This window comes from Neophocaena asiaeorientalis, unplaced genomic scaffold (assembly GCF_003031525.2).
Source record: "Neophocaena asiaeorientalis asiaeorientalis breed wild unplaced genomic scaffold, Neophocaena_asiaeorientalis_V1.1 scaffold418, whole genome shotgun sequence".
NCBI lineage: Eukaryota > Metazoa > Chordata > Mammalia > Artiodactyla > Phocoenidae > Neophocaena > Neophocaena asiaeorientalis.
The window spans coordinates 5803537-5947715 of NW_020175731.1; the positions used below are offsets into that span (position 1 = coordinate 5803537).

Consider the following 144179-nt stretch of genomic DNA (forward strand, 5'->3'; position numbering starts at 1 on the left):
AATTAGAACAAAATTATAGGAAAGCTAATAGCAATGACAGCTCCTGATATTTTTTGTTCTTTGCAGTTTCAAAATAGACTTTTTCTTCCTTGTGGGAACTTTACAGTAAGTACCCTTAATATGAGGAGACATCATATGTAGAAAAATAACATTACCTAGCATACAATACAGTTAGAGAGGATAAGTCACGACTGGGGAAACAACATTTTGTAAAAATGCTCTATAGTTGCATTTACACAATGTTTATAAAAGGCATAACAAATTGCCCATGACTTGGCAAAACTGGTCAATGAGTATTTGAGTTAAGCAACCAGCCCACAGCTGCAATGAGGCCCTGACCCAGCAGCGAGCTGCAGGGACCACGCCGACAAGTTTGGCCACACTCTTGTTTGTTTGGTTTGCACATGGACATACGGTCTTCACGTTTTTATAGATTAGCCAGATTTCTCTTATGTAAAATATCTTAGCCAATAATGTGTAAATAGGTTTCCTGATTAACATGGGTATTACATAGGAATTGCACACATTATTATTTTGAAGGTTAACTGAGAACATGGGGTGATAGCCAATATTCTTAAGAGCCATAAGGCAAGATCACCAACCAAACAAAACAGAAAAAGAGGCAGCCACCAGAGTTTGGACGAGAACTCAAGTTTTCCCTTGCTTTTCTCCAAAGTACTGCAACTACCTGGATCATTCACTCCTTCCCTTTATGAGCCCCACAACTACTACCCAGGTTCCTGGCTATCATCACATCTTCCCAGCTCTGATCTGGAAAGAAAGCAGAGCAGAAACTTTAAGATGCTGTCCCAGGATGCTGTGGGTCTCCCTGTAGGTCAGGATGTATTTAGCTCCTAGAACAAAAGGCCAAAAGAACAAAAGGGAGGGAGGCGAGGGAGAAAACAATAATGGTACGGTACTTGACTCCCCCTTCTACTCCACTTCCCTAACGGAGACTTTCTCTGTAACATCAGGAAGAGTGAAGGATGTTGCTAAAAAGATGACAGGCTTGCACGAATGTTTCTCAGTTTCTAGATTTTGGGAAAGGTTTTCATCAGTTTGAATGGAGGCCATCAGCAAACTCTAAATCTGTAACCGCTCTGTAGTCTGCAACAGCTCTCCATCACTGTGTCTAGCTGTCTTGGCAGGAACTCTGGTGGATTTGGCCAGGATGCTATGCCAGAGACATGATTTGGGTCAGGCCTGAGTTTGGTAGCATCTTGGCTCCCAGCGTTCATCCTCCGTTCTGGCTGATCATGCAAACCCGAAACACATAAACGAATACTGTGTCATTTCATCATAAACACTTCAGATTTATTGTACCATTCATTGAATACATTTTCCCTTCTGTTGAGAAAACTTGTCTGAAAGACTTTAAAAAGTCTTGTAATGACTTTAAATGGGGAAAAGGGCACAGATCCCTTGGTGTTAAGTAGGGTTGTATGAAATAAACAACTCCCCTTTGCTTAGAAAAATCTCTTAGATCAAAAGAAAGATGTGTTTTTAAGATTCTATTACGGTGTATTGTACTGTTTTTTTTACTCTAGGGGAAAACAAAGCATTTAGAGCCTACTATTTTAAATTAAAATAAATGCTTTTGCTTATTCTATAGCTTGCTTTTTTTGGAAAGTACAGTGACCAAGCACAGACAACAATGACCAAAATGCTAACTTGATATGAGATTTTGTTTGCAATTTTTAATTAAGCAATCTGTGCAAACATCTTTTTTTTTTCTTCAACATCAGGAGGAAAGAAAACAACCACACTTGGGAGCCTGGGAGCAAAACAGAAAATGCTTTCTCATTGCAACCCGATTTCAAAGCAGTGGTGAGCAGAGCGGCAGTGCCCAGGCCCTTAGTATTCCTCAGGATTGCTTGAGTGCAATTCTCGCAAGTATGAATCAATTATGCTAGGAGGCACACCTTGCAAGAGGAGCCTGCAGAAGGAAAGACCACCTAGAAAGGACGAGAAGGAAAAGGCAAAGTCAAAACCGTCTACACGTGAAAAATCCCTGAAACAAGACTTCTTGACTAGCTGCCTGGAAACGTGACTAATTATGTTCCAGTTAGTTACAAAGATTCACTCAGTCCCTACTTGGAAAGCTTCTCCTGGGTTTAGCACCTTTAGAATCTAAAACATTTGGCATCTAGAAGGAAAAGCAAGTTCCCTGCAGACCCACAGCAGTTTTTTGTTCCCTACTATTATTCGTTCTCAAATTCCTCACTAGTTGGAGAGTGTTTATTGCTCTTTTCGAGGTTCCTCTATAGATGATTTAAGTGTTCTGAATGAATGGCAGAATAAATGCAAATCGTGTTACAAATCAGTGGGAAGAACTGTTTCCAGTTTGTTAATGTTCCTATCAATTAAGCACAAAGAGTTCCCATTCAAGCACATGGGAGAAGAAAAAAGGAACTACTCCTTTAACTTTGGCTATTCATACACTGTCAAAAGTGCAAAAATTGGAAATATTTTGTTAAACATAGTAAAACCTGTCCAATGCCTTCTGAAGGTGAGAGAAACACCTACTAATATTTCATACTTACCCTCCATGGTTCTGAATTATATTTAAAAAATAAAAGTACCCTTCACGAGAGAACCCATGAAACCATAAAAATGGTCCTTTAGAGAAGTGTTTTACTACTTGCTAATAAATTCACGTCCAGACAAAAACAGCATGCCATTTGAACATTCTGAAAACTTCTTTAATGCAATTTGGGAAAGTCATTCTCCTTTTTTTTTTTTAAAAAAGTCACATATTGGTAGAAATGATGCCACTTATGTACATGTCCATTCCTTGATGCAAAGAGCTCAGAATGCTTGGGTATCACTCATTTTCATCTACATTAAACGCTTTAATTCATGCTCTACTGCATTCAACAACTTGCTTCATGTCAACAGAAGATCGTTGTGATGAGTAAGTACTAGCTGTTAATGGCAAGATACTGAAATACACATTAAAACTACAATGTTAGGGAGTTTAAATAGCCTATTTTCATTGGGTTGCATAATGAAAATCATGCCATACTCCACAGGCTTGGTATGGCTTATGGCAGTCATAAGCTTCATATGCCAAAACCATATGAAAGCTTACCTTAGATGATAATATACATTCAAAAATCCTTACTGTGCTACAACTAAGGAAAAGAGAGAGAGAGAGAGAGAGAGAGAGAGAGAGAGAGAGAGACATGTTGTAAGCATTAATAAAGTGCTAAAACCAAAGTTGAGTACTTGGATGAAATTATGGTCACGATTATGATGAGGTGATTTCATTAATCCTTAGTCAGGTGAAATGTACAGGAAAATAGAAGCGCACGGAATGAAGGGCTGGGATCCAGTCACTTCAAAAGGATCATTAATAGGTAAAACATTTATTAATAGGCACAACCACTTTGCCTGAACAGGTGGCAAAGCCAATTCGACTGTAAAGTGAATAATTATGGTAACAGTTTCCAAACCATTAGCTAAAGAACCCCCCCTACAACATATATATATTGTGTTTTTCAACAACAGAAAAACATGGACAATCAACAAAGCATTAGTATACATATATATATGTTGAAATTCTAAAAGGCAAAATTATCAAGTGGATATAGAAATTAGACTAGAATATTCTAGAATATTGTATTCTGAACTGACTATATATGACGGATCTAACTAAATGCAAGGCTTAAAAAAACAGGCTAGAAAGTGACTATACGTGCAATCTACAGAACTTTTAAAGAAAGAGTCCTAATTCTTTCCTCTTTCGAAAGTTGATGTTATCTCTAGAAATTCAGAGAGCAAACATTGTAAACTCAGGCATGGGTCTATGTCATTAGAGTTTACATCAGGTTGTTCACCTAGCCCCAAAGAACCTCTTAATTGGCTCTTCCAAATAGGGGATCAATCGTACATATACTGTAGGACTCATTTATCGCTTAATACATTTAGTAATGGAGCCTAGAATTTTCTTTCCTTTTAAGTTCATGAATATATGAAATAATCTTGGTCCCATGAAATTATCCAAAATGTTCAACGGATAGATGGGTTACAGACATTCTACTAGAGAATTTTTCATTGGAAAATCTTAAATATGAAAGTTTCCAGATATTGGATTCAACCAGTCCAAATAGTTTTTTATCTGTGTCCTCTCCCCATCAGAAATGCCCAGAACAATTCTTCTACAACTTAGCAATGGAAAAATGTTCAATTTTCTGAACTTCAACGTGAATCTAACGAACCCACACTGGAAGCTATCTTAAAGGAAGAACATCTCTCTCTACACTTGAAAATATTAAAGAAATGCCAAATGATTCCCAAATTTTGGTAACCTTATATCTAAAATGAGGCCATCTTCAAATGTGGCTTTCTGGCTTTATTTATGGGAACCTGTGGTATGGTCCTTAGTTTTCTGACAACACTTATTCCTATATTACCTAATATCCTTGAATAATTTTGCCTTCCTTGTTCATGGCATAACCACTGCACGCCATGAGCTGCTAAGAAATACATTTAAAAGCAAATAGAAAGACAAGCTTTACATGCAAAGTGCGATTTCATGTAAGAGGAATGGAATGGAAAGAAGAAATATCCAGTGGGATATGAACTTATAAAACCTGTTGCTGCCCCGCCAGGAAGATTGGTTGTCCAGGGGAATTTACTCCTTGATATATCACTGCAGAATTAGAATATTTGCACCAGTATTTATTTATTCTCGGTTGACAGTCTTACTTTTTTTTTTTTTCACAGCTTAACTTGATTCAAGTCACCTATTATCAGATAACAATCTGATGATAAATAATGGTGGCTTTACTTTTAGGACCAAAAGCTTTTACTAATATATCACAGTTGATACCTTATTATGAATTTATATACTAGAATACATTATTTATGTTATTAAATTCAATTACTATACAATTACTATAAAGAATATAGCATTTATATGCATAACATTATTCACTTATGGAGGACCCCAAATGTTGAACCATTTTGAAACCATCATTTTATATCATTAGCAACATTCAGGTATTTTCAAAGCATGCAGAAGTGGTATTGGGTTTTTGATTTTTGCGTTCTTGTGTTTTGGGTGTTGGAACATAAGTACCAACAATACCTTGGAACTAATAAGGAGTTTAGAAACCAGATGTGTTTGCAACTATGACCTTAATCTGCCTTTAAAGCTAATAAATAGGACTTCCCTGGCAGTGCAATGGTTAAGCCTTGATGCTTCCAATGCAGGGGGCCCGGGTCTGCTCCCTGGTCGGGGAACTAGGACCCCACGTGCCACGTGGCACAGCCGGAAAGAAAAAAAAAAAGCTAATAAATAGCTAAAAGAACAACATTTAAATTTGTATCCACTATCTCAATAGTAAAGTTTGAAAGTTTCTAAGAATAGCATATGCTTTACATTTAAGAGGAAAAAAACTTAAAAATTTTCTTTCTTTCAATTGTGAATCTACTATCCTGTATTACCTGAGGATGGACAAAAATCATAACAGAGAGAATACTGGTTTTTTAAAGTTACAGAAGGAAAAAATTTTTTCGAGAAGTTTCTCTACTATATTTACACTAGATTTAGGACTAAAAAACTCTTCCGTTGTTGTTGTTATTGTTGACATAAATACCCTAAGCATTTACTACGTTTTTTCTAAAATAGATATTTATAAAATTATATCTGACTTTTAGATTATAATTTCTTCATTATAGAGGGTAGGAAAAGCAAAGACTTTGGTTATCACAAAATGGCAAAATAATGCAATAAGAATGAGAGGAAAGACATTAGGATCATGTCACTCCTTATCTCCTAACGGTGACTCTGACAGCTGTAAGAGTTTTCATCGTATCCCAAAAGGTATTGATTGTCAAGAAAAAAACTTCAGGATAGAAATTATACTCAGTTAATATGAAAATTGATTAAGAGGACAATTACACTGAGACTTTTCTACCCCATAAATCTTCATGTGCTTTCTTGGTTTACATTAGCTGCAACACTTCTGAAAACTAGTATAAATGAAATGCATACCTACAAATGGAAATTCTCTAGTGAGACTTTTAAAGGAACAGGTTATAATATGTGTATGCTGAATTCTACATGTGTAATATTAAATACTAAATTGGCAAATTTACATATACATTGAAAGTTTCACAAAAATAGTAAACTAATTAAAAATAGTTAAATTCCTCAACTACAGTTTCATTAAATGAGTTTTTACGTGAGGCTTCTATTTATCTAAGATGGACTACGTCACCAAAGTAATACCCCTTTGACTTGATTCATTGTTACCATGCTGTGCCCATACCACAGTTCATTGAAATTAATAGTGCTTTAGTTAACAAGAATTGCGAGAGATGAAAGTAAGTCAACTTAAAAAATCAAGTAGCCATCACAAACAAGAGTGAGTGCAGAATGTAAAAATGTCTTCTCTCCCCAAATCTTCTCCCCGCTTCCTCCCCTCCCCCAGAAAATGCTGGCAAGTAATTGGGATTTGGCAGTAAGGACAATAATTAAATGATTTTCTTTCAGTTCAGTCTACACAAGATCTGGGATGTCATACCTTTCACCTCCAGTTTGCATTCGATCTCCATTGCCCCAAGGTCATTGACTGCTTTGCAGCTGTAGGTGCCTCCGTCATAGGGGCTGGGCTTTCGAATCTCCAGAGTACAGACTCCCTGGTTGCTGAACATCCTGTATCTTGGGTCATCCACAATAGCAACTTTGTTTTTCATCCAGGTAATTTTGGGCTGAAGATGGAAGCAAATTAGGGCAAAACGTATCTGTACTTAGCCTAATAATAAACCATCAAAGCCAGTGACAGAATTTTAAAGCATGGCTTAGAAAGAAAAGACTACATCTAAGAATAATCCACGTCAACTTGAGAACCGTTTCTCTCAGATTAAATTCTACTTAATGCTTGGCAAGAAAGCGAATGAGCAGTTCTGAAGAAGCCAGCCAGATTTGTTCAGAGGACAGCCCTGGGGCAATCTTCCCCAAGATTCCGTTACATTTAAATTTGATCTACAGGTCCATGAGGTTAACTCATCCTGGAGAGTGTACATTGCTCAGTGTTTTTCAAAGAATCCCTGTAAGGTGTCATCACCAGCCAGTTTTCTCTACTTCCTTTCCCTGATATGCTTTTCTAATTCTTTATGGGCTGCTTATGCCTCCTCACCACTTAATCTCTCTTCTGACATCTGTTTTCATCACCTGGTGGCAATGGATGGATCTACTCCAAACAGATAACCCCAGATCAATCGCCCAGGAAGGTTACTCCATTCTGCTTGACTTCTGAACTACAGTCGATACCACTGACTTGCCATTTCTTTTTCATATTGTCTTCTTCTCCCTTCTGTAAATGCACACCCTCCACACTCTCTCCTCTACCTCTTATTGATTTTGTCTTGCTCAGACCCAAGAGACAGCATCTCTCAGTGTCCTTCACACAGTCCTCTTCCTCCTTCCGCCTTTCAAATGGCAGTATTTCCTGAGGCTCACACCTTGCTCCTTGACATTTTGCTTCACTTCTCCCTTTCGTTTGATATTCCTTTCTAGAGCCTTGGCTCCAAGGGGTGGGATGCCGTGTCCCCATGCTTGGGTCACCCAAACCAAGAGTCACAGCCCTCGCCTTTCTCCCAAGCTCTGGCGATGCTCTCCTCGCCTCCTGGTCATTCCCGCTTGAATGTACCAACATCACCTCCAATTAAACATGAATTCAGCATCTTCCTCCCACCCTCAGGCTGTCTTCTCCCTTTGACTTCTCTATTTCTGCTCATGGTATATGCAGGAAAAATATCACTGTTTGCAATTTTTCCAAATTCTAGGGCATTTTCTCTCAGTGCCACCCAGGGGTAGATAGCTCTATGGGCAACATTCATTAATTTGCTGTTCTTTTCAAATGCCAGCAACATGAAACCTGAAATCCTTTCTAAATCTCTTCAGTCAGATGCAATCTCTCCCTTCCTGGTACTCTGTACCCTTATCACTGTACATTCGAATTCTGCCTTGCACTATAGTACAATTACTTGCTTTACACTATTACAGAAAGCTTGATAAATCAATATCACCATCTAATTTTTCAGGTGACACAAGATTACTTCCATCTCTTTATCTCTCCGTTCTTTTAAAAATAAGTGGTTTGGTTTTTCCTTAGAAAGTATCCCTTAGTTAGTAAAGAAATATAAATATTTTTTCTACATTTAAATAGTGTCCTTAATTATCCACCAATACCACCACCCAGAAAAAGACACAAATAGCAGTTGGGAGGTAAGTTTATATTACTACTTATAATTATGACATAATGAATATAATAGAGGGAGTTTGGAATTAATTTTTAAATTTAATTAATGTGATTGAAAAAAACCAAAAACATGGTACCTTAGGATTTCCTCTCACACTGCAGTTCAGGGTGGCATTGTAACCAGCTATGGCGTAGGTGTTGACCAATGGCTGAGTAAACATGGGTGCCTCTGTGAAATTGAAGTCTTCATACACTGGATTTTTGTAGATTTTACCTTAAAAACAAGCATTAGAGATATACAAATTGGCCTGAGAATATATTATTCTTAGCATACTTGACTCACGTTGAAAACTTCCCTGAGCTTAGAAAAACATGTGTGAAGGCCACAGGGCGTTCATTCAGAAGGATACCAATGTACAGCCCATCACACACAGGAAAGAAACCCAGAGGGGTCATCTGGAACTGAAATAAGTACTGGGAAGAATTCAGTGTCTGCGTGTTTTGCTCACCAATGTGCTTTAATGTGAAAGTAACGAGGAAGGGCAGGAAGGACACGGTTTATGAGGAAATGAAGTGACAGGGGTGGAATCCAACTTCTCCTTTCATTGAAAAGTGGCTCTCATGTGTAGCATCCTTGAAGGTGTCCAAGAATAAAAGTAACCCAAGCTCTAAAAGTAAATGGTGACTTTTTCCTACCCCTGTGATCTTAGCCATTGAGAGACCCACTACCCAGATGTTGCCATGAATGAAAGCTTGTACGTTAAAAAATGCAATCATAATATAATTTTCCTTAAAATATTTTACTTGTAAGATTAACATTTTGGTTGGACGTTCTTACCGTAATTTTATTTATTTATTTTTTATTTTTTATTTCTTACGACAACAGAAATTTATTCTTTCACAGTTCTTGAGGCCAGAGATACAAAATCAAGGTGTTGGCTGGGCCACGCTGACCCTGGAGATTGTAGCAGGGAATCTGTTCCTTGCCTCTTCCAGCTTCTGGTGGCTGCCAGCATTCCCTGGCCTGTGGCTGCATCTCCTTACCATAATTTTAAATGTGTGTTTATGATATTCTTATCCCCTTTCACCACATCTCTTTTTCTTTCTGTCTTCTCTGTCTCATCACTGAAAATCAAGGTTCCCAGATGTCCAGCCCGCTTCCAACTCACCATCCTTGGCAATCACGGCACTCTCTTTTGTCATTGTTGCATCCTCACTGAGGCCGCACATGTTTTCAGCAAACACCCGGAAGTAATACTCATTTCCGATAACCAGTTCAGTAATGGTGGCACTGGTTCGGTGATAATGCTCAATGACAGTGAACCACTCCTGAAAACAAAAATAATAATTTGAGGAAAATCACTTAAAAATACACAGCTATTTCACCTGTTGATTCAAATAAATAACAGGGATGTTGCATTAACTAAGAGGAAAAAAGAGACTAATTTTTTATACTGAGGGTAACAGAAATGTATATTTAATTTGTTTAACGCTTTACAATTGATTTACACTTGACTACGTCATTTAATCTTCATTTACACATTAGATTCATTTACCCTAGATGTGGATGGAAGAAATTTTCATATGTTGAGGTTTGAAGAAGTCATTCTGGCTTATATGTGGTTTAACTTAAACTTTATGCTAACTAGAACAGCCCGTTTTGGGGCCTAATAAACATACATTGTACATCTGCTCTAACCATTTAAAGAAAAGCATGCACTGTCCAGAAGTGAAGAAGGTCTCTTTCGAAGATCCAGATAAATGCCTCCTTTCCTGGGACATCAATGCTTGTACTCCTCCCGCGATAAAGCTCCCTTCCTCGGGCACCAAGGTCGTAATGACTTGCTGTGTATGTGCTGAACTGTCTCTTTTGGAAACCTTGAAGGAATGTATCTCTGTCATATCTGAGGTTCTTTGTTCAAACAAGGTTAAAAACTGTGCTGAAAGCTATGTTTCTGTGGAGCAGTTCCTCAGAGCTGTCTGAGAGGCTGTCTGCCGGGCTATAGTCCTCTCCTCTATTCTTTTTTTTTTTTTTTTTTTTTTTTTTTTTTTACGCAGGCCTCTCACTGTTGTGGCCTCTCCCGTTGCGGAGCACAGGCTCCGGACGCGCAGGCTCAGTGGCCATGGCTCACGGGCCCAGCCGCTCCACGGCATGTGCGATCTTCCCAGACTGGGGCACGAACCCGTGTCCCCTGCATCGGCAGGCAGACTCTCAACCACTGCGCCACCAGGGAAGCCCTCCTCTGTTCTTATAGTAAATTGGTTATTGATTATTTCCATGGACAATGTCAACTACTATCTTTATATTTTCTACATTACTGTGCAGTGTCTGTCATCTGTCTGTCCACCTACCTACCTGCCTATTTATCTTTTGTATAACAAAGTATAATTATAGAATTTTCATGCCAACTTATCTATTCTGAGGGAGAGATGATGCTAAATCGCAAAAATTAATATCACCCAATCAACTTGCCTAACATTATTACCATAGGTTCTTTCAATTCTTTGCTCAGATATTACTTCTTCTACTGTTTACCCTCTCACCACTCTACTTTGGTCATACTTTTTCACCTTAACCTGGCTATGTTTTCTTCACAGTACTTGTTACCTTAAACATATGACATACTTACTATTTTACTTGCTTATCTGCTACCTCCCCCACTGGAATGGATACACAGTGATGGTAAAAATGGACTTTTCTTCTCACCCCTGTATTTCCAGTGCCTTCTCACAGCACCCGGTATACAGTAGGTAGCATGCACAAAATAAATGTTCATTGAATACAGGAATGAATGGATGAGCTAAAGCTATATTATTCTTTTTATTTGACTTTTTCCTCACCATGTCAAGAAATATAGTGGTTTCAAAGTTTATCTTGCCACCAGTAGAAAACCACATTGTACTACATATGTTTAGTACCACTAATTGAGAAAATACATTTGCTGACAAAAAATTTCAGAAAGGAAAACGATTTTCCTTGCAACTTTTAGGGGCCATGATCATCTCTATATTTGGGATATTTTAAAGACACCAGACAATTGTAGTTATGCCCTCCTTTATTTCCAAAGCACTTTATGCAAACCTTTATTCCAACATTTATTATACTGTTTTATCATTTGGTTTTATGTCTTTCTGCTTGCTTAAACTATGAGTGGTCCAAGAGCAGGAGCTGACTTTTTTTTTTTTTTTTTTGCAGTACGCGGGCCTCTCACTGTTGTGGCCTCTCCCGTTGTGTAGCACAGGCTCCGGACGTGCAGGCTCAGCGGCCATGGCTCACGGGCCCAGCCGCTCCACGGCATGTGGGATCTTCCCGGACCGGGGCACGAACCCGTGTCCCCTGCATCGGCAGGCGGACTCTCAACCACTGCGCCACCAGGGAAGCCCGAGGAGCTATCTTTTTGTTTTTGATCCACCAGCTAGAACACTGCTCAACAAATAGTTACTGAATGAATAAATGAATGTGTTGGCATACACCATGAGAACAATGTTTATGGAAGGTATAAAGACTACAGAAATTTAAGTGAAAAACAGCATCTGTAGCCACAGTGAGATAGTGGTGTGGTGACCTCCGGGGAAGTGCACTGGGCAGAGTGAGCATCTTCTGGTCTGTAGGCCTGCCCTTGCTGAAATGCACCAGAAACACAAGTGGATGGGATTGGGGTTCCTCTCCTGTCAGCAGGCAGACCTCAGACACACGAAGCAGCAGGAAAGTCCTGGCTCAGCTGGACTTGACTAGATATCTGAGAAGACAGCAGTTGGAAATGTGGTGGGGGTGGAAGAATGGGGGGCACCTGGAGGCAGTGTGGTACCCCTGGATTCACTGCCAGTATCTGGACCAAGGTCCAAAGAAGAGCCCTCATTGCTAAGGAAATCCAAGGTGGTCAATACTTCCCCTGCAAAGTCATCCATTGATCTAGCTCTCAAGCTGTCCAGGTTTGGCTGAAACATGTTTCTTTAAATGCCAAGTCTTATTTTGTCATTTAACACCCACCCAGGGCTGGGGGGAAAGACATGCTAGAAATAGTTTATGGAAAGGCAAGGCTTGAAATCCATTCCAGTTACTTAGACTGCTCTTTCCAACCCTCTCCCCTTCTATGAACCCAATGTAACCTTATACCCTAAGTTCTTACTGACATCTAGTAGTGTAAATGCCTGCAGACTTTCTATCAATATCATTTGGTACGATGTTTTACTCTTCCTATGAGAATGAATAGTGGCTCCAAGCCATACTGTGTCCGAACATTCATTTATTCATTCATTGACTTACAGGTAGAGCAATGGTAGTTGTAGTGGATGGATTCTGATTCAGAAAGACCTAGACTTTAACATTTAAAATCTGGTGATCTAACATAGGTAATAATAATTCATACTCCAACTGAGTTGCTTCTTGAATACTCTAAATGCTTCTCCTCCTCAGGACCTTTGCATATGCTGTTACCTTTAGAATCTTTCTTTTCTAACTGGAATTTTTTTTTTTTAAAGACATCAGTCTATGCTACCAACATTCATTTTACAAGGAGGAAGAAGTTGCACGGGTGCAGATCTGAGTCAGAATCCACAGTGAGTAAATATCTGTTGAACGAATAACTTTATTGAATTCTACTGAGCATTCTGCCAGTTGCTTTATATTGTTTTGGCCTCACTGCGCGACATGCAGGACCTTAGTTCCCTGCCCAGGGATCAAACCCACACCCCCCGCAGTGGAAGCACGGAGTCTTAGCCAGTGGACCTCCAGGGCAGCCCCTGTTTTAGCCTCTTGATAAACAAGCGAGGTAAACATCAGTGCCCTTATTTTACAGATGAGGGAAATGGAGATCAAAGAGGTTAAGTGACTGTCCATGTGTATGTGGTTTTAAGTGGAAATGCAAGTCCAACTCTTCGTGGCTCCCAAGGCTTTACCCTTTCCACCGTGCCACATCACTTCTCCATGTCCCTCATGAGTTCCTCACCAGAGAGGACCTCATGCTTCCCCCTTTACTTCTTTTTTTTTTTTTTTTTTTTTTTTTTGGTACGCGGGCCTCTCACTGTTGTGGCCTCTCCCGTTGCGGAGCACAGCCTCCGGACGCGCAGGCTCCGCGGACATGGCTCACGGGCCCAGCCGCTCCGCGGCATGTGGGATCTTCCCGGACCGGGGCACGAACCCGTGTCCCCTGCATCGGCAGGCGGACTCTCAACCACTGCGCCACCAGGGAAGCCCCCCCCTTTACTTCTGATGAAATGTTATTTTGCTGCTGCGGAACCAGAGAAAGCCAGACCTTACCATGCTCTTCTTGTCGGCCTTCTGGATCGTGTACCCTGTAATGGCAGTATTCCCATCATCCTTTGGTGGTGTCCATGATAGAGCAACATTCTCTCCCCAGACATCGTCGATCTTCACAACTTGGGGTGGACCCGGACGGTCTGTAGGATGAATTCATGGCATCACTGTGAGGTCACTTTCCCCCCAACCTAGACCTCGTTACAGGAGGATATTTTAAAATGTCCCTTCCTTCCTGTATTTCTACCCACGTTTCTTTTGCATTCTTCTCCTCCGGAGAAGTACAATGCACTCCTACTAATCTTATCTGGAAACCCTTGACTTTCACTTTCATGGAAAGAAAAGGATTTTGAAAGGAAAATGTAAATGAAACTTCAAACATCATTAACCATCCCTGCAGGGGCCTACGACTGGCAGTGAGTCACAGGCTACCCTGCCTAATGGGAAAGGTAAGCTGATGCTAGACTTGAAATCATAGAGCCTACCTGGGCTGTGTAGCTCCAGCTTTCGGTAAGAGGCCCGAAGCCCACAGTCTGTGAGAGAGGTCCTCTGCTGCCCTCAAAAGGCACCTTTAATGGGAGTGAGGAAAACTTATTTCCTCTGCCATCGCTCCCTCCAAGATTCATTTGTATTTATCAGTGTCTCCATGTTATGGAAGTGGAATGCATTTGTGAAGAAATAAAGTCTTTCTTCACTTTATTTTCTGCACTATGAATTTCTGTGACCTCTGACCTTCCAGTAAATTGCAGTAACATTCAGAAAGGCCCAAAGTCAAGTAAACGAAAACTTGGGGGGAGGGATAAATTGGAAGGTTGGGACTGAAATATAACACTAGTATATATAAAATAGATAACTAATAAGAACCTACTGGGTAGCACAGGGAACTCTACCCAACACTCTGTAATGACCTATATGGGAATAGAATCTAAAAAGGAGTGGATATATGTATTCACTTTGCTGTACAGCAGAAACTAACACAACATTGTAAATCGGCTATACTTCAAGAAAAATTAATTAATACAAAAGAAAACTAAATCTTCATTGGGAGGCCCCCTCAAAAAAATCACGCATAGAGGTTCAAGGAAGGACAATAATTATCTTATGTACCTGCATAGTACTTGTTAATTTTTTTCAGAGAAATTTCACGTCTGTTATCCTTTGCAGTGCAAGCAGTACCCTTTCTGTCCTGAAATATTTTTCAGGTATTAAAATGCAACTATAATTATTTCTATTTGAAATGTCACATTGAAAAGAGCAAATATCAGAGTGCTTTCTGGTCATGTTTTTCTCTCTTTTAAGCAACATTTAACATGCAGTCCTCATGGGCTCCGGGGGGTGGAGGGAAACCACAGTGATACTCCTCACTTCCTTTCTACAATGACCAACAATGAGTCTCTACAACCACAGTTTTCTATCTCCTGTTTTCACCAACTTGTCCTACAGACAGATGTCTTCTCCCAGTTCAACTTCCCACCTGCACCCCAGGTCTGCTTTGTCTTCAAAGTTCACGTTGGCTTTTCAAACACTTGCTCCCCAACAGTAAATGGCTAGATTTTTACAGTCATGGCAGAAACATGAACTTGGGACTAATAAAATAAGTAGGATACTAATTGTTACTATTTATTGAACACTTTGAGCGTGTGAGTGACGTGCCAGGCGCTCGTAACTACCTGGTAAAGTAACTACATGGCAAAGTAGGAAAAATAAAAAAGTCCTTCCTCGTGTTTCAGAGGGCAAGGCTCTTCCAGACCCAACCACAAGGGCTTCCATTAAAATAGAGCCAGCGCATAGCACAGGGAGATCAGCTCTGTGCTTTGTGTCCACCTAGAAGGGTGGGATAGGGAGGGTGGGAGGGAGACGCAAGAGGGTGGGGATATGGGGATATATGTCTATGTATAGCTGATTCACTTTGTTATAAAGCAGAAACTAATACAGCGTGGTAAAGCAATTATACTCCAATAAAGATGTTTAAAATAAATTAATTAAATAAATAAAATAAAATGGAGCCAGGCCAGACCCAAGGGCACATAGAACATCCTCAACACTCCTTTCAACTTAACAAAAATCAAGACAGTTTAGTCAGCACGAAAAGATTGCTTAGTTTAAAGGACATGAACTTTCACCTAAGGGAAGGCTTGCCACAGGAAGCTGCTCCTTTGGTTAGAGAGCCTCTAGTTCTAGCACGTGTGCTAAACTATAATCATAAAATTGACTGGAGACAAGGCTTCTCCTAACTCTGCTCTTAAATTCATTTCTTGACATTGCAAAAATTATAGAACAGTTCAAGAGAGAAGGGTCTACTGTAAGAGATCCTCCCTCTATTGCCCTAACTGTGGAAACAAGTAAGAACTAACCTTGTTTGGAGAGGTAAGTATCTAAGCCCTGCACGACCAACCACAATTCAGTCTTTAACTGTTTAACTCTGTTTAGGTGTACCTTTCTTACATTTAATAAAAATTCTTCATTCTCCATTAACGTTACTATTAGCAAATTTTAAATGTAGTAAGAAACATGTTAAACTATATCTAGAATCTATAATGTTTTCTTAATGCAAGAATTCAACATGGGAAATAGTGTTATCATTGAAGAGTTGAGAAACAGAGTAAGAGAGAACTGGATTGTAAAACAGTACTGATAGTTTTCACTAGAAAGTAATATACATTAATTTTCTTTACTATATATGCCCTAAGTCTCCCATGGTTAGTCCTTTTAGTCAGTGAAAAATTATTCTAAAATGCTAACCAATCTTCCTAATTTATCTATTTTTTTAAATTCTAAAAAGAGGAATTTTCTGTAGAGCCAGCCTAACAGAAGAAATTCTGACTCTTGCCTTATTGACAAGGACAATTTGTCTCCATATAGAATGTTCTAGTTCCCTCCTCCAAACCTACCAACAACCTGGATATCAATGGATGCAGTTTCCACGTATTTTTCCACTTTGACCTGCAGATCATATTTCCCAGAATGGCTCCTCTCTGCTTTTCTGATAAATATGATTGTATCGGTCTCAGAGTTGCGAATGTTGATCTGATTCTTATCAATAGGTGCACCATCTTTCTTCCAAGTTACTTCTGGTCTTGGTTTTCCCTTAAAAGAAAAAAAAAAAAGACAGAAAAAGTAGAGGCGGGAGGGGATCAGGTTGTCTCATTTCTTTTCAGCATTAAATAAGTGGGCAGTGGCTTACCCCATCCTAGGCAAGTTTGGAAAATGGCCTGGTGGTGGGCAGTTATAGCAGTAACGTAATATTCACTACTGCCCATTGATTGCATTCTGCATGCAAGGTACTATGTTAGGTATGTGATATTTATAACTTCCCTTACTCTTCACATCAGGATAAGTATCATTATCCTCATTTTTTTTTTTTTTTTTACCGGTACGCGGGCCTCTCACTGCTGTGGCCTCTCCCGTTGCGGGGCACAGGCTCCGGACGCGCAGGCTCAGCGGCCATGGCTCACGGGCCCAGCCGCTCTGCGGCATGTGGGATCCTCCCGGACCAGGGCACGAACCCGTGTCCCCTGCATCGGCAGGCGGACTCTCAACCACTGCGCCACCAGGGAAGCCCCCCCCCTTTTTTGATAAAGGTATTAAATGACTTGCACAAGGCCTTGCAGCTAAGTGCTGGAAGCTGTGGTCTTCTAGCCAGGTCTCTTCAGCTCCAAAGCCTGCACATCACAGCCTAATGGTTCAGAACATGGGCCCTGGGACCCTAGAATCTGTATTTGGATCCTGACTCCACTACTTAATAGCTGTGTGACTTCGGGCAAGTTACTTAAACTCTCTGCCTCAGTTTCCCAATCTGTAAAGTGGAATGAGAGTACCTTTCTTCAGGGTGGTTATCACAACTGAAGTTCTTAGAAAGCATCTGTGCACTGCAGAGGTGTTTCATTAATATCATCTACATGCTAATGATTATTAGTTCCACTCATTTCAGACTTGTCTGTAATTCTCTCTCTGTTCTCTCTAGCAGCTGAAACTATTCTTTAAGAGCAGACTTTGAGGAATTATAATCTCATTCAAGGACATGAGTTTTAGTTTACGTTACAAAGAAACTTCCTAGGATTCCTGAGCACCCAGGCTCACCCCACAGACAGGAACCAAGCATTAATTCCGTTGGGAAACGCACAGCCTTCCCATGGGCTCCTAATGTGACTTGTTGATAGGTTCTGCTAAGGAATGTGAGAGACACACATCAAACCCCTCCCCACAGGGCTTGAAGAATGGTTGCAGGTGCTCAGATGTGCATATGGGAAGTAGAGAACAATACTGTTAAAGATGGGGGAAATAGTTCCAGGTCTCATGTCCTTAAGTGTACAATTTACTATTAACCTACTGGGGGAAAAATTGAGTTCTCTGATAACATATGGAGTGAAAAAAGCACTGGATCCAGTGTCTGGAGATATAGACTCTGTTCATGGCACTACCATTTATTTGCTGTGTGACTTTGGGCAAGTCACTTAGCTTCTCTGAATGTCAGTTTCTTCCCTTCTCAAGCGGGGTAAGGAAATCTGCCATTCCTGCCTCACAAGGTGTATCTGGGGCTCAAATGAGAAAAGGTTCGAGAACTTTAGAGGTTACATAAACATACAAACATGACATACTAGTCTCATCACCCCCTTCCTAGTAGCTGACCAGCCCCTGGGATGCCATACCTATGAGGTCCCTGTTCTCATGCTCTCTCCTCTCCCAGACCCAGGGACAGAGCTGAATACACTCTCCCATTCCCAACAAGATCTGGGAACTGGGATTAGCCCTAGCTGTTGTCATGATGTGGAAACTAGAGAGCTGATTCAGCCCCAATCCAGGGCTGGAGCTGGGTCCTGGGTGCCCGCCTTGTGCCAACTCCTGGTTTTTTTTTTAGGCTGTGGGAGGACAGAAGTGGGAGGAACCTTGCCAAGCCAGCGCCTGCCTCCTCTGCTGTGTTCACACTCACATCCTCCTTGACTTCCGTTCTGATTTCAGGTGCTGTATATGTAGAAGCTAACTGCCTCTTCTAAGGCTGGGCCCCAGGTGCAATGAGAATGGCCTGAACTGGCTGTCCCTTTAGGTTAGTTTTCATGGGAGCCTGTGTTCGAACCAGCTCTGCGTGTGTGTGTGTTTGCAGAGACCTAAACATCCAAATGTTTGCAGAGACCTAAATTCTAGTTCTAAGGCCATGCTGTCTGACGTAACAGCCGTAAGCTCAATGTGGCCATTTAAACTAAAACTAATTAAAATTAAGGAAAATTAAAAATTCATTTCCCCAGTTGCCCTAGTTCCTAGCTGCACCTTTCAAGTCCTCAATAGACACATTTGGCTGCTGGCTACCATATTGGACATTGCATACAGAGAACATTCCTATCATCACAGAAAGTTTTATTGAACACCACTGTTTAGGGGCATAAAAGGAATCAAATGAGTAAGGAGGTAATGGTGCAGTGGGTGTTGTGTGTGTGTGTGTGTGTGTGTGTGTGTGTGTGTGTGTGAGAGAGAGAGAGAGAGAGAGAGAGAGCGCAAAAGTGATTATCATATGCAAAGCCTGGTTAATCTTATAAACAACAGATTCTTTTGAAAGAGCGATGATTTAACAATGTTCATTTTATTTCAGTTAGGGGCATCAAAATTTCAAACTTCAGTTATCCCTCATTGGAATTTGGGTGATTTGAGTGTGGTTTGGGGTAATCGTGGGAAGTAAGGACATGTTGTTTTCCTGAATGTTACAGCAAGAACTTCACTTAAAAGGAAGATCAGTTTTACAGATGGATAGAACCAGAAAGATCTTTAAGCATTTCTTGTTTCGGTGTCTCCTTGGTGTTTCCTCTCTGGCCCCCTGTGGTCCCTGAGCCTCAGACAAGACTAGGGCTCATTTATCTCATGCAGAAGGAAAATCTATGACAGTTTTATAGATTTCTGTACTTGTAAAGCAGGAGGCTGTTGAATCACTCTCCAAATCTCCTCCATCCTTTCCTGCCTTTCCTCTGAGGAAATTCTGAATCATGAATAACTTAAATGCTGAAGTCCCTCCCTCTACTCCTTAAACACCCCAGCATGGGAAGGAGAAAATGAGCAACCCTGAATTATTACCTGGAAAGGTATAACCAGATTGATGGCTTCTCCAACTCTGCGGATATAGGTTTGCTTTAGGTGCCGTGGGATGCGAATCTTTGGAGCCTCTGGATGAGAGTAGAAGAGCGTAAGTTTGCAGTCAGTATCACACACTGGAAGCAGCATTACATAAGCATACTTGTCCTGATACTCACCAGGACTTCCCTACGCTCACGTCTCTGAAGTGAAATCTTAGTTGGGCTACTAACAGGTTATATGTGGTAACTTTGGTTCCAAATGTTTCCTTCAGGGAGAGATGTTTTCACAGCTTGACTTAACAAGATTGTTCCCTGACCTCCTGAATTTTACTACAACTTCCTATTTTTATTATAAGCCTAAAGCAACTTTATAGAAAATCACTAAATTTTCTCTTAGGACCTTATATATTGCTTTCTTAGTTTCTAACAGTGAGTATGTTCTCCAATGAACATTCCATAAAAGATCTACAGTCACCACGTTAGCTGGTAGGGCTGCCCATATTTTCTTACCAGAAAATAATAATAAAAAATGCTTTAGCACCTATTATTTATGTAATGATGTTAGAATTTGATGGTAACTTTCTCCCTTTATGACTAAGGTGAAGTATATAATAGGCAGCCCTAGCCCGCTGTATATTAATGTTCATTAATTAAACACCATGAAGATACTAGAACATGTGGTTGTAAACCCATCAGAAGCAGAGAATCAAGGCTCATGGCTCACAGGGATGAGGTGGGTCCTATCACTTGAGGGCTCTGTATGGAACAGATACTGGGATAAATGCTTTTCACAAAGCGACCAATTTAAACCTCACAGCCACCTTATGACACAGGTACTGTTTTTACTTTATGATAAAGAAGCTAAAGCAACAGGGGTTTAAGTCACTTGCCCCAAGGTGACATAGCCAGGATTAGACCTGGAATCACCTTCCACTGCCTATGCTCTGCTTAGACACATGGACTGCGGGGTCAAGAGAGATCTGGTAAGCTGTGACAAAGCGAGAGAGTGGCATGGACATATATACACTACCAAACGTAAAATAGATAGCTAGTGGGAAGCAGCCGCATAGCACAGGGAGATCAGCTCGGTGCTTTGTGACCACCTAGTGGGCTGGGATAGGGAGGGTGGGAGGGAGGGAGACGCAAGAGGGAAGAGGTATGGGAACATATGTATATGTATAACTGATTCACTTTGTTATAAAGCAGAAACTAACACACCATTGTAAAGCAATTATACTCCAATAAAGATGTAAAAAAAAAATAAAAAAGAGAGATCTGGGTTTGAGTTCCAGATCAGACAGTAGATCTGGTCTCAGCCTATTCCGTAAAACTGGGATGATAACAGCATCTAATTCACAGCATTGTAGTGAGGATTAAATAAGGTCATCCATATAAAGTGTTTAGCATAATGGCTGAGAATAGTAAATGCTCAATAAACTTTAGGGGAAGAAGATGAAGATGATGGTAGTGGTGGTGATTACTGAATGCTGGAGCTGGAAGAGAACTTGAGAGATCCTCTAACTCCCTAACTTTACATAGGAGGAAAAGGAGACTCAGCGAGGTTCTGTAGCACATTACACCATCATCATAATAAAAGCTAACATATACCAAGGGCTTATTATGTGGCCAGCATTCTGTTAAGCAAATAACATGGATTAATTTATTCAACTCTCACAACCTCTTGATGTAAGTACTATTATTGTATACATTTTGCAGATGAAGAAATTAAGGCTCAGGAATATCAAGTCCCTTGCCTGAGACCACATGGTTAATAAATGAAGGAAACAGGACTCAGCTTTCATAGTCTGTCTCTAGAATCTAATAAGAAAATGTGCATGCTTCATACTTTCTACCATCCATCCATCCACCCATCCACCCATCCATCCATCCATCCATCCATCCATCTATCCCCTAACTTACTCCCAAAAGGTTTCAGGCAGTCACACCATAAGTCTGTGGCTCAACACGGTCCAGACCCAGATGTTCAGACCCCTTCCTGGTATTCTTTTCCCTGGAGCACCGATTCTCAAATTTTTTGGTCTCAGAATCCCATTACACTCTTAAAAATCATCAAAGGCCCTGCAAAGCTTTTGTTTATGTGGACTGTATCTATCATATATACCATATTAGAAGTTAAAACCAATAAATTTTGAAATACTTATATATTTATTGCTTGAAAAATAATAACAACATAAATATCATTTAAATGAAAACAACCATATTTACATTAACAAAAATTTGTGATATGAGTGGCATTATTTTATATTTTGGCAAATCTCTTTAATGTCTGACTTAATAGAGGCTAGCTGGACTTTATTTGTTTCTGCCTCTAATCTGTTGCAATACGCTGTTTTGGTTGAAGTACATGAAGAAAATTTGTCTTCACACAGACAGGAAGAATACTTTAAGAAACTTTTCAGACAATTGTGGGTATTCCTCTTTGATTCTACACTAAAACACGAGCTATAATTTCTTAAGGGTTAGCTGCAGTATGGAACCTGAAAAATTCTATGAACTTTTCATATCTGTTACATTAAACCCCATTGGTCTGCCTTCCATTTTGAATGTATCTTACCCACGCATGATTTTTTTTAACTTGCATTGGTCATTTGGAAAATATTGCTTCAATGAATCATGCAGATTGTTCAAATGTTGAAATATTGCATTATTCAATGTCAAAAAATTACATTTGCTACTATCACCACCTACTTCATCAGAAAAGATTTTAAGTATTGGAAAGCTGCCAAGTCCATGATGGTGGATACCAGTTGTCCATAATTTTAATTTTTGCTTCAAAGATTAAAGTTTTTCATTGACAAGTTGACAATATATACTATAAGTTGTTTTCCTTCAAGTAACAGGCTCACTCCATTCATTTTCTAGAAAATGTCTGCCAAATACCCAAGTCTGGCTAGCCGGAGTTTGTCACTCTGTCATTCTTTCGAGGAAGAATGGAGTTTCATGGAAAAGGTCGCGAGTTTAGGCTCTAATTCAGTTGCACAAATGCTTTACAAATGCTTTTCCTAGAGACAACTATCGTACTACCATATTTAGCATAAGAGTTTCACATATACTTTGCATTTCATTGTCATACAGAGTATAGAAAAAAAGTGTACTCAAGAACCAAGGTTTAAGAACATTAATGATTCATATGTATCGTCAAGAACGCTCCAAGGCAAAGCTGGCCCTTTAATTTGAATTGCGAGTGCATGGTGGTGAGGAAGAAAAGACCAGCCAGACAGTTTGGTGGCACAGATTGGATCTGTGCTAAGGCACCAGCAGTTTTACACATCATCACTTTTGTACCATCAGTGCAGAGGCCAAGCATTGAAAAGGGAAAACAATGTGTTCATATTATTATGAAAATGGTTTTGACCTCGCAGACTCACTTGAGCCATTTTGCTGCTGTATGGTTTGTTTGAAATGCTTCAGGCAGCCCAGCTGCCTATTGGCTCATGGAACCTGGTGTAGTTATCTGGTCCTCATACCAAGTTATAAACCGGGAGCTGACCTCCCACGCTGCCTATAAAGGGCAGTTTTGTTCATTTCTAACTCCCAGGAGACATTAATAAAATATCAAAGGAGTGACAACAAAATAGGAGGGTTTGAGAAAGAAAGAGGTTAAAAAAAATGTGAAATGGAGACAAAATTTTGAAAGCCTTGCCACCTACCTACGATTTCTTTCACGAGGATGGGCTGAGAGTAGTACTTGGGCTCGCTGGCACCGGCGGCGTTCACAGCTTTCACGCGCACAAAGATCCTTGCATCCGTTGGCAGACCTGTGATGGTGAACTTGGTCTTCTCGATCAGCTCTGTGTTTGCAACTATCCAGTTGTCAGCTAAAATCCATTAAGAAAAAAAAAAAGAAAGAAAAGACAAGAAGGAAGAATGGTGGTTAGTGAAAGAAATCATCCTGTTAAACAGTCAACTCCAAATTAGTATTTTACTCAAAATTAAATCATTTGGAGAGAATGTGACTTTGGTCTGGACTCAGACTATATGGCTGGGTGTTTTTCATATTTAAATGAAAAATGGCCTAGAATGGCTAATGTAAATAGCAGAAGAATGATAATCAGATTCTGCCATCTTTGAAAAACCTCTTATTCAGGATACTAGGGTACCCTGAACAATGGTAACTGTCCCAGGAATTCTGTAGTAGTTTATCCCAATTTGGTTTTACAAGGTACATTTTTACAATTGATGTAACCATGATGTTTAATCATCTATATATATTAAAGTTCAGAAAAAGGGGAAAATGCTATTCTTATGAATGAGAGACACCAACCTTTACAGTCATATGATCTCTCCATTTTATCCTGGCTGGTTTATTATTATAAGACATTAATATGGGCATGGGAAATCTTATCATGCTCCCAATGATGAAGAAAAGAAGCTTATATCCACGGCAAAAGGAACCACAACTCAGGAGCCAAGACCTCATAAGGAACTGGCACGATCTTTCACCACAATCAAAAGTTCTGATTTTTAAAATGCTTTTGGTGGCTTTGTCTACAACAGCAAGAAAACTTAAACCCAGAATCCAGGTTTTACAAATATTGCAGGTTCTAAAAGTTTGTATGCATTATTATGCCCACGGGGGGATAAAAAGAAGCTTGGATCCCACATTGTAAACTCACCGCCCGCCCTCCCCCCTCCATCTTTAAGGGCTTTTTTGTGTGGGGGTGTACTTCAGGCTGGGGCATAGAACATTCCCAGAAACTTTATCATACAGTAAGAAAGTTTGAGAGCTCTCAGAGAATACTTTACCTGGTAGATCATATGCAGCCTCCCCATTTTCACCAGACTGTTTTGCTGATGTACCTTTGAGAATCCATCATTAAAATTAATTAAAGACACCCACTTTCACAACAGAAGAATGTCATATCAGTAGTCAGCATTCTCTGTTAGTAAAGTGTGAAAAGTATGCAAAGATATTTGTCTTCAGAACAGTGATGGAAGAGACCAAACACATTAGAGGAGGGGGTAATTCCTCAGGAGGGGCACAGCCTGCTCTATTCAGACTGTGGGGTTTTTTTTGTCCTGAGGCACTTGCCACAGAGAAGAAGAGGAGAAAGGAGGCTGGGGCACCTCCAACTGTGGGAGCAAGAGGTAGAGAACAACACAGCAAGACCCTGGAGACAAAGGCGGAGCAGGTTCTGGACTCTACAGGGGAGCAGTACACAGTGGAACAGTCTACCCTTGCTCCTGTCCCTGCTACTTCAGCCTGGGAGGGTCCTGTGGGGCCCCAGGGAACGCAGTTCTCCCACTACGGGGCTCACACATCAGAGTCTGGGAGTGAGGGCACTTGAGATATGGCCAGCCCCGTCTTACCAGGAAATGAAAAGGCTCTCCATGGAAGTGGAAACTGCCCCAGCAGCCCAGGAGGCAGCACCTGGTTGCCATGACAACAAGCTCTTGGTCTGGCAAACTGAGCTGTCCTGGTTCCCGCATTCCACACGGTGGAGGGAATGCTGCTGACTCACAGAGTGCCTGGAGGTGCACCCCACTAGTTTGGGACGATGACCATCTAGGTTATCAGGAACAGAGCAGGGGGGTGGGGACTAGACTGGCCCCTCTTGGAACCTTCTCCTCTCTCTTATTTCAAGCCTTCTAAGAGCATCAGGGAGAAAGGGCAGCAAGCGAGAAGCGTGTGGATGGTACAAATTGCTTAGGACTTTGAAAAAGAGATACATCTTGAAGCCAATGGTCTGTTTGGGAGCTACTGTGTTGATATTTCCACAATCAAGAGACGATCGATGAGAATGTGAAGTAGGAGACTGAGAAAACAGGCATGAAAGAGTTAAGAACTAGGGAAGAAGAAAATTTCAAGAGAAAACAGGACGAAACGAGATCAGAGGGATATGGTGTATCACGTTGATTGATTTGCGTATATTGAAGAATCCTTGCATTCCTGGAATAAACCCCACTTGATCACGGTGTATGATCCTTTTAGTGTGCTGTTGGGACCTAATGAAACTTAAAAGCTTTTGCACAGCAAAGGAAACCATAAACAAGACCAAAAGACAACCCTCAGAATGGGAGATCATATTTGAACTACTTGAGGGAAAGAGAAAGAAAACGGGAAGGGAGTGTGAAAGTTATTTAATACATGAGGAGAATTTTTAAGGAAGAAGAGTAAAATGGTGCAGGCATTAAACAATAAAATAAACACCAAGAGAAAGACAGAGTCCAAACCAACACACGATCTTATGAAAGAAAGAGTTATCTTACAGAGTAAAACCTGCCATATCTAAAAGCATTAAACACTTCAGAAAATTAGTCTGGAGGACAACAGCCATTAAAAGAGAATGAAGAATAGGGCAGCCACATAAAGGAAGTAAGAAAAGACTGCAAGAAGAAAGATATACACGTTATAAAAAAACTTCCATAGAAAGCTAATTCCAAAATGTTACGTGGCAAAATATATACACAATAATGACTGTGTACATATATATATGTATATGCGGGTATACATATATATCTACACAGACAACACACAGAATTATGTAAAATACACTTCATTGCATTTTATCTAAGGTGGGTAACATCAAAATGACAGCCATCTATCATTTTGCTGTATCTTCTTACTTTTTAAACCTATCAGAAAGAAAAGAGTAAACAATTTGCTCTGTTTCATACATACACAAAAGGTTTGTATTCATCACACAGAAGATTGGAAAGTTCTGTTAGCTGGGAGGTATAAATAACAGAGAGGAGGGCTTGGGAGTTTTTCAAATTGGTGGAGGGGAATGGAATGGGAATAAACCATACTCCAAAGCACTCAAGATTATAATGTCTCCACTGGTTTTGGTTAGTGGCTGTCTAAGCCCTGGAAAAATCAACAATAGTGTTCTGTGAGTGAGTGCATGTGAATGGAACTAAGTGTCACCAAGATGCTTTATTCTCCCTTTCTCTCTCCTCTCCCGACCAACACTGGTTATTTCCACGCGTGCCCCCATCCAGAAGCCTGGGGCTTCTTCTTCAGCAGTTTTCTCTTCAACGTTAGAAATTTCTTCTCCATAGAGGTTTTCCTTCTGGGGAAGTGTTCACACTCCTGGTTTCCCAAATGTGCTCTGGAGTCTCTCTTTCCTTCACGTAAGATCCACGTTAAAGTTTGGGGTCCAAAGGGTTTTCTTAGAGTTAGAGACCAAGTCTGGGCCTCTCATTTGTGGAGAAGGAACAAACTTCCCTGGTGGATTGTTTCCCTACCATGACCTAGAATGCAGCCCGAGTCCAGAGCTGGGGCAATTTTATTCACCCATCTCCAAATCATGACAAGTATGAAATCAAAAACACAAGAAGCTTTTAGTGAAGTTCACATCTTTTTTTGGTTTTAGGTGCACTCTGGCCTATATTTTCTTGTGTCATTTTCTCTTTTTCTATTATTTCTATCAACAAGGGGTTTTTTTGCCTATTTCTCTTCCCCTCCTAAATTTAAGCCATTAAATTTTTATGCACCCGTATCCTGAGACAAGTTACTGCCATAATGTTGAATCTATTTCGTACAGCCTCTGGGATTTAATGCTGATTCTTTTAAACACTGAAAGTTGTCCTTAATTATTCTTTTTTTTCCTTTAAGAAGGCACAATTGATCACCAGATGGTCAAGTATATAATCTCTCTTTATTACCCAGAAATAGGCAGCTCTGTTGATAGCTGACCTCTGCTCAGTATAGAGTTTAGAATTTCCAACTTGCTTTATCCTGCCTAGAATTTTATGTTGCTTTGGTACATTTTAATTCCACCAATTCAAGAAGTGGGAATCCCTGAAGTTTGATCAGAATCTCTCCTCCTATGTCCTAGATCACTTGTGTTGTCGGATCTGGGAGCCTACCTGGGATATTTCTGAGATCTCTATTTGTTAGTCAAGTAACAAAGAAGGGCTAAATTTTCATCCATCATAGAAGGATGACCTTTGGCTTGTTGTCATTTTCAGTAGGAAGGAGATGAGTTCCCAAGAAAGAGCAACAAAAGGGGGGCATACCTCACCTATTGATGACGGTATTCGTTTGAACTACTAGTTGTACTTACTTCCTTCAAAGCAATACTCTAGCACATAGCCATCTAAACCTGCTGCACCAATCTGGTCGGGGGGCCGCCACTTCATTGTGACAGTGGTGTCAGTTACAGAGTCAACAGCCAGAAGAGTAGGTGGGCTGGTTACAGCTTCAGAGATAAAAGAGACAGAAAAAGAAGAAATTATTAAGTACAGAATTATGGCACAGGAACTGTGATAAAATGAACTAGGATACAAATAAAAATATACACAGGGACTTCCCTGGTGGCACAGTGATTAAGAATACGCCTGCCAATGCAGGGGACATGGGTTCGAGCCCTGGTCCGGGAAGATCCCACATGCCGCTGAGCAACTAAGCCCGTGAGCCACAACTACTGAAGCCCACACGCCTAGAGCCTGTGCTCTGCAACAAGAGAAGCCACCACAATGAGAAGCCCGTGCACCGCAGTGAAGAGTAGCCCCTGCTCGCCACAACTAGAGAAAGCCCACGCACAGCAACGAAGACCCAACACAGCTAAAAATAAGTAAGTAAATAAATAATAAAAAATATACACAGAAGCCCCCACGTGTTAATAAAATTCAACGAGACTCCTCGAGCATATGCTGTGTTTACGGCAAAGATCTGCCAGATGTGAAAATTTTTTTATCAACGCTGTCACACTTTCCCTCCATTTGGGAGGTTGACATGGGAGTCTGGGAGGCCCAGAAAGTTGAAAAAGTCAAAGTTTGAGATCTAATGATCTAGAGTAAATTTTCCATAACTTTCTAATTTTAAAGTGCAAACTCTTGTACTAAACATTTCTATTGAAAAATCTACTCACTACCAGAAAATAGTGGAGACGTCTTGTCTTCTCTTTCTTTGCCTTTACTGAACTGACATTTTTGGTTCAATAGATAACATTTAAAGTGTGACTATAAAGCAAAGAGACTAGCTTTCAAGTGTGCTTGGTCGAATTGATGTCAATTTGTTTTAGTTACAGTGTTTACACCAGGGTGCTGGGTTATACTTTCAGAAGGACAAATGGGGGTAGTCTTGTGTCAATGGGCCCAGCTACATGTTTCCAGTGGGAAGGGGCAAACAGAGCCACCCACAGCTGTCCTTGGGATTCTGGTAATAAATTCCAGGGCCTACATCATGAAGGCATTCAACTCTATTGTGTTGTTTGTAATTTCTTAGAAAATTGCCCCTAACCACCTCTAGTCTCCTACTCCTGTATCACCCTAAGAAGCTTCCAGGTCTGCTCCAGTTAGAGGTCAGAAGGAAGCAGTCACAATCTGGGGCAACGATTTTCATGACAAAGACACACCTCTCTTGACTCACCCAATGGAACAAAAGGTTTGGAGGGCATACTGGGCTTGGAGAGGCCAACGGCATTGACGGCAAAGATGCGGACCTCGTAGGCCACACCTTCAATCATATTCTTGGGCTCAAAGGTTGTTTCTTTACAGAGATCAAAATTCAGCCTCATCCACCTGGAGCTTTGCTTCTTTTTCCTCTCAATGAAGTAACCTGAAGGGGACGCAAAATGGAAACTGAAGCTTTTCCTTGGTCTCCAAAATTAAACTTTGTCAGATATTAGAATGTTCAAAAATTTCCCATATTCTCAGCACTCAAAGTGAAATAGTCATATATGTATTTTTAACCCATCTTATTCCATTGGTGTTTTTGAGAGAGATTATAAATAATACAAATATTAACATCATGGGATAGAGATAAAAATAATAAGACTAGAAAAAAATAAAATGGTACTAGGAAGAGAAGAGAAAAAATAAACCACAGATATGTAGGCCATAGAAACTTACATAGTCACTCTATTTGAGCAACAGATGTGGCTTTGAGTCCCAGCAATGTAAGAAGGGGGAAATAACCAGTTTTGTGAGTTTCATTATTAGCAAGTAGAAGAAAGTTCCTGTTCCACAGGGGAAGCAAATTCTTCTAAGTATTTAACTCTAGAAGAAATTGCCTCATAGACATAATTCTATGGATCTAGGCATTTACTGACCAGAATAAAGTTAGACTTACAGTTGTTTCAAAATTATATATTGAACAGAAATGTCAAACAAAAAAAGAGGACAGGCAATCAGACGATATTCATCAGAGCGATTTAAATCTCAAGTACTTATAAAGCATCCCCCAATATATTTCAATGTGAATGGATATTTAAAAGTTTTCTTCTAAATGCAGTATTTTAAAATGTGCTTTGTACTAATGTGCATGAAGAGGACACCAACTCCACTGGCAGGTCCACAGATGGACCAACACGCAGTTACCTAAGATTGGGGACCCTCCATCATAGAGAGGAGGGTCCCAGTTCATGATGCACCACTCATCTCCCACATGTGTCACATTCGGCGCCACTGGAGGATCAGGGACATCTGGAGCCAACAAAAAATGGAATAGAATAAAATAAAATAAAATTGAAGGAGTGAGAGCACAAAGAAGAATGTTCATTGGAAAATATGTTTTTGGATGACAATCACAGAAGCAAGGTTATTCCTTATTATTTTTCCACGTTTACTAAAGTGCACTGGGTAACTAATTTGGGTACAACGTCATGCTCTATATGGAATCAGGGAAGGTGAGCCCGATACAAATAAAATAACGATGTCTCCAAATCCTTTAAACTAGTGTCACATTACAGAACCGTATGAAACCCAAGACTTTTGTTATTTACCTTGAAAATGGCGACTAAGAAATTATTGCCTAGATGTTGGACGTGATTTTTTTTGTTTGTTTGTTTTTTTTTGTTTGTTTTTGTTTTTGTTTTTGTTTTTGTTTGTTTTTTTGTTTTTTAACCACAGAAGTGAACTTGCAGCAGAACTGAATCAAGAACTAATTACTGCACATTTTACATCAGTTGTTGTATAAGATGTTGACTGGTAGAAATCCAAGTCAAAAATGGCAAGTTACCATGTCTTATAAATATAGTTCAGTACATAACAAAGTGACCTTAGTTTTGGATCAATTTGAAATATGTTTCTTGGGAATTCCCTGGTGGTCCAGTGGTTAGGACGTTGCACTTCTGCTGCAGGTACGGGTTCGATCCCTGGTAGGGGAACTAAGATCCCGCATGCCACATGGCATGGCCAAAAAAAAGACAGAGAGAAAAGAAAAAAAACTAATATGTTTCTTAAGGGAAAGCTAAAGTGGGATGAAGAGATCATGAGACCTTGGACCACCAGTAATCTGCCATACTCATTTCACTTGATTTCAGGATCAGGAAAAATATACTTAAAAGGTCATCTAAAAACCAAGGCAGATCTTACTCCTCTACAGTGAGTGTGATGTTGGAAATTATTTAGCAATTGTGTGTCAGTGACTGTAGAGGGCACTGAAAGGGAGTGTGACTGTGGAGAGCTAATGACAGTAACCCCAAAAGGCTAACCTTAGCTACTCCTCACCGCAACTAGTCCTCTAGGCAAGTAAAGACACAAGAGAGGAAAGGAAAGGAAAAGGAAGAAAAAGGAAAGAAAAGAGAAAGACATATAAAGAAGTGGCAAAGATAAAAAAAGAAAGGCAGTGATTTATAAAATACAGCTATACTGTGTGCTTCTTTGTTGGCTACCCAGAAAAGCTGAGAGAACCAAGAACTTGCAAAGTCTACTTTGGATCTAGACATGTCAGCCTGATTCTAGAAGTCTGTTGACTCAGAGGACTTACCCACAACTTTAATCGTGATGGCTGCATGTGCTTCCCCAGCTTCATTTTTCAGATTTATGTGGTAAACACCAGAATCATCTTTTTCTGCTACATCAATAACCAGAGTGGTGCTGTCAGGGTAATTTTCAGTTCTTATTCGGCTACCGCCCTCCATAATAGCCTACAGAGGAAAGAAATACAATGTGGCATGACCTATGCAAACAACAAGGACACCTCCAGAGTGCCCGGGCACTTAAGCTGGACATGGTGCCAATACCTGAAATATGTGCTCTTAGTTTAATCCTCCACCAGCTCTAAGGACAAAAGTATTGTCATCCCATTTTACACATGGGAAGAACTGTGGCCCGAGGTTACACGGCTAAGAAGTGGTAGAACTGGGATTTGACTCCAAAGTTCACTACGCATTAACTCCTTAAAGAGAAAGTTGGAGGACCAAAAATACAAGCACAGAAGTGTCATTCTAGGAGAAGAGTTTCTTTGTACATGAAATTAGAAATACTTAAACTCATATCAGAAACTAAATAATGATTTGTTCCTTTCTTTAGATGTCTTGGAAATTTAAAAATACTGAACAGGGTTGAAGAAGGCCACAGTGCCAATTTCCCATACAAGTTGCGTACTGAGTTTTCCCTTCCAGCAGGACATGAAAGAATGAACATCTAATTCCCAAAGTAAAGACAGAGTGAGGTTGAGACTTCTATTATATTTTCTTTCTTTTCTCCTTCTTCTCCTTCTCCTTTTCCCCTTCTTATTTTCCTTCATTTCTCGCCTTCCTTCTTCCTTACACCAGAAGTTTAAAGCAGCATTACATTTTTCTGATTCCCAGCTCATATCTTCCATGCAATAATAGACAGCCAATATACAAAGAGGAAAAACAGAGAAAGGTCAAAGCAATTTAGAAAGAGGGTAATTTGCCAGTATTGTCAACTCTACTCTTTTGTGTCTGGATTAGGACTTGTAAGTCTTCAATAACATAAGATTGTGGCAACGGTAAGAATACTTGAAATGGCTTTCATAATTCTCATTTTATAATAGAAAAAAATTTCGTCATTTTAGCCAAATTCTAATCTTAAGATTACAAAAGATGTTCTGCTTGAAAAGAAAAATAACTTACTTAGGGTGGTGTTATATTATCCTCTTCATATTTCTATGTTTTATTTTGTTTCTTATGCTATAATTTACATCAAGTAAAATTCATAGTTTTAGATATATAATCTATGAATTCTGACAAATTTATGTGAGTGTGTAACCACCCCCATAATCAAGCTACAGACTGTTTCCATCACATCTCACAGTGTCTCCATGCTCCTTGGCATGCAACCCACTAACCCCACATCCTGGTCCCTGGCACCCACTGGTCTGTTATTTGCCCCTTTGGTTTCCCCTTTTCCAGAATGCCATATAAATGGAATCAAACAGTATGTAGTCTTCCAAGTGCATATTTTTAGGCTGATCCATGTTGCTGCTTGTATTACTAGTACGTTCCTTTTAATTGTTGCGTAGTTTTCCATTGCATGTTCCACGTGCAGTTGGAATATGTTTGTACAATTGGACTTTTGAGTCATTTCCAGGTTTTGACAATTATAAATAAGTCTGCCATAAACATTCCTATACGAGTTTTTGTGTGGGCATGTGTTTCATTTCTTTTGGGTAAATACCTAGGAATAGCCTTGTGGAGTTTTATAGTAAGCTCATGCTTAACTTTATAAAAAACTACCAAACTGTTTTCCAAAGTGGATGTACCATTTTGCATTCCCACCAGCAATGTATGAGAGTTTAATTGTTCCATATCCTTGTCAGCATTTGGTACTGTCAGGTTTTTTTTTAATGGCTTTTAAAAAATACTCTTTGTTTTTTGTTCCAGCTTCTTTCACACAGCATAATTATTTTGAGAGTCATCCAAGTTATTGCAGTACTCCCTTGTATGAATTTCTTACAATTTGTTTATCCATTCACCCACTGATGGAATTTGCATTGTTTTCAGCTTTTGAATATTACAAATAAGGCTACTATGACCATTTGTTCTAGTAGATTTTTTTGCAGATTACATTGGATTTTCTACATCGATGATTACGTCATCTGCAAATAAAGACAGTTCTACTTCTTCCTTTCCCAAATGGATGTCTTTTACTTCTCTTTCTTGCTTGATTGCCCTGGCTAGAACCTCCAGTATAATGCTGAACAGAAGTGGTGAGAGTGAACATCTTTTCTCTCTTCTTTCTGATCTTAAAGGGAAAGAATTCAACCTTTCACTATTAAGTAGGATTATAGTTGTAGCATTTTTATGGATGTCTTTTATTATGCTGAGGAAGTTCCTTTCACTTCCAAGTTTGCTCAGAGACTTTTACTAGGAATGGATGTTGGATTCTGTCAAATGCTTTTCTGTGTCTATCGAGATGACCACATTTTTTCTCTGGTTTGTTAATATGGTGAATTATATTAACCAATGTTAAACCTACCTTTGTATTCCTGGGATAAGTCCCACCTGGATATAATGTACTGTTCCTTTTATGTATTTTTAGATTTGATTTGCTAAATTCTGTTTAGAATTTTTTCATCTGTGTTCAGGAGTGATATTGATTTGTAGTTTTCTCTTCTTGTAATGTCTTTTTCTGGTTTTGCTATAAGGGTAATACTGGCCTTCAAGAATGTGTTGGGGGGGGCTTCCCTGGTGGTGCAGTGGTTGAGAGTCCGCCTGCCGATGCAGGGGACATGGGTTTGTGCCCCGGTCCGGGAAGATCCCACATGCCACGGAGCGGCTAGGCCTGTGAGCCATGGCTGCTGAGCCTGCGCGTCCAGAGCCTGTGCTCCGCAATGGGAGAGGCCACAGCAGCGAGAGGCCCGCGTACCGCAAAAAAAATAAAAAAAAGAAAGTGTTGGGAAGTATTCCTATCTTCTCTTCTTCAATTTTCTGGATGAGTTTGCATTGAATTTGTATTATTTCTTTCTTAAATGTTTGGTGGAACTAACCAATAAAGCCATCTAGATGTGGAATTTGTTTTATGAAAAGATTTTAAACTACAAATTTCATTTCTTTCATAGGTATAGGGCTATTCAGTACTGATTTAATGGTATTTTGCAAATTCTGATATGTGTTGTGTTCATAAATATTTTCTAATTTCCCTTGTAATTTCTTCTTTGATCTATGAATTACTTTTTAAAAAAGCTACTTAGTTTCTAAATATTTGGAAATTTTCCAAATCTTTCTGTTATTGTTTTCTAATTAATTCCACTGTGGTCAGAGAATATATCTTGCATGACCTGAATCCTTTCACATTTACTGAGACTTATTTATGGTCTATTTTGGTAAATCTTCCATGTGCATCTTAAAATAATGCCCAGTCTACTTTGTTCAATGGAGTGTTCTATAAATGTCAACTACATCAAGATGGTTGATAGTATTTCTCAAAACTTGTACATTTTGTTCTATCAGCTATTGAGAAAAGTAGTAAAATCTCTAACTTACCTATTTTTCTTTGTAATTCTATCATCTTGCTAATTGTTTTCTATTTGTCCCATCTGCCCTTTGTGTCTCTTTTGCTGCCTCCTTTTGGATTCATTAGATATGTTTTTGTGGCTCCATTTTACATCCTGTGTTGGCCTATTAGCTATAACTCTTTGTTTTACTATTTTACTGGTTCCTTTAGGGTTTATAGTATAGTCTACCTTCATGTGGTATTATGATACTTTACATTTAGCAAAAGAAACTTACAATAGCATACATCCATTTCACTCCTTTCAATCCTTACTTCCTTTCTCCCCTCTTGGCCTTATGTTTTCATTGTTACAAATTTTACTTACACCTATGTTTGAAGGCCATGGTGCATTGCTATTATTTTTGTTTAAACAACCAAGTATCTTTTTAAGGAGATTTAAATAATAAGAAAAAATATTTTATACATTTATCCATGTAATTATTATTTCTGACCCACTTATTGATAGCTCCTTTGTGAAAATGTTTTCATCTTAGTATCATTTCCTTTTGACTTTAGGACTTCTTTTAACATTTCTTGTAGTGCAAGTCTGCTGGAGATGATTCTTTCAGCTTTTGTATATAAAAAATTTTATTTTGCCTTCATTTCTGATACTTATTTCTACTGAGTATAGAATTCTAGGTTGACAGTTTTCCCCCCTTTAAACGTTGCTCCACTGTCTTCTCACTTGCTTTGTTTCCAGAGAGAACAGCTGTCATCTTTGTCTTTGTTCCCACGGGTTTAATGTGACTTTTTCTCTGACTACTTTTTTTTTTTTTTTTTTTTTGGCGGTATGCGGGCCTCTCACTGTTGTGGCCTCTTCTGTTGTGGAGCACAGGCTCCGGACGCACAGGCTCAGCGGCCATGGCTCACAGGCCCAGCCGCTCCACGGCATGTGGGATCTTCCCGGACTGGGGCACGAACCCGTGTCCCCTGCATTGGCAGGTGGACTCTCAACCACTGCGCCCCCAGGGAAGCCCTCTGACTACTTTTAAGATTTTTTCTTAACCACAGGTTTTGAGCAATTTGATTATGATGGGTCTTGGTGTAGATGTCTTTTTTTTTTGGTGTAGATGTCTTAATGTTCCTTGTGCTTGGATTTTATTGAGCTTCTTGTATCTGAGATTTTTTAGTTTTTATCAAATTTGGAAAATTTGGGGCCATTTTTTCTCTATATATTTTTATGTCCCCCTCTTTGGGGACTCCAATTACACACAGATTTGACTGCTTGAAGTTGTCCCATAGCTCAATAAAGCTTTTTTTTCCCTCCAGAAAATGGAAAAGGACGAAACACTCTCCAAGATTTAAAAAAAAAAACAAATTATTTTTTAGAGCAGCTTTGAGTTCCCTGCAAAATTGAATGGAAAAAGTACAAAGAGTTCTCATATAACCCCTGTCTCCACACACACGTAACTTTCCCCACTACTGACATCCCCCACTAGAGTGGGTACACTTGTTATAATTAATGAACCTACATTGACACATTGTTATCTTTGAAAGTCTATAGTTTACATCAGGGTTCACTCTTGGTGGTGTACATTTTATGGGTTTTGACAAACCTATGACACGTACCCATAATTTTAGTATCATATGGAACAGTTTTACTGCGCCTAAAACATTTTACATAGGAAGTTGCAGAGTCACACTTGAGCCGGCTCTACTCTACCACTCCAATTTTATTTATTATTCTCCTCCTCACTCACGCTGCCTTGGCCACGCTGGCCTTCTTTGTATTCCTCCAACACATTAAGTGCATTCTCTCCTCTTGTTCTTTGCACTTGCATTGACATCAACTGGAAATCTCTTTGCTTTGATCTTCTCAAAATGGTTTCTTGTCATTCATAGAGGCTGTTCTCATGCCCCATGCAGTCACTTACTAATCATATTACCCTGTTTTGTTGTTGTTAAATAATTATTTTATCTTTGGCTGCATTGGGTTTTCGTTGCTGTGCGCAGGCTTCCTCTAGTTGCGACGAGCGGGGGCTACTCTTCCTTGTGGTGCACGGGCTTCTCATTGTGGTGGCTTCTCTTGTCGAGCACAGGCTCTAGGCGCGCAGGCTTCAGTAGCTGTGGCACACAGGCTCAGTAGTTGTGGCTTGCGGGCTCTAGAGCACAGGCTCAGTAGTTGTGGCACATGGGCTTAGTTGCTTTGTGGCATGTGGGATCTTCCTGGACCAGGGATCGAACCCGTGTCCCCTGCATTGGTAGGTGGATTTTAAACCACTGCAGCACCAGAGAAGTCCCACCCTGTTTTGTTTTGTTTTTTTTAAAATTTTCGTAGCACTCATTACTATCCAAAGTGACTTTATTTATTTATTTAATAATTCATTGTCTATTTATCTTCCACCCCATTCCCTGACACCCATTAGAAGGAAAGGTAGAACCTCATTCACTGCACATAATAGCATCCATATGCATATGCAAAGGGTCACATAGTAGGTAGTCAGAAATATGAAAAGCAAATGAATAGTTATTATATTTGCCTGAAAATCAGTAATCTTTCTTTATTAAAGGAGTTACATCTTTACTGTACATTTATTTGCTGCCTTCTTTCATGTGACTCATGGGAGGCAGGGAGTAGGGTAGGCTGTGTGTGTGTTTGTGTATGTGTGTATGTGTGTGTGTGTGTATAGAACAAACCTTATCTGCTCGGCTCCAAACGGCTTTAGGAGGTGGTTCTCCACTGATGGGAATCTCTAGACGAAGCTTGTTTCCTGCAATTACTGTCACTGTATTGTCAGCATCAAGACCATCCAGTACGATCTTCGGAGGATCTGGAATATTAACCGTGGCCTTTGTTATCAGACGGTTATTTCCATGTGATTATCTGGGTTAGTACTTGGCTAGTGTTAAACATTGGTAGTAACCAATATTTTATCCAGTCAAGAAGGATATAAGCGGAGTCAAAGTAGTTGGTGCCTAGTACCTTGCAAAACTACTTCATTGTTAAGACCTCTTAAGAATCAACTATTATGATTAGTGATTACTACCAATACATGTATTTTTCTTTAAATATCACATTTTGAATATAATTCCAAGGTAAGCAAAACCAGAAAGACAAGAACACAACTCTGCAATGATCTCTTTTATCTACTCACCAATAACATGAACTTTGGCAGGCAAAGTAACAGAGTAGGCATCTGGTGCAAATACATAATCACCTTCGTCCTCGACGAGAGCATTGGCTATCACTAATTTGTGGATTCTAAGGAAATGAAAAAACATATTTCTAAGACTTTGCAAAGATTTAGACTGTGTAGGACCCAAACTGAGGAGACACCTGGTTTTATCTTAACTTGTTTAGTGCAGCCTGGAGAGAGACTGAGAGTAATGTGGTGCCTTGATTATCCTATTTATTGATCCACATTCAGTATTTATTTGGGGCTATATGAAACCATCTCCACAAATACAGCCTGCTTACTATGCAAGAATCTCTTGTTCCTTTTTAAAATCTCATAGCTTAAACAAGGATAGAAGATAACACCTCACTGATGCCATATTTTAAGATTCAAGAAATTACCAAGAATAACCTGACTTTGGCTTTTTATGCAGACCTAAGAGCAACAGTTCTTTTTTTTAAAAAAAGTTGAGGTCTAGTTGACGTACATTATTATATATTTCATGTATACAACATAGTGATTCACAGTTTTTAAAGGTTATGCTCCATTTATAGTTATTATAAAGTATTGGCATAAGAGCAATAGTTCTTAACTTTATTGGCAGCGTGAGCCAGTGAATAGCTGAGGGACACTACAGCTCCTCAATCTGGAGAAAAACAAGTGCTTTTGTACACACAGAATTTGCTTACAATTTCAAAGGATTTATGGGGGCCCCTGAAGTTCATTCACAGTCTCCTAAAAATCCATGGATCCTAGCTTAAGAACTCTTGTCCTACATCCTTGCTAGATTCTAGGATATTATGCAAATCGTCCCCCCACCTCAGCAAAAAAAACTGTGGAAAGGTCATATGACACTTATTGGTTAGGGACAGTGAATCCAGTTCAACCAGTTCCTGAACTAGAATTCAGTATCCTCTAAGCTCATGTTTATATGGAAAGACTCAGTCAATGGGTTTTGAAATAACACAGCACCTCACTGTAAGGTACAGGTACAGAATCACAGGTAGGACATGATGTACAACAGAGGAATCACATATTCTTGCTATTTGAAAGCAAAGAACCGGAAATAGAACCTCTCCCTATGAATACTCCCCAAACATCCTTACGAACCATGTAATTTAGGAAGCAGAAGAAGTGAAGATGGGGACCAGCCCTCACTTGGGGACCACCCTAGCTTACTTACCTTCCCCTGTGAACAATCTTTAGACGGTCAGTCTCCTGAATGGGGAGGCCATTTTTAGTCCATTTTCCTGGTAAGTTTTCAGATATCTCACACTTCAAGCAGATTTCTTTTCCAAGATTTACAGTCTGATCAGTCAGAGGCGTCAATATCTTCAGAGGTTTTACTGCAGAAATAATAGATGGTTATTAAGTGCCAAATCTAAATTCCAGACAGGCCAAGACGGTGTCATTTCACAATGGTACAGTTTCACTATAATGCTTGTTTTGAAAATGAGAATTTGTTCAATGCAGTTGAAATATTCGGGGACAACTAGAGCATAACACACATTTCACGTTCGATTAAGCATGATTTTACTCATGAGAAAGACTAGGTGAATCCAGAAAACGGCACCCAGCTGAACTGAGTCAGGTAGGACCGCACGGAGCACACACATACGCCTCAAACATCTACCAGCTGCTTTAGTTCACCCATGTTAAATGAGCCACATCCATGCACATCTGAGATGACAGCTCTCCATCCAATTTCACATAACCTCCTTCCACTACTTCACAATAGCTCACAAACTGCAACACTTCTGACACCACTTCCACAAGCAAATTTCAGGTCTTTTTCAAGGTAAAGTGCCATATTTGTTGTAGTATTTATTAACCATTTAACATCTGTAAAACTGTACTACTGCTTTTTTTCTTATAACTTCTTATCGTTTTATTTTTTAAAAACTGTGTCCCTGACAAAATTGTTGAGTGTTGTGTTCTTAACCCCACTTTCCCCTATGATTTTTATTGCATGACTTTGTACAGCACAGTAATTTTTAGAAATGCATATGTTACATTATAGCAGGACTGACTGTAATTGCTTTAAACAGAGAAGGATCTGCCTATGGTTGAAAAAACGTTTTGATATTACACTACAATGGCCATCATCCCACAAAACATAAGCAGTGTATTTATGAATCGCACCCGGACTTAGAAAGAAATAAGGAAGCAGAGTTTCTGCTCTGCATGTATTACCGATCTTCTTGTGAAGTTTGCTATTCTAATTTTCATGGCTAACTGGAAGGGACAGACTCTGCCATTAAGAGCTGACTACCATTAGGGGGCATTTGGAAAAGGACATGAATTCTTTCACGCCTCTAAAGCATATCGGGGGACTTCCCTGGTGGTCCCGTGGTTAAGACTTTGCTTTCCAATGCAAGGGGTGCAGGTTCGATCCCTGGTTGGGGAGCTAAGATCCTACATGTCTCACAGCCAAAAAACCAAAACATAAAAAACAGAAGCAATACTGTAAAAAATTCAATAACGACTTAAAAAAAATGGTCCACATCAAAAAAAATCTTTTAAAAAATTGTTTTAAAAAACTAAAGCGGGCTTCCCTGGTGGTGCGGTGGTTGGGAGTCCGCCTGCCGATGCAGGGGACACGGGTTCGTGCCCCGGTCAGGGAAGATCCCACATGCCGTGGAGCGGCTGGGCCCGTGAGCCATGGCCGCTGAGCCTGCGTGTCCAGAGCCTGTGCTCTGCAACGGGAGAGGCCACAACAGTGAGAGGCCTGCGTACCCTCAAAAAAAAAAAAAAAAGTGAAAAAAAAAAAAAGCATATCGGCAAATTAGCTTAGTCTTCCCAATTGAGGCCCATTAGTTTGAGCAACTTCTCAGCCCAAATGTAATTGAAGAATGTTGAATGTTTATTGAAGAGATAGCAAGTTCACCAAACCAAAGGTCACCAAAGGATTAAGCAAACAGGATATCAGGATTTGATATCATATCTAAGTATTTATCATGTATTTATATGGTTTGGGGACTGAAATATTTCTTAAACCATTTGAGTAACTTCTCTGGCAGGTGATTTTTATACTTCCTTCCCAATATTGGTATTCTACTATTAAACTGAGTAGTAAGTTCTTAGAGTCCCTGACTGATACGACATAGACACTCAGCTGGAATGGAATCTAATTTTACATATTTAAAATTGCCACAAGTACAAGCCAAATAGATTGAAACTCTCCTAAAACTGAATTAACAAACACAAGACACTAGTAAAACAGCTTGGAAGACATCCAAGGAAGTCTTACTTACAGTCAATGGTAAGTTTAGCGGATGACTGTCCTCCTGTTGTCATTACAGAATATTCTGCAGTATCAGCCTTTGTTGCTTCTTCTATGACCAAAATGTGTTTTTTGCCTTCAACTTTAATGTAGTGTCTTGATCTTGGACCAGGGATGATTTCCTCACCATTCTTAAACCTGAGTTAAAATAGATTATAAAAAAAAGTTTTATAAAAGACCCTTCAGGAGACAGATGCCAGACACTCAAGAACTTTTTGTTGAATTAAAGAATGTATGGGGCTTCCCTGGTGGCGCAGTGGTTGGGAGTCCGCCTGCTGATGCAGGGGACGCGGGTTCACGCCCCGGTCTGGGAGGATCCCACATGCCGCGGAGTGGCTGGGCCCGTGAGCCATGGCCGCTGAGCCTGTGCGTCCGGAGCCTGTGCTCCGCAGCGGGAGAGGCCACAACAGTGAGAGGAATCAATAGATTAATATTGTAACAAGTATTGTCTGAAAAATGACATTAAAAACATAAGCCCACTCTTTCCATTTAAGATCAATCAGATAAAGATGCTAACAATGGATATTACCTACGTTGGGCTCTTGACACACACTAGTAAGAATATCATTTTAATACACTTTAAAGACAGTTGTGATTCTAGATTAGAATGAACAATCTATCCTGTACCAATTACTAGAGATTCCTGCTGCATAATTTACTCTGTTTCTCAATTAAGATTTTAAGACTCCGAATCGTCTAGTCTTTAATTTTGAGGTTACTCACAGAGAACTTGAGAAAACACTTCCCATCTGGCCCCAAAACTATGCTTTTTATTTTTAAGAACTGTTAAAGTAATTGGTAATTCTCAGTCTAAAGTATTTTTCTGAGATACTTAACAATAAAGTTACTAGGAATAACATGAAAAAAGTAAATTTTCTTTTTCTTTTTTTGAAAAAATGTATCTTTTCCATGTAACTTGCCAGTATGGCATAGTGAGAGTAAGCATGGTATAGAGCACCCATGGGCTTTGGAGTCACATAGACCTGGAAAACCTTGAGCCATCCATTTATTAGTAAGTGCCTATTTCCCTATATCCTTACCAATATAGATTTCTGGATCTTTTTTCAGTTTTCTGTTTCACAGGTGAAAAAAAAACCCAGTATCTTAGTATAGTTTTAGTTAAAACTTCTAACACGAATGAGGTTGAGATCCTTTTCATATCTGTAAATGCAATTTCCTGTTCTCCAAACTATGAAGGTACTTTTTTTGTCTATTAAAAATGGACAGGGACTTCCCTGGTGGCACAGTGGTTAAGACTCCGCCTGCCAATGCAGGGGACATGGGTCCGAGCCCTGGTCCAGGAAGATCCCACATGCCACGGAGCAACCAAGCCCGTGCGCCACAACTACTGAGCCTGTGAGCCACAACTACTGAAGCCTGCCTAGAGCCCGTGCTAGAGCCCGTGCTCCTCAGCAAGAGAAGCCACCACCATGAGAAGCCCGTGCACCGCAACGAAGAGTAGCCCCCGCTCGCCGCAACTAGAGAAAGACTGTGTGCGGCAACGAAGACCCAACACTGCCAAAAAAGGACAGACCTCAGGAAAGCTATTTACCATTTTACATGGGCATCATCTTCAGACACCTCACATTCTAATTCCACTCTGTCCCCACAGTACGCTTTTGTATCTTCCAGCTGTTTGGTCACTATAACTGGAGGCTCTAGTGTGAAAAAAACCAAAATCAGAATCATTTAATGTCCAAAAACCTGCCTTGTGACCCTGGGTTTGTTCACAGATGAAAAACCAACAATAAGAAAGTATCATGCATCACAGAGCCATGGTTAGATGGTGGTAGGTAGTAGGTAGGTTTTTTTATGATTTTTTCAAGGCAAAATAAATGGCTGGCAACCCTGGGTAAGTTTTTCCAATTTTCTAAGAACTCTTCAAATCAAATAAATGATTGTTTTAGAGAGCAGACACATTGTATCAGATATCCTTCTTTTGGCAAATAAGATACCAGATGGTAGGCATTTCTGGGGAAGGAGAACCTATAACACTAAAATTCTCTACTTCTGGTTCTAGATGGATGATAGAGATTGCAGAATTGTCTTTTTAAAAAATTTTTTAATTGAAGTATAGTTGATGTTCAAGATTACAGAGCTGCCTTAATCATAGGTCCTCATAAAGAAAATAAGTGATTCATGGCTTCATTGACACCCTCCAGCTCTTTCACAATGTCTTAGTAAATGATGGTCTTCAGCGATCTCAGTGCCAACGATTGATGCCGTTTACTGATGAAGCTGTTTCAAGAGAAATCTATTTGTGATCAGCTGAGTGTGTGAAATGGTTATCCAGTAGACTTTATTGGGTTTCAGAAGTTATCACGAGAACAATTATATGGCAAAATACTGCTTGCTTGAGCCAAAACTACAAGGCATTTTTACTCAGTTTTTTCCTCCCTTTGGCTTTTCTAGTCTTCAACGAACCTGAAGATTAATTAGGATACACAATAACTGGCAGTACAGAGAGGCTTTAATCCAGAGCCAATCTAACACCCAAGATAAACCATCTCTAGAGGTACTACCGTCTCTGCTCTGGAGCTCAAAAGCTCACTTCATCACTTCCATTTTGATTATCCCTGAGAGAAGGAGAGATGTTGGCTCTTAATGGCTACAGTAAGAAATTTCACCTTACCTCTCACAAAGAGCTCAGTGGAGCATTTCTCATCACCAGCTGTCACATAATACTCTGAATCATCTGTTAGCACACAGTTATTGATAAACATGATTCTTTCACATCCTTTATGTTCAAAGATGTATCTGTTTTAAACAGAAGGAAGATAAACAGAGTCCATGAACTTGATTTTACTCTTTTCTTTATTGCCAGCAAATTTGGCTTATAATTCAGTAATATTTGAAAGTCAGAAATAGTAATTTTGATCTGCAATTTATGTAGCCATGTTTTACATAGTTTAATAAACATCAAACATGAAACCAATGTCTATCTTTATAACAAGTAATGTAACACATATGCATATTTACACATAATATTTAATTTGTCATTTTCTTTTATGTATGTTTTTCATTTCAAATATAAATCAGTACTCACATATTTGCCAATGAACCTATTGTTGGAAAATAGGGCTGGCTAAGATTTTTAACTCTGTATATTTTAAAAAACGAGCAATTCATCTACTTTATTGAGGGACAGAGACGATCTTTTTCATTGATTCATTGATTTCACTCCTTGCTAGCCCAGTGAGACAGATTTTATTGGGTGAATAAATGATTATACAATTTAAGCAATAATATGAACTTAATCATTAACATAGATGGTAAGTTCTATAGAATGTGATATTCTCTTAAATGAGCTTAAGAACTAGTGTTATCATATCATAGATATCATCTACTAAGAAAGAAGTTGAGCGTTTGGAAACAAAAACCTGAAATCTAAGGAGATTGCAAAATTTGATTATCTGTGACCTAGATTATGGATGGATATATCAGGGCATCATAACAGACTAAAGAAAAGTTCTCATTTGGGAAATTCTCAACTTGAAGATTTCAAGAACAAAACACTAAGCAACATTTTTCTAGATAAAGATAACCAAGTAAAATTATGTTTTTGGGGTTTCCCTGGTGGCACAGTGGTTGAGAGTCTGCCTGCCGATGCAGGGGACACAGGTTCGTGCCCCGGTCTGGGAAGATCCCACATGCCGCGGAGCGGCTGGGCCCGTGAGCCGTGGCCGCTGAGCCTGCGCATCCGGAGCCTGTGCTCCGCAATGGGAGAGGCCATAGCGGGAGAGGCCCGTGTACCACAAAAAAAAAAATTATGTTTTTGGTAAATTCAGGCTGCCTTCAAGAGATTTTTACCAGATATAAACATTATTATCACAAAGTCACTCTGAGAGCATGACCACATTAAGAAATTGGAATCCACCTAATTGTACCACAGAAGTGACAGATATTCAGGATTAAAGTCTTTTATAAATATGCACGTGGCTCCTGTTAAGTGAAAACATATATATTGGAGTTGAAAATCTCTCGGACTGAGAAGGATCTCTGTAAAGTAGCTTCATAATAGACTAGCGATACCATCAGGTATCAGGGATTAGTCTGTTTCCTTCATTTGGGAAAGGGCCAAAAAACAATAAAACACAGGCTTTAGATGCTATTCTGGAAAAACAAGTTATCTAATTATAAGGTGTGATTCCCAGCTGGTATATCAAATATAGATTTCAATTTTTTTCAAAATTTGATTTAAAAAAAACTGGGAGAAGTTTGGCAATGCTCTGAAGTAATCACATATAACCTACAGTGACACAAATCCATAGTTAGGAATCACTTGAAATAGTCTGTATAGAATTAAAACATAAAACAGGGTTTAATTTATATAGTACTATAATTTTGATGGTTCTAAAATACATGAAAAGTTTTTGCTGTCCCTCTATATGATTTTGTATCATACAGGTATAACTAAAAAGTGCTTTTAGGCATAGAAGATTAAGTCAAATTACTCTTTGATTTGTATAGTTATCACTGATTATTCGCAAATTCCACTTACTTTGTACTGGGTCGAATTTCTTGACCATTTTTATACCATTTCACCTCCAACTTTGGATCCGCCAGTTCCACAGCAAATCTTACCCTGCCTCCTTTATCAACCTGATATGCAGGATCGAGAATTTTTGCAAAAGCTGTAAGAGAGAAGACGCAAAACTATGTTCCCATGCATATGCTATGAATTTGAATGGTCAATATATGTATGAGAACCTAAAGCTAAATAAAAAATTGAGACTGAAGAAGAAAGAATTAGGAACCTTCCAAATTATCCCTTATATTTTAGGAGTCTGAATCCATTTATAAACCATAAGATGGTTTAAAAATGTAAAGAGAATCCACATGCTTTTGGAAGAAACATAAGAAGTATTGGAGAGGCTTCAAAAAGGATTATCTTCATTCTTCAGGGAATGTATGATACAAAGTATCCAAATGAAATTTGGACTTGAAGAATATGCTCATTCTCCTAATATGATTATTATCAGGATCATTGGCATTATCTGTGTACATCTATGTCACAGTTTTTTATCATATAATTTATGAGATGCTTTCGATGACTCGTGAGCTTAAATGAAATGCCTTTGACAGACCGAAATAGTGGGCTTATCAAAGTTTTTGTACTGTGGAAACTTGCCCAAATATTGGCATGTTTAAACACTTGGGTAACCATATCGGGTGTGAGAAGTGAATTCCCCATGCCTCATCCAATGGGTGGAAGAATATAACAGTAAAACAAAGAAACATAGAATCTACTCTGCCTAAATAAGAATCAGGAATTTGAGAGTGAGGGAGAGATGCAGAGGCTGGAGAAAGGGGCCGCTGAGAAATTGCCAGTAACAGCGGGAATGTTTAATGTTCCATTATATAATACATTGTATGTGTCACTGTAATGCACCTTCTGTTACCTTAAACCTTCAGCAGCTGTCTGCTACCCGCTTAGCCTGTGATGTGCGGGGCAGTAAACTACTTCACCTGAAGTCAAGTTAACCCCTGCAAATTTCACCCCAGCTAGTCCGTCCCCAAACGCAGCAGGAAATAGGAAGGATTAATCTCCCCCAGGGGTGCTCACCTGCGCTCTTCTTCTCCACTCTGCGCATGCGCTTGAGCCGCTTGAGCATCCCGCGCAGGTCAGTGATGCCGTACTGGAAGGCGATCTTCTCGTACTCGCTGGGTTTCGCATTCTTCAGCAGCTCCCACACGTCTATCTCAGGTTCTTCCTCCTGCTGTTTCACCTCCCTAACCGGGGAGAACCATTGCCTAGTTTAATAGCTGCCCACTGGCCCTTAAAGGCAAGGAAGGTCGGAGTATGGCACCGATTTTTCGGGTCAGTGCTACAAGCTCTGTTTAAACCCTGAGTCCTTAAAGCCGAGGGGAAAGTGTACTTTGCCTGAAGTCTCAGGGAAACTTCCAGATAGTCAAAGATCAGATACGTGCACTTATATTAACGCTCTCGTTTTCCTAGTTAAAAACACAATATTAGGGGGAGAGGAGGATACCAGGAAATATCCTTAAGATATTTTTACTTATTTTCAACTTGCAAGTCTAAATAGGAGGTGAGATTTTACGGAACTTAAAAGAAATGTTTTCATCTAGGATATCGATATTGAAATAAGGGTTAAGAACTAGAAGATTTTAGGTGTTGGTCTGTGAAAGAACAATGCTCTCTTTCTACCTTCATTGGCGTGCATACCCTAGCTCTGTGTGGAGATGGTACAAACACAGCGTTTCAAATCTTCGGATTTTGCAAATAGCATTTTCCCTACCATGTTAGTAAATGTGTACATTAACCATTTTTGCTGTTTTTTAATACAAAAAACATTTGAAACTGTGACTAAGCGTTTGTTTTTTGTTTTGGTTTTGGTTTGGTTGTTTTTCATATGATTTTTGTGTATACATATTCTTTTTAAGAGAAAACTATTTTCTTCTAAATTGTCAGAGTAGAAAAAGAGAATGAGATCCAGAAATCTCTCGTATTTCATCTTAAAGTATTGTCTTGAACTTTTTTGGAAGCAGGTTGGGTATGAATCATGAAAATATAAATGTGAAACTGTAAAGCAAGTCATTAAGCGTTCCATGAACAAGGCGAAAGTAATTTCTTAGTGTAATTATCAAAATTATGACTCTAAATTTTGATCACTGTCAAAAGAACATATATAACTAATATATATACACACATATATATGATTTAAAGTACATACACTTGTCTGTATTTTAAAACCAAAAAATGAAACAAAACTCAGGAATAAACACTTTTAGGGAAAGAGACTTAGTATAAATGCAAAATATATTTCAAATTGATTTCCTTCACTAGCTAAGTAGTCCTAATTTTGTTTAAGCTTAGTTGACTCTTTTTATCAACTAAGGTTAATTTGGAAATGTTATAGTGACTGCTTACTGTGAATAATGCTGGTTTGGATATGATTTTTCCAGGAAAACTGGTCAACACATCTTAAACATCAGTGTGAAAACAGATTCACGCTTCATGTTAGCAAATAATGAGTTGCATATGTTTGCATTGTCCAATTAATTACACCTGCTTCAGAATTTCTTGAGGAAAGACTGGGTTGTAATCATAGGGAAGGGGAGGAGAATATAAATATGAACATAGAGTTTAGGGTGGCATTAGGCAAGGATGACTTCTGCATATCTAATTTCCATTGTTGTGTAAGTCTTTTGCCCAGTAGAGGATGCTGAGGCAAATCTGGGAAATGGAAGGAAGTGAGAGGTCATTGGTCCATCAGTAACCTTTGTGGAAAGGACTAGTTACACCATTAGGAAAATGTGCCTCTTAAAGACTCAAGACACAACTATTATCTTCATTTTACTGAAATGGTAATTACACCCTCTGTTAACATGCGGAAATTGAAAAGCTTAAGAAAATTGTCCTGAAGTTGAAATATTGGTAATAATTTGCCTGATCTACTATAACTACTGCCTGAAAGCAGTCTAAATTTCAAATATAACATTTAAATATTTTGTAGGAAGTCTTGGAGAATTGCAATTTAAATGTGTATGTGTGTATATATGTATATATTCTCTGTGGGTCTTTCCTTAATCCAGTTTATTATTGCTCTATTTTTGTCACATTAGCCTGAGTCCCCACATTGTTAAACTATGCCATACTACATTGTGTTCAATTTGTATCTCAGCCAAGAAGAACTACATACACATTTCAAGGGTCCTCCTGACATTGATGAAAAGATTTAAAGATATCAAACTAGATTAAAATAGATAACAAGAGGCACAAATAAAACACTGAGATGTACCTAGATGAATGAGGTGAATGTTTATATGAGGAAGCCAGTAATAAAGGTCATCATTTTCAGTGTGTTTCTTGAGTCAGTTTTGTTGGTAGATTCATAAAACCAATCATCCTCACCATTTTTTTCTCATTAAAACACCAAAATACACCCCACTCTACTACGACCTTAATCCTAATACAAACACCAATGACCTCTTGCCTCTTCCTTCTTCCTTTCCTCTCCATCACTTCACTGAATCCCAAATTGCAAGGAGATGGATTCATTATTTTGTACTGGAACGTGAGGTCAAGGCTGCCATCTGTAGCATCTCCTTTACTCATTCAGAACATATCTATACTTACTGTGGTGGCTGCACATGACCCTATCTGCATGGCTACATTAAGTTTCAGTAGGAAGAAAAAGCCAAATTTCTATAGGCACTACTGATTCCTTTCCAAGCATGCGGATAGACCTATATAACATTTACACTACTTCCATCTACATCGAAATTTCTATAACTTGACACTCCTAGTGAAATATAGAGCAGTTATAGAAATTTTATGTAGAATAAACTTTTAAGTATTTATATAGGTCAAGTCCCATAACAAGATACTGCCCAAAAGACTGACTGTGATTTATTTAATGTCTATTTGAAATAGGCTGACTTTGTTCAGGGCAGGGAGATCTTTTGTTGTATAAAGATGTTGGTTGTAATGATATTTATACTCATAGGGATTTTGCCACAGACTCTCGGAGGAGCAGAAACGGTAACCACATGTCATTACCACAATGAAAACACATGCAATTCACAAATTAGTAGGAAAACACAATGATTTCTAAAGTTATACCAGTGGACTAGTATATAGTATATTAAATGAATATAGTCTTATGATAACAACAATCTAATTATGAGTCAAAATAATAATTAGGGGATGTAAAGAAAATGAGAACTGGAGACATGTTGACTGCCCATTTTTTTCTAGTAATTTTTTTTTCTTTAGTCATTTTGACCATTAATGAGATTTCTTTTACTCTGCAAACTACTGGTAGAACTAGTCTGTTCTTTTTTCTTTCTTTTTCCTTTTAATCAGACCTGGCACCTAATAATCTACTGTATTACATTTTTAATGATTGAGTGTGTGTGTGTGTGTGTGTGTGTGTGTGTATGTGTATTTTGTCACTTTACGAATATAAATTCTTCAAGGGAAAATGTCACATTTTGGGGGGAAGTGGATATTTATTTGACACCTGTACGAGCCAGGCCTTTTACATTTAACTTAATTCTCACAATAATTCTCTTAAGTAGTTTTATTCTCCACATTTACAGATGTGGAAAACAAGTCTCAGGGAGGACATATAATTTGACCAAAGTCATATACAGTAATTAGTAAATGGGAGAGTTGAGACTCAAATCCATGTTTTAACCACTACCTTTTCCTTTCCACAAATATGTATCTATCTCTTTCTACGTGCCAAATGCTGGAAGGCACTGGATTTCTTTTCCTCACATCACCTAGTATTATATTCTACACAAAGAGAGCATTTAGTATTTTCCTGGTTGAGTAAATGCAGGAAAAAAAACACCAAAAAACAAAAAACCTCTCTTGTCTTCCTAAAGTTTCAATTTGTGCTATAAAATGTCCGAGGCGCCAACTTCTGAGGCAGATTCAGAGTGGCGTTTCTTATGTGGAGTCACAGGAAATGTGCTGACTCAGAAAAGGGAAACTTGGATTTAGGTCCCTGCCCTTCCTCTACCTAGCTGTGTGACTTGGGGTAAGTCACTCAACATCTCTGGTCTTTGGTTTCTCACCTGTAGAACAGGAAGAGTGAGGCTCACTTAAGGTCACTTCATATACTATTGCTTTAGATACATCTGGGGAATTAATAAATATTATTGAGACTAATGATTATTTGAAGTATCCAGAGAAGGAAAAATGTTTTTGATACTGCCAAAGTCTACTGATTGGCTAATATCCATTTGGTTATTAATAAATGGCACCTGTTAATATTTCAGTTCTCAACCTAAATGTTTAGAGCTGGGGGTGAATTTTTCATTCACAGGGACTTGAAGAAAGTCATCCAACTAAACTGAGAATGAACACAAGCCCATTTATTACTATTTGTAATTTGTTTTGAAGCATTTCTATCTACACTTACGATTTTTTAGTAACCATAGAAAGCAGTAAAAATAATAAAAAGTGAATCTAAAATGCTAAATGAAAACTGTTATCAACATTATATATCATTAATTTAGAATTATAGTTTTACTGTTTATTCACAAGTTTGGTAGATAAACACAATCCCAGCAAAACTCATTTTCTTTTTGTTGCTTCTGTGCTATAGTAAATATCTAGATATGTATATCTTTATATATAACACGTATATAATATAGTATATTTATGATTATGTATATGCATATTTACCGGCAGAAATTCTATAAAATGGTTGTATACTAAATACCCATAATGAAAATCTATAAATTTTATTGCCAGAGAGTACAAAGTTAAGGGAGTGTGAGTGATAATACTAAACACGTCTCCATTTTACTACTATATTTTATCTCGTCTAAAAATGCACATTTTTGGACATTTTAAACATCTCTGAAATAAGGATGTACCTTACAGTCAATAGTATGTCATAATAAACAATTTGGAGCAATTTTTTTCATTGCTTAGTGATTTATAAAATACAGGTATATATTAACATGAATGGTGTCTTATATTTGATGAAATATAGTAAATCACCAATACTATGTTAAAGTATATATATATACACTTCCACCAAAAGACTTCTACCAAAATTTTGAAATTGATTTTTCAGTCAAATCAAAAGCAGAAAAATGGAGGCTTTATTTATTCAATCGTGACAAGGAATCATGATTGAAATAATAGAAATCATGAGAGAAATAAAAAGTATTCAGGTATTTAAGTCTCTGTCTCAGTTTTCAGATTTCCTCATCCCCTTCTTAGAAAGTATGTGAAGACTCATGAAACATTTAAAAAGAAAGTAAAAGCATCAGCTAAAATCTTTAACAGATTAGTATGCAGTTGTTTCTCTGTCTCTTTCTTAGTCAACGCTGTTAAAGTATTCCATAAACAAAACACATTTTAAGAAATGAGAAATTCTTTGAAAAACATCTACTTTAAACTTGACTCCTCTGAGTGGGTATCTAAAAGATTTCCAGGCCAAAGCGCCTCACTCCATCACTGGATTCTCACCTACGTTTCAGGAGACCACTAAAGTCAAGTTCCCCTGCATCCTCTTGACCTTCTCCACTGTCATTAACAAAAGAAAAGCAAAACCGGGTTTAAGGCTGAGACACATACGCAAGTTTCCCCCAAACACTCTACATATAACGTATATGCAATTTTGTACTAGCACAAGTCATAGGACTAAACCAACACAAACACTTTCTTTTCACACAAGTGACATTTTAAGTTTTGGAGAATGTACTTGTGGAAAAGCAAACATGAGGAGCTTGTGTTACTCTATGATTTTGGAAGGCACATTTTTGTAGATTGCATATATAAAAGTGCTTGGATTTGTGTTAAAATAGAGTAACACAAATGCACTTAAGCCAAGCAACACAAAGTACTTTGTTTTTGCAAGTTGGGGGTGCTGGAAACATACCTGTGTAAAAAGCAAAGGACTTTTGCTGATCTCTGTTATTCATGTCAGACAGAGATTGGCTTGGAGGACGAAGTGTACCAGTGTCAAACATATAAGTACAAAACTTATATTCAAAGGTAACCTCTTTGTGTCCATCAATAGATTAATCAGATAATGTGATACCAACATCACAAAAATGGAGATAGTGCAGAGCTTTTTAAAAGATGCATTCCTTTCTCTTTTAAAGAGAAAGGATTATAAGCTTTTTATTTTCTTATTAATATTTACACCTTTTAAAACGTATTTTCCAAAAATTTGTCTTGGAATTGTTGAGCCCTTTACTAGGAGTTTTTAAAAGTGCTTTCCTATAGAGAAATGCATCTTAATTTAGGCATGCACCCACCTTCATGATTTCATATAAACTCTAAATATAATAGAAGCTATGGCGCTGACATTTAAATGGCACTACATATTTACTTACGTGTTTCATTTTTTAATGAAGATTTTGTTTTCTGCTCTTTACATATGTTAGTTATGGTTTCTAAGAAAAGAGTCTGTGGGTTTAAAAACAGTGTGTATAACATGTAAGTTATAAGAATTGAGCTCAAATAATGTGTTTTCAAAATTTCTCTAATAGCACGTATTTGGAGAAGACCTTTTGACATAAACACAGTTCTATTCTCTTAAAGCCCAAAACTTAGTAGATTACGTCTTCCTCTCTTAAAATAGACTTATACATAGGATGAATGTAGTTTTAGATCTATGCATTTGCTGAACGTGGGGTGAAGGGAAGGTAAGAGATTTTGAAAGTTATGACATAAAAAAATACAATTGGGGATTCCCTGGTGGCGCAGTGGTTGAGAGTCCACCTGCTGATGCAGGGGACACGGGTTCATGCCCCGGTCGGGGAAGATCCCACATGCTGCGGAGCGGCTGGGCCCGTGAGCCATCACCGCTGGGCCTGTGCGTCCAGAGCCTATGCTCCGCAACGGGAGAGGCCACAACAGTGAGAGGCCCGCGTACCGCAAAAAGAAAAAAAAAAAAAAATCCAATTGACTGATCAGGAAGTATTAAATATCTTTTAAAAGTAATTACAATTTTCATTTGTTCATAATTTAGGAGGGAACTGTGACTTTTATTAACAGACTAGATCATTGTTTTATGCTAGTTTCAGATGACTTTCCTTATTCAACAACACTGTTATGTGGATTCAGTCTTAAGAACAAAACATTTACTCTCATGAATGAATTTGTATTTTGGATGAATTAAGTACAGAGCGTAAAATAATGTCAGGAAAAGGCTAGTCACATTTCCCATAGGCTAGAAAATTCTTTTCATTTTTCTTCTTTGACCCCCTGATTTTTCAGCCTTGGCAGCTGCAAAATAAGTCAAGTAAGTATCTATATTTTGCCCTTCTACAATGTTCTTTATTCCAGCAGATTCAGTGGTCTTTCATTTAGGATAATTCCACATTTAAATAGTGCTAACTTCAGTAAGTAGCTACTTCATTGTAGTTTTCTGGGCGCATGGTTTAATTGCTCCATACGTGATTTCTAGATAAAAGGCAATGTAAGTTTTCTGATATCACTTAACTGATGCTATATGAGATGTGTATTGTTATATATTTTTGTGGGCCATTTGGTAGAAAATAATGCAACTAAGGAAGAAGCCTCATAGACCCGTAAAATGGGAGCTTCCTATAACAAGAATATTCTAAAAAATGATCAGCATATACACGAGTTGGCATATTAAACCCACAGCTTCTCTTGAACACTAACTTTTGAATATTTAGCATGTTTGACTTCAGTGAAAAGAGTTGATCTCACTTGGAATATTGAGTGTGGAGGAAGGGAAAGTGTGTTTTGAAAGTCTTCCACTTTCATGTTATACAAAAGCTACCTAGATTACCCTTTTGAAGTTACCTTCTCTTGAAAGCAGATCTGATGTCAATGTTTGGAGTAGTCCCAGTAGATTCTTTGAAAGGAAAGAAAACAATAAAATAAATACCCATTAAGAAGGCAGTTTTGTGTTCAGTTCCTTTCCAGGCTGTGGGGATTCTTCAGACGGAAGGAATGCCGGATGAAGGGGGGATGGCTCTCCTCCCAATGGCTGAGCTGGGGAGGCATCACACCTCATCCCCCCTCACACAGAATCAATGAAAGGACTTTAGGAGTTACCATATCCAGTTGTCATTCCACCTGTATGACCATTAGAGTCACCTAAGGAGCTTAAAAAATGTCAGCTTCTGGATCTCCCTGCTGGAGATTTTGATTCACCAGATCAGGGATGGGCTCCCAGAAATCCATATTCTGAAAACGCCCCTCAGGTGATTCTCAGAGATGCCTGGCCAGGTTGAAGAAGCAGTGGTCAGGACCAAATTCCCACTTAATACAGAAATCTCGACAGCACCACCACCCATGGTCACCCAGCCTCTGCTTGACAACTCTCAGACTGGGACCCTCACAACCTTCTGTTGTGTCTCTATATAGCTTTAAGGAAAGAGCTTGTGCTAATGTGAAGACAATATTCACCTTCTCTTAATTTCCACCTTTTGATTCTAATCTGCCTAAACACTTCTCAAGGACATGGATAATGGCCTTTTCCTTCTGTGTGACAGCCCTTCCCCTACTTACAATGGGTCATAAATGCCTGGCCTCCTTCATCTACACATTCAAGCTGAATGGGGGCATAGTTCCTGGATTCTTCAGTCTCCCAGTTACCCTACCTACTCCAGGAGGGATCCCAGTGGAGGTATGGTACCCATGGCCAAAGGCATTACTTCAAATGTGGAACAAGTAGCATGTTACAGAGAGTGGTATCACTTCCTAAACCTAGATCCTATAACACTTGTAACGCTCTGGTTTTAAATTACCTCAGCTTTGTCTTTTGTAGCTACATCACACTTTGGATTCATTTTAAGTTTATGATGTTTGCTGCCAAGTCAACTTTCCCTTTGTATACTTATCGAAGTATTGTCTTTTCCCCTATATACATATATACCTTTAATTTATTCCTATTAAATTCACTCTTGGCAGTACACAGTAAACATATAGAAGAAGAACTTCCATATCTGACATCAGTCCTTATAAAAGAAATCCTCCCTTCTACCTGGGTATCCTGGCATCTTCATCCCATATTAACTTATCCCCAAACCTGAGTGGGAATAAGAGGACCAAACGAAACATTCAATAGCAGCAAAAAAAGTCATCGGCCCTTATCTGAGAGATTAAATAGCATGGATAGCATGGATAAGAGACATTTACAATAAATTCCTCCGAATTCTGTTTGTAAATTGTCTCATAACAATTTAATTCAGCAGGCTTGCTGAGACTACCACAATCAGAAACACACACAGTTTTAAAGGAAATTTCATTTCCAAAATCTCATACTAATAAATGGTCTTATTCTCCTCTATCCTCTCATACCTCATAAACATAAAAAAATTAAACTTATCCAGACTAGAAGTCTCTCTTACCATGTACTTCAAGATCGAAGGAACAGCTGTCGAACTTATCCTTATAGGTGACCTCGCATCTGTAGTTTCCGGCATAGTTCTCTTTAGCCTGGATGATCTGCATCTCAAATGTGTATACCTGCAATGAAATGTATCCGGACGTATTTCAGCCCTACCTTGCCGACAGAAAGAGGCCATCACATTGCAGTTATTTTCCCAGTTCCTCAGCATTGGCTTAAAGACGTGTCTGTATCTGGGGATTCTGGTACAATGTTCTCAGTATGGGAGGGGTCAATGCAATGCTCTGAAGCCCCTGGGGACAGCAGGGCAACCACATTAGAGTGTAAACACTAGGAATGGGAACTCCAGCAGATGTTCTGGGACTGAAGTCTCTCAGAGATGAACCGAAAATGACCTTTTACGCACACAGAGGAATGAGCTGGCTGAGCCCCTGCGGCAGGAGGTCAGGGTCATACCCGACTGTGCCTTTCGAAGGTTTCCTTCAGCTGGAGGTGCTTCCCAGCTTTGCTGGCCAGGTCCATCCATTTCCCTTTGAACCATTTGATAGTGGGCTTTCTAAGAAGATCTTCGGCCTTGACTTTAGCTATAAAGGTGATATTTCCACCTAGGAAAAAAGCACAAGTAATTCAGACTGTGGTTTTAAAATTGCCATTTGTTTTGCTCTTGGATGGAAGGAGTTAGACAGGAATACACTGCATAACCTATGATGTTAATGGCACTGCTGGAATTGAACAATTAAAGGGCCCTGATACTTATCGAAGTATTGTCTTTTCCCCTATATACATATAGGGGAAGTTCTTAGGGCAGTTCTTAGGATACTCTAACTGCTTCTGCTTTTGAGGCTTATGGAGCAGAAAAAGAGCAATGGGGAAATCAGTGGAAATAATTTTTGTTTGGAATTCAAGCAAAAGTAATATGTATAAAATAACATATACAGGCATACCTCATTGTATTGCACTTTGCCTTATTGTACTTCAAAGATAGTTTTTCTTTTTTATTTAATTTCTGAATTTTATTTTATTTTTTATACAGCAGATTCTTATTAGTTATCTATTTTATACATATTAGTGTATATATGTCAATCCCCATCTCCCAATTCATCTCACCACTCCTCCACTTTCCCTCCTTGGTGTCCATACGTTTGTTCTCTACATCTGTGTCTCTATTTCTGCCTTTCAAACCAGTTCATCTGTACCATTTTTCTAGATTCCACATATATGCATTAATATACGATATTTGTTTTTCTCTTTCTGATTTACTTCACTCTGTATGAGTCTCTATGCCCATCCACGTCTCTAAAAATGACCCAATTTCATTCCTTTTTATGGCTGAGTAATATTCCATTGTATATATGTACACCTCTTCTTTATCCATTCGTTTCTTGATGGGCATTTAGGTTGCTTCCATGACCTGGCTACTGTAAATAGTGCTACAATGAACATTGGGGTGCATGTGTCTTTTTGAATTATGGTTTTCTCTGGGTATATGCCCAGTAGTGGGATTGCTGGGTCATATGCTAATTCTATTTTTAGTTGTTTAAGGAACCTCCATACTGTTCTCCATAGTGGCTGTATCAATTTACATTCCCACCAACAGTGCAAGAGGGTTCCCTCTTCTCCACACCCTCTCCAGCATCTGTTGTTTGTAGATTTTCTGATGCCCATTCTAACTGGTGTGAGGTGATACCTCATTGCGGTTTTGATTTGCATTTCTCTAATAATTAGTGATGTTGAGCAGCTTTTCATGTGGTTCTTGGCCATCTGTATGTCTTCTTTGGAGAAATGTCTATTTAGGTCTTCTGCCCATTTTTTTGATTGGGTTGTTTGTTTTTTAAATATTGAGTTGCATGAGCTCTTTATACATTCTGGAGATTAATCCCTTGTCGATCACTTCATTTGCCTACAAATTGAAGGTCTGTGGCAACCCTGCACCAGGCAAGTCTATTGGTGTCATTTCATCCAACAATATTTGTTCACTTCAGGTTTCCGTGTCACATTTTGGTGATTATTGCAATATTTCAAACTTTTTCATTATTATTGTATTTGTTATGGTAATCTGTGATCTTTGATGTCACTATTACAAAAAGATTACAACTCACTGAAGGCCTCAGATAACAGAATTTCTTACCAAAAAAGTATCTTTAATTAAAGTAGGTACATTATTTTTTAGACACAACACTATTGCATACTTAATAGACTATAGTATAGTGTAAGTATAACTTTTGTATACACTAGGAGACCAAAAAATTCTTGGGACTCGTTTTAGCATGATATTTGCTTTATTGTGGTGGTCTGGAACCAAATCCACAGTATCTTCAAGTTATGCATAAATATGAAACATATGAAATTAAAAAATTGGAAAACACACACACAATACACATATATATGTATACATATATATGTTTGTATATATATTATATATATAATATATATACACACACAGATTTTTTCCATCCTTCTTATTAGGCAAGATAATGACAAGTCTGGAATCGTAAGAATATGACTAAATGAAACTGATCTTTTTGATGTAAACACTCCTGTCTTTTTTTTTTTGGTTATTTCTGAGATACATATTTTAAAAAAATAACTAGAATTATGACTTACAACATTATACCAGATCATATAAGATTTTTATAAATTTCATGTAATGTCTGAAACATTTATATTAACATATTTCCATACAAATAACCCAAAGAAAGTTTAGTATTAGTTGTTTTTTGTTTGTTTGTTTGTTTATACTGCAGGTTCTAATTAGTCATCAGTTTTATACACATCAGTGTATACATGTCAATCCCAATCGCCTAATTCAGTACACCACCATCCCCACCCCACCGAAGTTTTCCCCACCTGGTGTCCATACGTTTTTTCTCTACATCTGTGTCTCAAATTCTGCCCTGCAAACCGGTTCATTTGTACCATTTTTCTAGGTTCCACATACATGCATTAATATACGATATTTGTTTTTCTCCTTCTGACTTATTTCACTCTGTATGACAGTCTCTAGATCCATCCACGTCTCAACAAATGACTGAACTTCGTTCCTTTTTATAACTGAGTAATATTCCATTGTATATATGTACCACCTCTTCTTCATCCATTCGTCTGTCAATGGGCATTTAGGTTGCTTCCATGACCTGGCTATTATAAATAGTGCTGCAATGAACATTGGGGTGAATGTGTCTTTTTGAATTATGGTTTTCTCTGGGTATATGCCCAGGAGTGGGATTGCTGAGTCATATTGTAATTCTATTTTTAGTTTTTTAAGGAACCTCCATACTGTTCTCCATAGTGGCTGTATCAATTTACATTCCCACCAACAGTGTGAGAGGGTTCCCTTATCTCCACACCCTCTACAGCATCTGTTGTTTGTAGATTTTCTGATGTCCATTCTAACTGGTGTGAGGTGATACCTCATTGTAGTTTTGATTTGCATTTCTCTAATAATTAGTGATGTTGAGCAGCTTTTCATGTGGTTCTTGGCCATCTGTATGTCTTCTTTGGAGAAATGTCTATTTAGGTCTTCTGCCCATTTTTGGATTGGGTTGTTTGTTTCTTTAATATTGAGCTGCATGAGCTGTTTATATTATTCTGGAGATTAATCCTTTGTCTGTTGATTCGTTTGCAAATATTTTCTTCCATTCTGAGGGCTATCTTTTCATCTTGTCTATTGTTTCCTTTGCTGTGCAAAAGCTCTGAAGGTTCATTAGGTCCCATTTGTTTATTTTTGCTTTTATTTCCATTACTCTAGGAGGTGGATCAAAAAAGATCTTGCTGTGATTTATGTCAAAGAGTTCTTCCTATCTTTTCCTCTAAGAGTTTTATAGTGTCCGGGCTTACAGTTAGGTCATGAATCCATTTTGAATTTATTTTTGTGTATGGTGTTAGGGAGTGTTCTAATTTCATTCTTTTACATGTAGCTGTCCAGTTTTCCCAGCACCACTTATTGAAGAGACTCTCTTTTCTCCATTGTACATCTTTGCCTCCTTTGTCATAGATTAGTTGACCATAGGTGTGTGGATTTATCTCTAGGCTTTCTATCTTGTTCCATTGATCTGTGTTTCTGTTTTTGTGCCAGTACCATATTGTCTAGATTACTGTAGCTTTGTAGTATAGTCTGAAGTCAGGGAGTCTGATTCCTCCAGCTCCGTTTTTTTCCCTCAGACTGCTTTGGCTATTCGGGGTCTTTTGTGTCTCCATACAAATTTTGAGATGATTTGCTCTAGTTCCGTAAAAACTGTCATTGGTAATTTGATAGGGATTGCATTGAATCTGTAAATTGCTTTGGGTAGTACAGTCATTTTCACAATATTGAATCTTCCAATCTAAGAACATGGTATATCTCTCCATCTGTTGGTATCATCTTTAATTTCTTTCTCAGTTTCTTATAGTTTTCTGCATACAGATCTTTTGTTTCCCTAGGTAGGTTTATACCTAGGTATTTTATTATTTTTGTTGCAATGGTAAATGGGAGTGTTTTCTTAATTTCACTTTCAGATTTTTCATCATTAACTTTTAATGTGTTGTTGGATTCTTTTTGCTAGTATTTTGTTGAGGATTTTTGTATCTATATTCATCAGTCATATTAGTCTGTAATTTTCTTTTTTTCTGTTATTTTTCTCTGGTGTTGGTATCAGGGTGATGGTGGCCTCTTAGAATGAGTTTGGGAGTGTTCTTTCCTCTGCAATTTTCTGGAAGAGTTTGAGAAGGATGGGTGTTAGCTCTTCTCTAAATGTTTCATAGAATTCGCCTGTGAAGCTCTCTGGTCCTGGACTTTTGTTTGTTGGAAGATTTTTAATCACAGTCTCAATTTCACTACTTGTGATTCGTCTGTTCATATTTTCTGTTTCTTCCAGGTTCAGTCTTGGAAGGTTATACTTTTCTAAGAATTTCCTCCAGGCTGTCCATTTTATTGGCATAGAGTTGCTTGTAAGTAGTCTCTTAGGATGTTTTGTATTTCTGCGGTGTCTTTTGTAACTTCTCCTTTTTCATTTCTAATTTTATTGATTTGAGTCCTCTCCCTCTTTTTCGTGATGAGTATCTCCTATGTTGTGTGCATACATATTTATATTTGTTATATCTTCTTCTTGATTTGATTCCTTGATCAGTATGTAGTTTCATTCCTTGTCTCTTGTAACATTCTTTATTTTAAAGTCTATTATATCTGTTACGAGTATTGCTACTCCAGCTTTCTTTTGAGTTCCATTTGCATGGAATATCTTTTTCCAACCCCTCACTTTCAGTCTGTATGTGTCCCTAGGTCTGAAGTGGGTCTCTTGTAGACAGCATATATATAGGTCTTGTTTTTGTATCCATTCAGCAAGCATGTGTCTTTTGGTTGGAGCATTTAATCCATTCACGTTTAAGGTAATTATCGATATGTATGTTCCTATGACCATTTTCTTAATTGTTTTGGGTTTGTTTTTGTAGGTCCTTTTCTTCTCTTGTGTTTCCCACTTAGAGAAGTTCCTTTAGCATTTGTTGTAGAGCTGGTTTGGTGGTGCTGAATTCTCTTAGCTTTTGCTTGTCTGTAAAGCTTTTGATTTCTCCATCGAATCTGAATGAGATCCTTGCCGGGTAGAGTAATCTTGGTTGTAGGTTCTTCCCTTTCATCACTTTAAGTATGTCATTCCACTCCCTTCTCGCTTGTAGAGTTTCTGCTGAGAAATCAGCTGTTAACCTTATGGGAGTTCCCTTGTATGTTATTTGTCGTTTTTCCCTTGCTGCTTTCAAGAATTTTTCTTTGCCTTTAATTTTTGTCAATTTGATTACTGTGTGTCTCAGCATGTTTCTCCTTGGGTTTATCCTGTATGGGACTCGCTGTGCTTCCTGGACTTGGGTGGCTATTTCCTTTCCCATGTTAGGGAAGTTTTCGACTATAATCTCTTCAAATATTTTCTCTGGTCCTTTCTCTCTCTCTTCTCCTTCTGGGACCCCTATAATGTGAATGTTGTTGCATTTAATGTTGTCCCAGAGGTCTCTTAGGCTGTCTTCATTCCTTTTCATTCTTTTTTCTTTATGCTGTTCTGCAGCAGTGAATTCCCCCTTTCTGTCTTCCAGGTCACTTCTCCGTTCTTCTGCCCCAGTTTTTCTGCTATTGATTCCTTCTAGTGTAATTTTCATTTCAGTTATTGTATTGGTCATCTCTGTTTGTTTGTTCTTTAATTCTTCTAGGTCTTTGTTAAACATTTCTTGCATCTTCTCAATCTTTTCCTCCATTCTTTTTCCGAGGTCCTGGATCATCTTCACTATCATTATTCTGAATTCTTTTTCTGGAAGGTTGCCTATCTCCACTCCATTTAGTTGTTTTTCTGGGGTTTTATCTTGTTCCTTCATCTGGTACATAACCCTCTGCCTTTTCATCTTGTCTATCTTACTGTGAATGTGGTTTTTTTCCCACAGGCTGCAGGATTATAGTTTTTCTTGCTTCTGGTCTCTGCCCTCTGGTGGATGAGGCTATCTAAGAGGCTTGATGGGAGGGACTGGTGGTGGGTGGAGCTGACTGTTGCTCTGGTGGGCAGAGCTCAGTAAAACTTTAATCCACTTGACTGTTGATGGGTGGGGCTTGGTTCCCTCCCTGTTGGTTGCTTGGCCTGAGGCGACCCAACACTGGAGACTACCTGGGCTCTTTGATGGGGCTAATGACAGATTCCGGGAGGGTGCATGCCAAGCAGTACTTCCGAGAACTTCTGCTGTCAGTGTCCTTGTCCCCACGCTGAGCCACAGCCACCTCCCCACCTCTGCAGGAGACCCTCCAAGACTAGCTGGTAGGTGTGGTTCAGTCTCCCCTGGGGTCACTGCTCCTTCCCCTGGGTCCCGATGCGCACACTACTTTGTGTGTGCCCTCCAAGAGCAGAGTCTCTGTTTCCCCCAGTCCTGTCAAAGTCCCGCAATCAATTCCCACTAGGCTTCAAAGTCTGATTCTCTAGGAATTCTTCCTCCCATTGCTGGACCCCCAGGTTGGGAAGCCTCACGTGGGGCTCAGAACCTTCACTCCATTGGGTGGACTTCTGTGGTATAAGTGTTCTCCAATCTGTGAGTCACCCACCCAGCAGTTATGGGATTTGATTTTACTGTGATTTTACCTCTCCTACTGTCTCATTGTGGCTTCTCCTTTGTCTTTGCATGTGGGGTATCTTTTTTGGTGAGTTCCAGTGTCTTCCTGTCGATGATTGTCCAGTAGCTAGTTGTGATTCTGTTGTTCTCGCAAGAGGGAGTGAGAGCACGTCCTTCTACTCCACCAGCTTTTTGAGTTTATTTTTTCAACACTCCTGTTTGTATTGACTCATTAGACTCAAAGGATACCAGAATTGTAGCCCAGTTGCCCTCCTAGCATTTTGGTGTCTTGCAGAAACACAAGGGGAGCAAAAAGTTTCATTCACATGCAGTGTGCTTCTACATTCTACACCTGAAAGACGTAATTTTCAGACTGTAGTCAGCTGTGTGTTCATTTGCATATTTGGTGTCAAAGACTAGTTCTGATTACAGTATGTTCCTTATAAAAATTCATTTAGTTAAAATTCCTGGACCCCCTGGTCATTCTCTGGCTTACCACCTTGTTTATTTCCTTCATGGCACTTGTGATGTCTTTTGTGATGTTCTGGTTTTTTTTAGTTTTAGTTTCTTCTTGTTTGCTCCTCCCATTAATACTGTAAATTCTGATTGATCACATATTTTACTCAGTGTTCAGCACAGTGTCTAAAACAGGAGGTGTGTAATCGATATGTTTCAAATGAATATATCCAAAGTTGAGCCATCTGTCTGACCAGCTTTCTCTGAGATACTAAATGTAACGATCCAGCATGTCTGCAGATTTATAATCATCTTGTGGAACGAGGTGTGTTGAAATGGCAGCAAACACTGGTTCTGAGCTTTAAGATATACCAGGTACTGTTCAAAGTACTTCACAAGTAGTATTATTCCCATTTTACAGATGAGAAAACTGATTTGAACCTACCCTGGCTCCAGGGTCCCGCCACTCAACTACTACGTGTACGGGTTACTGAAATGAAAGCTGTCGCTCACTTTTTCAGGTTATAAAAAGCAGGGTTTAGTACATAATACAATAGAATACTTTTCAGCCATGAAAAGGAATGAAGTACTGATTCATGCCACAACTTGGACAGACCGTGAAAACATTATGCTAAGTGAAAGAAGCCAGACATAAAAGGTCATATATTATTGTGATTCCATTTATATTAAATATCCAGAATAGGGAAATTCTTAGAGACAGGGCAGATTAGTGGTTGCCAGGGGTTAGAGGGAGAATGAGGGATAACTCTCAATGGGATACAAGGTTTCTTTTTGGGGTGATGAACATATTTGGGAACTCGGTTGCACAGCATTGAGTGTACTAATAGCTACTGATTATTCACTTTGAAATGGTTAATTTTATGTTATGTGAATTTCATCTTTATTTGAAAAAAAACACAGGATTTAATGCTTGGCACTCACCAACTTTCACTGTTCCACCTTGAGGCTTTTCCACGAACAGGGTGGACAGCTGATTGTTGGCAGTCTGCTTATCCTGGTCCTCCCCTGATGGTGATTCGCCAACAGACCATTCTAATGAGCAGAAAGGAGGAAAAGGATCATTCCAGGGCCAGGTTCTTCTTGGGCAGACTTACCTGGGTTTGTTGTTCTTGTCAATGCTGAAGCTTCTCTTTGTCTAATTAACCTGTATAAATATAACATCTTTCTTTCTACCCACCTCCCCGACAGCCATCAGTAGAGAGTGACAGATTCCCATTCTTACAGGGATATCTCTTCCACGATGGGATCAAGGAACATTTTCTAATTCCTAGAAATAGCAAAACTTTTCAGGAAGGTTGTTACTCTTTCCTGGCAGACAAGTTTCCTTTGTTTCCCAATCCTGCCTGTCCCCTGATAAATAATGGTGGGCAGGCTATGAAAGCAGTACTCTCATTGTTTTTCCAGGTGACTGGCTATAACGTCATGTCTATACAACATCTGAGTTGGAAAAGACTAAAGGGATGGATCAGTTTGCAGCTCAAGTGGGAAAGGTCAGACAAACAAGCCTGGCCTTGAATTTCTAGATGCCTCGCTGTTGTATGACTAGATAATTCTATTAGGGTTGTATAGATTCTTGTATTGTATATAGGGTTATATACAATTCTATTAGGTTGTATAGTTTGACAAGTAACAGATCATGACCTGCAGGCACAGATTTCAAGAATTCTAGGAGCGTCTTGAAAGGGAAGAAAAAAGCTAGAAAAACAGAAAGAAAAATAAACCCTTTGAGGCTTTCCCATGAAGACAGACAAGCTGGAAATGAACTTTATTTTGCATTTTCTAGTTTTCACTCCAGGTGCTTAGAAGGTATTAATCAGCAGTCAACTCCAATGAAGAGGGTAGGAGAGAGAACGGTAGAAAGTTCCCCTGTCTCTGAGAACTGAATGAAGAGAAGTTCCATTTTAGCCACTTAATAACTGGAAGAAAAATGCGTGGGTTGCCAACTCTCAACCTGTTAATGTTCCTTGAAAAGGAGAAAATGTAGATTTAGTTATTTTAGTTCCCATGTATCAACCATGCTTAGTATTCCTATTCATAGGCCATCATTTTCACAATGAAGTGAGGCAATGTAGTCACATGATTACACAATTTAAAAAAATACCCAAATTGATGTGAAAATGTTATGTTGTGTGTAATTGTAATGTTCATAGTAATAGCAAATAGTGGCCATTAATGTTTGGAACAAGAGGACAAGGATTTTTTTTGTTTTGTTCATTTCTATATCTGCGTCTGCAAAAATGCCTGGCCCATAAGACTCCCATAGCAGGATAATAGTAGGCCCTCAAACAAATTTGTTGAATGAATAAATGAACGACTAAATAAATAACCATCCAGAATTGTGGCTCCATGCAGAATTTGGAGGTGTTCTTTCAACTGTATGTAAATTTCCATAAAAATATGAATTATTATCTAATGTTGATACATCCCAGGAATGGTGATTTTAAAAGTCTCTTCATCTCTGTGTATTTGCCAAATGTTAAAAATGATAGTGATAATGAAACAAATGAACCTGTGGTATACGTGACTAGATTCCTGAATTTGTGTGTGTGTGTGTGTGTGTGTGTGTGTGTGTGTGTGTGTGTCATGCAAACTAACTGTTTCTCAATGCATTAGTTTTCTAGTCAGAGGAATGTAATAAGAGATTGCTATAAAAGCTACAAACTGAATAAAACCAAGATTAGAATCAAATACAGCTTCAAGAAATGAGGTCATTAGTGATTACTATATTAGGATGGGGTCGGGACGCCTTGCTTCTGGTGTGTGCTCACCTGAATCTTTTCTTTCCAGGGCCCGACTACCCGAACCTGAAAGGAAAGCGTGATCTGGATGATACAAGGGGTAGGGGGAGAAAATGGAGTGCTGACTTCAACCTTCTCAGATCCCCCAAATCCTGTCTCTTTTCATGATGGGGAGAAAAAAAAGCTAGAAGTTGGCTTGGATGGAAAATCAGTAGGGCTTTAATTTTGAAAACGTCTATAAAAAGTATGTGTTTTATTTAAAAAGTAACAATAAAAATTTTAAAAATCCAAATATCTAAAGAACAGGGGAAAAGAGTATATAGCTGGAAATGAAAGACATTTTTGCCCCTAAAATTTATACCCAAGAGTTACTACTTTTATTTATTTCACAAAGAACCTAGGGGCAGGACAGGAATAAAGACACAAAGAAAGCCTCTTTTTAAAAAGTTTCTCATGTTAAAAAAAAGAAATTGCCATTAAAGCCAACATTTTCCCTGTTTGGCACTGGCAAGATCTGAGTCCCCTGCTCTGAGCGTTGTCTCATCAAGGTGCCCTGTCGGTTCATTATCTTTACTGTCAATTAGTAATAAATTACAGAGTGGGGAAAGGGGTTGGAGTCATCCTAACCTGGAGGCAGGGCACCAGGCGGGGAGGCTTCCTCTTCATCTGAAATAAGAAAGAGGAATAAAAAGTTAAGGAGAAAAGAACTTCATCCCGAGTATCCTGAGAAAAGAGAAATCTGCAAAAGAAGAGAAACTACACAAAACACTTAACTGATGACTAAGCCTTAGAAGACTTTCCACCTGAAAGATTAGACTTCAGTATTTAAGGCAAAAGAGAAAAATAAACAAGTAAAAGGGTGAGAGAGTTGGGTAATCCCAATGAAAGTAGCTTTAAAAATGGTACTCTATGCAAACGTTTTATATAATTGTAAGCTAGGAAAAAAAATTAATGCTAAAAATCTAACCCTGATGACATCAGCAATGGAGGTGGTTTTCGAGTTCTTATTTTGTAGCCAAAGTCACTGACAGCATAATTCATATACCGCATTCATTTGGACACAGACATGAAAGCATATGTTTTTATGTAATTTGAGAACTCAATACCCCCAGAAAACCTTATAATTAATTCCCCTTCTATATTTAGGTGACAAAAGTCAACATTAAGTAGTATAAATCAATTTGTCATACTTACTAAGTTCACCAATAATTACTACAGGGGCTTTATCTGTTTTTTCCCCAGATTATATTGGTGTTGGCCAATATAATTTGAAAAACACTTACCAATTTGTAAAATATTTACAAATATTTTATATATGTGTAAAATATTTACCCATTTGTAAAATTCAAAAGATGCCTTGTAGTGTTTGTGCAAAGACACTGAATATTCCCTTTTCTAAAATGTCTAAATTTCAAAGTGTCTTACATTTTAGATGCTTAAATAGGTATTTGGTGTTATCTGAACCTCTGCCTCTTCCCTCCCAAAGCATGAAGACTAGTGTTAGTGTAAATAATAATAATCTTTGTATTTAAAATATTAGCATAATTACGGGTTTCAAAATGTGAACTTAAATGACTATATAAAATAGGATACAGAAAACAAATGCACATGACTGTTAATTAAAAAGTGCTCTAAAAATTTCTGACAAGAGGTAAAAGGGCACAGGCATAACCTATTAGTATATTTACAACATATATTATTTACTAGTCTGAAATTTCTTAAACTGTCAACCAGAGATATGTCTTGTTACTTTTTAACAAAATAACTAATGTAATATATAGAAAACCTTAACGTCATATCTTCAGAACCCAAGAGGTGATTCACTGGATACTGTGGGATTCGGGATTCTTCAGAGGAAGCTTTCTGTGGTCAAAGAAGCTTGCAAAACGCTAGGCTAAATAAAGTTAAATGCTTGTGTTTTATTGTATTGTTTGTGTGCTTTTACCGAAGGATATCTCAAAACCATCAGTGTGCTCGTGTGTGTTGGCACTGGGGATGGAGATAAGAAATGATACACTATTAACATTTCCCAAACTTAGTTCACATTTGAATCCTTTTCTCCTGGAATGTCCATGAACTTTCCACAAAATCTTGCATTTGGGGAAGTATAGGTATTTCTGAGCTCTTAGGGGAATTCTGTATTTCAGAAGACGGCTAAACAATTAAAATTTTACATAACCAAAAATAAAATACCTTGCAATTTTTCTATTTTATTTGCCATACATTTAACTCAGTATGTAGTATTTTATTCTTGACACCTATTTGAAGGCCTTTATTTACTAAACTATGTAAAGAATCTTGATCTAAAGTCCTGTAAAAATTCTTGAAAATGAAGTTTTAATACTCAACCACATCCTAGAAAGGAGCTTCCTTTGTTATATAGAAACTAGAAACTAGAACCATTTTTAGTCAGATGAACACTTCATTTTATACAGGTTTGGTGGTTGTTTCCTTTGTGCACAGTGCCTAATAAACCCTTGAGTTAACTGTTTAGAATGCAAAATGATTGGGAAAAGAGTGTTCTCACACGTTCATAAAACTAAAGTGAAAAGAGAAGCCATTTTTCAAGCAAACATTCGATGGGTGAGTAGTTTCAAAGTCCACTAAATGTTAAGACTATGTGGGGGACATACACAACTATTTTAGACTATTAAGACAACACATATGAAAGCAGTGCTTCAAAGTATCATAAAAGATACTCTAGATGATCCAACATTATTTCCAAACAGTAATTACTTCTCAGTGGGCAATATTTGAGTCATTGTACATGCATTTTCAAATTTACTGAAGTGCTAGAAAAATACAGTTGATGAGGGGCAACATTTATTGTTTCCCTTCTTTTAAATGTAGTTTTGGGAAGTTTCCTGGTGGCCTAGTGGTTAGGATTCTGGGCTTTCACTGCAGTGGCCTGGGTTCAATCCCTGGTCCGGGAACTGAGATCCTGCAAGCCGCACAGTACGCCCAAAATAAATAAATAAATACAAATTTTAAAAATAAATAGAAATAAAACAAAATGTTGATATTTAAATAAATACATAAATAAAAGTAGTTTTGGTCCTGCCATCCCCTTAGATTGGGAAATATAGCTAAGATGTTGGGATTCTGACCCCAAATACTTGAAAAGTTGCCTGGTTGAATTTGGTTGAGTTGGTTAAGAATGAGAGGTTTAATTGTTCTTATTTACCATAGAAAGGTTCTACTGCTAGGAGGGAAACTGAATATCCAAATCTTCTGGGTTATGCCTGATCCAACATCACATATATGAAAGGCATGGCATCATACAAAGAACATTTTCAAACAAAAAATAAAATATATGTCATATTTTCTTGTTTTCTATTTAAAAGTGACTATAGTGATGATGAAAACTTAAACATCTATTTTTGGCTCTTTAGAACACGGCCTACATGACACCACGGACCGAAAGCAACAGACCTATCTTCCCTAGCTATGTAGAAGGGAAATTTACCAAAATGTATCTTTAAGTCATGGGAAAATAGCATTTATAAAACCATAAAAATGATTCTTTCAACACAGAAGTTCCCAATGAAGAACACCTGGAAAGTAGGGAAAGAACTTGGTCTCATATTACAAGCCTGGAATTTTTCGGGGGGTCCACAGAAGGAAATCTGGAATGTGAGGGAGAGAACGCCAGAGACAGTGGAACATATACATACCTATAAATCTCCAAGCTCTCTTGGGCATAAAATAACTTCTACCTATGGCTGACTTAAATCGCCTTTTTAAATCAAATTTTAAAGTATACATACTTGGGACAATTGTTGAGATTTTAGAATAAAAGCATATAAAATTAAAATGTACTGTAAACAAACCTCAGTTAAATACTGATACAATACCTTGTTTGATGTAGACAAATTTATGAATTCCTCAAGCAATCAGTTGTAGTAAATATTGGCATATGTTACCAAAATAATAACAGCAACAAAAACAACCACATATAGAAGGCAATAACAAAAACAGCTAACATTAATTCAACATGCTGTGAGGCATTTGATTAATTTATCATATTTTCTGAATGAGAAGACACATGTCTCCATGCTTTGGTGCTTCTGAAGTCAGGATTCATCTTACCATAAATATGTTTATTTAATGAGTTTTTTTTCTCCCCCAAATCTATTAAATCAATGTTGTATTTTATAATCGTTGTGTTTTAAAATTATGAAGTACAGTGATATTAATTTTTAACAAAGTTCATTACAAAGAAATCATGTAGCTGGAATACACAGGTAAAGCAGAGACATTTTAGTAGATGGTTGATTGTCTGATACCTAAAGGTAAAATGGCACAAAAATATTTTAGCATGCTAGTAAGAAGCACCAAGATAAAGATATTGCAGATGTAAAGGGACCTAAATGAAGAAAAAACTTAATCATTCTTTTAATTAAAAAAAATCATAGCATGTAGGAGAAGTTTGCTGGAAATTCTGCTGATTCACTTCCTCATCTGACAACCACATTCATGACAAAAGAATGTTCATCTCAAATTATGAGATCGTTAATACACACAGGGTTCATTCATGATAGTTTGTGGCAATGTTAGTGATGATGCCTGGGAAAAGAAAGTAAGTTTTTACTTCCATTGCAACAATTACTAAGGGCAGTAATTTTTCTTGGAGGAAAACAAAAAGAGGCAGTAACTATCCCAATTGGGCTTACCCAAAAATATACCGACTATAAACTGATAAATTACAAAATTAAAAATCAAAAATTGGGACTTCCCTGGTGGCACAGTGGTGAAGAATCCACCTGCCAGTACAGGGGACACGGGTTCAAGCCCTGGTCCCGGAAGATCCACATGCCATGGAGGAACTAAGCCCGCACACCACAACTACAGAGCCTGCGCTCTAGAGCCCACCAAGCCACAAATACTGAGCCTGCACGCCTACAGCCGGTGCTCCACAACAAGAGAAGCCCCCACTTGCCGCAACTAGAGAAAGCCCATACGCAGCAACAAAGACACAACGCGACCAAAAATAAAAAAATTAATTAATTTAAAAAAAGTCATCTTTAAAAATAAGTAAAAAATAAAATCAAAATTTATGTATCAGAATTTAGGCATTAAAATGAGCACTGATCTTCAGAGTATTCTCTGATTCTAATGCCGCTAGTACACATGTAACCACTACTAGGACCAGTTTTGAAACATCCCACAGGGCTAATTGTTAAAGCACAGAAGAGACTCAGTCTCATTATCCTATGTTCACACATATGGTGTTGGTTGATCAAAAAAAAAGGTATGATCCCACTTGAGCACCCACATTATTCTCCACCCATGGCCCTCCATGACAATTGTCTGCTTCCAAAGCTGAAATGCACTGCTGATGGTTGCTCTCCACTCTAAAGTTCCCTGAAGTTGGCTCTAGGAGGGCAGGACCCAGCACCCAGACCTGCCCCTGGCATTTAGCCAACACTCAGTGAATACTTGAGATGAATAAATGAACATCAGAATAGAAGGCAGACCTTTGGCTCCATTGAGGGTATAGAAAATTCTCTATACTTAGCTTTCCATTGAATTGTTACCTGTGATTATTCTGGAAGAATTCTAAGCCACAGCAGCATTATTTTTTCAAGGACATTATCTCTCAGTATGATCGCTCTGAAAGGGATTTGCATATCTAAATTCTCATGTTGCTGTTTGGTTAAACCCATTTCTTTATTGTCATCTCTGTCATTTCAACTCCAAGACAAAGTGGGCAGTATTAGAGAACAGGATACCTGGATGGACAAGTCCAGAGGCAAACGAGCAAATAAACAAATAATAAACCCCTTCCTGAGAAATCAACTGTTTACCAGAAACTCTCAGTAAGTGTGAAAAGTTGGCAAATCTAACCACAAACACTACTTGTAAGATAGATATCAGAACCAAACAACATTCTGCGGCTACAAAAAAATTTTCAGAACATTTCCAGCCTGTCACAGAATGATTCAATCTGGGAAAGATATTAAGGCTGCATGGCTATGCATGATGTTCTTAAAAGTGAGAGTCTTGGAGCTATTAATTGAATATATGTCAACTAATTCGATAGGGCACTAACTAAAGTGCTGAAAATGTTCTATCCAGCCGTGACCATTTTCAATAGCATTAAGTGAGCTGATCTTACAATACACAGCACTGGCATCCCATTCCAAACCTTATTGACTAAGAGTATGCATGGGATGTGCACCCTCCTGCCCAGCAAATGGAAATGAAAATCTATCTAGATTACCACTGTCTGTATGATGAGCAGCTAAGCCAGCATGGAAATTCAACTGACCATTCATTCTACAGGTATTTATTAGGAGATCACCATATGCAGCTCTCTGCCAGCTGCTGGAAGAAATGAAATAAGGAGCCCAAAGAGTGTTAAGGCACAGTGCCTGACCCTCACAAAGCTTATAACGTGTTAGGAAAAGGTGTGAAACATTAATATGGGATTAAGTGAAGGGAAGGGTGATTTCATGACAGAAGCGATCAGTCCAAGAAAAAGCAGGAGGAAGAAAGGGAAGTGAAAGTGCGTTAGGATGGTCAGGGGAAAGATGCACAAAGGAGTGACACTTGACTTGAATGGTTCTGTAAATTTCTTTTTTCTTTCTTTCTTCTTCTTTTTTCCTTTAATACATTAATTTTCTTTCAAAAAAAAAACACAATTAGATAGACTGAGGGTTGGGGGAGGGTGGAGGACAGGGATTCTAGTGTAAGCTGGAGGGCAGCTCTGTTGCACCTGTCAATCTTGTTTATGCTGATGCAAGAATTCTTTCTCAACCAGGGCTATTCATAATAGCAATGATTACTGTGTCTACTTTTCACTTGGGTATTTTCTTTGAAACTTCCCTGTCCTTGATGAAAGTAAGTAATGGTTGAAGGGGATTGTATATTTAGAAATAACTTCCACCACCTACCTTCTTTATTTAGGGATGTCACTTTCTATCCTAAATTGATTTGCTTTCTAGGCATGTAGAGCAAATACATACATGGCAGTTTATGTCCCTGGGCACATGACTGCATGTGGCCATGACCTTGTTTCACTTCTGCAAATGTCAGGAAAAAAATGCTACTAATTTCAGGATGACTTTCTTGGTCATCTGACCTTGCTCTTTCATCATATCGTGTTCTGTGTAAGGAAAAGGGTTTTTGTTGATTGGTAGACTGGTTGGTTGGTTGATTTTAACTTACAAAAAGCCATTTTCGCATTTAAGCGTACAAATATAATATGATTTTCAGATTAAGGGTCAGGCGCAGGCTTTGTTTAAACTTTTGACAGTTTGCCTTCTGGGATTACATCATCTGCTCTGTTTGGTTGAGCCTTACAGCCTGGTCCAAGCGCCTTTCCAAATTTGGAAACAGAGGTGTATGCCATCAGCCTTGTAAAGAAGAATGTTGTAATGACTTCAGCCAGGATGTCCAAACCTCCTTGAACCCATCTCATGGAAGGAGTTCTAGGAGTTTGCACTGTTTGCATTCCATATGCAAATAACCTTCAGACTGTGGCCCATGTGGCCAGGATTAGCATTCATGTTACTATTCACGGAGCCACTGAAGGTCAAGGACAGAGTAAGTATACTAACACTATGTGTTCATTTATGAGAGCTGTAAATTCAAGTTAGCTGAGGAAAAGTGGTCCAATGTACTGAAAAAAAAAAGTATTTTACTAATATATAGAAGACAAAAATATCATAGGAATTAGTTAATGAAATATGACATAGTAAGAACAAAGAGATACTTAACGCTTTTGAGTGGTGTCCAGAAAAAAAGAGAAAGGTCTTATTGTAGTCAAGAAATAATGGGTTATTCCAGAATCTAAACTATGTTACTCAGTGCACAAATAAAAAATAAATTTTTAAAATGATGATACAAACATACAAAGCAAAACTGTCAGGTCTACCTCTGTGAAAACTTTCTTCTATAGAAGACTACTGCTCCTTTACTTAAGACAAATGGTCAGTAGTGACAATGACTTCCTCCATGGGGAGACAAAGGAATTAGTATTTCATGGATCCATGAAAAAGTATATGATAAAGGTTATTCATTTTCTAAAACTGGACTACCTCCATATAAAGTGAAAATAGAATAACAGGACAGAACCAAATGTTTCCAGTTCAATACGGAATAACGTGATGTTTGCTTAAATTATATTGTCCCTCTATATAAATCATTATATAAATCTCCATGAACACAAATGTTACAAAATGAGATGCTAGTTTTCAAAATTACTAGTGAAACCTGGAACCGTTTACACAGTAACATGAAAACATTAAATTAAAAAAAATCTGGGTAATTAAGATAATTTTCCAAATTGGTGTAATCCCAAGAAGACCAGACACATCTTTTCCTTCACATGCACATGGGAACTTGGAAACTACAAATAAATTTGCTGGCATCTCAACAACTGCTTGTGATATTTTTATCATTGTTGTTTTTCTTTTAAAAATGTAATGAAAACTGATCAAAGCACCATTCGTCATTATGCTGATTGGGTTATGCAGATAAGATGCAAAGGAAGACCTCTAATACACACTGATTGAAGATAATGCAGAGGAATTCTATGGGGCCTCCATGGCAATCATTACTGAGCTCTTTCTGCTTCTAACTTTGGTGAATTCAGCCTCACTTTCCCTCCCTCCAACTCACCTTTTGCTGGTGAAGTTCCGGCCTGCTTCTCTTTATTTGGTTCTGTGTGGAAAGTACAAACACATTTTTAAAAGTATCTTAAAGAAAGCATTTTATTGTGTGATGAGCAACAGGGTGGAGGTGGGGAGAGAGGAAATTAATAACAGAACAGAGCACAAATGATGCTATATGCTCCTTTATTATGCTACACGTGAATTACAAATTGGGGAATTATAATGTAGAGTCACGTTATACTTAATAAAAGTAGTTAACAAATCTGATCATTTTGGGGAAAAGTATACATGGAAACACGTAACAGATTTTGTTAAAATAGCTTAGCTATGCTGGGAACATATTATAACATGCTGGTATGGAAATAGTATAAAATATAGATCACTTCATTTTAGATCCCAACAAGGGACTTCTTTTTTTTAACTCATTCTTTTTTTTTCATTTACTTATTTATTTATTTTTGGCTGCGTTGGGTCTTCATTGCTGCACATGGGCTTTTCTCTAGTTGCGGTGAGCGGGGGCTACTTTTCTTTGGGTGCGCAGGCTTCTCATTGCGGTGGCTTCTCTTGTTGCGGTGCGTGGGCTTTAGGTGCACGGGCTTCAGTTGTTGTGGCTCACTAGCTCTAGAACGCAGGCTCAGCAGTTGTGGCGCACGGGCTTAGTTGCTCCGCAGCATGTGGGATCTTCCCGGACCGGGGCTTGAACCCGTGTGCCCTGCATTGGCAGGCAGATTCTTAACCGCTGTGCCACCAGGGAAACCCTAACATCTGAATCTTAATGAACTAATATGGATAATTTTAGCAGACTTTGGAAGAAGACTTGTTTTAGGAACAGGAGGTCAGTATTGTATAATGAATATGAAACGTGGCGTAACAAGGGAAACTTTATAGTGGCCCAATGATAGCTGCTGATCTGAAGAGCAGAAGGGAAAGGTTATGTCAGTAATGGCCTGCAGGGTCTCAGTGACCTCAGTGCTGGCAAAAAATAAATCTGTATGTGCAAGGAGAAAACACACCAAAGAAGTTCCTAAGAAGAATGTCACACATCTTACATGGGTTTGAAAGAAAACTAAACTGGAACTTGTCCCTGTTTGAACGAACATGGCACTGAGCCTGTTTCATTTATTTTAACACACAGCAGTACTCTTCTTTACTATGGAAGGATTTTGAGTGTGTGAATCTAGTATTCTTAGCTGGACAGAGGGGATTCCTCTGAGCAGTTAGAATTCTCAAACTGCCCTCCCGAAAATAATCTCTAAAGCAGAAAAGCGTCATATCCTTTTATGAATTTCCAGGCAAAAATACCAGCAACTGAAGCCTTATTCAATTCCTGCTTTCACCCAGGCTGGACTGATCTATGGTGACCTCCTAGCCCTTGGCTTCACACCACATTGTCAATTCAACTAACCTGCATTAAGTCACATACCGCCTTGTGAGGTTCTTACGGTGGTGTCTGATGTTTCAATATTGTGTTTGTATCTTACTTAATTGTTCTCTGGGCTGTATTTCATTTCCTACTTGGCTGTAAGCAAACTGAATACAGGGAAATATTTCCTACTTAGAATTCCTCGACTACATCTGGTAGAGTACGTTTGCATCTAGCTATCAATAAGTATCTGATAGGTAGCTCTGTATCCTTCTGAAGGGTTAGAGTAGAGGTGTAGACATGGTAAATATCCTGTGAATAATACTTGAATGGATGCCAGTTTCTCATCTTGTTTAGGAGGAAGAGTGACGAGAGAGGGCACTTTGGTGCCTTCGTGGGAAAATGCATGTAATTTTGGTTGCCCCCACCCGGGGGGCTGAGCAGACAAATGATTCTGGAGATTCCACTTGGGCTTGCCATTCTTTTTTTAAATTTCTGGCTGCATTGGGCCTTCATTGCTGCATGCAGGCTTTCTCTAGTTGCGGCGGGCAGGGGCTGCTCTTCGTTGCGGTGCGTGGGCTTCTCATTGCGGTGGCTTCTCTTGTTGTGGAGCACAGGCTCTAGGCATGCAGGCTTCAGTAGGTGCATCACATGGGCTCAGTAGTTGCGGCACATGGACCCTAGAGCACGTGGGCTTCAGTATTTGTGGCACGCGGGCTCAGTAGTTGTGGCATGCGGGCTCAGCAGTTGTGGTGCACGGGTTTAGTTGCTCCGCGGCATGTGGGATCTTCCTGGACCAGGGCTCAAACCCGTGTCCCCTGCATTGGCAGGCAGATTCTTAACCACTGCACCACCAGGGAAGTCCTGGGCTTGCCATTCTTCTAATCCTGTTCTCTTCCTTAGGTGTTGGTGGATATAAAAGCAGGCTTTACCTGTCGTGTTGCTGGGCACTACCTCTACCTGCCAAGGAGTTCACTGGAACTCTTTATTGCTTGCTTTTCTTTTGCCCCCTGCTGGACAACAGGGTACAAGGACTGGAGAAGTTATCGCTGATGTTCAGCCTTGGAGGCCACCAAACCTTCCGGGAAACTCCCCTAGGAGTTTCTGGAGGTGCTTGATGGTGACATAGTTCAAGTAAGGAAAGGGCCGCTCATCTTCCAGGACTGAGGTAGGATCACCCCACTCTCACAAGAAAGATGTGGGCTTTGTTTGCCTTTAGTTATGTGTGAAAAATCACCGTGAATCCTTCAGCCCCTTGGAGACTCAGCCTCCACAATGCTAAAGCATGGGCGTAACAACAACTTTGGCATAACTTCAAAGGTCTTATAAGTATATGACGTGCCATCCAAGTCAGATTAACATAAGAAAGTTATATAAACACAAGGTATGGTTATTATTACAAACCTGTAAGAACTGTGGTCATCCAACTTCTCCATGGGAGTTGGGTTAAAGTTCACAGCCTCAATGGAGGCCAACTCATGCTGGGATGGATGTTCTGTATTTGCGGCCCAAACATATAAGGCCATGTTTTTACTCACCTTCCCGGGGTGGAGCTGGTGCTGGGGCCAGCACTTCATTTTCTGGAAATGTAAAGAGTAATGGAAGTGTTAGTCTCATTTATACTGAGAAAAGATTTTTTCCACAGCCCCAGGCTCTGTTCATCTCCAGGCAGCCATCTTCTCTGCACTGACGAGAAGAAAAGCATCAACTCAAGACACACTGCCTTTTGGTGTATGGTGTGAGGTGAGGATCTAAATGTGGTTTGAAGATATGTGGACTTCCAGGAGGGGCAGAGTTTAGTGACGGACAGAACGCAGGTAAAATGGGTGTGCAGACGTCTTTCCACTTAGTTATCCCCTCCGGCAGCAGGCAGGGCATTTAATGGCATTGAGCCTGTTTCCCTTCTCTGGAAAAATGGACACAACACCTATCTCATATGCATAGGGCTGCTGTGAGGACGAAATGAGACACAGTGAGTACCAAGCACGTCCCCTAGAGCCTAAGGTGCTCTGTAAATGAGACCCCACTTTCCCCAGAGTGCAAGGACAGGACAGCATCTCTGACACCATTCTGCCCTCATGAGACATACTTTCTAAATGACGATGAGACCAAAGTCCTCTGGCTTTGCAGCGTTTCCTTTTATTACAAAGGCAAATCACTGTTCAGAACCACTATGCTGTTCTGTGAAACAGAATCAACCCCCTTCACAGTCACAGTCATTTCTGGAAGTTTGTATGCCTGGAGCAGATTTTCGCCTACACTTATGCAAAGGTTTCAGAGCTCTGGTTTTGAGGTTTTTATCCTAGGCTTTGGATATCCAGGATTATAGAGCAGTCTGGTGGTAAAGTCTGTCAAAGAAACTTCTTTTAAAGAATATACTATGTCCAAGTAGCTAAAGGCATATCCTATGACCAACGGGCATAGAATTTCCCCTGCCGAATCCCCATGGATGCCCAGAACAGGGACTTAGTGATGGGTATGTGAGCCAGCTGCTACTACTCCAGGGCAGGAAGAGGCAGTTATTCAAGGTGATCTTTTTGTGTGTGTGTGGTACGCGGGCCTCTCACTGTTGTGGCCTCTCCCGCCGCGGAGCACAGGCTCTGGGCGCGCAGCCTCAGCGGCCATGGCTCACGGGCCCAGCCGCTCCGCGGCATGTGGGATCTTCCCGGACCGGAGCACGAACCTGTGTCCCCTGCATCGGCAGGCGGACTCTCAACCACTGCGCCACCAGGGAAGCCCTGAAGGTGATCTTTTTAAAAATATTTTGTTTGATAAGTAAATATCAAAGAAAAGTTTTTGTAGTATAGACACACTGTGGGATCCCAGGAGTTTTATCTTTGTCCAGATCTAGGATTTTCCACATTTTTTCCACAAGTGACTCTTTCCAAGCAAAGAGGACAATACCTCACAACAAGTAGTTTGGCCTGAGAGTGATCACTGCGCAGGCCAAGTGCCCCGCTTTAGTCTAGGCAGGCTGGGAGGAGACAGAAGGAGTAGCCTGCATTGCAGTAGCGATCAGGGGAGGAGTGATGCAGGGCTGCCAGGAAACAGCAATGTCTTCTTTCATCACTAATTTTTTGTGCTGGGTACAAATTCCAATTTATTGTTTAAAAATACATGATCACCGTATTTTCACTCAGATGATCATAAACAAGTATTTACGATTTACTAATGGGGGGGGGAATCTAACCAAAGGAGAAAAGACGTATCACCTAACAGACAGGCAGAAGATAATGTGGTCAGTGTGATGTGGTTTGAAGATACGGTGATAGCACAAGTGTCCCGGAGATGGCACACCAGAAACTTTCGTTTCTTTGCCACGTCATGAAAGGATCTTTCCTGCCAGTGTCAACCAGGAGACGAAACCCTCTGTCAAAGCATTTTATTTTCAGAGATTTGAGTGCAGCAATGGAGATCTCATATTGACCTCTTGGCTTTGGGTGAGCTGGGACTACACACAGGTATCAGAATACCGCGAGCAAGGAGCCTATTTCTTTGACACTCTATCTTTTGGACTTGGCCATTGTCATCCAATGTCCATGGACATCTTCCTGGTTCCCTTTAAGACAAGTTTCTCTGCCTTCCAGTCTCTTTTCCCACAGCTGCAGGTGTACTTATGCCACCACTGTGTTTCATCCTGTTATTCTACCCAAGAGGGTCCCTGTTACCTACTAGGTTAGGTCCACACTCTCCAGGTTAAGGGTCAAAGCCATTGTTGACAGGCACCTCCTGCCTCTCCCTCTTCTTAGTGACCCCAGTGGCTCCTGTTCTAGCGTTGGTTTCTCTGTTCACCTTCTGACCTTCCTGCCACTGAGAAGAGTGGTGATCTTCTCCCCAGCAGACCTTCTGTTTTTTCCTCTACATGTGATTGTGTCCGACAGATCTAGGTTCAAATCCTGACACTACACCTTACGAGTTGTGTAATTGGGAACAACTCCTTGATCTCTGTCAATCTTGGTGTCCTCATCTGTGAAATAAGGATAACAAGATAAACGACCTCTTAGGGTGCTAATCCTATGTAAAATGCATAGCACAGTTCCTGGCATGTAGGATAGAGCTCTATAATTTACAGCAATAACTATTACCATTATTAGTCTTTGGCAATCTTGGTCTGTCTTCTTGACATTTCTCTTAAGACTCTCAGAGCTGATTATTCCATTCTGTTCCCGTGCTTTATCCTGGAGGCATTCTGGGCCACCTCACGATACACTATTTATTTCCTAATTATTTTAAAAGTATTTTCCAGTTGTCTCCATATATTTGTATTTCTTGTCCCTCCCAACTAAACAAAAACACAGATCTTTCATTCCTTTCCTGTCCCCCTGGTACTTCCTCTAACTGCTGAAACCATATTAAATGGGAAATGAATTGACAGAAAAGAATTACGAAGGGTTTCTTTGGTGTCTGTGTGTGAGCTATCAAATTGGCTATTCTTCCCCAGCATCTTTGGAAACAAAGGCTCATTTTGTAAGGGAAGCTGAGGTTGCTTAAAATCCTGTTTTGGAAAAAAAGGCCAAGGGTGAATTCTAATCAAATGAATAAAAGAGAACCTTGCTGGACACTGAAACTGTAAAGTGCCCTGAATGTGAATTCTTCATTTCCATGGTGTCTATAGCCCTAGTGTTCTATGTAACAAATCAGACCAAAATGAGAATTTAAAGGGCTTAGTTCCACTTCCAACGAATCCACAGAACATCCATCATTAACAGCCAACTGTATCAGATAGTCAGAACTACAGAAACATGATAGGGTATTAATGCTGCTACATTTCTAGGAGAGCTGCGACAAATACAAGTAGGCAAATGCCTGCCTGCCTGCCTGGTGAAGAGACAGAGCCACAACTTTTCCTTCTTAAAATCATAGAATCGCCATTATTTGACAGCCAGTGAAGGAATAAATAAATAACCAGCATGTATGGGCACCCACGGCATGCACGACCTAGTGTATATTAGTTCTTAAAATCCTTACAATGCTATGCAGTCAGTACTATCACCGTCCCCACTTTGCAGATGGGAACTGAGGCCCTGTGGGGTCCCACCGCCCATGAAGGGTGGAACCAGGTCGGCTAGAGTCAGCACCTGGCCTCTGCAGGTTGGGGCTGCATTTCCCTTCTCAGCTGCTCACGCTTGTGGAGGCAGAAGTGGGCTGACGGGCTTTTCAGAGATTTTCCTGCATTTTTCCCTGCCGAATCGATCGGTCTGATTGTCATGGCCACTGAGTCTCATTTGGATGTTGCCCTATGGAATGGGGAGTGGAATACGCCTCCATTTCCTCATCTATGTCATAGAAATAATAGCAAAGCCTATCTCAAGGTCTGTTGGCAGGAATGAAGGAGTTCCTGCAGGGGCAGGGGATGTGGTAAACATCATATGTGCTTTCTCTCTCTTTTCATGGTTCTCATCATTATGATCACGATTTTACTGTGACATAACCTGGGAGAATGACACTCAAGTCTTTCCTCACACGCTACCTGCCGGGATTTGCCTTATTTCTAGGTCTGTGGGCTGCATCATGCTAGAACATGTTTGGAATTGGGGTCGGGGCTGAGGAAGCATCTGGGAAATGAACAGAGGAGGGAGGCCCCTCACTCTCCGACTGTAAAATGGTAATAGTTATTATTTTGATGAGTTCTACATGCATTATAGAGTTTATGCAATATAAATACATTGATCAATCAATCAGTCCTGGTGGGACAGAAAGGATAAGAAGATGAACTCTCAAGAGGCTTCAAGGCAGCTGAGCCAAAGAATTCCAGCTGTTCTAAATCTGGAGAGAGACGGGGGACCAGGTGTGGTGAAGGCCAAGCAGCACATGACTTAGACTGAAAATGAACCACTGTGGGTAAGTCTCAGGGCCTTGAGCTATTCCCCACTTTGGCCTTAAAATAACTGTTCACGCATGTCTCTCACTCATGTTTGTCTCTGACAGGCTCTGTCATGCCCAGCTTTGCCCACGCCTCTAAGAATCATCTGCATGTCCCCCAAATCCATGAGCTGCCTCTATAACAATCATTCATTCACAACAATTTCCAGTGTACCCCACTGAATAGGGACTGTAGACGAAGCACCCATGCAACCAGAATTCATCGAGCCTCATTATGAATTTAACAAGGGTGGGGTTTATAAAGTTGGTTAAGATGAGATGCTAGTGTTTAAGAATCTCACAGGTAGGGACTTCCCTGGTGGTCCAGTGGCTAAGGTTCCGGGCTCCCAAGGAAGAGGGCTGGGGTTCCATCCCTGGTCAGGGAGCTGGATCTCACATGCTGCAACTAAGAGTCCACACGCGACACCAAAGATCCTGCATGCCACAACTGAGACCCGGTGCGGCCAAATAAATAAATATTAAAAAAAAAAAAAAAGAATCTCAGGTAAATTAACTGCCTTTTTCTATCAGTTTAGTTACCAAGCCAGGTGGTTTTCTCTCTCAAAACATTTGAGACTCAGCACCTCCACAGCCCCTCTTGTGCTTCTGAAACTGCTATGGGGAGACGAATCATCTAGGGATTTGGTCCAGTGCAGGTTCCGACTTCTGGGGGTCTGCGGCGGGCTTCCAGATTCTGCATTTTTAACAGGCTCCCTGGTGATGCTGATGCTGGGGGTCCACGACCCACACTTTGAATAAGAATGCTCAGACTGAGCCTTCCATGTCATCAAATCCTCTCCCATTCCAAATATGACACCGTTCACAGTACTTGGGAACTTCTCTTCTCTCTTTGATCACAAGCTTCTTGAGGACAAGGCCTGTCTCCTCCTCCTTTTCAAATTCTGCACAGCAGGTGCTCTGTAAATATAGTTGACTGGCAGGCCATTCCTACCCGCACGAAAGCCCCTTCTGCCCGCTGCCAAGAAATCAAGAACCGTCCCCTGGCACTCCGAGGGCAGCTTTTTTCGTCTGCCTTCCCCACAGGGAATACTATGTCTCCCATTCGTGACCCTCCTGCTGGCTGACTGCTCCCAGGCACTCACCCAACCCCATCATTTAGATTTCTTCTTATTGTCAGCACGCCTTCTATTTGGGGAGAGCAATTAGGACTGGAGTTTTGGCCCTCAAAACACCACTTGCCTTTCTAAGCATTCTCCTTTTTCAAAATCTGGGCTTGATGTCTTAGCAAAAACCCTCAGCCAACCATGCCAACTCCACTGTCACCTAGTTTCGCCATGTTGTAAGTGTCAGGAAGCACAAGGCCTTGGGAAGCTCTCTAAAGCTTGAGATTCTGAGCTAACAGGTATCTATTGAGGTGGGGTCCTGCTATACTCCTGCTTATTCAAAAACCAAAGGGCTGGGCTTCCCTGGTGGCGCAGTGGTTGAGAGTCCGCCTGCCGATGCAGGGGACACGGGTTCGTGCCCTGGTCCAGGAAGATCCCACATGCCGCAGAGCAGCTGGGCCTGTGAGCCATGGCCGCTGAGTCTGCGTGTCCGGAGCCTGTGCTCCGCAACGGGAGAGGCCACAACAGTGAGAGGCCCGCGTACCGAAAAAAAAAAAAAGAAACAACAACAAAAAAAACCAAAGGGCAAATTCCATGGGACTTTTCTGCCAGGTGAATTAAGTTAGCTTCTTGTCCCCCTCATCCGTCCTCACCCATTGTCACTGTTGGAAAACAGACCAACAGGATGGACTCGAGAAGCAGGGTTATATAAGTTGTTGTTTTTAAACTTTTTATGGATGATAATAATAAAAAAAAGAAACCAGGATACTTTGAAAAATTAAGCCCAAGGAAATATTTTCATGGACAACATAAAAATTAACCAGATTCTGAATCAGCAACTAAAGCTAACTCCTTCCTACTTCAGCAAGGGCGGCTGTGCTTTGATCCTTTCTAATTCGCAGATATAGACTTTCTTTCCCTCTGCAATGCTGACATGCTTTCAAAGGGCTTGATCTATTTATGGTGGATTTTTCCTATGACCACCTACTGTAAAAAGCACAGGTATGCCACCAATGGCAGGCCTGCACAGTGAGTGCCAGGGCATTCTAACTGACGGGCACTGGTGGCCGCTTAAATAGACAGCCCATAAGTGGACTTCGTGCTTTGCTGAAAGACCAGGAACCCGGTCACTCCATAAATGGTTGGCTCCCTCCAATGCGGTCCATTTCTATTTTCCATAATCAAGTGTTCCATGATCAGTAAATTAAAGGGGAAAATTTTAATTTTTTTATTTTATTGTTTTTTATAATTAACAATTTTTTTAAATTAATTAATTAATTTTTGGCTGCATTGGGTCTTCGTTGCTGCATGCGGGCTTTCTCTAGTTGCAGCGAGTGGGAGCTACTCTTCCTTGCAGTGCGCGGGCTTCTCGTTGCGGTGGCTTCTTGTTGTGGAGCACGGGCTCTAGGCGCGCGGGCTTCAATAGTTGTGGCACGTGGGCTCAGTAGTTGTGGCGCACGGGCTTAGATGCTCCGCGGCATGTGGGAGCTTCTTGGACCAGGGCTGGAAGCTGTGTTCCCTGCATTGGCAGGTGGCTTCTTAACCACTGCACCACCAGGGAAGTCTCAAAGGGAAAAAAATTTTTAATTTTAGGAGGCATTAACCTGCCTCTCCCTCTGTGTCTGTACACTGAAATGATATGATAAACCCAGTTCTCTCCTTCTCATGGGCTCACTTGCTCAAATAATACGTTGTTTGACTTAAAATTATTTTATGGGCCCCCAGGTGCAATTCAGTTTAGCCATTAAATAGCATGGAGAGCATAATTACATCATATGAATATGCTATATAGGCATAGAAAAGATAAGAACATAATAACAGTTGTTATGATTGAGTGGTAGGATTATACGTCTTTGTGTATATGTGTGTGCGTGGCTTTCTTTTTGTCACTTTTTTTGGGATAAAACAAATACTATAACTATCCTTTGGTAATCTGGGGTACAGGAGAAAATTATATGTTATTACTAATTATTATTTCTTATTCTCAAGTTCTTGGTTTGAAATAAAACATGTGAATGCTTTATGTATTGTGAAATCATGGTGAATAAGGTTTTATCTGGCCAACGCTTGTTTTGTTACTTTTCGTAATATAGCAAGTTATCTTCCCTTTTAGATTAAATAGTCAATATACACTGTCAGGTGTATCCCCTGTTGATAGTGAGGTCTGGCACTGTGTACATGTCACAGCCTCTCTCTCATATGCCTAGATAACAGCACGATGGAAACTGCTTTAATGTAAAATATTGTCTGCATGGGGACATTCATAACATTTACAGAAGTTTTGATTATATGAATCATAAGTTTCACGAAAAAAATTAGCAAACACAAATGGCAGCGCATTTATACTGGCCATATTGTTTATGCATCAGAGGTAAAGATTTTTGGACATAAATTAATGTGTAATTTAATGTTTTCACAGTTATATACTTATTTTGTTCTATTCATTATAGCCTACAGGTCTGGAGGATAGCTTACACCTTGGGATTTAAGGGGGAGTTATACACAGAGATTCTCAAAGTATGGTCTGGGATCCCCAAGAACCCCTGAGGCCCTTTTTGAGGAGTCCATGAGGTCAAAACTATTTTCATAATAATGCTAAGACATTATATGCCTTTTTCACTCACATTCTCTCACAAACAGGAGTTTTGAGAGGATATATAATGGAGTTTTCCAGAGGATATATAATACGTGATGACACCAACACTCTGACAGCGAATAGAACATGTGTTTTGTACTCTTAAGTTTTAAAAGTTTATCAATTTTAATTTCAAATGCAGTAAATATTGAAGGATAGAATGCACAGAAACAAATGCTTTTTAGTTTCCTCAGTAATTATTGAATGCCAATGGATCTGAGACCAAAAATTTGAGAATCATTGAGAATTTATGGTAAATCTTCTTAAAAAATTATTTTGTGTGTGTACACTTAAAAAAAAAACAACTCATGTCATATGCGTCATTTAGGAAAAATCTGTAGCCTTGCTTAATAAAACGAATGAAGCAATCAAAATAAAAGCCATAAACTGATTTGGAGGGCAGTAACTTATTTTCCGATGTGCATAATAACAGGAACAAAAGGGTAATATTGTCTAGTACCACGTCCCCTATTTAGAATTCAGCTATCTAGCAACCTCACTTATCCACATAACAGCTGCTGACCAGCAAATTATAAGGGCTTCTGAAGAGCAAAAAGAGTTGTCTCAAGCTCCTCCTACTTGGTACACTAAGAGCTCAAATGCTTTACTCCAAAGAGAAGACCCTCCCCCCCAACCCCAGGTCCCCAGCCCTGTAACTGGAACTAGGGTGAGGTGAGCCAGGTGCCCAGGGAGCAACACTTAAGGAGGCACTGACACTCAGGTGCGGACCTTGCATTTGCACGATGCTGAGAATTAGTGCCTCCTTAAATACAGTACTCCGTAGGGCAGCCCTACTCAGCCAGATTATTGACCTGGCTAGGATCCAAAGCAAACAACAGAGGGAAGAGAAGGGGGAAGCTTCACATACTGACTGGTAAGAGTAATTAAAGAAGACAGCAGCCTCCTGGCAAGGGATGAAACAGGAAAGCTGTCAAAAGTTGGACACAAATTCAAAATACAAATCAATGTGGGCCCATTAACAAAAAGGCAGATAATCTGAGCTCTCGGGATATCATGTGGTAAGATAACATATATCTATAATTGATGACAAAGTTAAATTATATCCACTGTACTTTGTTTTTCAAAATAAATACATTTGAGGCATGTTGAAACCAAATTGGTTGAAATAATAAGGTTCAAGAACAAAATGAACTATTAGCTATCTATCGAATCCAGCTATTCAGAATTTGATTCAATCAATTTAATCCATATTTATTTACCGTGCCCAAATATCACCAAAGACTATATTCTAAGGTTCTGAATAAGTGGAGTCTAATTGTACATCAAGTATGTAAATTTTCAGTGACTCATTATTTAGCTTGATGGAAATTCCCTGAATCCACAGGGTTTTTTCCCTTCCCTAATCAATTTGTTCTTCCATCGTTCTAATTATACATGTTTTTAACTTAAGATGTCATTCCACACAGGAGGATTAAAATCTGGTTATTATTACACAGCAACAAATAGCTTCTCACTCTTAACATGGAGCTGGATGAAAATGAGATCTTTTGCTAAGGTCTGATGACTAGTCTGTTTATCGTTATTCTTGCCATGTTTTAAAGTAAGAATCAAATGAGGATGGCGGGTGACACAGATGTGAACAATAGTGTAGAAGAAGCTTTACTCAAATTGAAGCTTAAAAATTTAGCACAGGTCAAAAGGAAATTCTTGCAAAAGTGATTTGAATCGTTAACGATTTCTCCCTTTAGTCCCTTTGTATGCCCTTCCTGGGGGTCTGCTCCTGAGTGGGCCATTCCTACAATCATACCACTCTTCTGCGGTTATAGGCTTATCAGAATAAATCCCTTACAAGCCTTGCCCCAAGCCATTGCTAGGCCTCACATTGGGTGACTTTTTAAAAATAGAGGAAGGACAGGCCTGATGCCAGGTGGGGTCATAAAAATAAAATTCCACAGCAGTAAATACAGCCACTCAATCAATCACCCACCATATCCATATGTGGTCATGCAGAGTTTTTATGTGGTTATCTCAGAAATGTTCAGGCCAGAGGAAGACCTCCACCTGCCCATAGCACCCCGGGTGGGAAGAAAAATCTTAATGTCCCCAACACCCAAGCCTTATAACCTTTGGTGGAGGATACAGTTACATGTTCAACTGTGCTGGGTGACTCCTTCATCTAAGTGGGAAAGGCCATGCTCCCACAATGGTTATCACCATCTGGCTAACAACTGGGGACCCCCAGCTGGACACAACACATTTCAGTGGGAACACAACAGAGGCTCTGAAGTGTAGGCCTCTAATTTGATCTGAGCCTCCATGGGTGAAAGCGAAGATATTTCACCACAAGTTTTAAAAAAATGAAATACTCGTCATGGTGGCGATGATGGTTATGAGAATAACCACAGCTGTCTGGGACTGTATGATAAATATTAATAGCAGGTAAGGAGGTGAACAGTGGTTGCTACATACCTTACAGTGACTGATAAGAGGGTGGAAATGCCCTCAAATTTTATATTAAATGTGAGACATTTAACGCCTTATGCCCGACAAGATTTCTGAGTTTGCTGCATTAAGAGGAAAAGACTTGAGCTCTAATTACATGCTAGGATTTATTCTGAGCTTTTCACCAGATTTATCTCATTTAATTCTTATTAAAAAAAAAGAGGTACTATTACTATTCACATCTAACAGCTGAAGAATCTGAGGCATATGAAGTATAACTAACTCAATACATGTGCAGCTGGACTTTGAACAGTCTAGAACGTTCTGTGAATAGTATACTTTGTTTATGTCACTATGTTTAATGATGACTATTACTCAATATACGTGAGGAAACCCCCAAAATACATACTCTATGCAGAACAAGTCTAAAGACATGTAACTAAAAAAAAATGAGAAATTAAATTGTAGAATTGTGTAATTAGGTGATTCTTAGTTATAAGCAGAACATTCTGCTCCAAAACATAAAATTCTATAGAAGGAAGAAGGTATTACCTGCTACAAGCAAAGAATTCCTGAGGAACTTAGAAAGAGATTTGATGTGATTTAGAGGAAGAACTGGATGATTTTGGAGAAAAAAGAAAAATGTGAGCCCTAAGTTCTTGTAAATATCTAAAGTACAATTCAAAAAACGAAAACAAAATTATAAAATCTAACATCTGACATATTACTAAACATAATTTGAGGTATTGTACTGATGTGCCAAACTGGCCCATAAAAAGATTCCTAGGGAGCATAAAAAGGCAAAAGTCTTATCAAAGTGGATTTCAGACTTGAAAGTCAGATTATGGTTAACTTCTTGGGAACTCATTTTAGAGAAAAAAACAGGCATGGGATTAAATGATCCTTGTCTTTTTCTTTGCCAAATCAACCACTTCATGACCCGATCGGATGGAATCTAAAACTTCACTCTGGAAATGCATGTAAAAGTGCATAAATAATCTGCCCCTTGCATGGGAACATCCTGAAATTTGGCTTGTTGTCTATCTGTGTGGCTGTCCAAAACAAATATACTCTTTGTGAATTATAACTGGGCCTATCCATGAAGAAGAGATCTGGGTGCAACAGCATCATCACTTTGATGTTTTGGGGCTGTTTTTGTAAAAATCTGTGGGGACAGATGCCCTGTTCTCTCCAGTTACAAGACAATTTGCATGCATGTAGGAAATTAAGTGATAAAGCCTTTTCTTCTTTTTCACAGTTTCATTTTCCTTAATCACTAGGCTTTCAAATTTTAGAAAACTGCTCTTGAATAAGCAATAGCTACTTCATGATTAACCTAACTCAAAACACTGTATTTCAGTAACTACCTTTCTGTGTATTTATTGGGCTTCCCCAGGGTGCAATATTCCGAACAAACTAAGGACTCCAGAAAAGACATCTGTTCCCATCAAGAACTGAAATGGAAAAAAAAAAAGAATAAGGAAAGGAAAAGACATGGCCATATCTATGCAGGTACACACATGAAATTAATAGTTTTCTGCTTATTTTTGATTGCTAGAGCTTTCATCCTGTTCTTTATTATCTAACACACACAAGTATGTCTAGAGATGAGGTCTAGAATTACCACAGTCATGGACTGCCAAGAGTATTCTGTGTCTCTTAATATAGGTTCATAAACTAATTAAGGAGGAGTGCAGATAAAAATAGTAATTATTAACAACAATAAAAATTCTTCTGTTTGACCATAAAGAGTTGAAAAATAAATTTTAAATCAAACAATCATAAGAAATGTAAGCAAAAACAACAAAACTGCTTTCTAGGGCTGTAAAAACAACAGCACTATTTCCTTTTGTGACAGCCTCTTCTCACAACTCTCTCTAAAAAAAAAAAAAGCATATATGGGTTTACAAAAAAAGATTCAAAAACATTGTTCCGTATTCGCTCAAGCTTTTTAAAGATGGTTTATTTAATTATTTTTGTGTCCAAGCACTTCTTTAAAGCAACTTCAGCTTGGGCAGTTTACTCTAACCTTCATGTCAAATTAAGGGATACTTTGAAATTGCTATAAATAAGGAAACTGAATTGTGTGTCCAGGAGGAACCTAAAATAAAATGTTTCAAGGCCATATCTTGGGCCAAAGTAAAGTAAGGCATTGAGAGAACAAAGGATTATACACTTTTCTCTTTTTCCTTTCTCTTGGGTCTCTCAGACCAGCCAGAGAGCCTAACCTTGACCTTTGTTCATTTCAGGAACTCCCTTACCCCTGCTCTTTGCAAGGCCTGGGGGAGACTGCTTCAGACTTACTGGATGAGAAGCAAGGATACGACCTGTCTTTTCAAAGTTTTTTTTAAGCGATATATTTAGGGTGCTTGAGAGGAAAGAATTGGCCAGTCCTTTATTTATCTTCCTAACAGGTGCAGCCGGACAGTCATAAAAGCAGGCTACTGAAAAAGAATGATTTTGCCAAGTATTAAGCCCCTCTAGTGTGTTCCTCCTTACAGCAGATAGCTCAAACCTACACTGTGCCTTTCCAGTACAGCCTGGCAAAGATTTTTCAGGGGGAAAAACATTGGCATTCGTTCGTGCAACTTCTTTATTCTTCATCCAAATCTTCAATGTGGCCTAAATGAACCATTTGAAGTTTGGAGGAAAATACCTGCCCTCGATCAAATACCTCCTCCCTCTTCTTCCTTTCTTTTGCTTAATTCCAGCAAATGTACTTTTCCCCAATTTGAGGGAAAGGTAATAGCCTATATGTAAGATGACTTCTCCAAAGACAAATTTATTTTGGTGTTTGAAATAGATGCAGGTGGAAACTAAAGGTCAAGGAGTAAATATGACAGGAAGGTTTCCCATCATCAGGCCTCCTTTTCTGATGATGACTAAGCCTTGAGTGATGCTGGGAAATGGGTAAGAGGTGATGAATGCTGCTCTGCATTCAGATAGGTTTGGGGCTTAGCAGAACATTAAAATGTAATGAAATCTCTAGGGACCAAGAGAAAGACATAGCAAAGGAAAAACTCCTGTGGACTGAAAACATTATCCTCCATGCCCATGTTCCCACCTAATCCTACTGAAATAGGCCAAGGTAGAATAGATAGATAGATATTTCATGTTGATATAGCAAAAGAATCTGTAACAACAATGCCATACTTTGATTCCTGGAGTTATCAGAATGACCCTTTAAAATGATGTTAATCAATGGAGCTATGTTTTGCCATATGATTGAGTTTTCAAGAAGAAACCTTACATGGAAGATAGGAAAGTTACAGTGACTCCCCCAAGGTGTTTTGAATGACACACAAGCACCAAGGAGGAACTCTTACCTTTTTCCTACAAGTTAAGTACATAAAATATAATAGGCCTGATATATCACATAACAAAAAGTAAAATTCATGTTAACGCCTGAACTTGGTGTTTTAGAAAAGAATTTTTCTAGGTTCTATAGAATCTGATAGTTAACAATTGTCTAAGTAGATTAAAGAACCAGGCTTTATGGTTTTAATCATCACATACTACAGAGATAAAATTCTGAAGAAATGATTTATAGGCAAAAATAATATTAATAGTATTTTTAAACTATTAGAGATTCAAACAAAGAAGAAAGGCTATTGCAAATTTCTAATTTCATAAAATTACTCATCTAATTTCTAGTTTGATAAAATAACTCTTTGACAGGAAAAGAGAAAATTCTAGTGAAAGTTGATTCGTTTACTCAGTAGGACCCAGGGGCAATTAACTGTAAGGGTTTTTAGAACATAGACCATGTTGTATACATCTCTGAAATCCCAGCGACTAGTTCATAGTAAGTGCTCAATTAATAGATGGTATGTAAATGAGACATCCTGGGAGATTCCCACAAATCTGAAACTTCCTACCACATCTTCTCTTGCTATCTGATTAGAACAATTTAATTTTACTAGGTCTCAGGTTCTGCATCAATCTAAAGTGTAAGACAGACCTTAACTTTGGAACTGACAGTACCAAGAGTATAGTTCTCCAGTGAACAGATGTACAAATGATAAAGGTGCAGAGGAGGACAATGGGAAGTGGTTACTCCTTAAAAATAATGCTTTCTTTCTCAGAAAGGGCTTACAGAGCCATCCAGAATATTTTGAAGGGTCTAAGTAAGGACCGTTGACCAATTACTTCCATTAGAATCCTCCTTGAGGTCTAAAGGTACACCTGTCCTTCCCTCTTCTCCTTAGAAGGACCAGCTGTCCCAGGGCCCAACATGAATCTCCTAGAATTAGACCCCTGCAGGTTGGGAGGCAGTTGAGAGAGACATCTTTTGCACCTTCAGATGCTGAAAACTCAGTCTCTTTTTAAGAGTTGTCAGGTGCTGCTGGATCCTAGGAGGGCCAAACCAGCTCATGTGTCTTATCAAGATTTATAGCAAGTGCTCAATCCCTTCCTGAGCATGGTTCTCCCAGCTAAGGAAGAGATGTAAGAAGACCCATAGGGGCTGGAGAAACCTGGTTGGGGGAATGTTTCTGCAGATAGTTTGAAATGACTCTGAAGAATTGGTTTGGTGGCATGTTTTATTCCTGAGGCTGTCTTTCAGAGCGATGCTCATATGTAACAAAACCAACTCCAGTAAAAAGTGAAATCAGTTAGGGGAAGGTACAAGGACCAGAATAGTTCCTGAACTGCCATACTCCTTACTCTTCTGATGTAAACAATAAAAATGCAATGATTTCACTAAGAAAACTCTTCAAGGTGTAGATCTTTTAAAAATCAGTTCTGCTGGTAAGGAAACAAAAAAATCCCTGTACTTCCTCCAAGGATTTTAAATTAAAAAAAAAAAAAACCTTCTTTTTGTCCCCACTCCTTACCATCCAAACTTAAACTAACCAAAGAATCAGTATAAAATTACTGTGCTGGGTGAGGGGAACTCCTACACAGAATATCAACAGTGCTTTTATAGCAAAAGATTATGGGCACTTTGGTATGTATGTTGATCTATAACCAAAATATATACGTGGTTTTTCGGGGGGAGCTGAAGTTGAAGATATATTTTCCTCTTTGTCACTCTAAAATTTCATTGTCTTTAAAAGTAGAATGGACAGATTTTGTCAGACAAAAAGTAAAACTTTATCATATCTGCAATCCAAATAATTTAATTAGCTTTATAGGCTCTACAGCTTATCATCTTATTTATTAGTTTCTCAGCTTTTTTATCATTTTCCAATGGGCTTTAAAATAACACATGCAAATTGATTTACTAAATGCAGGATAATTAAAACAATATTCTGTCCTCAGTCAGGAAACATAGAGTGCATTTCACCCAAATAAGCCTTGAAGAGGCTAGTCAAGTGACAGATCAAATGAAAAGGACATTTAATACACATGTAAATCATTTACATGACAAATAAGACACTTTAGCAGGAGTTGGACTCACTGCCTGAGAGTCAGGATTAAGTTCCCATATTAATGCATGCATTTGGTGTGGTTATTTCGGGTGGAAGACTTCATCCATCAATGCCCTCCGCCACAAAGCAAAGCCAACCTGTAAACTGATCACCACAGCCTGTCAACACTGGTTACTTAATTACATAAAGAAAATATATTTCAAAGACTTTTGATAATTTGGTTAGTATTTCAACTTTGGATTCAAGTCTAGCATCTTTTTCAGGATTCTTTGAAATAATGGTTAAAAGGAGTTTTTAGAATTAAAAAATGAAAAAAACCTAAACACCATTTTTATGCTCCCTGGCTCCCTGCTAACGTTTGTTTGTTTGTTGCTTTTATTTACAGACGTGAAAAATAAAGATTTACTAAGCACTCATGAAGACTAATATGAACGAGAAAATATTTTTAAAAGATGTCTCCCTTTAAAATTAAACTCAATATACTTGTGCTGTTAATTTGTGCTTTTCATTAGTTATTTTAGTAATTTCTAATTCCAGCTTATTTATGTAATTAATTAGTAGTTTTTAGATATTGATTTTTTATGTATAGGAGAAACTGTTTATTGGAGGAAACATTTCTTCTAACGAAGACTATTTCCAGCGTAATTATTTTTAGAAGTCTACATATTGTGAAATTATCTTCAATAAAGGCCATAAAGAACACAATCTATCAGTGATATTCAAAGATATCACTGGCGTTAGATTTTCTTTCCATGCAAGAATGTAAGAATGTCATAACTAATAAAGCTCCAAAATGATAAAAGCAAAAAATACATGCATCTGCATATTTTCAATGTCTTTCCAGCAGAAAAATACAGCAAATCTGGAAATATTGTTACAAATTCTTTTTTGAAACCTTGATCAAATTTATTAACTATTTAAGAAAGCATTCCAAGCCCCTCCCGACCCCCACAAACTGCAAATACATGGTGAAAAATTTGTGATTGAACCTAAGAAAATACACTTGAAAATGAAATCTGCTCATCATGACCAATTAACACCCTTACATTAAACTTTAAAGATTCTTTGAAAAATATGATAGAATTATAATTTGTCATTTTAGTTAATATTCTTCATAAACAATAATTATCAGATATTTTTCAGTTGGTTATATTCTCCCTTTATTTTCCCTCTGGTCTGTTTACTCTAAAGGATCTTTTCCTTAAATCATAGTGATTCTATTATTTTACAGTCTATTTAAGAAATTGGATATTTGTTTGAAAATACCAAAAAGAAACATGCTTTCTTAAAAAGTACAAGAAAAAGATCTATGGTTGAATCTTACCCTCTTTCTTAGTGGGTTCTGGCATGGCCACAATAAAATGTTATTCTCCAATGAGTTTGCTCCCTTCCAGTACTAGTTGACAGAAACCCCACGAGCAGTAGAGAGATGGTACAAGTCAGTGTGACAAGCAGTTGGGTAGAAGTCTGGCCCTTTTATATTCCCTGTGAGTATCAATCATGTTGGCACCGCCCCTTCTTCAGCACAAGGATGCTGGAACTTGACAGCTATGAGGACCTTTCTCACATCTGTTGTCTGTATTCTGCTCTCTCGCCTACTGGAAGGAATCTTCTGTCCATCTCATGTGGCTATGAGAACACCTCTAACTTTCTAAATTCAGCTGCAGCCTTGTGCTCCTTCTTGCTTTTCACTTTCTGTCTGACAGAGACATGTGTCAACTCAGAAATGCAAAAAGTTTGCCTGATAATAAAAAATTAAATCAAATTAAAATTCATAACATGCTAATTCAATATACACTTTAATTTTCACTAACATTATAAAGAAGAATCTCTATATTGATGATAATGTTATGCTCCCATTAGCTTTTTGTTTTTGTCTATTCTTAATTATTGGGTTTAAATTTTTTCTTCTTTTTATCAACATATTAACATTAATTTGTCATGCCAAATTTCTATGTTTAATATCTTGTCTCATTTTCTCCTCCAAGAATAGCAACGTTTTCTATTAAGGAATGCTTAGCATTTACCTTTTTTGGGCGGGGGGTGGGTACGCAGGCCTCTCCCTGCTGTGGCCTCTCCCGTTGCGGAGCACAGGCTCTGGACGCGCAGGCTCAGCGGCCACGGCTCACGGGCCCAGCCGCTCCGCGGCATGTGGGATCTTCCTGGACCGGGGCACGAACCCGTGTCCCCTGCATCGGCAGGCGGACTCTCAACCACTGCGCCACCAGGGAAGCCCACATTTACCTTTTTTTCAAAAAACATCCTTTAAAAAACTTACAGTGTATATAAAAGAATGAAGTAATGATACATGCTACAACACGCATGAAGCTTGAGAACATTATAAGTGAAAGATGCCAGACACAAAAGACCATATATTGTATGATTCCATTTACATGAAATATCCAGGATAGGCAAATCCATTGTATCAGAAACTCAATTAGTGGTTGCCAGGGGTTGAGGGGAGGTGGGATTGGGAGTGACTGCTAGTCGACATGAAGTTCCTTTAGGGAATGATTCAAATGCTCTGGAATTAGGTAGTGATGATGGATGTACAACTTTGTGAATATATTAAAAAAAAACCCACTGAATTATACATTTAAAAATATACGGGGCATGGGCAAAGAAATTCAGATAGACCAGTAGCTACTGTTTTGCTTCAAGATGGCAAATATACACACAAATCTAACTTAAGATACTGGTAGACTATCAGATTTGGCCACTTTCTCCCCAAACTCTCATGGAACTGATGGAGAAATTTGAGCTACCAAGTGGTCAACCTAAAAAAGACATTTTCCTTTCTTTGTCCACATGCATGGCACCTTAGAGACCAGGACTAAAATTAGTTTACATGAAAAGACAACTACTTGTGTGCTTTTATTGCTATGTGTTTTCAAGACCATTTTCAAGAGACTTTGATTGATCTGTGCTGAACCAGCCACATTGTCTCATTTAATTTCCCTTGTGGCTGAGAGCACAGCTGGTCAGACTTAGCTCTACCAAACTCTTAACTTTTCAAATAAGGATGGAAACTCAACTTAGAACTCAAAAGCATCATTCTTTAGCTACTTGTGGGGGCGGCGGGGGGGGTGGGGGAGAGGAAAGCCAGTCAAGGAGCTCGATGAACAACTTCTACAAAGAAAAGCCTTTTCTCAACCACATAGTGCTACTGAGCACATTGCTTTGCTTTTTAAAATTTTCCTTTATCTTAGATGCCAAACAGCTAAATGTCAGCCAGAATACAGCATATTCTGGAATACAAAGTCAGATACATTGAAAGAAAAAAAACAGTAACTTTTTTTTACCGAGTCTATCATAAGAGTATCAATTAATAGATGAAACAAATTAAAGACCTAGAATTTGAAGTCAGACTCTTGGTTTCTATTTCTGGACCTGCCATTAACCAGCAGAGTTTAAGAAAGTCAAGTGGCCTTTCTGGGCCTCAGTTTCCTTTTGTGTAAGATGAGGGGTTTGAAAAAATGACCTCTGAAGCCTCTTCTAGGTTTAACATTGTGATTCTATATCCTAAAAAAAGTCATTTTTTTCAGCATTCCCAGCACACTGAATACCACATACGAAATGGACATAAGGGCAAAGTGTCATGTTGCAAAGAATGTTTATAGTGATAGGCAGATTTCACACATGCCACAAAAGAGGTGCCATGCCATCTTTGGCTTCTGCAGACACTGCATTGGGTTTTTAACACACTGATCATTTTACTGAAGTGAACATGTGCCAGGAAATATTGCAACCCATGGAGAAAATATTTTATGACCCAGGGAACTTTTTGGTAATTAAGGACTTGATTATAAAAAGATAAAACATTATTGGAGGAATTGGAAGTATGGACAAATTTCAAGATAAATAGTTGTAGAGTGTATTATTGGATGGTTAAAGTAAGATTTCAAGTTAGAATAGTAAGTAGACGTGTAATTTTCCTACGACTGTATCGTTTTAAGAACACATGACCTCTATTTCAGATGTCATACGTTCATCTAGAAGGTTGCAGACTCCTTATCTCCAACCTCACTCTCAGGAAGGGGGAAAATGGTCAATAGGGCTCTTCTTTTTTTTTTTCTTTTACTAAAACCTTTACTGGGTTTTTCCTTTTGTGTTATTTAGGATGAGATTAGGCTAAATATAACACAGAATCACAAAATAATGACAGTTAAACCAAGATAGTAGTATTTCTCGTTCACATAAAGCAAGTTCAAAAGTAATTAGTTTAGAGTCATTGTAGTGACTCCACACTGTTATCAGGAATCTAGACTCCTTCGTCCTGCTCTATCATCCTAGGTAACTTTATGGTCTAAAATGGCTGCTAGGGCTCTAGCCATTACATCCACATTCCAGGCAGCAGAAAAAAGGACTCACGTTCTTAATATCTTTGGGACTTCTTTGAAGTCTCACATAAAACATCTGATACCTCCCATGGGCCATACCTTGATTACATGGTCATATCTGGCTACAAAAGAAGCTGGGAAATATAGTCTTTCATTGTCAGTGGCAATGGGCTTCTTTTACTAAAGAGAATGAGAATGAATGTTAAATAGGTAAATATCAATCTCTGACACATCTTTCAAAATAAAAGGAGTAATGTTCCGTGCAACAACCAAAGAGGGCAGAGAAGTATAAACAAGTTACAAGGGTATATTGTACAGCAGAGGAAATATAGCCAATATTTTATAACAGCTATCAATGGAGTATAACCTTTAAAAATTGTGAATCACTCTGTTTTACACCTGAAACTTATATGATATTGTATATCAACTATACCTTAATTAAAAAATAATTGTTTTTTGTCCTATACCATTCATGTTAAATTTGTGCCTAGACATTGTATAGTTTTGTTACTATTTCAAACGGAATCTCGGTTTTCCGTTTCCATTTGTAACTGGTTACTGAGAGTATAAAGAAAAGCTATGAAGTTATTTGTATAATTATTTTGTATCCAGACACCTAATCAAATAATTTTTTAGTTCAAATAGGATTTTTAGGAAAGTCACTTGGATGTACTTACTATAATTTATGATAGTAATATAATATGCACAAATAATAATTTTGGTTTTTTAATTTTCAATTTTATTTATTTTATTTTCTTATTACATTAGTTAGAAGCCCAAATATGTTATAATAGTGCAGAGGATGGGTCTTCCTCTCTTGTTCTTGATTTTAATAGAAATGGATCTAGTATTTAAACTTTAATATGATATTTGCTATTTGTAGCAGTCTATCATTTTTAGGTAGTTTCCTTTTTTTCCTACTTAAATATTAGTAGCAACTACTGAATTTTACCAAATGTATTTTTGTATACATCATTGTAATCACGTTTTTCTTCTTTAATTTGTTTACATAATGAGTTACATATTTTGAAAACTTGACAAATGTTGGACAATCCTTGCCTTCCTGGTAAAAATCCTATTTCATTATGGTATATTATTCTATTAATACAATTCTGCATTCCTTTGCTAAACAGAATCAGCAAAAAGGAGGCCATGAGCTGGTTCCAGCAGAAGTATGAAGGGATCATCCTTCCTGGAAAATATAATCCCGTTTCTATCCAAAAGGCCAACAAGAGGTTTTCCGTGAAAGGTAAAAAAAAGAAAGAAAGAAGGAACCAGTTTATGATTTTATTATCTTTTCTTCTCCTAACTTCGTTTGGTCAAGTTTGTTGTTGTTTTCTATGTTGAGAATTTAATTTAGACTTTATTTACAGTCTAAGTCTTTAGTTGTATCACATACATTTTGATTTAGAGTTCTTACTTTTTCATTAATTTATGAATAATCTTAGATTTAGGTTTTTATTTTCTCATTGATCCAGGAGTTATTTAAAAGGGCATTTCTTTCTTTTTTAAATTTATTTATTTTATTTTTGGCTGCGTTGGGTCTTTGCTGCTGCGTGCGGCCTTTCTCTAGTTGCGATGAGTGGGGGCTATTCTTCATTGCAGTGCGCAGGCTTCTCATTGCAATGGCTTCTCTTAGGGCACTTCTTAATTTCTAAGGAATTAAGTTTTTTTGGTTATTTTTTAAACTAATTTTTTAGTGAGGTGAAATTCACATCACATAAATTAACCATTTACTGTAAAGTAAACAATTCAGTTGCATTTAGTACATTCAGAATGTTGTGTAACCACCACCTCTATCTAGTTCCAAAACATATTCACCATCCTAAAAGGAAACCTGTTACGCATTAAGCAGTTACTTCCCATCCACCTCTTTGCTTATTCTCTGGCAACCAATGATATGTTTTCTGTCTCTATGGATTTATTTATTCTAGATATTTTATATAAATGGAATCATACAATATATGACCTTGCGGGTCTGGCTTTTTTCACATAACATAATGTTTTTAAGGTTCATTCACATTGTGGTATGTAAAAAGGAGTACTCACTCCTTTTATGGCTGAATAATATACTATCATATAGATATACCACAATTTACTTATCCATTCACCTTTAATGGATATTTAGGTTATTTCCACCTTCTGTGAATAATGCTGCTATGAACATGTGTGTACATGTACTTCTTTGAATACTTGATTTCAATTCTTCTGGATATATACTTAGGATTAATTGTTGGATCATGTGGTGATTCCGTATTTAACTTTTTGAGGAAACACCAAACTGTTTTCCTTAGTAGCTGCACTACGTACATTCCCACTGGCAATGCATGAAGGTCACAATTTCTCCCTATCCTTGTTAACACTTATTATTTTCCTTTTTAAAAATTATAGCTGTCCTGGAAGGTGTGGAGTTATATCTCACTGTTGTTTTGATTTGCATTTCTCTGATGACTAATGGTGTCCAGCATTTTTTTACGTGCTTGTTGGCTATTTGTATATTCTCTCTGGAGGAATGTCTATTCAAGTCCTTTGCCCGTTTTTTAATTGGGCTTTTTGTTGTTGAGTAATAAGAGTCCTATGCATTTTGAATACTAAACAATAATCAAATAGATGATTTGCAAATATTTTCTCCTATTCTGTAGGATGTGCTTTCACTTTCTTTATTACGTCCTTTCCTTTGATGCACAAAAGTTTTTAATTTTGATGAAGTCTGGTTTTTCTTTTGATGCTTATGCTGTTGGTGTCATATCTTAGAATCTATTGCTGACTCCAAGGTCATGAAGATTTCACGCTATTTTCTTCTAAAATTTTTATGGCTTTAATTCTGTATTTAGGTTGTTAATGCTTTCCTCCCTCCTTCCCTCCCTCCCTCCCTCCCTCCCTCCTTCCTTTCCTTCCTTTTGTTAATGCATTTTGAGTTGACTTTTTATAGGTGTGAGGTAGGGGTCTAAATTCATTCTTTTGCGTGGGGATATCCTATTGTCCCAGCACCGTTTGTGGAACAGACTATTCTTTTCTCATTGAATGGAGGCACTCTAGTTGAAAATCATTTGGCCATAGATGTGAGGGTTTATTTCTAGGCTCTCAATTCTATTCTGTTTGTATATATGTCTATCCTTATGCTAGTACCACCCTATTTTTATTACTATAGCTTTATAGTAAGTTTTGGAATTGGGAAGTGTTGGGTCCTCCAACTTCTTATCTTTCAGTATTGTTTTGGCTATTCAGGGTCCCTTGAAATTTCATTTAAGAATCAGCTTTTCAGGACCTAATCAAGCTTACAAGCTTTTGCACAGCAAAGGAAACTACAGCAAAGACAACCTATGGACTGGGAGAAAATATTTGCAAACGAAGCGACTGACAAGGACTTAATTTCCAAAATATACAAACAGCTTATACAACTCAGCAACAAAAAACCAAACAACCCAATCGAAAAATGGGCAGAAGACCTAAATAGACATTTCTCCAAAGAAGACATACAGATGGCCAAGAGGTGCATGAAAAGAAAACATCGCTAATTATTAGATAAATGCAAATCAAAATTACAATGAGGTACTACCTTATACCAGTCATAATGGCCATCATTTAAAAGTCTACAAATAACAAATGCTGGAGAGGGTATGGAGAAAAGGGAATCCTCTTACACTGTTGGTGGGAATGTAAGTTAGTGCAGCCACTATGGAAAATAGTATGGAGTTTCCTCAAAAAATTAAAAATAGAATTACCATATGATCCAGCAATCCCACTCCTGGGCATATATCCAGACAAAACTATAATTAGAAAAGATACCTGCACCCCTATGTTCATAGCAGCACTATTCACAATAGCCAAGACATGGAAACAACTTAAATGTCCATCAACAGATGAGTGGATAAAGAAGATGTGGTACATATATGCAATGGAATATTACTCAGCCATAAAAAAAGAATGAAATAATGCCATTTGTAGAAACATGTCTAGAACTAGAGATTATCATACTAAGTAAGTCAGACAAAGACAAATACCATATGACATCACTTATATGTGGAATCTAAAATATGACACAAATGAACCTATCTTTGAAACAGAAACAGAATCACAGACATAGAGAACAGATTTGTGGTTGCCAAGGTTGAGGGGGTTGGGGGATGGATGGAGTGGGAGTTTGGGTTTAGCAGATGCAAACTATTATATATAGAATGGATAAACAACAAGGTCCTGCTGTATAGCACAAGGAACTATATTCAATATCCTGTGATAAACCATAATGGAAAATAATATAAAAGGGAATTCCTCAGCAGTCCGGTGGTTAGGACTCAGCGCTTTCACTGCTAAGGGCCAGGGTTCAATCCCTGGTCAGGGAACTAAGATCCCACAAGCTGCACAGCACAGCCAACAAAAAAAAAATTAGAGATTTAAAAAAAATATATATATATATATTTATAGAAAAGAATGTATAAAAAGAAGAATGTAAAAAATTAGAGGTTTAAAAAGTATAGAAAAGAATTTGTATATATATATGTATAACTGAGTCACTTTGCTGTACAGCAGAAATTAACACAATGTTGTAAATCAACTATACTTCAATTAAAAAATAAATAATTTTTAAAAAGAATCAGCTTTTCCATTTCTTCAGAAGGGTCATTGGAATTTTGATAAGGATTGCGTTGAAATTATAGAAGGCTTTGGGTAATATTGCCATCTTAACAATATTAAGTCTTGCAATTCATGAACATGAGATGTCTTTCCATTTATCTAAGTCTTCATTAATTTCTTTCAACAATGTTTTATAGTGTCAGTGTCCAAGTCTTTCATCTCCTTGGTTAAATATATTCCTAGGTATTTTATTTTTTGGGATGCTACTGTAAGAATTGTTTTCTCAATTTCCTTTTTGATTTGCTCCTTTCTAGTATATAGAATTGCAACTGATTTTTGTGTGTTAATCTTGTAGCCCACTACTCGTCTGGATTCATTTATTAGCTACAGTGTGTGTGTATGTGTGTGTGTGTGTTTTCTTTGGAATTTTCTATATACATGATTATGTCATCTGCAAAGAGAGATGGGTTTTTGTTTTAAAATTAATTTATTTTATTTATTGATTTTTTGCTGTGTTGGGTCTTCGCTGCTGCATGCGAGCTTTCTCTAGTTGCAGTGAGCAGGGGTTACTCTTCATTGCGGTGCATGGGCTTCTCATTGCGGTGGCTTCTCTTGCTGCGGAGCACAGGCTCTAGGCCCACGGGCTTCAGCAAATGTGGCTTGCGGGCTCTAGAGAGCAGGCTCAGTAGTTGTGGCACACGGGCTTAGCTGCTCCACAGTATGTGGGATCTTTCCGGAACAGGGCTCGAACCCATGTCCCCTGTGTTGACAGGCGGACTCCCAACCACTGCGCCACAAGGAATGCCTCATTTTGGGGTTTTGTTTTGTTTTGTTTTGTTTTGTTTTGCCACACTGCTTGTGGGATCTTAGTTCCCTGACCAGGGGTCGAATCCAGGCCCTCAGCAGTGAAAGCACAGAGTCTTAATCACTGGACTGCCAGGGAATTCCCAAGAGATGTTTTTACTTCCTACTTTCCAACTTGGATGCCTTTTATTAGCTTTTCTTGCCTAATTGCTCTGGCTAGAACTCACAGTATAATGTTGAATAGCAGTATTGAGTGGGTGTTCTCGTCTTTTTCCTGATTTTAAGGGAAAAGCTTTTCCATTGAGTATGATGTAGCTGTGGGTTTTTCATGAATGCCCTTTATCATGCTGAGGAAGTTCCCTTCTATTCTTAGTTTTCTAAGAGTTTTTATCATGAAAGGGTATTAGATTTTGCCAAATGCATTATCTACATTAATTAAGATGATCTTGTGAGTTTTTTCCCTTCATTCTATTAATGTGGTATAACATTGATTAATTTTCTTATGTTGAGCCACCCTTGCATTCCTGGGACAAATCCCACTTGATCATGGTGTACAGTCCTTCTAATATGCTGTTGGATTCAGTTTGCAACTATTCTGTGGGGATTTTGCACCTATATTCATGAGGGATATTGTTATGTAGTTTTCTTGTGGTATCTTTGTTTGGCTTTGGTTTCAGGATAATACTGGCCTCAAAAAACTAGTGAAGAAGTGTTTCCTCTTCTATTTTTTGGACGAGTTTGAGAAAGATTAGTGTTCATTTTTCATTGGATGTTTTGTAGAATTTACCAGAGAAGCCATCAGGTTCTGGTTCTAGGCTTTTCTTTGTTGAGAAGTTTTTATTATTTGTTTTTTGGTTTTTGAGTTTTTTTTTGCGGTACATGGGCCTCTCACTGTTGTGGCCTCTCCCGTTGTGGAGCACGGGCTCCGGACGCGCAGGCTCAGCGGCCATGGCTCACAGGCCCAGCCGCTCCATGGCATGTGGGATCCTCCCAGACCGGGGCACAAACCCATGTCCCCTGCATCGGCAGGCGGACTCTCAACCACTGCGCCACCAGGGAAGCCCCTAGAAGTTTTTATTATTGATTCAATGCCTTTACTTGTTATAAATCTGTTCAGATTTTCTATTTCTTCCTGAGTCTGTTTTGGTAATTTGTGTCTTCTAGGAACTTTTCCCATTTCATCTAGGGTATGTAATTTGTTGGCATATAGTTGTTAATAGTATTCTCTTATAGTCCTTTTAATTTCAGAAATGTTGGTAGTAATGTCTCCACTTTCATTTATACTTTTAGCTACTTACATTTCTCTCTTGTTAATCTTTTCAAAGAAACAACTTTTGGTTTTATTGATTCTTTCTATTCTCAATTTATCTCTGCCCTGATCTTTATTATTTCTTTCCTTCTGCTAGCTTTGAATCTAGTTTGTCTTCTTTTACTAGTTCCTTAATGTGCACAGTGGGTTATTAATTTGACATCTTTCTTATTTTGTAGTGTAGGTGTTTATTGCTATAAATTTCACTCTCAGCATTGATTTCACTGCATCTGATAAATCTTGATATGTTATGTTTTCACTTTCATTCATCTCAGTGATTTCTGATTTTCCTTGTGATTTCTTCAATCCAGTGGTTATTTAAGAATGTGTTGTTTAATTTCCACATATTTGGGGATTTCCTAGTTTTCCTTGTTATTGATTTACAGCTTCATTCCATTGTAGTCATAGAAAAATATATGTATGATCTAAATTTTTTTTTTTTTTTTTGGCGGTACACGGGCCTTTCACTGTTGTGGCCTCTTCTGCCGCGGAGCACAGGCTTCGGATGCACAGGCCAGCGGCCATGGCTCACGGGCCCAGCCGCTCCGCGGCATGTGGGATCTTCCTGGACCGGGGCACGAACCCGTGTCCCCTGCATCAGCAGGCGGACTCTCAACCACTGCGCCACCAGGGAAGCCCCTATGATCTAAATTTTTAAAAAATTATTGAGACTTATTTTCTGACCTAACGTTTGGTGTATCCTGGAGAGTGCTCCATGTATACTTAAAAAGAACATGGGGCTTCCCTGGTGGTGCAGTGGTTGAGAGTCCGCCTGCCGATGCAGGGGACACGGGTTCGTGTCCCGGTCCAGGAAGATCCCACATGCCGCGGAGCGGCTGGGCCCGTGAGCCATGGCCACTGAGCCTGCGCGTCTGGATCCTGTGCTCCGCAACGAGAAAAAAAAAAGGAATGTGTATTCTGCTATTGTTTGGTGGAGTGTTCTATAGATGTTTATTAGGTCTCCTTGGTTTATAGTGTTGTTAAAGTCCTCTATTTCTTTACTGATCATCTGTCCAGATGTTCTATCCATTATTAAAAATGAGATATTGAAGTCCCCAACTATTGTAGAACTGTATTTCTCCCTTCAATCTGTCAATGTTTTTGCTTCATATGTTTTGGGCCTCTGTTGTTTGGTGTGCATATGTTTATACTTGTTGCCTCTTCTTAATGAATTGATCCTTTTATCAATATATAATGGACTTTGTCTCTTGTGACAATTTTTGAATTAAAATCTATTCTGTCTGATATAATCTTATATATATGTCTTTAATATATTATGGTGGGTACCCTATTACTATGACATTTTTATTCTATGGGAGATATTTAAAATAATGAGATTACAGTTTTATTTTTAATGTCATCTTTTACAGAAGGCTGGAAATTACATTCTTTGAAATGATTTAAACTTATGATAGAAAATTTAAAATTTCAATTTGAAAATGTGTAAAGATTATTCAAAAAACATTTTTTGAAGGTGCATTAGTCAGCTCAGCCTGCAGTAACAAAATGCCATAGACTGGGTGTCTTAACAGTAATTTATTTCTCACAGTTCTGAGGCTGGAAGTCTGAGATCAGAGTGCCAGCATGGTCAGGTTCTGGTGAGAGCTCCTTTCCTGGTTTGTAGATGGCTGCTTTCTCATTATGTCCTCACATGACAGAGAGAGACAGAGAGAAAACTCTCTGGTGATTCTTCTTATAAGGACACCAATCTCATTGTGAGCTTTCCACCCTCATGACCTCATCAAACCTAATGACATCCAAAAGGCCTCATCTCCAAATACTATCACATGTGGGGTAGGGCTCAACACATGTATTGGGCGGAAGGGGTCACAATTCAGTCCATAGCAAAAGATATGTGAATAGCTAATGGGCTCTGTTTAGATGATCAATAAGTGATCAGGAGGAAGGGGCTTACGGATCTAAACGGCAGTAGATAGACCCTGCCTCTCCCCCTGCTTTCCCTCTTTTCCTTTGCCTGGGCCCTTGGCCAGAGGTGGAGGTTGGGGGAACTTTGCCCAAGATTCTGCTGCTGGACCTCTCCCTCTCTGTGTACATTCTCTCCCTGGGTGAACTAGTCCCCTCTCACACCCTCAGCTATTACTGTGTGAACAACTTTCAGAATCCACCTCTGACCTTGATCCTGAGCTCTACTTCTGACCCTACAATGTATAGTAAATATTAAAAATTTAAACAGTTAGAGATAAAAAATTGTTAAAATCGTAGTATTTTCTCCCAGTTTTTTCCTATGCATATTTTGTGAAGATTTCTGAGCTTAAACTAAGTCGTGAAGAGCAGAAGTCCAGGATCCACAATGAAATTAGTCAAAATACAAAAGGAAGCAGGTTACCAAGTGATTTAAAATTTGAAGCCTGATCCCACAGAATTGTTACTGACATTCTTAGGTCTACCAGTTCTCCCTGCCATAAACTGCCTCATTATATGTGAAACAAGAAGGAAAAAGTAGCGAGGGTGGTGCAGGTTTTGTGAATTTGTAAAATTTTAGCAGAGCTTTACTAAGTGATTGCTAAGTAAATTCCCTCTCCCTCTCTCTTTCTCTCTCATTTCTCTATCTCTGCCTCTATCTCTGTGTGTGTCTCAAGTTTATTCTACGTGCACTTGCAGCTACCAGGACAGTGATGTTTCTACTCACAACATTATAGATTGATATCATGAATAACTGACATTTAAATTTAGCACTTCAGTGAATGGGTGGTGATAAAATTGAAGCTGTTCCCCCAAATACTTATGGAAATCCATTCCATTTTTAAAAACTTTCTTGCACAAAATGTTCCTGGACTCACCATTCTTAAAATGAAAAAGAAAGAAACCTGCCTTCTTGACATTCCTTAGTGTGACTTTGAATTTTATCTCACACCAAGTACAAGTTCATACTGGAAGCTTTGCAGGCTATCAATAGAACTCTGCTCACCCGCCTTATTTTAAAGCTGAAGCATGTTAAGCCCTTTAAGCCTCTCCTCATAAGACATACCCTTCATCTCCCAAATTAGTCCTGGTGCCTTTGCTGGATCCTTTCCAAGACTCGGATATTCTTTTAAGCTTCATGTCCCTGTCATACACCATGCAGTAGTTTACAATCACTGAGCGCTCCATTGCCTTAAAATTTCATTTAATTTATGGACCCTAACAATTTTCAGCCTCCATGTCTTCTCCATGCTTACAGTGTTTATAGGAAAAACACATTTTCCTAATTCTGATGACTACAGGTTACATGTACAATAAATTTATTTTTCGTAAGAAACCAAAAAACAAACCAAAATGAAACAAATTTTAAAAACCAAAGTACAGTGTAACTCAGAGGTCCCCAACCCTGACCTATGACTTCCCATCTGCAGGTGTTGGCTCCTACTATCTCCTGCAGCTGAAACAGCATTCCTTCCCACCATAGTGGTTCCAAAGCTGATGCATTTTGGAAGGATAAACTCTAAGGTGACTTCCTTCCTCCACACAGTCTTCTCTAATGCCCCAGCTAGAAGTTATCTCTGACTTCACTGAATACTTTACATATATTCCTTGTATGGTAATTACAGTCTAACTCCTATTGTTCTTACTTATGTGTCTTATTGTTTAAACCAGAGAGCTTGACCTGGTAGCCTGTGAGCTAAACCTAATCTGCAAGTGAATTTTGCCTGGCCGGCACACTTGTTTCATGTAAAAAATATAAAAATCATTTAAATCATGAATTTCTGGCTTCTCTTGGAAATACTGGGTCCAGACAGAAACCATAGGCTAGAGCTGAGGAGGGGTCACCCCAGTTTGCTTCTTGGGCCACTTCACTCATTTGCGTTAAGTATGGAGCCCAGGTGGGCATTTGAATTTGTAATACTTAGTCAAAACTTTGGTATTCTTGAGGCAGCATCTTGTCTTAATTGTCTTTATAGCTTGCAACAGGCATGTAGTAATTTGTAGCTGAAAACAATAAATGCCTATGGATTGACAGGTAAATCTTTCTTCTTTTTTATTTTTATTTTTTAGTAACTTTGAGGTAATGTCAATGGGATCCGACCAATTTCTCCCATTCCCCTATTTCATCATAACATCTTATCTATCAATAAGTATTTATTCTACTAGGCACTGAAAGCTTGGAGATACAAAACAAGCAGGTGTGGCACCTTGCCCTGCCCCATGGGGGTCCCGTTTGAGGCAACAAGAAATAAGCACATGAAATCATTTGTGAGTAAGATGTCATTGTCATTTCAAGGCGGCACAGCAAAGTTTTAACAGATGAGACAGTGGAGTCAGACAGAGTTGGGTTTATATCTCGGCTCTGTACTTACAATCCTGCAATGTATGGTAAAGTATTTAACTTTCCGAGCATTAGTTTCCTCATCTGTTGCTGGTCCCATTTCAAGATTTAGACAGGGACAACAATCACATCTGCCCCGTAGAGATGCAGGAGGGTTAAATGAGCTGACACGTGTGAAGTCCTTGGCACAGTGTCTGGACCTGGTAAATGTCCTACAGATGGAAGGAGTTACTACTGGCAGCTAAACAGTCCAGAATCATCTATAGAACATATAAGAGCATCTAATCAGTATGCAAAATTCACCGATCCCTATTTCCCATATACGTAATCTGTATTATCAGTTAGTCTACTATACTCTACTAAAAAGTGGCTGCTAAATATTCAATTTACTCCTATGTGCGATTGCTGGCTTTGTGTGGGTGTGATGGAAAAGATCAGTTTGTCACCATGAGTCTTTTCACACTGTGGACATGTAAATACCAGCCCTTGGTCTGCAGCTGCAGCTGCTATTTGCAGCGCTGGGGCCTCTGAGATGGGATTCTGCAGCTCAGATTTATTTTCTGCCCGGTGCCTTTGTTTGAAAAGACTCTGGTCCTGCTCAGCTGCCCGGACCATTGCTGCTGTCACACAGTGCCCTCATTTTCCTCCCTGGTTGAAGGTGTGCTTCTTCCCTCATCTCACTCCGAGAAAACTCAGGGAAGTAACCATAATCATTTAGTAAACGTTTCCAGTGTCCCAGGCATTCTGCTAAGCATTTTACATGCATTATCTCCTTTCATATTGATAAAATGCTGCATTTCTATCTTCATTTTAAGATGAGGAAATTGAGGTACAAGGAGGTTAGATAATTTTCCATAGCTCACAGTTAGGAAGCGGTGGAGCCAGTATTTGAAAGAAGGTATGTTTACCAGAATCCAAGGTCTTAACCATTAACCTATATTTCCTCAAATAAATTTAGGTTGGGCTTCCCTGGTGGTGCAGTGGTTGAGAGTCTGCCTGCCGATGCAGGGGATGCGGGTTCATGCCCTGGTCCGGGAAGATCCCACATGCCGCGTTGTGGCTGGGCCCGTGAGCCATGGCCGCTGAGCCTGCGTGTCCGGAGCCTGTGCTCTGCAACGGGAGAGGCCACAGCAGTGAGAGGCCCGTGTACCACAAAAAAAAAAAAAAAAAAAATTTAGGTGAATATCTTTCCTTTGAAAACACATGTCTCCCAATCCTAAGATGTTCATTGATCCCTTAGCATGACAAGGAAGGTGGCAAAGATATGTCCTGTCTAGGCTCAGTTCATAGATCTCCATAGTGCCACCTGCAATGCTACTTTTTAAGGCCTCTGGGAAAATGAGGAAAATGCAGTGATCAACTAGCAAAGTCTGCAAAGGACCTTCAGTATGTCTATCTATTGATTATGAAGGGGAAAGTTCCAGAAATAAGAGTTTCAGTGTCTTAATTTTGAGGGATGTATCAATAGAATGATTTCATGACTTAGGACCACAAGTCAGACAAAGTCATTATAAGCATCATATAAAATATTCCTGAAAGTTAGATTGGCTTTAGTTTCCATCAAGAAAAATAGAGAAACATTTTCATATCTTAGTATTTAGTCAAGTTCGAAGTCTTTTAAGTTAAAGGGAAAAAACATTTATGTACCTTCAAATCCTGTTAAGCCCAAAAATCTTTAGATATAACTGAGAAACCCAGGAGCATATCTTAAAAGCTGAAGAAACACAAAATGAAAGGAAGTGATCAGCTGGGTGTGCAGTTGGTCCAGAGTTTCAGATACTTGACAATAGACAGAGAATTGGGTAATGCAGGTTAGAGGGCAACCGCCTTTCAAGTTTCAAGACCCAAAACACAGTGACTGTAAGAAGACGCTCAGGTTGACAGTGGAGTCAGGAGAAGAATCGCTAACTATCTCCGGGGTTCCAAGTCTCAAGTCTGGACCAAATCTCCAGTCCTAAAAGACCACCACTAACTGGAAGGTATCTATCTTTACTGTGAAAGGGCAACCTCAGTTAACTAGCACAGTAATCATCTTCATTAAGTGAGAATAATGAATTTGTTTTAAAACTCCAGGAAGATTTAGAACTAAGTGTAGCAAAGGTTGAGAGAATCAAAACCATGGTATTCTGTTAGGATGGCTATCAAGAAACAAGTGCCGGCACTTACTGTTGAAAAGGGAATCCTTATACACTATTGGTGGGATGTAAATTAGTCCAACCGCTATGGAAAATATGGAGGTTCCTCAAAAAATTAAAAATAGACCTACCATACCATCCAGCAATTCTGCTTCTGGGAATATACCCGAAGCCAAGTAAACAGGAATTTTTTTTTTTTTTTTTTGCGGTACGCGGGCCTCTCACTGTCGTGGCCTCTCCCGTTGCGGAGCACAGGCTCCGGACGCGCAGGCTCAGCGGCCATGGCTCACGGGCCCAGCCGCTTCGCTGCATGTGGGATCTTCCCGGACCGGGGCACAAACCCACGTCCCCTGCATCGGCAGGCAGACTCCCAACCACTGCGCCACCAGGGAAGCCCATAAACAGGAATTTGATGAAACATATATACTCATTATTGTAAATACACTTATTGCAGCACTATTCACAATAGCCAAGAATGCCCATCAGTGGATGAATGAATAAAAAAGATGTAGAAAAGACTATATACACACACACAACAGAAAAGACTATATACACAATAAAATACTATTCAGCCATGAGAAAGGAGGATATCCTGCCATTTTCAACAACATGTAAGGACCTTGAGCACTTTATGTCAAGTGAGATAAGCCAGACAAAGACAAGTACTGTATGACATCACTTATATGTGGAATCTAAAAAAATAAAACATATAAAAACAACAACAGAGAGCAAAATGATGGTTACCAGGGGATAGGGGGTGGCGGGATAAGATTAATAGTGTTTAAGGGTACAAACTTGTAACAAGTACTAAAACAGTGATAGGGATTTAATGTACAGTTTACTGAACATAGACAATAATACTGCACTATAAGTATGTAGTGTGATAAATATCATAACAATGGCAACCATATTAAAAATATAATGTACCGAAGTAACATGATGTACACCTTAAATTTATACAATGTTACATATCAAATTTATCCAATAAAAAAATTTTAAAAACCATGGTAATAATATCTTTATTTAGCACTTGGCATTTGTACTGTGCTGTTTAGGAGACAGTCTTGTAATTCCAATTTAAATATGTAATTGAATAAATGATTTAGATTTGTGGTTTTAAGTTGAAATCTCACTGAGTTCATTAGCAGATCTCAGAGACTTTTATTTTACACATACACCCAGGGTTACTTAAGTATTTAAAGTTTTATTAAATTCCTAAAAGTAAAACCTTTAAAAATAAAACCAAATACAGTAAATTTATAAAATCTAGCCTATTAGAGTAATGTGCTGTCTAGAGAGATAATTTAGCGAACCAGATGTGTAACAATCTGATTATACTGTCTCCTTAGAAGTGATGGCTAAATTTTGCCAGAGGTAAAAATATAATCACTGGATTTGTAAGCTCAATTTAAAAGCTTAAAAAAAAAAACCCTAGGTTAATGAATGTGTGATTATAATCAATTTCATGCTGATTTTTTATTCCAAAGTCAACTCTGCATGATCTTTTCTGCATACAAAAGCTTCCAGCTCCACCCTAAACCTTCCATGCACAGGAAGCATCCTTTACCTGTCATTTAATTCAATTACAGTCTCGAAATAAACAAGACTCCTAAGCCCAATCCTTAAAAGAGAGCTGAATTCAATGTAGCTCAACGCCCATTTATGGAGCATGTCCTCTGGGCCTAGCACAGTGTTAGCACTGGGTATTCAACAATGAAAGGACCTAGCGTCTGCCCTCAAAGAGCCTATAGTTTGCTGGGGAGACAGACACCTTGCAGGTCACCACATTATCACCCTCAAAGTAGTACATGGGTTGAACATCTTTTCAATACCACCCAGTGGACTAGAGCTCATTGTTGCTGATGCCATCTTGCCATTGTTGGTTAAGTATGGTTTGCTGGTGAAACCAAGAAACTATATAAGAAGCCAAATATGACTTCTTTCACTGGTTAAAGAATACGTTCCCAACATAAAGACTTCTTGGAGTCAGAGCTGCGTTAGACACACAGCATGACTTGCTTCTCCCATATTCTTTATCAGGGTTAATAACTCCACCATTAACCCAATCATCTGAGCCAGAAAATTTAACTCCTCATTGACCCCACCATTCTCCAAGATCTACTAAGTCTATTTCCACCGTAACACCGTGGTCATTTCCCTTCTCAGGGACAAAGAGAGATTACCATAATTGCACACATAGATCAAGTCACCTGTTACATTCAAGTGTCTTTGCTTCTGTATAACTTGCCTCCTGGGACATACTCCCAAGTAGAAGATTAACAGAGTCACATCCCAAACTTATTTTACAAAAATGACCTAAACCTCCAGTAGCACTTTTTTTTTAAACATCTTTATTGGAGTATAATTGCTTTACAATAGTTTCTGCTGTATAACAAAGTCAATCAGTTATACATATACATATGTCCGCATATCTCTTCCCTCTTGCATCTCCCTCCCTGTCCCACCCCTCTAGGTGGTCACAAAGCACCGAGCTGATCTCCCTGTGCTATGTGGCTGCTTCCCACTAGCTATCTACCTTACGTTTGGTAGTGTACATATGTCCATGCCACTCTCTCACTTTGTCACAGCTTACCCTTCCCCCTCCCCATGTCCTCAAGTCCATTCTCTAGTAGGTCTGAGTCTTTATTCCCATCTTACCCCTAGGTTCTTCATGACCTTTTTTTTTCCCTTAGATTCCATATATATGTGTTAGCATACGGTATTTGTTTTTCTCTTTCTGACTTACTTCACTCTGTATGACAGACTCTATCCAGCAGCACTTTTAAAATCCTACGGTTTGCATGTCATCCTGGGCCCTCCACACAGTACACTGGCCATCTCCCATGAAGTTGGGATCTATTCTATAATCCCAATTAGGAAAATTAAAATTTTCTCCAGAAAGGTCTTAAAGAAGGAGGAGGTTCGATTATGCTATCCAAGAGCCTCTTAGATTAAGAACGTCACCACAAAATTTCTTCTGATCCTCATGTGCTGTCTGAATCCCCCAGGCTAACACCACGAAGCAAATATTTAAAAACTGAAACTAGGACAACCAACTTGGAAAAAATGCTTGGCACCATTTACAAAGGCTGAACATGACCTGGTAATTCCACTGCTAGCCACCCAATAGGAATATATTCTTATGCACGCAAGATAACAGCAATATTTATAATATCAAAAAACTGGAAATAATCCAATTGTTCACCAAGACTATAATGGATAAATTGTGATCTATTCACACAAAGGAATATTAGATAGGAATGAGAATAAATGATATGGATGAATCTCACAAACTAATGCTAAACAAAAGCTACTGGACACAGAAGACAACACACTATACACTTCCATCTTATGAAGAACAAAATAGGTAAAGCTAATAATCTATGCAGTTAAAAGTCGTAACATTCTGCTTTTCAGTCTAGATGCTGCCTCTACACAATCTGCTATTGAATCTAGATGATGGATCATTATACCTATAGAATGGGGGTACATTATAATACTCTTATGTTTAAAAATTTGGGTAGTAAAAACACAAAAACAGGAGAAAAAAAGCTTATCATCTATCTCATGCTAATTTTAACTGGCAAGAGGCTGCCCTGAAGGAACAAAATCACCTTTCCCACCTTTCTCCTATTGTGAAATCTCTGGAAAATTATTCAGCAAAAGCCCCTTTATCTGATATGACAACATGGTGGGTTAATCAAAAAAGATCTGATAATTTAAAAAATGATAGGTACCAATATTTTAATGTAAATTCTATAAGTGTGCATTCAATCATCAACCTTTTGATGTAAGACCAAGTTTTTTTCCTTATTAGATACGCTGATTAGAGATTCTTATCATTATTACATAAAACATTCATATGACAGCCAATATTTGTTTTTCAAAAACAGAGGCAAAAGTTAAGGTCGTTTAACTATGCCTTAAACTCTTCTAGATTTTTACCATTTTCTAAGTCTGTTACACTTAGTTATTTTACCACTCCTACTTTTTTTTTTGGCAATTTGCATTTATTTATGCATTCAACCTAGTTTTCATAGAAACAACTCTCCACATTTGTATTTCATCAGTTTACTTAATATTTAATTAAATTCCAATAACAAGAATAACTGGCATTAACAAGTTTGGGAACAAATAATACTCTTGATAAGGCTATAATTCAACTGGTAGGAGAAGTAAGCCTATGTGCTTAAGAGTATTCCGGGATGCTAGAGGCATCAGTCAGTATGTTTTTTTAGAGGGAGTAAAGAGAGCTGGTTAATTCTGCCAGTCAGCTAAGTGGAGGTGGATAAAGACAATTAAGATAATAATATCTATTATTTCTTGACTACTAACTCTGAGTCAAACGCTATGTTGAATATTTTGCATCCATGATTTCATTTAATTCTTATATTCTGCATTCATTATTCCATTTAATTCTTATGATACCCCTGAAAATTAGTATCACCATCTCACAGATGAGGAAAACAAACTTCAGAGAAATTGAGTAATTTGTCCAAATATATAAATATTTAGCAAGTACAAGAGTCAGAATTTGAGGGCTTCCCTGGTGGCACAGTGGTTAAGAATCCGTCTGCCAACGCAGGGGACACAGGTTTGAGCCCTGGTCTGGGAAGATCCCACATGCCACGGAGCAACTAAGCCCGTGCACCCAGAGCCTGCCCTCTAGAGCCCGCGAGCCACAACTACTGGCCCCACGTGCCACAACTACTGAAGCCCGAGCGCCTAGAGCCTGTGCTCCGCAACGAGAGAAGCCACTGCAATGAGAAGCCTGCGCACCGCAACGAAGAGTAGCCCCCGCTTGCCACAACTAGAGAAAGCCTGCACACAGCAACAAAGACCCAACACAGACAAAAATAATAAATAAATAAAATAAATAAATTTATTTTTTTAAAAAAAGTCAGAATTTGAACCTGGGTGGTCTGTCTCCAATGCCCACCTTAACTCCCATGGTGCACTGCTTCTCATGCACACAAAAAGCTAGAAGAAATGATAAGACGCTTTCCCATTGCCTAAACTAGGAGGACTCCATTTGACCAGAAACATTCTCCACTTGAAAGTTTCACAGGCTCAAGTCATCTTTAGGGCTTACTAAATGGGAGCTAGGACAAGATACTGGAGGAAGCCAACTAAACTGTTCAGCTTCATCCTTTCTTAGGAAACTGTCTCTGAAAGGAGAAAAAGATCTTGGCAAGCACGATATCATAAATAGTAGCCATGAGGCACCCTGAGCAAGAAAAGCTTACTTTCTTTAAACAATTTCTGTGGGTATCTTTGGACCTTTCCATAAGTCACATTCTGTTCTCTCCTCAACTGTCTTGGCTATATCATTAGCACAGTCTAGTTGCCCCCTTCTAAGGAAGAGAAGAAGAAACTTCAAATTCTAACCAGATGCTTGTAAGTTGCTCAGGCAATTTGAAATGGAGAATTTCTTTTAGGTTTAGATCGATAGTTTGCAACCCTTATACAGGTCAAATTCTCCTGGGGGACTTTGAAAGAGTACCCATACTAGGGCTTTCACTGCCTTATCCAGACCCACATTCAGATTTAATTGGGGTGGGTAGGACAGGGCTCAGCATAAGTATTTTTTTTTTATGAATGTCCCCCCCCCACACCCAGGTGATTAAAATGTACAGCCAGGTTTGTAACCACAGGTCTCAACAGTTTTAAGGACCAAATGATGTAGTTGATTGGTCCAGAGGAAGGATTCCTACAGGCATAGCTGACTTTATACAATGGAAGTATTTTCGAAAGGTCACTGTATTAGAGCACCCCTTACTGACTAACTTTATAATTTCAAAAGGCCTATTTTTTCATTTGTGGTTGTTCATTGACACTTCAGCTTCTTTGTCATGTAGCTAATGACCTAGTAACTATCACTAAATCCACCAAGAAAGAGGATATAAAAGGAATCTTGTAGTGAACAGTTTTGTGATTATTTTTAGAAAGCTTAATACTGAGCTGAGTATAAAAGGTTATATTCTGTTCATAAGTCACATTAAAAAAAAAAGTTTTCTTCCCCATTTCCTACCAAAGTTATCACTTACCTTTCCTTTAAAATCTCAAGTTAGGGGCTTCCCTGGTGGTGCAGTGGTTGAGAGTCCGCCTGCCGATGCAGGGTACACGGGTTCGTGCCCCGGTCCGGGAAGATCCCACATGCCACGGAGCAACTAAGCCCAAGTGCCACAACTACGGAAGCCCCCGTGCCTATAGCCCGTGCTCTGCAACGAGAAGCCGCCGCAGTGAGCAGCCCGTGCACCACAACGAAGAGCGGCTCCTGCTCGCCGCAACAAGAGAAAGCCCACGCGCAGCACTGAAGACCCAATGCAGCCATAAATTAATTAGTTAATTCATTAAAAATTAAAAAAAAATAAAATCTCAAGTTAGGCTAAGATGGGATTTTGATGTATCAGACTTAAGCTGGACAAGAAGATTTAAAAACACAATGTTATAGCCAAAAAAGAATGTTGCATAAATATGGGAGCCAATAATTTTACATTTTATAACTTTTTAAGTTGAAAATTCCCCACTTATTTTTTTCCTCAATGTCAATATCATGAGATTCTGAGGGGAGGGGTATCAACCTAATAATGTGTTCAGCTAACTTAGAACAAAACATGCTTTTGCATTTTACAGGGCCATATCGCCTAATCGTTTACGAAATATTCTGTTAGAAAAGATACTAGCCTTACATTCTCTATCTGGATTTGAAAGGGAAAAGGGAGGAAGGGAGGAAGAAGATCTCGGTATTTTTTAAGGACTATACTTTTGCAAGTTATGGTGACGATAAGCAAATTCTGTGCATGATAGTGTAAAATGGTCCCCAAAGGGCCCGAAGTGGAATTTTCACAGTGCTCATGGCACAATTAGCCGAACGTATCATAATTGCTCTTTGTCTTCTCCTACCAGACCCAAAGCTCATCCTTCCTATCTATTCTGAGAAAAACCCAAGTGTTTGAATCATTGTTTTAGGAGAGACAGGAACTCTGTCGAGACATTTCCATATTTATAGAAAAGGCAAATCATGAATTTCCAATTCTCTCCTGTATTTCTCTTAAAGGTTTATTCAAGGTCATACTAATGTATTCTGGGTGGGAGAAAATTTACAGTCACTCTGATGAAAATGTTTAAGAAGTAAAATTTTAAAATTTTAGCCTGAGCTTTTCAGATATATTTATTTTAAAGAAAACTGACACCTACACAAAACAAAATGATGTGTCATCACATTTTTAAAAATTACAGTTTGTTCTTCCTTCCTCCCTGGCCATTTTAAACATGTATATTTATAGGTTTGATGAAATGGATACTTTGTGTATATTTGAACCATCAACTCTATGTACTTAAGGAGATTTATAGGGTCATTTTCCTAAGCGTAATGGACTGAAATATCTCTCAGCATGACCCCTCAACCTCTCTGCAACTCTGTGTTCCCCTCTATAGACTGAGAAAATCAGACCAACACATGAGTCTGATATTTTCTGAGAGAAAGACGCAATGCTGCAGATTTAGAAAACATCTTCTCCTCCAGCATTTCCCAGTTTCTAAAGACGAAGAAATAGATGCTGGTTGAGAGGCCCTCCTATGGGGGAAGATTCTTCATCCCAAAATAAACACTTCCTGCTCAAGTTAGAGCCTCCGGCTTAAAGTCTCAGCGTCCTGGAACCAGAACAATACAAACATGGGATAAGTGGAATGAGACTGGGGCATTTGTATGTGATGCGATCATGGCTTTGTTAGTGCAGGTGTACTGACACGCCGGGAATGCACTAAATTTAGGGGGGATTTTAGTCAAGATAAAAGAAGACTAGGTGCCATCTACTGGTGAAGAAACTGAAAACTTTTCCATTTTTCCAACAAAACTGAGTGTCTTTTTGGACAATGCAGCGTGCAGGATACACAAGTCATCATCCCGTGGTCATGATAAGCTGACTGTCTAACCCATTCCCCAGCCTGATTTAGAAACTTCCATTTCTATAAATTTAGTCTACGAAACTTTGCGTACAAGGATGGTAAAGATGACGTAGAAGGATGTTTACTGTGGCACTGTTTGCAATTACTAAGAAAATGAGCCAAGTGCCCAGTAATTGGAGTCTGATTAAATATATTATGAATATATATATATCTGCTACACAATGAAAAGGTACATACAAAGGAGCTTACAGCCATCAAAAAGAAAGGAGTTATATATATATTGACATGGACTCATATGTTAGAGATATGTCAGGAGAAATAAGCAAGTTGCAGAACAGTATTATAATATGATCCTGTTTTGTAAATAATAATAATATGGAGGATTGTTCACTAAAATAGTAACAGTTTTCAATTACTGTTACCGTTAACTGTTATAGTAATGTAGTAACACATGCCATTTGCAACCAGGATAAAAGGAAACCAACACAAATGATTTTTAAAGGAAAATGAAAAATTTGTAGGGTTTTAGCTTATGTAATGTTTTATTATTTAGATTTTATACATTTATAAAATAAAAATGGTTTATACCCTATTTTAAAAACTTTGGTTTGGGCTTCCCTGGTGGTGCAGTGGTTGAGAGTCCGCCTGCTGATGCAGGGGATACGGGTTCGTGCCCCGGTCTGGGAAGATCCCACATGCCGCGGAGCGGCTGGGCCCGTGAGCCATGGCCGCTGAGCCTGCGCGTCCGGAGCCTGTGCTCCTCAACGGGAGAGGCCACAGCAGTGAGAGGCCTGCGTACCACAAAAAAAAGCAAAAAACAACAACAACAAAAAAACTTTGGTTTATATATACACTTCCTTTCTTAGGAATTTATTCTACAAAAAACACCTGTACAAAATATCAAAGATTGTGTAAACTCATGTAGATATAGAGAAGATATAGAAAAGCTATAGAAATGAAGAGGGGAAAGGTCCCATACTATATACAAAAGAAAAAAATAAATCACCTGCTATTCCATTTTCCAAGTATCTGATGTTAACTGGTATATTTCCTTCCTTTTGGTGTCAATTTCACACTGTTCTGGTCACATGTATATTTTATGCACTGCTTTTCTGCCTCAGGTTACAAAAACTCTAGAAACTCCTAGTTTTAAAGACACTCTTTTTTTCATTTCCCAGCTGCAACTTGAGGTAATTTAAAACAAAATATTTGTAGCTTGACCCTCCCATCTCAACCCCTTCTCTTTGTCAATCTAGTTAAGTATTGTTTTCATGCTGTCACCAAGGCTAAAACTCCAGCATATTCCAAAATAGAGAGCAAAGAAATAAATGATCAGATTTCTTTAATGTCCAACTCAGCACAGCAACTTGCCTGATGGAATAAATACATGCTGAACAGTGACAAACACGGCCCCATGAATAAAGGGCTGGTTGAAAAGGTCACAATCCTTGCAAAATCTGACAAATTAAGAAAGATCCTTTGGTAAAACGAAAGCAACTGGGAAGATGGACTTAAACTGATTCAAATCTGAGCGAAGAACAGTATAAGCCACTAGGAAAACTTATTAGAAGAGAAGTGCTTGATTAAGTCCAGCTTATGTACTCTTCTCTTTAACTGACAGGGAGACTCCTAGTGGATTTGGAAGAGCAAAAAGAGGGGGTTTATGCAACTCTGAGTGTTGATGGAAAATTTTATTCAAGTGCCTGGCTTGCCTAAGAAAGGAGCAAAGAACGATTGGGGTAACAAGCATGACAGGTCAAAGGCTTGAGGGTTTAGCTACGTGAGGCCCTGCTGTATTACACTCAAGTTATTTTGAGATGGTCGCAAGAGTACTTGAACCCTGAACAAAGAACTTCTCCTTGCCTTATCCTGTTGCAGACGGGAGCAAAGTGTTTTAAGTGCCCAGAATCTGAAGCAACTGTGAAACCCCAATCAAAAGGCTAGTGAATGGGAGTCGTTTCCATTCTCTTGGTCTGCCTTTCTCCTAAAAACCCATACCATTCCCACACCTATGTTTAGCCCTGTTTTCCCCATAGCATTTATAACAGTCTGCTTAAAGGAACATTTGATAGGACTGATGAAACACAGAGTGGGCATCTTATACAGCTAGTGACAGGTACAGTAAAAAAAATCTTAGTAACTCTAGTTACACTTGGTTTTAGCCAACCTTGTCCTCATAGCACTGCACTGGGTGCTGGTGGAAGTTGAATTAGAAAAGGAAAAATAGCAAAACCAAGAATGTATGTTCAAAGTCAGTTTCCCTTGCAGATAAGCAGTTCAGGGATATTCAAGCCGTTAAGCCTCTCCCATGGCAGATACAGGAGAGTAAATTTTAAATAATAATACAGACAAAAACACTTTAAAAAGAATAAACAAGTCACACTATGGTTAGTTGGATAATACTAACTTCCCTCCAAGTTCAGCTTCACTCAGTATCTGCTCTGGAAAACAGCTCTGTGACAAGTGAAGGCATCGATCCCAAGCCCTGCGTTAGATTAGCACCAGCTAACTGAAGTCGTTCACCCCTTGCTTCCATTAGCCTGAACTTGACAAAGATCCCAAATGAGTCAGGATCTTTCATCTCAGCAACAGACTTCCAGGACAGTCATAAATATAGGCTCAAACTGCCTCACTCATGGGGTTAGGTTTTAACTTCTGATATACAAAGTGTTAATGGTTTCCGTGAATACCCGGCCAAAACTCTGCAGTACTCTATTTGCTTGTGATATATTACAACTGTATTATCCAAGCTAATAACTACTCAGCCAAAAGAAAGTTTCTCCTAGCCTCTTTGCTTTCTTTCCTTATGCCATTTAGATTTAATTATAATGCTCAAGTTCTAGTTCATCAAAAGGTTTGATATAAGAAGAAAACTGGACTTCCCTGGTGGCACAGTGGTTGAGAATCCACCTATAAATTCAGAAGACATAGGTTTGTGCCCTGGTCCAGGAAGACCCCACATGCCAAGAAGCAACTAAGCCTGTGCACCACAACTACTGAGCCTGTGCTCTAGAGCCTGCATGCCACAACTACTGAAGCCCACACGCCTAGAGCCCGTGCTCCACAACAAGAGAAGCCACCGCGACGAGAAGCCCGCACACCACAACACAAGCCCCCACTCACCGCAACTAGAGAGAGCCTGTGCGCAGCAATGAAGACCCAATGCAGCCAAAACTAAAATCAATCAATAAATAAATTTAATTTTAAAAAAAGATGAAGAAAACGATTCACAACTCTCCATCTCAAGCGGGCTAGTGTAATATTACTGGTTACTATCCATCACATACAACAATTGTATGTGGTAGGTAGTATTATTATCCTCATTTTACAGATGAAGACACTCGCGAATAAAGGTTTCAGTATTTTGCCCAAGGTTACACAGCTAGGAAGTGGTGGAGATGAGATCCGACTGTAGATTTTCAGGCTCCCAGCCCATATTCTGAAAACACAAGCTAAATGACACCCTCAGTCTCTCATTTGATCTTCCCCACTTAAAAATAAGCTTGTTCATATGTTTTGAGCAAAATCCAATGATGTGTTTGTTCTTGATTTGATCCTTCAATAATTCTCTTTCACACATGGCACTTAAAATTTAAGGAATAACATTTTCTCCAAAGACATCACATTACCTTATATCCATGGATAGAATCCATTCATCAACAGTCCAAATTCTACCACATTATTAACATCCAATATCAATAGAGTCAAAAGGTATTTTAAGTTACAATCAGATGGTTGGGTCACTCCATCTGTCCATCCTGGCAAACCCACCTGTTGTTACTCCTGTCATGTGCCTCTCCACTCCCCTCTGACATTTGACTCTGACACATTCTTCCCTGCAGGTTGCCAAACATCCTAGTGATGAGACCAAAAAAAAAAAAAAAACCACATGTAAGAGTATCCACAACTTTCCTTTCCTCCCTCCCCTGCCAAAGGGCATTCTCCCTCTTCCCAAAGCGAGAGAATTCTTGCTTTGTGGAAGAAAAGCTAGGTCAATTCAAAGATGAAGAAACTGTGGGTCGGAGAGATTGTTTTCCCCAAAGTTTATTCTACTCTTAAGTGATAGTGCCAAGATTCTAAGTCTAAATACTGCAGGAATTACATCTTATTAATGCTTGTACACCCATATCGTGATGCTAAGCAAACACTAGGTGCTTGGTCAAAATTTGTTGTATGAATGAAATGGATAGGAGAAGGAAAAAAGGAAAAGAGAGAAAGAAAGAAAGGAAATTAACATCTAGTGGTGTATATTGCTATGTGTGATTTCACGGGAGGCAGAGATAAAATTAGGTGAAATTATTTTCATAGTTCTTTTTGCGCTTCCTGTAACTAGGACCCTCTGGGTGACATCTGAACATGACCTAGGTTTATACTTAATTCTGTGTTAGAGTTGGTTGTGTAATAGTAAGGTGCTGAATTAAATTGTCCTTGGATATCAGTGAATAAGCAATTTTCTTCCTGTGTTTTCATTCCCCATGTATTTTTGTCAGCCAACAGGCTTGGATGCCTGTTATTTACCAGTGACAGTGCAGGGTGAAAGAGAAACAAAAAATGGGTAGGGATGCTACTCTAATTGAGGGTGTCACATTATAGAACCAAATAGTTAACAGTACAGGATGGTGGGTGCTCTGGTGGAGAAATGTATCCACTGCTGGGCACAGTGATTCCATCTTTTGCAGAAAAGGTGAAGAGGATGATCAGGAAATTTTTACAGAGGGAACCTGGAGGGTGTGAAGGGCATTCCCAACAGAAGAAATAGCTCGGACGAGGGCATGGAGGCATGCACGTCATGCCACGCTCAGGGACTGGCCAGAGGGCTGGTGGTACTGGAGCAAGGGCCCTGCCCAGTGCCAGGAGTGGAGACTAACAAGGACGCTAAGCCAGATTCAGAGGGGCTTTATCTGCCCTGCTAAGGAACTTGGGCTGCTTCTTCTATTTTAATATTATTATTTTTTTTTTGGTGGCACCACACGGCGTGCGGGATCTCAGTTCCCCTACCAGGGATCAAACCCACACCCCCTGCAGAAGAAGGGCAGATTCTTAACCACTGGACAGCTAGGAAAGTCCCTCTTCTTCTATTATTTTAAACCAGGCTTATATAGTTTTCCCGACTAAGTACACAAAATCTGTGTGTTCCTTGCTCTCCAATCTCCGTCTGAGTGAATCTGCTCCAAATGTCTCTGCCAGTCTGGACCTTGGTCTTTCTGGTAAGACATCCTAGAAGACTCCATAGTCTGGTAAGACAGCAACGCCAGCCACAAGTTCGATGAGCAGCCCAGGGACTATGGGGATATTCTGGAATGTGTGTGTGTGTGTGAAGTAGTGTGGGGAGAGACATAACAAACATTGGTCCCAAGCGCGTTATTCTTATTGTCAAACAATAGCCTGCTAAGTAATTTTGTGTCTCAGATTTGCTTTCAGTATCATATATGTATTTAAGCTACTGCATAATTAACCAACTTTCAAGTTAGAGGTCAATACAATTAAAGAGGCAGATAATTCCACGTTAAAATACCAACTACTGGGCTTCCCTGGTGGCACAGTGGTTGAGAGTCCCCCTGCCGATGCAGGGGACACGGGTTCGTGCCCCGGTCCGGGAAGAGCCTACATGCCGCGGAGCGGCTGGGCCCATGAGCCATGGCCGCCGAGCCTGCACGTCCGGAGCCTGTGCTCCGCAAAGAGAGAGGCTACAACAGTGAGAGGCCCGCTTACCGAAAAAAAAAACAACCAACTACTAACATTTACAGATTTTTTGATGTTTTGATTTTAATCACTGTGTAAATAATTTTTACATAACATAAAGCACACATGTCCCGTTCTACTTTCTCACTTAGCAGTGTCTCATATAGAGTTCTTCTTTCATCTATTCACTCATTCACTTTGGAAGTCATTAAGTAGTATTAGTAATCATATGTTATGCATATCTCATCTAATCTTCAGAGCAAACCTGAATTAGATACTATTGTTATCCCTATTTCAAGATGAAGGAACTAAAGCTCAAGGATGTTAAGTGACATGCGTGAAGTCATACACCCAGCGAGCAATAGAGCCAGAACTCAAACACAGGCCCAACAGATACTTAGTTCTGGCCTTTACCTCTTTATTAGTGCTTCCCTTAGGAAGATCTACTTTAAGCCAGGTATGCTGTGAACTGCTGGATATATTCTGGTGAACAAGACGCCCAGAGTCCCTCCCCATGTGAGCTTAGTCATATGGTTTTCCGTTTTGCTTCTGTATTGGTTGACGAGTGTTAGCAAGTGTAGCTTGCAGAAAACAAATGCTGCGGAGCTCAACATCATCTATAAGGAGGCCTAATGTTCAGACGGCGTTGGAATGAACTCAGAGGAACAAAACACTTGGAAGCTGCTCCTTTTCCTTTTCTTTGTTAGGAGTCTGGCATGAATGTGTCTAAACTGACATTTCCATAATCAATCCCAAGTGTTTACATTCCCTGCCCCAGCCCTACCCCATTCCCTTCTCCCAGTTAGGAACCCAACCCTACTGATGTATAATTCTGAGTCACAGGAGATCTCAGAGTACGACGTTGATCTTGATGTCACAGCCTGTTTGATGGATTGTAAGACCTCTCCTCTAAACACACACACACACACACACACACACACACACACACACACACACTACCTCAATGAAGAGACAGAGTGCAAGCTTCAGAAAACTTCCCTTTGGATATGTGGGTTGCTATGGTGATGAGAGAGCCATGGAATCGAGAGGCACTTAGAGAAATGACTGTAAATGACGCTTAAATAATATTCGAGAACATTTTCCTCTCGAAGTCAGTCTTGGACAAGAGCATTGCGGGGCTCCCTTGGCTTGTGGCAAACACGTGTCTATGCTCATTCACTGAGTAGCTTCAATGCGCCAGGTGATTGGTGTACATACAGTGGGGAACACAGACACAGAATCTGCCTGCCAGGAGGTGATGGTGAAACAATGCACCTTCACTAGAAAGTAAACACATAAGTAGAAAAATGGTATCAAGAAAAGAACAGGGGCTATGAGAAGAATTATATTTTGTATTTGTTATTTATTTACATATTATATTTGTGATAACATAAAAGGGGAAAGCAGGGAACACCTACTTTGTTTTGGGGGCAGGAGGCTCTTTAAGCAAGTATTAGTAAACTGAGGTCAGAAGAACAAGTAAGAGTCTGAGCCATGCCTGAGCGTGGAAACGGAGAAGTGTTCCAGGCAGACCAACGGCACTGCAAAGGTCGTGCCATGGGAGAGACTGTGCTACATCCCAGTACTGAAAGCACAGTGAGAGTGGGGTGATGGGGGTGGAACTAGAAGTGGTGCCTGGTGGCTTCACACCTCATGTATTAGAAGGTCATTATCTCACTCCTAGAAGAAGAGTCTCTTCCATTTGGCTTCTCTATGCCTCAACTTCCCTCTCTGAACTATGCAAGATTCAGAACTGAGTCACCTGTTTGGGTAAAGGTGCACCAACTTTTGGGTAGAGACAATTAATTACCAGGAAGGAATAAAAATGATGTGTATTTCAGGAATCCCATTAAACCTTGGGGAGTGTTTCCCTGTGTTGATACAAGACGTCACTTGCCAGGGTCACCCACATAGATTTTCTGTGCTTCCTGAAACACTTCCCTCCCTTGGCTCCCATGACTCAAGCCTCTTCTATTTTCCTCCTACGTTTACATGGTCTCCTCTTTCTCCTTTGCAGGCTCATAAGTGTCCACCAGGCTTTGGAATGATGGAGTCCCTCAAAGATCAGGTCTCATTTTTGCTAGTTAATGCTTAGTCATCCTTCAAATCTTATCTTAAGCATCACTTCCTTGCAGAAGTCTTTCCTGGTCTCCTTGACTAATCAAACCCCCTCGATAGGTACAAATGTTTGTATCCCCCCAGAATTCATACTTGAAGCCCTCCCCTCCAATGCGATGGTATTTGGAGATGGGACCTTTGGGAGACAATGAGGTTTAGGTGAGGTCATGAGAGTGGGGCCCCCATGATGGGATTAGTGCCCTTATAAGAAGAGGAAGAGACACCAGAGCTCGCTCTCTCTGCCATGTGAGGACATGAAGAAGGAGGCCATCTGCAAACCAGGAAGAGAGCTCTCGCCAGAACCCAACCATGCTGACACCCAGATTTTGGCCTTCTAACCTCCAAACTGTGAGGAAATAAATCTGTTGTTTAAGCCACTCCTTCTACGGTGTTTTACTGTAGCAGTCTGAACTCAGATACTTGCTCTGACAGGCATTCATAGAACCATGCTCTTGTTCTTCAACAGTCCTTATAGAGCCATAATTTTAGATTAATTGGTGTGATTAAAGAATTTCTCCCCAGAAATTCAGCTCCATGAACACAAAGTCTCTTGTTTCCTAAGGCTTTTTTCATGAGAACCAGCTTCCCGTAGAGCAGTTGCACAGCGCCCCATGCACAGAAGGGCCCCATCCTTGCTTTAACACTCTGATGTTGCCATGCTGAATCTTAATAATCTCTGAACAAGGGGCCCTGTGTTTTTTTTTTATTTGCACAGGCCCCACAAATTATGTAGCCAGTCCCGCTTATCATTATATCCCAGCATATAGCACAGTTTCTGGCACATAGTAGAGCCTCAATAACTGTCAGTTGGATGACTGACTGACTGAATATAAAGTGCCCAGAGCTAAGAATGGTGGCTGGGTCTATCTGACCCCAAAGCTCATGCATTTTCCGCCTCTCCAGAGACCACTGTTTGCACTCAGATATGAGGCTGGGTTTGACTAAATCTGCTTAGGGACCTTCCTCTCTCACTCATTGCTCCAAATTATTTTCTCCTGGGGCATCTCTGGGGTAGTGTTGCAGTGGCAGCATTCTCTGGCATAAACATCCCTCTGAGTCATAGAGCAATGCCATCGAGAGGGGCCTGGACAGCTGCAGCTGTCAGGCATCTGTGAGTTACTTTGAGATGGCATGAAAAATATCTCCCGATTGGTTAAATCTACCTTACGTCCTGCCCCCAGAACTGTAGGACTGACATTTGTACAGAATACTTTTATACAACATATGAAAATATAACACCAGCTGCTGAAAAGAATGGACGTCCTCAAATTCAGTTGCGATAATCTCGCACTTCAAAATTAAACTGAATTTTATCTGAAGCTCTTTGACCTTTCTCTAGTATAGTTAATTTACAGAAGTAATATGAAAGATTTGCCCTTGGAATCAGGAACCTGGGACAGGAGTGGAGAATTGATTCAGTTTAGGTAAAGGGAATTGTGAATTTACATGCCTTCCTAAAGGCGAGAAGTCTATCTCTCTGGTTAAGGGGGCTGCAAGATAGATTTGCAAACTCCTGCCTTGAATCAACCATCACGGCTATAAAGCTGGGGCCGCCTTTGGTGCAGAGCCCACTGGGCAAACCTTTAGCTCTTTCAGCATTCCAGACAAGAGCTCTGTGCCCGTAAACCATCTTCAAATGGCAAGCTGGGGAAAGAGTCAGGCTCAAAGAGAATTAGCTGGTGTGCTTTCAGCCAGGCGTAAATCACACCCTGTGTGAGGGGTAAGGGGCAGGGGTTGCTGTGCAAATAGATCAGCCCTAGGAATAGAATGGCCCAACACTCTTTAAATAAAAAGCTGAGCAGGGCCTGTTTCGTGAAGACAGTACTTTGCCACACCAACCATTATCACAGTCATGGCACCTTTGCTTTAGTTTGTGTTATGGTTCTGGGGTGGATAAAAAATCCTGTCTCCTTTGGGCTCCTCATAAGGGTGAAGGGTATTATCTTCTGGATCTATAGGTTTAAATAACAAGTGGTTAGAATCTCAAGGAACCTTCTGCCTGCTTGGCAGCTCTAGATACCCTAGAAAATCTCAAGGGCAAAGTTTAAGGTCCACATGAGTCTCAGGTGGGTAAAGAAAGACACTGTAACACATTCATCCATCCTGGACAGTTCAAGACCCCTCAAGTACCACTTCATTCTCTTTCTGATATCATCCCAGGAGAATGTTGGGCCAGGAATGTCTCCTACCAGCCACTCAGTTCTCATATAATTATAACATTGATAATAATAACAAAGTATCACTAACACTTTTTGAGTGAAACTATTCTAAGCATATAGACACTTTCTGTGTATAGACTGATTTTCTCCCTGCAACAACCCTCTGAAGTAGGTACTATTATTACTCTCCTTTGAGAGATGAGGAAACTAAGACAGAGTTATTTAGGGTCACTCCATCTGGAGACAGGACTGCCTTTCTTATTCTAGTAACATTTTCAGGACTCTGTTTTAGGAGTTTGCAAAGGTGACTTGAAAAATATTTTTTAGTGAACTCAAAATGCTGGAGCTCAGAGGATGGGGATTTAAATAAAAGGAAGAAATCAATATGGTGGTGGTGGTGTTTTTTTAAGTGGGGGAGGGGCATGTATATTTTGAAAAAAGTCAGCTTGAAGCCTAGGGCCACTTTGGGAAATCATATTCCAGGAAGTTAACTTGACCTTTCACTTGGCATTATTGATGCCCCTGATAGACATTCTCTTCTCTATCATGGGCATCAGGTCAGGGTGCAGGTCAACCTAAGTATATGTTAAATGTCAATTCAAGCCTCCTTTTCAAAAAATATGGACCAACACACCATCTAACATTGTCCCTCATGGGACTTCCCTGATGGCACAGTGGTTAAGAATCTATCTGCCAATGCAGGGGACACGGGTTCGATCCCTGGTCCGGGAAGATCCCACATGCCGTGGAGAAACTAAGCCCATGCGCCACAACTACTGAGCCCATGTGCCACAGCTACTGAAGCCCATGCACCTAGAGCCTGTGCTCTGCAACAAAAGAAGCCACCGCAATGAGAAGCCCACGCACCACAACGAAGAGTAGCCCCTGCTTGCTGCAAATAAGAAAGCCCACACACAGCAATGAAGACCAAATGCAGCCAAAAAAAAAAAACCAAAAACATTGTCCCTCATGGAATCTCCCATTGAAGCAATAGCTGCAACTTTTACTTTTAAGCCATGAAGACACTTTCTTCAAAGTCATTTTCTGAGTTTGGTTAGCCTGGACTGCTTTGAAATCATGACCTTTTAGACGGAACTAGCATCTTTTTTCCCCCTCCCAATTATGATGACAGAATAATTAAGAGAAAAATCAATTAATCAAAGATAGGCAGTGATAGAGGCTATCCAAATTCCCATCTCAAACTATTCTCCCTTTTATCTCTTCTTTTCATTTTCTGAACCTCTGTTAGATTCTTCCTCTCTTGAGTATAAGATTTTCCAGTAATACCCATGGACACTGCATAGGTGCATGGCAGAACTCAACCTTAATATAATATGAATGAGCAGAAGAAGGGAGGAGGAGTCATCATAGCAAGAGAGGCAACAATTGACAGATTTTAGAAAAGTATCTGTCTTAGTTCAGGCTGCTATAACAAAAATACCATAGACTGGGTTGCCTTAAACAACAAACATTTGGGACTTCCCTGGTGGTCCAGTGGTTTAGACTCTGTGCTCCCAATGCAGGGGGCCTGGGTTTGATCCCTGGTCAGGGAACTAAGATCCCACGTGCTGCAACTAAGATCCCGCATACTGTAACTAAACGATCTCACGTACCACAACTAAAGATACTGCACACCACAACGAAGATCTCGCATGCTGCAGCTCAGACCTGGAGCAGCCAAATAAATAAGTAAATATTTAAAACAAACAAACAACAACAACAAACTTTTATTTCTCACAGTTCTGGATGCTGAGAAGTCCAAGATTAAGGCATCCGCAGACTCAGTGTCTGATGAGATGGCCTTTTGGTTCATAGACGGCTGCCTTCTCACTGTATCCTCATATGGTGGAAGGGACAAGGGAGCTCTGCAGGATCTCTTTCATAAGGGCACTAATACTGTCCATGAGCCCCCTCCCCGTGACCTAATCACCTCCCAAAGGCCCCACCCCCTAATACCACTGGGGATTAGGTTTTAGCCTATGAACCTTGGTGGGGACATAAACATTTAGCCTATAGCAGCACCAATCACCACTCAGGTTTGTGTGATCATTTTTATTTTTTTTTTAAATTAATTAATTAATTTTATTTATTTATTTTTGGCTGCGTTGGTTCTTTGCTGCTGTGTGGGCTTTCTCTAGTTGTGGCCAGTGGGGGCTACTCTTCGCTGCGGTGCACGGGCTTCTCATCACGGTGGCTTCTTGTGTTGTGGAGCATGGGCTCCAGTCATGCAGGCTTCAGTAGTTGTGGCTTGCAGGCTCTAGAGCGCAGGCTCAGCAGTTGTGGCGCCCGGGTTCGTTGCTCCCCAGCATGTGGGATCTTCCCGGACCAGGGCTTGAACCTGTGTCCCCTGCATTGGCAGGCGGACTCCCAACCACTGCACTACCAGGGAAGCTCTGTGTGATCATTTTTAGATATCTCCTTGTGAGGCCAGGCCTACATTTACTTCTTTTTCTCTGACACTCAGTAGAAGTGTTGGGTGACAAATTTGAGGAAATCTTCCAGAAAATATGTCAGAAAAAAGAGAGATAAAAAATAGAGAAAAAAGGGACTCATGGTTGTCCAGTGGTTAAGAATGTGTCTTGCAATGCAGAGGACGCCGGTTCGATCCCTGGTCAGGGATCTAAGAACCCACATGCCACAGGGCAACTAGGCCCACACGCTACAACTAGAGAGAAGCCAGCACACTGCAACGAAGAGCCCATGTGCAACAACTAAGACCCGACGCAGCCAATAAATAAATAAATAATAAGTAAATATTTTTTTAAAAATAGAGAAAAGATAACACCTGAATAACAAGAGTTGTAGAAGAAGGAACAGAGAAGAATGAAAGGAAGCCTCAAAGAAATAATTCAAGAGCATTTTACAGACTGAAGGGCTTGAGCTTCTGGACTGAAAACATCCATCAAGCATCTTGGAGAATGTACGCCTTGAATGCCAGAGCTTAACATCCACTGCTTAAATCCCATCTCTTGGAAATCTTTGAAGCATCTCAAATTCCACCAGTTGAAAACTGAACTCGTTTTTTCCCCTTAAATCTTCTCTCTGTGCTCCATATCTTGAAGGCTATGACTATTCATCTAGTTACACAGCTTAAGATTCTAGGACATCTTGACATCTTCCTCTCCTATACTTTTTATATCTGATCCATCTCCAAGTCCAGTTGGTTTTGCCTTCTATCTTGTAAATATGTCTACTTGCATTCACATTTAGCATCACCTCTTAACATCAGCTCCTAACACCTCTGCCTTAACATCACCACGACAGCAATAGTTTTTCTTGTCTCTCTGTAGCCTCTCTTAACCTCCTCTTTTTTTTCACACTGTATCTAGTTACCTTTTCAAAAGGCAAATATGATCATGTTTTTCCTCTTTGTCTCCTATCCAGAATTGAGACTCAACAGTCTGATTTAAAATATGTAAGAGCTTTACTTCCTTTTCTGGGAAAGTTGGTCTCTTCATGGGTTCACATCTAAGCTATGGTCAAAACTCCTCTATTGGGGCTTCCCTGGTGGCGCAGTGTTGAGAGTCCGCCTGCCGATGCAGGGGACAAGGATTCGTGCCCCCGTCCAGGAAGATCCCACATGCCGCGGAGCGGCTGGGCCCGTGAGCCATGGCCGCTGAGCCTGCGCGTCCGGAGCCTGTGCTCCGCAACGGGAGAGGCCGCAACAGTGAGAGGCCCGCATACCGCAAAAAACAAAAAACTCTTCTATTGTCTGTTCTTCCAAACACCAAGAGAGAAACACAAAGATCGAGGCCCAGAATTGGTTGGCAAACTGAAGAAAAGCAGCTTAAGGGAGGACCAGAGGCAGGAGTTAATGTGGCTGTTGTTTTGGGTTGCACTTGGTAAGGAATAAGGGTCATGTGTAGCCCTTTGCCTGGTCTCTACGTCTTGGTGTCCTGATATTTTAATTTCATCATAATTACAAAGAATCAGAGTGAGATTTGACCCAGCAAACAAAAGCATCCCCGAGTTTTGGGGTCCCAATGACAACTTCCCAATGCTCTTCACATAAATAAAATCCTTAAAGATGTGGTATGTATGTGTGTGTGTATACACACACACACACACACACACACACACACACACACAGTTGAATATTACTCAGCCATAAAAAAGAACAAAACAATGTCATTTGCAGCAATATGGATCGAACTAGAGATTATCATACTAAGTGAAGTAACTCAGAGAAAGACAAATACCGTATGATACCACTTACAGGTGGAATCTGAAATACAACACAAGTGAACCTATCTCTGAAACAGAAACAGACTCATAGACATAGAGAACAGACTTGTGGTTGCCAAGGAAGGGGGGGCTGGGGGGGAGGGATGGATTGGGAGTTTGGGATTAGCAGGTGCAAAAACTATTATATACAGGATGGATAAACAACAAGGTCCTACTGTAGAGAACAGGGAACTATGTTCAATATCCTGTGACAAACCATAGATATGTATAAATGAATCACTTTGCTGTACAGCAGAAATTAACACAACATTGTAAATCAACTATACGTCAATAAAATTAAAAATATAAAATCCTTAATGTGGCCATCAGGAACCTGCAGTGTTTGGTTCTACCTACTTCTCCAGCTCAATCTCAGCCAGGCTACCCTCACTCTGTTTCAGGCTCACGGTCCTCTTTCCGTCTCTCCCCTCACCACGTCCCTGCCACCTCAGGACTGCTGTTCATGCTGTTCCCTCCACCTGGAATGCAGTTCCCTCCCACCTCCAGCTGGTTAACTCCCCCTGCTCCTCCAGCTCTCAGCCCCATCAGCACCTCCTTGGGGAAGACTTCTCTGACCAAATCAAATTCCTTCCTAATAGACTCTCAAAGCAACTTTTCCTCTTCTTAATAGCAATCATGCCAGTTGGCAATTATATGTGCATGATTATCTGATTAACATCTTTCTCCCCCCCTGGATTGTAATTTTGCGGGGGCAGGGACTATATGTTCTGCTTTCTGTCGACTCCTCAGTAACTAGCAAAGTTTCTGGCCCATAGTAAGCCTTCAATGCATATTTGTTGAATAAACAAATAGTTGAACGAATGAATGAATGAGTGAATATATAAATAAATGAAAGAATTAGAGATCTGGAAACTTCTAAGATATATAGATGGCCCTCAACTTACGATGGCTAGATTTAGGATTTTTCTACTTTATGATGGTGCAAAAGCAATTTTCAGCAGAAAAGCAACATTCAGTAGAAACTGTACTTTGAATTTTAAATTTTGATCTTTTCCCTGGTTAGCTTATGCAGTAGGATACTCTCTCACATACTCTTTCATGATGCTGGGCAGTGGGAGCCGGTGCAGCGGCCAGTCGGCCTGGTGATCATGTAGTTACTGATACATTTACAGCCATCCTGTACCCAGACAACCATTCTGTTTTTCACTGCCAGTACGGTATTCAATGAATTACTTGAGATATTCAATACCTTATTATAACACAGGCTTTATGTTAGATAATTTTGCCCAACTGTAGGTCAATGTAAGTGTTCTTGAGCACTCACACTAAGGTAGGCTAGGCTAAGTGATGGTATTCCCCAAGTCAGGTGTATTAAATGCATTTCTGACTTAAATATTTTCAACTTAACGCTGGGTGTACGGGGACGTAACCCCATCGTAAGTCGAGGAAGATCTGATTTGGAAAGTGGTCCAAAACAACTTTTGTATAATTTCTCCATTGTTTATTCGAAAGCTGCCATAAAAGCGCCTCAGGTAACAATTTCTATATCATGGTGCTTAGGCCCTAAAATACATCCTGAGATATTAATAAGGATTTGTGGCTGTAAGCCATAGTTTCAAGAAGACAAGTACTGTCTTCTTACTGTAGTGAAACATGGTTTCAGTCTCTTAAGAGATCATCAAGGGACTTCCCTAGTGGTCCAGTGGGAAAGAATCCGCCTTGCAATGAAAGAGACGTGGGTTCGATCCCTGGTCACGGAACTAAGATCCCACATGCCGCAGGGCAACTAAGCCCGCATGCCACAACTACTGAGCTCGAGCACCTCAACTAGAGCCCACGTGCCGCAAACTACAGAGCCCATGTGCCCTGGAATCCTGCACGCCACAACTAGAGAAGAGAAGCCAGCGCGCCACAGTGAAGATCCTGCATGCCTCAACAAAGATCTCGCGTGCCACAACTAAGACCTGATGCAGCCAAAAATAAATTAACTAAATAAGTAAATAATAAATAAACCTTTAAAAAAATTAAAATGGCCCATCAGAGTGCTAAGCACAATGGATGAAAAAAAATTTTTTTAAAAAAAGATCATCAAAATGCAAGCTGGGTAACTTTATAGCTGTTAACCTAATTTTACCTCCTAATAAAAATATGATACTGCTTATTTGGAAAATTCAAAAGGACTCTAATTGCAGACATTAATAGTATTAAAGAAGTTTGTTAAATTACAGGCTATCCTGCTTTGTGAAAGCACAGCTCAGGACCCAACTCCCCCTGAAAATCTTTGAAGTGAGACAGGAATTCTGAAGTGGCATATAATTTCATCATTGCAAGATATCAGACATACAGTCCCAATTTAGAAAGCCCAGAGTAAGACCATACTGAAAGACAGCTTTGATCATTATAAGGATGGTGGTGAACACCATACATCTGAAGGACATAAGAGCTAACATTTACTAATCGCCAACTTTGTGTCAGGCAATGTTCTAAGTGTTCATTTAATCCTCATAAAATCTAATTCTAAATGAGGTAGGGACTAACACTTCCTCCAGTTTACAGATGAGGAAACTGAACACAGAGATTACGTTACTTTCCTAGGATTATACCCCTAGTATAATCCTAGTATAGGGTGCAGAGCCCACACTTGCACTGTCCAATACGGTGTCCACTAGCCCACATGGCTGTTGAGCACATGAAACATCGCCAGTGGGAAGTGAAATGCCCTGTAAGTGTAAAATACACGATAGATTTTGAAGGCGTGTATACAAAACGTCTCTTTAACAATTTTTCTCATGATTACACGTTAAAATGATATTTTGGATACACAGCGTTGAATAAGACATGATCAAAATTAGTTTCATCTATTTTTTTCTTTTTTCATGTGGCTATGAGAAAATTTTCAAATATATCCATGGCTTTTATTCTATTTCTATTGGACAGCTCTGCTCCACACTCTTATACTACGTTATACGGTCTCTTCCTCTGGTAGCAAAGCCTTTCACTGCTAATGGTTGCATTTTTATGACTATTAGCAATGTAAATGAACTGTCAGCCTGAATGATGCAGTGAAGAATGTGGAAAGGAACAAAAGAAGAGAAGCAGAGATGTCATATGAAATTATCAGCAGTGAAATCCCAAAGCAGCAAGACATGTTGGCTATTGTCTTCGGCACATATGGCTCTGTGATGCTATTCACTGTGTAGAATGTCTTCATTTCTCTGTCTTGGCTGTAACCTTTGATGCGCAGACACCAGCAACCAACGGACATCTTCCTTATTGCCTTCTAGACAATAGAAAAAAACACCCCTCTTGATGATTTACCTTGGGGCCCATCAACAGAATACACTTGCTGCCCATCAAAGGCTACCCTAGTGAATTTCATTCACTCATGGATTTGTTCTTTTATTCTCAAGTCAGACAAGACCCCTGCCCTTGATGTTTTGAGGAAATACGGGTTCCTTCGGGTTCCTTTTGCAGACCCTAAGGGACAAAGTCTGTGGGGCATGGGAGAGAGGAGGAAGGGAAGAAATAAGAAGAAAGAGTCTCCGCGTGAAAAGGAGGGGACCATGGTTGTCAAGGCCCAGGGCACAGAAGAGGACAAACTCTTCTTGCTCTCTCTGTCCACTGGCTACTACCCTCCCCTTATCATAGTATGAGCTTTGCTCTCCCCACCCATGCTCCTCACTGCTCTGATTCAGAAGCCTCTTTCAGGATTTAAGTTTTAGTTGTTTTCACCTGAACCTACAAAGAAGTAGAATAATTCGCCAGGTTAGTCGTGCAGGAATAGAAGAGGGTGGACCACAAACAATATGGGTCCTGAGGACTCCAGAAAAGTTTTTTTAAAACCTAAAGAAATGTGTCAGAGTCACAGATGAAATGGTGATGCCTGAAGACTCAGTAAAATCCAAGACGTGAACCTTGACTCCTGGACTTCGGATTCTCTGGTTTTGCACAGGATATTCCAAGGGACACAGTACTGGACAGTCCAGTTGATCCCCTAAGAGCATCACACCCCAGGCTATCAAGATCCTAAACACATAACTTTAAGTATTTATTTTTCCTTTTGCCCCAGCAAGCCCCGTTTATTGTCTCAGCAGGCAATGGGTATAAGGACAGACCTGCTTAAAAAAACAAAAATTAGGGCTTCCCTGGTGGCGCAGTGGTTGAGAGTCCGCCTGCCGATGCAGAGGAGACGGGTTCGTGCCCCGGTCCGGGAAGATCCCACATGCCGCGGAGCGGCGGGGCCCGTGAGCCATGGCCGCTGAGCCTGCGCGTCCGGAGCCTGTGCTCCGCAACGGGAGAGGCCACAACGGTGAGAGGCCCGTGTACCGCAAAAAAAAAAAAAAAAAAAAAAAATTAGAAAATTCTCCCAACATAATGCAAAGGGGAAAACACAATAAGCAGCATATATAATGGTGTAAACAATATTAGCCTAATTATGTTTTTAAATTTGTATATATATTTTACTGAGTTTTCAAATATCATCCACTAGAATGTAAGCTCCATGAGGGCAACTTTTTTTTTGGTCTATTTTGTTCACTGCTGTATTACCATCACCTAGAAAAGTGCCTGGCCCATAGCAGGCATTCATAAAATACTTATTAAATGAATGAATGAATACACACCCATACTCATAATTGGAAAGAAATGCCTCAAAATGTTAATGAGGGTGGGAATTCCCTGGCAGTCCAGTGGTTAAGACTCTGCACTTCCATTGCACGGGGCATGGGTTCAATCCCTGGTCAGAGAACTAAGATCCCTTATGCTGTGCGGTATGGCCAAAGTTAAAAAAAAAAAAAAAGGTTAATGAGGGTTATCTCAGGTGGAGAGGTTGTGAGAGAATTAAATATTTTTTATATAGTACCCTGCATTTTCCAATTTTTAAAATAAGTATGTGTCGTTCATAATTGTGACAAAACAAACATCATTTTTGGACAATAACTTTTTTATGCTCTAGGGGTTCCCCCTAACTGGGCTGCACAGGTCCTTCATGGGCTAACTACGTGGGTGCGCATGTAGGCCCCGAGTCTGGTTGATCGCCAGGCCCTGCCTTGAGCGGATGCTGCTTAGCAGGGCCCGGTCACCAGGTGGCTGCTTGTGGAATCCTAGGGGGCCCCCGGGGCTACTGCTGGCTCGCAGGTGGGCAGAGTCAGTGTTTTGCCTGCCCTCTTCCAGCCAGTCCTCTCCGTGGGCCCTGAAGCCTGCGCTGGTCCATCTTCTCCCTTGGTTCCTGAAACGTGCTTCCCCCTTCAGTGCCAACGCTAGGCAAAACATTTCAGAATGGGGAGAGCGGCCAAGATGGCAGAGTAGAAGGACTCTGAGCTCACCTCCTCTCACGAGCACACCAAAATCACAACGGTCTGCAGAAGAACTGAAACCGAGAAGGACCCTGTGGGGCTCTTGGGCATGGAAGCCTTTTTTTTTTTTTTTTTTTTTTTTGCGGCACGTGGGCCTCTCACCGTTGTGGCCTCTTCCGTTGCGGAGCACAGGCTCCGGACGCGCAGGCTCAGCGGCCACGGCTCACGGGACCAGCCGCTCCGCGGCATGTGGGATCTTCCCGTACCGGGGCACGAACCCGTGTACCCTGCATCGGCAGGCGGACTCCCAACCACTGCGCCACCAGGGAAGCCCTGGAAGCCTTTTTTTGTCCCCCATTTCTTGTAGGCAAGACTCCAGCCTCCATGACCTTCCGTGCGCTCCAAAGCGCAGATTCGAACAGTTGCTAATCAAGGGAGGAGCAGGCAAGACACCACCTGAGGCGAGATTAAAGGGACCTGACGCGGGTCCAGTGGTTAAGACTCCGCGTTTCCAGTGAAACGGGTGGTGGTTCGATCCCTGGTTGGGGAACTAAGATCCCACATGCCATGCAGCACGGCCAAAAATTTTTAAAAAAAAAAGAAAAAAGGCGGTGGGGGGGTTACCAGAGAAGCTCATCAAGATTGGGAGACTGACCATCCGAGACCCTGCACACACCCTAATCTTGTCACCAAGCCCACACTTGAACTATCACTATAAAACTCTTCATCAAATCCTCCTGGGTTGGGACACATAGTTTTCAAGGGCAGGAGCCCACTGTGTCCCCCTTTTGCCTGGCAAAGCAATAAAGATATTCTTTTCTACTTCACCCAAAACTCTGTCTCTGAGATTCAGTTCGGCATTGGGTGCAGAGAGGCCGAGCTTTCAGCATCACCATCATCGATGAAAAGACTGGAAACTACCAGGAAAGATCTTCTACAGCTAAAAACATAAAGAAGGAACCACAAGACGTGTAGGAGGCGCAGACTCACAACGTAACTAAATCCCATACACCCGGGGTTGGTGACCGATATACTGGAGAATAATTACATTGCAGAGGTTCTCCCACAGGCTCCCCAGGGCTCTGGAACCAGGAAGACAAGCCCCCAGGGCATCTGGCTTTGAAGGCCAGCAGGGCTTATTGGCAGGAGCCCCTAGGTACTGGGGGAAATAGAGACTTCACTCCTAAAGGGCGTGCATAAAATCTCACGTGCACCAGGACCCAGGGCAAAAGCAGTAATTTGATAGAAGCCTGAGCCAGACCTACCTGCTGGTCTAGGAAAGTCTCCTGGAGATGCCGGGGTGGCAGTGGTTCACCCTGGGAACACTGACACTGGTGTCAGACACACCGGGGAACATTCAGCCGCACGAACACGGTTGATATAGGCGGCTGACATCTTGGCTCATTAGCTCTAAGACCCGGGCCCTCCCAGCAGCCTGCAGGGACGCTTCAGGCCAAACAACTAACTGGGCTGGGACACAGCCCCACCCATCAGCAGACAGGCTTTCTAAAGATTAAAGGGCCAACGCCTCCTCTGGGTTCACCCAGCCCACCGAAGGACCAAGGCATGAGCCCCTCCCACCAGGAAGCCTGCATAAGCGTCTAGACCAGCCGCATCCACCAGGGGGCAGACACCAGAAGCAAGAAACTACGATTCCCGGAACACAGGCCAGATCCTATCCTGAGACCATCTGAGCCCTGGCCCTGCCCACTAGCAGAACAGCGCAACCTTCAGGACACTCAAGAACACATACCCAACTGTGTCAGGAACCAACCCTCCCTCAACGATCTGAAACGAGCTCTGGGATCGCTGGGCCCTGAAGCCAGACTCCAGGAACCAGCTCTGCCTGCTCATAGACCGGCACTAAACTAACCCCAGGACCTGGCTTCACCTGCCAGTGGTGAGCATCAGCCCCAGAGTCTTCTCAGTAACTTTTCTTTTTGGCTATGTTGTGTGCCTTGCAGGATCTTAGATCAGGATCAGGGATCGAATCCACACTCTCGGCAGTGAAGACGTGGAGTTTTTTTGTTTTGTTTTGTTTTGTTTTTTTGCGGTACGCAGGCATCTCACTGTTGTGGCCTCTCCCGTTGCGGACCACAGGCTCCGGACGCACAGGCTCAGCGGCCATGGCTCACGGCCCCAGCCGCTCCGCGTCATGTGGGATCCTCCCGGACCGGGGGCACGAACCGTGTCCCCTGCATCGGCAGGCGGATTCTCAACCACTGCGCCACCAGGGAAGCCCCAAGACATGGAGTTTTAACCACTGGACTGCCAGGGAATTCCCTCAGTAAAATTTTAAAAGGAATATTGGTGTATTTAAAATAACATAGATACTTCCTCCTTTTTTACTACATGTCCTAGAGCCCTGATATACGCAGGCCAACTGAGAAGACGTTCTGTGTGGAGGCTGCATTTTAACTCAGGACCTACTATGTGTTGGACACTGTGGACACAAAAGGCTGAAGAATCATAACCCTTAAAACAGGTCCTAGGGAAGAAAATCTGAAGAAGTGATATAAATCTTTAAGGAAATCCTTGCAGTTGTACTGCATTTATGGTTTTACATTAATTACCCCCCTAAAACACGCAGAGAATTCCTGAGGAATCAGGACAGGTGTTACTGTTCCCATTTTACAGATGAAATTGAGTTACTGGGAAGTTGAGCTGCCTGCTTAAGGTCAGCTGTCAGAAAGTGGCAGATCCACGCACACCCAGGTCTTCACGCCACCCTGCGTTGTCAGCTTTCCAAAGAGCTGCCACCAAGATGGCTCTGCCCGGGTCTCGGGGAGGAATGCTAACTGGACATTCGTGCTTCTCTAGTCACATGTGGCTACTTAAATTCAAATTAATTGAAATTGACATTAAACATTCAGCTCTTCAGTTGTGCTAGCCACATTTCAAGTGCTCTGTAGCCACGTGCAGCTAATGGCTGCCAAATTGGACAGCACCGAGGACACTTCCATAATCCCAGAAAGTTCTATTGGATAGCACTGTTATAAATTCATTTTAATTGGTTTTTATTTTCAAATAACAGTCAATGTGTATTGAACAATTACAAGGTGAAAGGCCTCATTTAAACCTCATAAAAACTTCTAGAGGTTGGGCTTCCCTGATGGCGCAGTGGTTGAGAGTACGCGTGCCGATGCAGGGGACACAGGTTCGTGCTCAGAGGAAGGCTCTATTTTATCTCTATTTGCAGATGAAGGAACGGAGGCCAGAGAGATTAAGCAACTTGCTGGAGATCACATACCTAGTGAGGAGATGTACTTAGGACTTGAATGCAACCAGTCTGGCACCCAGAGTTGGTTGGTGTATTTAACCCCTGTCAGTCATTCTAAAAGTATGGTCCCTGTATCAGCAGCATCAGCATCTCCTGGAAACTTGTTAGAAATGCACATTCTCAAGCCCCACCAGACCTACTGAATCAGAAACTCATGGAGGGGCCCAGCTCTCTGTGGTTTAACCGGCCCTCGAGCTAACTCTAATGCACACTCAAGTATGAGAACCACTGCACCCTTATGTTGCACTCCCACTTTTTTTCTTGATGCTAGTGCATTCTATGTTTTTTTAATTCAAGTACAGTTGATGAGCAATATTATATGTTACAGGTACACAGTATAGTGATACACAATTTTGAAAGGTTATACTCCATTTATAGTTATTATAAAATATTGGCTACATTCCTTGTGTCGTACAATATATTCTGTAGCTTATTTTATACATAATAATGTGTACCTCCTAATCCCCTACACCTATACTGCCCCTCCCCCCTTTCCTCTCCCCACTGGTAACCACTAGTTTGTTCTCTATACCTGTGAGCCTGCGTCTTTTTTGTTATACTCACTAGTTTGTTGTATTTTTTAGATTCCACATATAAGTGATACCTTATAGTATTTGTCTTTCTCTGTCTGACTTATTTCACTTAGCATAATACCTTCTAGGCCCATCCACTTTGTTGTAAGTGGCAAGATTTTATTCTTTTTTTAATGGATAATATTCCATTGTATGTATATATACATCTTCTTTATCCATTCATCTGTTTATGGACACTTAGGTTGCTTCCATTTCTTGGCAATTGTAAATAATGCTATGAACATTGGGGTGCATGTATCTTTTCAAATTGTGTTTTCATTTTTGAGGGATATATACCAAGGAGTGGAATTGCTGGGTCAAATGGTAGTTCTATTTGTAGTTTTTTGAGAAACCTCCATACTGTTTTCCACAGTGACTGCACCAACTTACATCCCCACCAGTGAACTCCCACTTTTTAAGCATCTATGACACGCCCAGCACTGTGCTAGGTCTTGGCTATTGGTGTCTTTTAAACTTGCAATGGTAAGCCTAAAAAAATCATTTGGGTGGAATAAAAAGGATATTTAATTAACATGAACTGAGTGCTTACTCCGTAGAGGGCTCAGCGGTCCATTTCTCACTCGAATGGACTCAGAGCCATTATCTAACTTGCCCACGGTCACACAGCTAATAAATGGTAGGGCAGAGATGTGAATCCAGGCTCTTGGTGCCAAAGCCCATCCTCTTCACCATGAAGCCTTAACCCTACTTAGAGGACAGTGGAGAAGGAAGTCATTGTGTCCCTAAATACAAATGAGTTTTAAAATTCTTTGCTGCTGCAGTGTGTCCCACCCTTCTGTTCTCCTAGAGGAGACTGACTTTCCCTTCGCCTCTCCAGGTCACATTCTATCCATTTTTTAAACTTAGTCCAACACAAAAATAACTTTTCACATCAGAAGCTATGAATCCTAGAATGTACCAACCTGAAGTTCAGAATTTCTATTCCTGGGAATTCCCTGGCAGTCCAGTGGTTAGGACTCTGTGCTTTCACTGCCGAGGGCATAGGTTCAATCCTGGTTGGGGAACTAAGATCGTGCAAGCCGCATGGCGCCGCCAAAAAAGTATTGTTTTTTTAATATTAAAAGTTAAAAAAAGAAGACTTTCTATTCCTGGAGGTTATCGAGCAATGGAAATTCACTCATTCATTCTTTCATACCCCATACTCTGTGGCAGGCACAGTCCTAGGCAAAGCTCCTGCCCTCGTGGGGCTTATGGTCTAGTGGGAGAGAAAGACAATAAAAAGGTAAGCAAATAAATAAAATCAATAAATGCAGATTGCAAAAAGCAGTAAGAAGGAAATATACAAGATGCTGTGTGAAGGAATAAATAATGGTCATTAGGGACGACCTTCTCTGAAAAGTTGACCTTTGACTGAAACATGAAGCCTGTCAGCCAAAGAGCCAACGAGATGGCATTTCAGACAGAAAGAACAGCATGGGCAAAGGCCTTGAGCGTGAAAAAAGCTTGACTGGTTCTAGGAACTGAGGCTGTGAGACATAGGGGCCGGGAGAGAGTGATGTGAGTGAGCTAAGCTGAGGCTGGCGATGTAGGAAGGGACCAGGTCACGTAGGACCATGTGGGCCAAGGTAACACATTTGTATCTTATTCTAAATGGATGTGCTTTAACAAAGGGAAGGCACATTCTGATTTATAGTCTTAAAGGATCACCTTGGATGTGAAGTGGTTTTAAAAAGTCAAGAATGGAAGCAGGGAGAAGAGTAAGGAACCTGTGGCTCTGGTCCACAGGGTGATGACGATGGTGATGGAAGCAAGTAGACAGATACAAAAAAAATATTTTGGAGGTAGACTGTGTGCTCTGTACCTGACTAACACGTAGTGAATAAATAAGTGTTCAATGAATGAATGAATGGATATTTCTAGGTTGCAGTCCCGGACAGTGTGTTATTCAACATGTTTTCCCCATACTTATCATGGTGCCTATTTGATAACTACTTGTTGAACAAATAAATCTGGTGAGAGGACTATAAAAAGGATTCTGGGGCTTCCCTGGTAGCGCAGTGGTTGAGAGTCTGCCTGCCTGTTCAGGGGACACGGGTTCGTGC

The 144179-nt window shown here is 39.7% G+C and overlaps 1 protein-coding gene across 1 annotated transcript; it reads right to left on the reverse strand.

Moving 5' to 3' along the window:
• Window positions 1–4586: 4586 nt before the first annotated feature.
• MYBPC1 (myosin binding protein C1) lies at window positions 4587–109395 on the reverse strand. The gene is made up of 35 exons (XM_024732130.1): window positions 109261–109395; window positions 107506–107630; window positions 82555–82743; window positions 81623–81747; window positions 80066–80119; window positions 77691–77732; window positions 74797–74838; window positions 66799–66837; window positions 66202–66237; window positions 64355–64465; window positions 56360–56508; window positions 55905–56022; window positions 54352–54403; window positions 52039–52095; window positions 46648–46814; window positions 45583–45715; window positions 43714–43838; window positions 42634–42739; window positions 41053–41219; window positions 38982–39144; window positions 37778–37884; window positions 37320–37453; window positions 31207–31366; window positions 29817–29921; window positions 28867–29055; window positions 27560–27694; window positions 24297–24350; window positions 23201–23368; window positions 19531–19619; window positions 16362–16557; window positions 13474–13613; window positions 9383–9542; window positions 8351–8487; window positions 6534–6720; window positions 4587–4654 (listed from the first exon to the last, which is right to left on the reverse strand). Exons 1-35 carry the CDS (start codon window positions 109393–109395, stop codon window positions 4587–4589), a joined length of 4164 nt encoding a protein of 1387 aa, XP_024587898.1.
• Between the last annotated feature and the right edge of the window lie 34784 nt (window positions 109396–144179).

Excerpts from the sequence above, each read along its gene's own strand:
- MYBPC1 (XM_024732130.1), bottom strand. The coding sequence starts at position 109,395 with ATGGTCCGGGCAGCTGAGCAGGACCAGAGTCTTTTCAAACAAAGGCAC. Across the intron at positions 39,145-41,052 it reads CGCTAAACTTACCATTGACT|TAAAACCTCTGAAGATATTG; the intron begins GTAAGTAAGACT and ends TTATTTCTGCAG. Across the intron at positions 24,351-27,559 it reads AGAGTATTGCTTTGAAGGAA|GTACATCAGCAAAACAGTCT; the intron begins GTAAGTACAACT and ends GGATTCTCAAAG.